The 116,352-nt window shown below is 33.5% G+C and overlaps 7 protein-coding genes across 8 annotated transcripts; 4 read left to right on the forward strand and 3 right to left on the reverse strand.

The window, feature by feature from the left end:
• Nucleotides 1–4,259: 4,259 nt before the first annotated feature.
• LOC106410156 (tRNA threonylcarbamoyladenosine dehydratase-like) lies at nucleotides 4,260–7,039 on the forward strand. Its single transcript, XM_013850650.3, has 10 exons — nucleotides 4,260–4,409; nucleotides 4,489–4,538; nucleotides 4,636–4,720; nucleotides 5,167–5,314; nucleotides 5,412–5,624; nucleotides 5,694–5,963; nucleotides 6,041–6,256; nucleotides 6,339–6,463; nucleotides 6,557–6,614; nucleotides 6,723–7,039. Exons 1-10 carry the CDS (start codon nucleotides 4,318–4,320, stop codon nucleotides 6,831–6,833), a joined length of 1,368 nt encoding a protein of 455 aa, XP_013706104.2. The 5' UTR covers nucleotides 4,260–4,317; the 3' UTR covers nucleotides 6,834–7,039.
• A 7,255-nt stretch (nucleotides 7,040–14,294) lies between these two features.
• Nucleotides 14,295–16,080, forward strand: LOC111213184 (aspartic proteinase PCS1-like). The gene has a single exon (XM_022714866.2). The coding sequence runs from the start codon at nucleotides 14,454–14,456 to the stop codon at nucleotides 15,759–15,761; it is 1,308 nt and encodes a 435-aa protein (XP_022570587.1). The 5' UTR covers nucleotides 14,295–14,453; the 3' UTR covers nucleotides 15,762–16,080.
• A 10,696-nt stretch (nucleotides 16,081–26,776) lies between these two features.
• Nucleotides 26,777–27,997, forward strand: LOC111213183. Its single transcript, XM_022714865.1, has 2 exons — nucleotides 26,777–27,579; nucleotides 27,700–27,997. The coding sequence occupies exons 1-2, from the start codon at nucleotides 26,777–26,779 to the stop codon at nucleotides 27,995–27,997; spliced, it is 1,101 nt and encodes a 366-aa protein (XP_022570586.1).
• A 25,305-nt stretch (nucleotides 27,998–53,302) lies between these two features.
• On the reverse strand, nucleotides 53,303–55,442 carry BNAC04G30210D. The gene has a single exon (XM_013850056.3). It carries the CDS (start codon nucleotides 54,083–54,085, stop codon nucleotides 53,390–53,392), a length of 696 nt encoding a protein of 231 aa, XP_013705510.2. The 5' UTR covers nucleotides 54,086–55,442; the 3' UTR covers nucleotides 53,303–53,389.
• A 4,469-nt stretch (nucleotides 55,443–59,911) lies between these two features.
• LOC106394710 (putative pentatricopeptide repeat-containing protein At5g37570) lies at nucleotides 59,912–62,206 on the reverse strand. The gene has a single exon (XM_013835278.3). The coding sequence runs from the start codon at nucleotides 61,710–61,712 to the stop codon at nucleotides 60,066–60,068; it is 1,647 nt and encodes a 548-aa protein (XP_013690732.1). The 5' UTR covers nucleotides 61,713–62,206; the 3' UTR covers nucleotides 59,912–60,065.
• Nucleotides 62,207–75,393: 13,187 nt separating this feature from the next.
• Nucleotides 75,394–77,330, forward strand: LOC106407483 (calponin homology domain-containing protein DDB_G0272472-like). 2 transcript variants are annotated; one of them, XM_013848352.3, is made up of 9 exons: nucleotides 75,394–75,561; nucleotides 75,676–75,753; nucleotides 75,833–75,904; nucleotides 75,985–76,098; nucleotides 76,205–76,252; nucleotides 76,351–76,485; nucleotides 76,595–76,692; nucleotides 76,780–76,993; nucleotides 77,086–77,330. In XM_013848352.3, exons 1-9 carry the CDS (start codon nucleotides 75,519–75,521, stop codon nucleotides 77,169–77,171), a joined length of 888 nt encoding a protein of 295 aa, XP_013703806.1. In that variant the 5' UTR covers nucleotides 75,394–75,518; the 3' UTR covers nucleotides 77,172–77,330. The 2 variants fall into 2 exon arrangements, with proteins under 2 accessions (XP_013703806.1, XP_013703805.1); XM_013848351.3 differs by having other exon boundaries at nucleotides 75,396–75,561; nucleotides 75,664–75,753.
• A 2,573-nt stretch (nucleotides 77,331–79,903) lies between these two features.
• On the reverse strand, nucleotides 79,904–82,869 carry LOC106407611 (proline dehydrogenase 2, mitochondrial). Its single transcript, XM_013848487.3, has 4 exons — nucleotides 82,252–82,869; nucleotides 80,712–81,363; nucleotides 80,177–80,417; nucleotides 79,904–80,100 (listed from the first exon to the last, which is right to left on the reverse strand). The coding sequence occupies exons 1-4, from the start codon at nucleotides 82,753–82,755 to the stop codon at nucleotides 80,067–80,069; spliced, it is 1,431 nt and encodes a 476-aa protein (XP_013703941.1). The 5' UTR covers nucleotides 82,756–82,869; the 3' UTR covers nucleotides 79,904–80,066.
• Nucleotides 82,870–116,352: the final 33,483 nt, after the last annotated feature.

The following is a 116,352-nucleotide window of genomic DNA, read 5'->3' on the forward strand; positions in this document are numbered from 1 at the left end:
GCTATTGTAGCAGCATATTGAATTTTTTTTTTTGTTAAAATTGTATCAAATCCCCCATCAAAACTCTATCAAATCCCCCATCAAAATCTCCATCAAATCTCTAAATCCCACCAGGTCTAAAACCCTCAGAATTTTATGAAATCCCTAGTACAATTTGTTAGAACTTTTATAAATACAATATCCAATAAGGGAGAATTTGAAGAAAACCCAAAATTTGATGAAACCCCTAATACAATAAGCCCCCCTTAATTTCTCTTCTTGAATGATCTAACTAATTGTTATCAACTATTTAATTTAAGTACTAACTACTAATTATTGGTAAAAAGAAACAAATAAACGATCACTAAGAAGGATTAATAGCATGACATTTTTAATTAGGAGAAATCACAAAATAAAATATTTGATGATACGTTTTTTATGGGATATTTAACATAATGATGTGCACAATCTAGGAAGAGATAAAACTCCATCATATGTATGATTTTTAGAAGATTTTTTTTTGTTTCATTATATTAGATTTATTCATAGTTAAGTTTTATTTAACTGTATATGATATTTTATGCTACTAATATTTTGTATTATTGGTTGGGTTATTTTTGTTTAAAAACAAATATGTTTTTCTAATACATGAAGAAAAGTTCTTAAATTTTACAATTTTAGCTACAAATTTTATATGAAATTGAGGGAGTAATATCTTGTTGGGTTTGGTTGGTATATTTGGGGTTGTAAAAAAAGAAAAGAAATACAAAAAGTAGCAAATCGAAATATCATCATTGCAATTTCTTACATTTTGATTATTTTCTTGACGATCTTTTCCGAAAACAAATTCCATTGGTTACTAACAAACCAATCATAATAAATTGTGATGATATCACTCATCCAACAGAGAACCAAAAACTTTCTATTGTTGTTGTATGAATACTTTGTGGAGGCCGACAAAAACAAATATTTAGTGGATGTTGTTGGTCTAGTATTTTATTGGATTTAGATATTTTTCTTAGATTTAATTTTTTTTTGATAATTCATTGATTTTAAAATCATCAATTAGATTTCAAAAATGATATAGAATTCAAAATCAAAATAAATGGATTATCATAGATAAATCAAATGGATTTGCAATCAGTTCATCTTTGACTCTTTGTAGTATAATAAAACATATAAGAAATTACATGTATTTTCTTATTACATATATCATATGTTATTCTAATAACATAAAATCTCTCCACATATTTGTTGCTATTGTCGCTCTTTTATTTGATTGGCATGTGTAAGAATAGGTCAAGTTTAGTGCAAGCTTCTTCTTCATTCTTCTTTTTGAATGTATGAATCAACAAATTTGTGAAGAGAACTATTATTTTTCTCCTTTTAAAAGGAATTTTCTTAATAATAATAATAAACAATCACTAACATCAGGAAGGTTGACAGGGAAATCACTAAAGAGGAACATGCAAAGGTATTTACTTTTATTCAAATCATTCTATTAAATTGTTCAATCATCAAGTTTACTAATGCTTTTTGTTTTGTGCAACCATCATATTAAATTAAAATAGCAGGGAGAAATATACCTTAAAAAGACTTAGGCTCAGGTTCATAATTTTACAAATTCTTATATTGTATATTGTATTTGTAGTTGGAAAAAGCCCTCAAGAGTTTGAAAGTTGAGTTGACCTATTTGTTTCCAAAAAAAGAAGGCACAGATTGAAGGAATTTCCGTCGATCCCATCCATCTGCTTAAGTCAAAGTTTCAATCCATTTAGTCAACCTGAATTTGTTTGAAATAGTTTCTTATATTTTGGTTTCATAGTAGCTTTTATCTATTTGATATTTCAGATTCAACGCAAAAAAAAATGGGCATTGAGGCGAAAGTCACAGACTATTTTACTAGCCGATATAGCCTCAAGGTGGAGTATCCATTTCTTCCTGCAATCCGAATAGAGAATGATGCATACGTGTCAATGGAAGTAAGAGATTTCAATTCAAACACTTCATTTATTTGCTTATATTCATCATCATTTACAATTTATGTAAGTGTCGTTCTTGTGGTTTTTGCAGTTCTGCCTAATAGTTAGTGCCCGACAATACACAAAAGGTCTTAATGACAATCAAGCGACTGCATTCCGAAAAGCTTCTGTCCAATCGCCTGCACGTAGAGATCTCTACGATAAAATCGGTAAGTTGGTATTTAATTTTAATGGATTTAGACATTTTTCTTAGATTTAATTTTGTTTTAATAATTCATTGATTTTAAAATAATCAATTAGATTTCAAAAAAGATATAGAATTCAAAATCATAATAAATGGATTATTATAGACAAATCAAATGGATTTGCAATCAGTTCATCTTTGACTCTTTGTAGTATAATAAAACATATAAGAAATTATAACATGTATTTACTCATTACATATATCATATGTTATTCTGATAACATAAAATCTCTCCACATATTTGTTGCTATTGTCGCTCTTTTACTTGATTGGCATGTGTAAGCTTAAGTCAAGTTTAGTGCAAGCTTCTTCTTCATTATTCTTTTTGAATGTATGAATCAACAAATTTGTGAAGAGAATTATTATTTTTTTCCTTTTAAAGGGAATTTTCTTAATAATAATGATTAACAATCACTAATAGAGACATTAGACAAACACATAGTGGTCATATCAGATATTTTCATTATTATTATTTTTCTCTTTTGATTTTAGGATTACAAAAAGAACAATATTTTTAAATGCAAGAAACATCGCTTAACATTCTATTAAAACAGATGCCTAAAACCTAATGAGGTTGAATTTGAATAGCTATGCTGGTTTGAGGGTAATCATCAATCTGTCCTCACCAATTATCAAGTTCTTGTTGTCTCATAAGAATTATAAGATTTGTAGGTGTCTAAATGTTTCAAGGTACAGGCAGACCTTCTCATTATGATGTTCTTTCTGACGAGAACCATTTTTCTGCTGATGATTTTGCAAAATCTCACTAATAGTCTTTGCTACACATAATCGATCATAAAATCTCACTGTGGACATGCTAATTACAAACTAAATACATCAAAACAAACTTGCAGATTTTCTAAGATTACAAGATCTGCGTTACGCTTGTTACACCTGTTTACTATGTACACTTGGTTGTTTTAAGAGCGTGTTACGACATGGAAGTATGAATCTCGTAATTAAATTGTTTTCATTACATTAATCTTTGACCCCTTATTTAAGATCAAAGTGTGATAATTTTACATTGATTGTTGATGGTAGCTAGAAGAAGAAGCATATTGCCATAGTTTTACGACTTTTCATCTTGAACAAAAATTTAAATAATGTTTTTTATAATGTAAATTTTCAATAAAAGGATACAGAAAATTAAAACAGAATGCAAAGATGATAAATAAACTGGTGGGCACAATAAAATCCTCTTCGACAATACTCAAACAAGGTAAGCTTTCATGAAGACGCATGCATTTTTGCAGAACATATGCTTTGTGTCATTAAAATGGTGAGTAGAATAGACATATGGAATGACAATGGATAATTTCTTTGTCCATGACCCACAGATTATTTGAGATGGAAGCATTATTTTATTCTCTCTGAAGGAGAATGAAGAATGTAGTGAGATCTTTTTCGTTTTTTTTCTTTTAATAAAGAAAAGATTACAATTGATCTAGATATTTTAACCGAAAACCAAACTAAATCGAGAAAACCGAAATCAAATCGCCGTTTACAAATATTCAAACAGGAAATGTTTTATATTTTCTGAAAATTCGAAACCGGATCAGAATCGAATCTAGAGCTGAATAGATACCAAAATATCTAAAATACATTTTGAATACATAAATATGTCAACTATATTAGTTTTAAAATAATCAAATTGAAAATTCTATATATATAAACCAAATTATTCGAAAAGGAAAAAAAAAAACAAAATGACCTAAATACTTTTTAACCAAAATATTTAAAACTATTTTAATCTAAACAATCCGAGTTATCTGATATTTTACTTGAATTATCTGATATTTTACTTGTACTATCCATAATTATCTGAAAATAAAAGCAAAACGGAAATTGAATTAGACTCAAAATTTTCTCAGATATTAGTCGGTCTCGGCTTGTTACCTAAACAGAATCAAAAATCAAAATAGATGAACCGAAACTTGGTTTAGTTTATTAAATATCAGATGGACCACAACGGACCAGCCCACTTAGCCCAGAATCCTGACAAAAGAGGAAGATGGCGTCTACATTATGTGGCCCACTAAGGTTGTAAACATTAACTTTTGGTAGAAACATAAATTTATTAAACCCTTAAATTCGATTCGTGTCTTTGTCAAAATGGAAGAAAAATTGAAGTATCTGAGTCTGGTCGGAGCGGGAGCTCTAATGGGATCCGTCTCCACCGTCGCCCTCCTTAAACTTCTCTCCAGGTAAGAAACCGCAACTTCGATTCGATAGTGTTGTTTGCTTTGACATAATTAATTATTCGAGTTTTTTGTCCGTTTGCAGGAGCTCAGTGAAGCAGCAGCATGATGAAACCCCACTAACTAAACTGTTAGGTGCTAATCTATCTTCTTTTCTCCATTTTGAGATGAAAAATGAGCTCTCTTTGTTTGAATCCAATATCTAATTACAGACCTTTTTTTTTTGTTGCAGAAAAAAATCCAACAACAACAACAGTTACTGCAGCAATTGGTCAGGATCTTTTGGCTGATGAAATTGTTTCTGAACATTTAACCAGGTACCCTTTTCCACACTTTGCTGTCTTCATCTCAGTGAAGTGATTGTGTTGGGGCACTTTGACTAAGCATGTGTTACCAAATTTCTTGGAAATATCTTAGCTGAAACTAAAGAAACACCAAGCTATGATCTTTATGTATAATAATCTTTCTTTACATTACTATTATGTGAATCTTCTTGTATTGAGGTTTATTAAGCTTAGTGAAATGATTGGTTTGGAGCTGTAATATTGGAAAGATCGTGATTGATACCAAAAATACACACAAGTTATGATCTTTAAATATAAGATTCTTCTTTTACATATGTTAGCTTACTGTGTTGTGATGTGTGAATCTTATTTTATATTTGTTAGTTCACTGTGTTGTGATGTGTGAATCTTCTTGTATTGAGGCTCATAAGCACATAACCTGATGCTATATTTGATTCTAAAATGGTTTCTCTCGTCAGGAATATCCAGTTTTTCGATCTTGAAGCTCAGCGTAAAGTAACTGGATCATATGTGGTGGTCATTGGTCTTGGAGGTGTAGGGAGTCATGCTGCTTCTATGCTCTTGAGGTCTGGTGTTGGGAAGCTCCTCCTCGTTGACTTTGATCAGGTACTATTGGGGGGAGGGTTTCCACTCAAATTTGCTTACTAACTTTTGATCCTTTCCGTTGTTAATAATATACTTTTTCTTAATTACATGAGTTAAGGTGTCACTTTCATCATTAAATCGACACGCTGTTGCAACACGAGCAGATGTCGGTATCCCGAAAGCTGTCTGTCTCAAGAAGCATTTCTCTGCAATCTTTCCCGAATGCCATGTAGAAGCCAAGGTGTTGCTGTATGACTCATCCTCCGAAGAAGAGATTCTTTCAGGAAATCCAGATTTCGTTTTGGACTGCATTGACAACATCGATACAAAGGTTTGGCTTTCTTGAACTGATACAATAGAGAGCTTTGAAGCGCACTACTGATTCATGCACAATGTTTAGGTGGGGCTTTTGGCTGCTTGCCTTAAGAGGGGTTTGAAAGTTCTGTCTGCAACAGGTGCGGGTGCTAGAGCTGATCCAACAAGAATCAGAGTGGCTGATTTAAGAGAATCCACAATTGACCCTTTATCTCGATCTGTAAGACACAGATTGAGGAGAGAACACGGCATTGAAGGAGGCATTCCTGTCGTGTTTTCCCTGGAAAAACCAAAGGCAAAGCTGCTTCCCTTTAAGGGGCCAAACGGGGAAGACGAGAATCCTTCAGATTATCAAGTAACTGAATTTGAAAATACTCAAACTTGTACGTTTAGTCAGTCATCTTAAGATCCTGCTTGTTTGTGTTTTTTCAGGTAGTTCCTGGCTTTCGTGTTCGGATCATTCCTGTTCTAGGAACCATCCCTGCTATATTTGGACAAATCATGGCCTCCTACGTTATAACACAACTTGCTGGTGTGCAAGTTCAGATGGAGCCTATAGTGAACCTTGATTTGGATCATTACCGAATGCTTCTTCAACGCCTTATTGAGCATGAGGAAGCTGTTTATGGAACATCTGCTCAAGTCCAGGTATTCTTGAGAAATGCTGTAAAACGTTTGGTCTATTCTTGAAAATGATTTACGATTAGATCACTTTTTTATTTTTCTGTAGGTAGATGTTGAGGAAGTGAAATACATAGTGAAAGAGTTGTGGCACGGACGAAGTGCTAGAGATGAGGCTGCAAAAGATGTTGGGAGAGGAATGTGGCGAGCCATGAATGAGTTGATGCTCGTAAGGTATGTTCGCTTCATCTATTGAAACCAAACAGAAAAAAAAAAGGATTGTGTAATACATCCTCAGTCTCATAATGTGAAGTTATGATTAAACAGATGGGATGCAAAGAAGCCAGCATCAGTCTCAAACTTGATTCTGTTGAAGTTTAAAGAGGTTTGTTTTGTTTTTGGCTTAATGATAATAGCTTGAAATCATTGCATGACTTGTAGATTTTCGTTGGGATTGTGTTTACGTTGGAGGTATGATATTTTGTTATATTAGGCGGATGAACATGAGGCTAAGACTATTGAGGAAGTGAAGGAAACAGAAGCAGACTTCTTTGAAAAAGTTTCATGCGTGCTTAAGAAAGCAGAGCTGGATTTCTATGGCTAGAAGACAAAGAACCTACAGTACTATCAATCAGTCGCTAGGGATATAGACTATGAAACTACATGCCCCCTCTTTACCTTTTTCTTACAAAAATGTGAGTTCCTCAGATGCTTAGACAACATTTTTTTTTTTTTACCAATGTTGAGGATTAGATTTGGGAATATCTATGTAGTAATCAGTTTTGAAAGGAAAAGAAAATCATTTCACCATCTTTTTGTTGGTGAACCTTAATTACCAAATATGATCTGTTTTAAAATAAAATATTCATTAATAATCAAATTAGTTTTACAATGCAATAACTTCAGCATTTTGTTATAGTTAAATATTTATAAATTTAGGTTTACAAAAAGATAATCAAAGTGACTTCTTAATTCTTTGAAGATACTCAATCATGGGTTTCAATTGGTGACACCACTTTAGGAAAAAAAAAGATGGTGAATTTGTTGTTCCTTGAAATTGTTACCAATTAAGTTGAATGTTTTGTCAAATTGTTAACATATGGTCCCACTGTATTCATTTGTTTTCCTCATATACGTGGAAATTCTTTAACAAATATTTCCTCCTCTAATTTTGATGAGGAACAAATGGAAAACAATAATTAACGTTGAAATTTTTTTAAAAAATAATCAAAATATACATAATTCAAAAAATGGCGCTAGACATGCTAACGTATTAACTCATCGTATACCAAAAAAAAAAAAAAAAACAAAAAAAGTTTGAACTTATCTTCTTTAATCTTATCATTATCCTACTAACTCTATAAATTCTTAAGTATTTTTCCTACTAACTAGAAGTTATATATAGATCATGTGTGGTGAGCAAAGGTCAGTAGTTTCATACGTGGAGTTGACTTGTATTAGAAGTGTAAAACTTCATGGTTTCATTGTCCGTGGATTTTAATACTAGTTATATTCCACTTATTAAAATATGAAAACACATGTTCATTTTTTTTTTCCATTCATCTTTACTCTTTGTTCAATTCTTTCTTTTTATTTTTCCTTTTTATTCAATTTGTTTTTTCAATTCAATTCAGTAAATGAAATTTTGTTCAACTTTTTTTCATTCATTTGATTTTTTACACGGTCTTATTTTTTCTAAAAGCATTTTCGTCTTCACTCTAATTTTTATTCTATTTTTGGAGTAAAATATAGACTGGTGATGAAGATGTCCTTAAACATTTTCAATGTAAAATTCTATTATTTTTTTCTAAAATGAAGTAAAATAAAAAATGGAGTAAAAGTGCTTTAAGCCCACTCTATTTATGGAGTAAATATATTTTTTCTTCTATTTTTCATTTACTTCGTATTTTATTTTGAAATGAAAATGGAGTGGGGTTCGACATACCTTTGGACATAGTTTGGACTTTGTGTTGATGCTCTAACAAGTGTGAGTTGGATGGTCTGTTGAATTGGTGGTTAAGAGCTCTTCAGATCTCGTGTGCTATGGCGCGTTGAATAATTACAGATGGAAGGGCTTCGGAAACAGATCCAAGAATCCTTGACTAGACAATTTGGTCGGTTTCGAACTAGAGAAGATATTTTGAATTTTGTTTTGGTGTTGACGTGTATGTTGAAGACGTGATGAGAACAGTCTGAGACGTCTTGGAATTGAGCATGTGATAAATCCCAGAAAACCTTGAACGTTGAGAAAGGAATGGGACTGTCAATTCCAGAACGAATAATTTTGATTTGTGAGACGGACTGTGATTGAGTTAACTATGTACAGTGAAGGAGATTGATAGGAATCGATAGAGAAATATTTCATAGCTCTGATATTATGAAAGAATGCTAAAGAGAGTGAAATTGAATACTTTTCTTATTGATTCTTCTTAAATTTCATTTACTACAAACCGATTGTTATATAGTAAAAGCAATATAAGGATCTAAAGACACTTGTGTTCATCTCAACAAGCTGCTATGGTCGCTCGCTAACACGTTGAATTGATTGTGGATAGGCAAGGTGCTTTCGTACAAGGCTTTGTGACTTTCCCAGCAATTTCCTTTGCTCTATCATTTGCAGAGGAGACTGTTATGCTCTGTTTTGAACTTGGCGAGTTCCCTTGATGGGCTTCGGTGATTTGTGGCTCAATGTCTTGTTCTGTCTGAACCCAACCGTTTTATATTTCTGTTTTAACAGCTTTCTCTAATAAATTATAATTGTTTTGGTCTTTTTTTTTTTTGCTTACACTTTTTTTTTGGTCTTCCTTTACTAGATTTAGGATTGGTTCCTAGCAAATTTCAGTTTATAGGGTTTTTTTTTTTTGGTATCTGGCTTAAGTCATTTTGACTTTTAGTTAAGTTTTTGGGTGGATTTCTTTTTCTGCGTAAAAGTATTTATTTAAATTGTTTAGTTGATTGTTCGAATTTTTGATGGTATTTAAAGCAAAAAATCATCAAAACTAGTTCTTTATAATTTTTTATAAAATATTATTAAAAACTTATCTATATCATGATCAGAATTGTTGTTTTCTTGTTGTGAAAAGTATTAGAAGCACATATATTATTGTTGTACAAGAATGTCTTTTTTACATTCTTAATTAAGACAAAACAAAGTAATTTTGATATTACGAGCATACTCCCTTCATTTCGAAAAGATACACGTTTAGAAAATATTTTTTTTTTAAATATACATTTTCTATTTTAATGCATTATATCAATTAATAATGATTAATTGTAAACTTCAAAAATATTAATTGCATTTACTGAATTCTTACTAGTTTAGAAATTATGTAAAATAGATTATCAAAAACATGTATTTAATACCAAAATTTGTTATGTTGTATTAATATGTGTGGAAAAGTGAAAACATGTATCATTTTGAAACAGATGGAGTTTTATTTAAAAAGCTAGCTCATCTATATTGAATTGCCAACTCTGGAAAAATCATTGATTTTTATACTCTCCAAGTTTCTAATAATTCACGTTTTAAAATTTTCACACATATTAATATAACATATTGAATTTTAGTTATAAATACATAATTTTATGATTATCTATTTCTCATAATTCTAAACCAAAAAAAATTCAATAAATGCAATTCATTTTTTACAACTAAGTATTATTAGTTGACAAAAAATATATTTAAAATATAAAAAATTATTTTTGAAACATTTTTTTTCTAGAACATGTATATTTATGAAACATAGGGAGTACTATATTCATGTGTTGTCTCTTTTTTAAATTGATCTATTACAAATTAATATTAAAATTGAAAAATGTTTAAAAGAACAAATAATTAAATTTAATTAATTTTATATTATATTGAGGGTATTTGAATTTTTAGCTTTCAAAATATAAAATTTACATTTAAATTTATTTTAGCATTTCAAATATCCAATTTTTGATGTAATTAGTTATGCATCTAAAATGAACATCTACATATAAATTCTAAAGTGTTTAACAAACAACGTTTAAATATTTATATTTTGATGTAATACAAAAATGGACATGACATATACAAACTTTTTTTTCCATAAAATTGTCCATGAAACAATGAAATTTTAATTTAATTTAATTTCCCTTTGGAATCTATTGGCTTAGCTCTCTATAAATTATTGTTAATATAGATAGGGTGCGTTTAATAATATTTCCCAAATTGTATGACGCACGATTAGCTTTTTTTTTTCGTCGACCAGCTTGGACGATTAGCTTTTAAAACTTGATTTGAGCTTCTTGTACGTAAAACTAGTACGTAAAACTGTTTTTGCGTTCATCAACCAAGCTCGCCACGTAAAAGATGTACAGTCTAGCACTTGTTGGCAAGAATGACCACTAACTAACTAAATATGACAATCATAAATAGAGTTCAAAGTAAAAGAAGAGATCCAAACACTAACCGCCATGAAGATAGTTGTTTATTAATTACACGGACTTGTGTTGGATAAAACAACGACACTCCAATTGTAAAGATTTAAAGTAGTACAAATAAAAAAAGACGCCACGAAGAATGCGTTTAAAATTCACGATCCAATGCACAAGTCCCTGTCGGAAAATTTTGTTTCCTCCCACAGTTTTCTCTTTTACTCTCCTTTTTGTAGTATATAATAAAATTTTAGACTAATTGTTATACTCTCTCTATTTCACAAAAAATATCATTTAAGATTTTATTTTTGTTTCACAAAATTGTAATTTTTTATTTTCGGTACAGGATTTAAAATAAAAGTTCATTTCTAACCCGGTTATTTTAATGAATTAATAACTAACCAGACATTAAAAAAACTCTATTAATTTAATGTATTAATTAGAAAAAGATATTTAATGAAAGTAAAATAAACTTTTAAATGATTTTTAATATGTGTGAAGAAATTTCAGATGATACTCTTTATAAAACAGAATGAGTATATGGTAAACTAAACAATCGAAGATCCATGCCATTTATAACCAGTGATATTTGAAATTACAGTGGAAGGGTCCTTAACCCTAGTACCCTACATTGTATTCTTCACCCCATTACAAGCTGGTTTAATATATTTTGTTTTAAAGTAGTCCCTCAAATGGCCTATACTCAAATGAAAAGAAAAGGGTCGGTTCGGAGTTGTTTCTAAAGTCGGATTCGTGCCTTGTTTTATGGGAAAGAGCATTGTATCGAAATTTGATTTATTGGGAAAGATGGTATGAAGAGAATCTCTCTCCCCCCACCCTCCCCACCCCCCCACCCCCCCCCTCATTTTATGACAATTTTGTTTTATGTTAAAACAATTTGAAAAAGGAAATATGGGACCGAGTTGAACAATCGATTTTTTTAAAGAAACATCAAACGTATACATGAATAATTGATGACAAGAACCAAAAAACGTGAATAGAAGTATTGAACATCAAATAAGGAGAAAACAAAAATAGAACATCAATTTATCTTTCTATAAATAAAGAAGAGATTAACTGAGGACTTTCTTGAGGAGAGACGTCTGAAAAAAGCGAAGGTAAGTGTTTCCACTGCAAACCCACATCTATATTAAGAACAACTGAAGAGGGTTTCTATTCTACTCTCTTCGAATGATATTGTATACGAACAATCATGTAAAATGTATAACCGACGTGAGTTCTGATCCTTGGGCGAGACCTCTCCTCACTCGATAAAGACATATTTTCAGATATATCATTTGTTTCTTTTTTTTAAAGATATATCATTTGTAGTCGAAAAGGTTTAACTTTAAGCAATTACTAGATTCCGATCCGTCCTTAGAAGGACGGATATATTTTTTGTTTTACATTTTTTAGAAATTGAATTTTTATATTTGTGTTTTTAGTCATATTTATATTTTTTTATGTATAATATTTCTTTTAAATGATTCATAAAATATCTTAAAAATTATATTAAAATAGTTGGACAACACATATATCAATAGGTAATATTCCTGTTTTAATAGAATATATAGAAAATGCCGCACCGCTTCTCAAAGACACTTATCAAAGGTTAACCATCTTATTCAACTAACATATATACACTTAACTTCGTCTCGAGCAATATTAACTTTATATATATATGGTCATTTAACATTATTTAATTTATTATGTTATTTTAATGCATGAAAAATCATTTTCTGAAAGCAAATGTATATATTAAAAAGAAAGAAATTTGTGAAAATAATAGAATAAATCCGAAAAAATCAAAACTAACCCCAAAATAAATTTATATATAGGCGTTGTTATATGGCCGACAAAAAAATTAAAAAATGTAGGCGTTATATGGTTTTAATGTTTTTTATCCAACCTGATAAACCATAAATACAGAAAACTGAACAGTTCCAGACCAAACTTTATATAGTTTTATATTTTTTTATATTTTTAAAAAGCATATTTGACAACTACGTGAAAGTTGCATAATCTTATATGTAAAATTGACTCCAGAATAGTATATGCACAAACTTAATTGATAAAATGCAATAAAATATAACTGTCAACAAGCCTTGCACCGAAGATTTTTTTTTTTTTTTTGTTGTGCACCGAAGACCATTTTGTCTTGAATTGCGAAATAGAAGAGAAAACGCGTTTCCGGAATTTCGCTTTCCTCAGTAGTGTATCTCTGTCGTCTTCCCTTTGACTACGTGTCAACTGCTTCCTTGGTCGGCTTTGTTTCCTCTGTCACGTCAATATATTATAACCAGAGTAGTCTCCACTGTCCATTGTATCTTTTCACCAACGACAATATATTATTTTGTATATCGAACTGATCGTGAAAAGGAAGCAACAGAAACCACTGAACGTAACTTAAATCAGTTTGAGAATAATTATAGGGTATGATTCTGAAGTATGGGATGCTCAGTTTGTACCAATCAATTATGATCATTTTTGTTTCTTTATGATTTTCAAAGCATCTATCACTAATCCAAACTATTAATTATTCAACATAGCTTATATGTATATCGGTTTCAGATTAATTATTGAGTATGATTCTGAGTTTAATCTCTATCTTTTTGTATGATTCTAGTTCTGAGTTCAATCTTTATCTTTTGTATGATTCTTAGTTATGGAATGTTTTTACCGACAAAATAACCCTACGTCTGAAATAGTTTGCTTGTTAACCAATTAACATGAGTTTGAAACCAATGTTTTGAAATCTATATAACATTATCGAATATTTAGAAGGTTAACCAAAGGATTTAAAATAATCTATAAAAAATAGATTGATTCCTGTATTTTTGTCATAAATAACTATTCCGTTATATGTAATTCTTTAATCAACTGTCAATCCATAAATCAACTTATTCAATATTTTAAATTTCTTGTTATTTGATTATCTCAAATCATTTTAACAAATATGTTAAACAAGTTATCAATTATCAAAGTTATTATTCCACATCAAATTTCAAATTGTAAATGAAACGTATTCTCTTGACCATAAAAACGAATTCAATCACACCAGGTTTTTTCTAAACACCCTTCACCATTTCAATTGAAGGGAAAAGGGAAGTTGAGTACCAACCATAACCATAAACTTCTATTAAATCGCTATTATAGATAATAATAAATATAATAAATTCAGATAATTCTAGCTATATTTGAAATATAAAGATGTACTCCCGTTTCAGATTCTTTATCATTTTAGATTTTTTCACACAGATTAAGAAAACGTTTAATTTTATATATTTATTTGATAAAAACATCATTACCAATACACTTAACCACATTTCAACCAATCAAAAAATAAATAAAAATATAAAATCAATAAATTTTGTATTGAAATTATAAAACGACACTTATTTTAAAACAAAAATTTTATCCTACAACGGAGGGAGTACTACTTATTGTCTTAGCCTCCTAGGTCGCTGAGTGCAAATTTAAAACATCCGGGTCGCTGAAAACCTCTTAATTGGCATCTAATCAACCAAGAAATAATAAAAATCCAAACCAAACCAAGAAAAGCAATAAACACGAAACTTAGTTAAATTTCATAGCCTTATCCATGCGTCGCCAACCGACATAAACACTAGCTTAAAAGCATATATTATACACAAACGTATGAAAAACACATATAATATAAAGTCATATAAAGCTAACCACTTTCAATTAGTTGCACAATCTCCTTCAATTTTCTCTTCTTTTTTTTTTTAAATAATCGTGCGCGTGTTGTATATATATGTAACATCATATCTCTCTCTCATCACTCACTCTCAGACTGTTAAAAATGTCTCTCTTCTTAACACTTCTCTACGTTTTCCTCTGCAACTCAGTTTCTCTCTCATCATCTCTCTCTCTCCACTTCCCGCTCACATCTCTCCGTCTCACTACAACCACTAACTCATCATCTTCTTCTTCTTCTCTCCAAACCTCCATAGCCTCTCGCCGGAATCCATCTCAGTCGTCATCATCTCCTCCGTACAATTTCCGATCAAACTTCAAATACTCGATGGCTCTGATCCTCTCTCTTCCGATTGGAACACCTGCTCAGACTCAAGAGCTTGTTCTCGACACAGGGAGTCAACTCTCGTGGATCCAGTGCCATCGCAAGAAGCAGAAACCAACGACGTCGTTTGATCCGTCGCTGTCTTCATCCTTCTCCAACTTGCCTTGCTCTCATCCTTTCTGTAAACCAAGAATTCCCGATTTTACCCTTCCCACGACCTGCGACTCCAACCGTCTCTGTCACTATTCCTACTTCTACGCAGACGGAACCTACGCCGAGGGTAATCTCGTCAATGAGAAATTCACCTTCTCGAATACCCAAACTACGCCTCCTTTGATTCTAGGCTGTGCCGCTGAGTCTACGGACGAGAGGGGTATTTTGGGGATGAATCTTGGTCGTCTCTCTTTCATCTCGCAAGCCAAAATATCCAAATTCTCTTATTGCATCCCGACCCGGTCTGACCGGCCCGGTTTTACTCCGATCGGGTCTTTTTACATCGGGGAAAATCCGATTTCTCGGGGATTCAAATACGTCTCTCTTTTGACTTTTCCTCACAGTCAACGCATGCCGAATTTAGACCCTCTGGCTTATACAGTACCTTTGCAAGGGATCCGGATCGGACAAAAGAGGCTAGACATCCCAGCCTCTGTTTTCAAACCCGACGCTGGCGGGTCGGGTCAAACCATGGTCGATTCCGGTTCCGAATTCACACACTTGGTCGACGTGGCGTATGATAAAGTGAAGGGAGAGATAGTGAAGCGTGTAGGGCCCAGAATGAAAAAAGGTTACGTGTACGGCGAAACGGCTGACATGTGTTTTGATGGAAACAATCCTATGGAGATCGGACGGCTGATAGGAGATCTTGTGTTTGAATTCGGGAGAGGAGTTGAGATTCTCGTTGAAAGGCAAAGGCTTCTTATTAACGTAGGAGGTGGAGTCCACTGTGTTGGCATCGGACGGTCAAGCATGCTTGGTGCCGCTAGTAATATAATCGGGAACGTTCATCAGCAGAATTTATGGGTTGAGTTTGATGTAATCAATAAGAGAGTGGGTTTCGCTAAAGCCGATTGCAGCAGATCGATACCTTAATGAGAAGGCTCTGAGTATTTATCTACGGTCGTGCGTATTGTTCGAAAATGTTCCCCGATTATGATCATCTTTGGGTGATTGTTTGATCGGACAGTGTATATTATTAGATCAGTTCGAATATGGGATTGTGTGGGTCCCCCTTAGAAGGACATCTGTATGAAGCAAACTTGTTGTCTTTAATAGACTCTGTAACTATAATAATTAAATGGGTTCATGTATGCGTTAGTTACTGTCGCGTGTATATTTGTGTCTGTTCAATATAGCATGTTACTACGGGTGGTAGCAACAGATCAAATAACACTCTTATTTTCAGTATTTATTTATGATTTGTTTAATATTTTACAGATATTTTTTTTAAAAAAAATTATTTGTTCGACAACATACGAATTGGTTATCCAAAATTTACATATATTTGCAAATATTACAGATATTTCATCCATTTTATTAAATACAAGTAAATCTGGAAAACCAATTACAAGTTTGTTTTCAAAAAATATATTTTACATAATATAAAATAAAAAAGTAAAGATTAGTAAAACCATATGTTCCATCAATTTTTAAAATTAGTAAAAAATTTATAACACATAATATTTTAGAAAATTGTTTTTATAAAAAAATATATCTTTCATACTTTAATACCTTTATAAGGATTTTTATAATAAAATTAACCATGATTCAATAATAAAAAGTATGGTTCAATAATAAAAAGTAATATATTCTCCGTGTTTCATAATATAATTAGTTTTAGAAGTATTATTTTTAAAATATAAATAATTTTAACATTTTAATGCAAAATATTATTTATTGAATATTGCGTCATCAATTAACATTTTTCCACAAACTTAAATTCATTCATATAGTGAAACAAGTTTTAATACGATGACAAAAAAAAACAAGTTTTGATATATAAGTTGGCAGTCTAACAAACAAAACTCCATAATCAAGAATCCATATGAAGACAGCAACTAAAATCCACACAAAGACAACTTACGGAAACAAAGCATACATCTAAATCACTACTAAATCTATATAAACAATTGACATATCTACGTAGGAGCATAACACAAAATAACTTAGTGGACTTTAGAACTAAGCAAAGGCCAACGATAATGTGCTACCACTGTTGCCCATAGCTGCCACCCATTAACCTCCACTTCTAACACCTTAAATACGACTTATCGTTGCTGCCTCGCACGCCAAACGCCAATGTTTAAGAACCAAGAACCGAAGATTTCATAACCAAACATGATGAACCGCTACTCAATCTACACAACCTTTGGATACAGATGCTATACAATCATAAACGTCCATTTCTCCTAGGTAGAAGCCCACTCAACACACCAAGAAGACGAAGCCTTGCCAACGAAACTCTCCGGAATCACTCACGGAAAAAAAGAAACATGTTGAAAGCACTCACTGAACACATCAACCCTAGAAGAAAGACTGCAAAATCAAGTGCCAAACTCCAAGTACAGAACCATCAAACCCCTTATTTGAGTAGGAGTAAAAGGCAAAACAACAACAACACTCCCCACTACCACCAACAAAGCTCACTCCTCTCAGTACGAAAACAGTAATTACACTAGAGGAGCATGAAGCATAATCGTTTCTAACTTCGAACTATTAGACTCCTAATAATTTAGATTTCAGCTCGTCTACTAATAGAACTCGCCAATGGTGCATATCGATCACCGTCCATTCGGTAAATCACCATCGCGAACCTTAGCCATAAACCAAACTAGACTGTCCAGAATGAAAAGTCGTTCCTTGATGTCATGTAGCGAAACTAGAATCACCAAGTCACAACTTCAAAAAAGCAGAGCTCGTGTCAGCAGAACAATCATTGGTGTGTCATTGGTGTTGGGAAACACTGCTCCACCGCGCTTCACCAGTTCTATGTCACCAAATATCGAAGCCGCGCGTCTTCTCTGGTAACCGAAGACAAAACCTCTTTTCGCCGTACATTGCTTCCCTCCTCCAACCGTCTACCTCCGCCGGGGCAAGGTAGATCGTAGATGTGGAAGTCATCACACCAAGCCACACGCCGATGTCATGTAGCTTTTGTCGGAGATCTCGAAGAAGGGAAAACCGGATCTGACAAACTCTACAGCCCTAAACGCCAACCCTCACATCCATCGTGCCGCCTTGAGTCTCATCATCACCATCATCATCATTATCAGTTAACTTATGCAGGATTTTTATTATTGGTTGAGTATATATATATATTATATTAAATATATATTTTTAAAGTAATTTTTTTGTAATATTGGTGATTTTAATTAAAACTAACTACATTTTAAACTATATGGAGTACATATTATATATCAAACAAAAAAAATGAAAATAGAGATGACGCAATCCTTACCAACCAATGAACGATGGTAAAAAATATTTTCTTTGAAAGTTCAAAGATCAGCTTAACCTCTCTATTATCTCCTCTTTCTCTTTCTCTTCCTTCTCTCTAAGAATAAAGCTTCATTTTTTCGATCTCGATTTTTCCGGTTATTTTTCTGGTGATCTCGCCGGTGCTGTGAGGATCCCACCCTTTTTTAACGTTTTTGTCTTGCTGGTATTTCATCTTCAGTTTTGGTGGGTCAAATCATGGTTACATGTGGCGGGTTCTTGTTCCCTTTGTGTCTTTGGTTCCGCCTTGGCAGAGATGAGAGAAAGAGGCCATGCATGCTCCAAATCTTTAGAGGACAAGATTCAGCGTGCTCTTTATGGGCTGTGCGGCTCTTTCTCTTTCGTTTTTAAAATATTTGGGTTTCCGGGAGCTTCCATCTAAAGAGAGTGACTCGGTGATTCGTTTGTCAGTTGTTGTGGTGAGGGTTTTGAAGGTACTTGAATTGCCGTAGTTGACTACAGTGACATTAAGTTCTGACTGCCTCGATACCGAGATCTCCTCCTCTTTTTCTTTTTAGCTCTCGGTGAGCTTTCCTTTTTTTGCTAAGAATGTAAATTATCATAAATGATGAAGATTAGTCTAAATGAGTAGTTGACCTATACAAAACAATACCCTGGCAAAAAGAAAGTAAAAAAAGAGGGGATTGTTACAAAAGAGATAGCATGGAGTTCGTAAGAAGCCCAAAGGAGACCTATCAAACAAAGGGTCAAATTAACCAAAGTTGCATGAGGGCCCTGAATTTCTTACTTTTCCTCAGTGCGTAGATGGAGCTGACAACCTGGTTGTTGATGTCCTTGAACGCCACAAGTGGGAGAGATAGAGTATGGTTGAACAGCATATTGTTGCGCTGCTGCCATATAGTGTAGACAAGAGTCTGGAGCACACACATTCTTAACACAGATGGGGCTGTAGAACATGAACTAGACGCCCATAGCATAAGCTCAGCCCAATCACGGAATGTAGGCACAACACAACAGAGTCTGTGTATAATCTCAGACCAAATCGTCATGGAATAAGGACAAGAGAGCATGAGATGGTCTCTAGATTCTGGATGGATATATCAACTACAACAACTTGATGGCACTTGCATACGCCAAACAAACAATCTATTTCTTGTGGGAAGCCGATTTAAATCAGTAACCCAAATGTGAAAAACATGATTCAGGGTTGCACCACTAAACCAGATGTGCTTAACACTGGCTTGTCTTGTTCTCATTGGTCTTAGGACCTCCCAGGTTTTAGAGGAAGAGTAGGTGTTGCTAGAGTCACCATCGACGATCCAGCTGAAACTGTATCGAAGAAAGATGTGTGAAGAGCTACTTCCTCCTCTGGTCTTAGATGAGGAAGCGTCCAACCCGTTGCACTGCAAACATCAGCAACATAAGCGTTGGCTCTGGTCCTTCGCCTGTGGGTTCCATCCTCACCGAAGACAGAGGTTAAGAGACCCAAAGGAGTCAAAGTGTCGTACCAGAAATTTGTTTCTCTGACCACTCTTTACTTCACTGGATAAAAAGCGAGATGCAAGGTCCCTCATATGAAGTAGGCAGCGTCAGTTCCATGTTTGGCAAGGTCCTTCCTCGATGTTCTGCTACTCGAATCTTTCAAGGTGCGGTGCTATCGGTGTGGTCCAGTGCTGACTCTTTTTGTTCTAGGCTTTTCTTAGTCAGTCATAGTGGCTTGGCGGTGGTATTCTCTGGTGAGCATATGTTTGGTGGAGGCATTATTCGTTCAAGTGATTGGTTAGAGTTTTTTATTTTCGATGTTGGACCATTTTAAAATTTTCTCGTATTTGGTTTTCTTCTATACCGAGTCTAGATTTTTTTATTGAATTTTAAATTTTCTTCTTCTTATCTTTATTAAAACAATAATAAAAATTTAATATGAAAGTCTTTTATAAAAATAAAAATAAAATAAAAAGAAAATAACGATCACATAATTAGATCTTTGGGGTAAAATATTAATTTGATCACATAATAAGATGATAAAAAGAGCTCGTATCCGACAAAAAAAAACGCGCTCGTTTTATTAATAAATTAAAGAAGATATATAAATTACAACTTACAAGTGACGGATTTAGGGAGATATGCAATGTCAGAACCAACAAATACACATGATGCAAATGAAGACAATGACACATGATGATGAAATCGAGCAGAACACTACTAATCAATTACCAGTAAGATACGGCAAGTCAGCAGTGCCACCTTTTTTTTATTGTAATTTCTCATTTAAACTCTAGAGGAACTAGGCCCTTAAACTTCTCGTTTCCTTTTCTTCCCCATGAATCAGCCTGTTTGATAGAGATAGCATTAATTACTTGTGTACTTTTCACTACTGATTCAGTCCAGGTTATAAGAAACGTTAAACAAAGTAATCATAAAAAAATGTATCCAAAAAAAACCAACAAAGATATGTGAGATTTTTGAAGTAAAAATTCTGAGATCTTGACAAAGTTTGATCCAATATATAATGACTTTTGTGCAAATTAGAGATATAACACTTGAAACCTTTTGTGTATTGTTTTAAAATTTTGAAAATTTATCTTCGAAAACGAAGAAGCAGCACTTGCATGAAAGGTTAGAGATGGGGCCCAAAGATGAGCTGGATAGATTTTGGGGGAGTAGCCGACAGTTCCAAGTCTTCCGCCGATCTCAAATTCAAGCTTTGGATATTATTATTCTCTTTTATTCCTGACAAGTGACAATGACCTTATTCATGTTTTAGTTTTCATTGTTTTATTCGTTTGCATTCTGTTGATTCATGACTAATTATTATGAATATGAATCATGGTCACAACACTCAAAGATCTTATCCTTCTCATATCCGCATAGGAAAAACACGTGTTATTTAAATGATTCTGTCGACTATTAGTTGTAACTTGTAACCCTTAAACTAAAGCGCCACTCTCATTACCTTGTTTAATCATCGTAACTCAAGTGTTTGCAACAGCACCAAATTCATAGTTAAATGAAATGACAAAAAGGAGCTTGAATTTTAGTACTACTATTTACATATACTACATTGATTTGATATTGTTTAGTGCCAATTCGATTGTTCTTTCTATTAAAACTCAAAATTTTCATTTGATCAAGCTGGTACCAAATCCAGTGATAAAAGAATCAAACCAATAAGCTAACGAAGGTTTCACAGATCATACCCTTGATTAAGTTAGATACTGTCCGTTCAACATCAATCAACTCTATGCCTATCAATCTGAGCCATTACTGTATGATTAAGAGCATCTTAAAATTTTAAGACTCTTTATTTTAGAGTTTTTTAAACTCTATATTTGAAATTTCAATGTGTTTTTTTTTCAAAAGCAAAACTTCAAATTTAACTTCAAAATTATTTGTAATTTACACTATGGTCCTTATATTTCATACAATTAATATAAATCCAAAAATTTTTATAAATAACTAGCACATATATAAAAATATTACAAATAATATTAATTAATAAAATCTTACACTAAAATATAAAATTATAAATAGAAATAAATAATTAAATATTAAAATACAAGAAAAATATCAAATTATTCCATAAAATTATTTCCCTAGTGTTCCATCTTTGGTTACACAAAATTTGTTTGGACAATATTTTAGAGGTTCTGAAGCAAATTTACTAGACTACTAATGTTGTTGTAATATTAAAATTTTCATAATAATTATGTCTTCATGTATCTTTGTAAAAAACATTTTTTATTAAGTTTCTTTTGTAATATTCTTGTTGTCTAATTCTAGTTTTAAAATATTATAAATGTTATTTCAATTTTTTTTTTAATTTTAGGTGTAAAATTTGAATTTATACAAAGAAATTTAAAATATTTATGATATACAAAAGTTTTAAAGATTAAAATGATAAATGAGAAAATATTTAAAAATCATAAATATGATGTATAAATTATAAGGACCAAAATACAAATAAGAAGATGAAACTTCAAATTTAGAGTTTTAAGGAGTGAAACTTCAAGTTTCACTCCTTAAAACTCTAAATTTGAAGTTTTGAAATTCTTTTTTGGAGAGCAAAAAACTTTATATTTGAAGTTATAGAGTTTTTATTGGAGACGCTCTGAGTTCTTTGAGACATTGGTTATATTTCTCTCTTGGACACATCAAGAGCATTCGAGAATTATTATTTGAAAAGTGTATGTTTCAACAAGATTGAACCCGATAACTCTCGTAAAGAGAATTCAACGGCTCTTTTTCTCTCTCTCATTGGCGAAAAAAGGGGATTAGGTTTTCACGGCCTAGCTCCGCCGTCGGTGGGCACCACGCTCTCCGGCGAGAACTCTTTGCCCACCCGGTCTTCTCGTTCTCCTCTCTCATGTCGCGATGCTTGTTAAGAAAAAGAGACATCGCCCGCCTCCTGATCTGTCTTTCAAGGTCCATGGTTTGATGCGGTCTGCAAGGACGTCTGATATGGCTAAGAAGAAGAAAGTCTATCTCTCTTGTCGAGCTCTCTGATTTCGGCGTAGCTGCAACTGGATCTACGATTCCAGTGACAATTTCTCCTTCAGCTGCTGCTGCTAGTCTCTATGCGTCCGGATATGATACATTTACAAATTCCGGATCGGTTATCGATTCTGTGTCAAATTTGAAGGAATTCGCTCCTTCTCCTTTGAAGTCTTTACTTCCTCCTCATGTGGAGGTTTCCAAACTTTCCGGTGGTTCTACTGCTATCAACATCGACTCTAAGTCTTTGGAGAATGTGGACAGCCAGGCTAGGAATTATGCTGCGTTACTCAAGAGTTCTGCTCAATTGCAAGAGATGGGAACCCCGTCAGAACATGTCTCTGGTGCGTCGTTCGTCCTTATCCCAGACGAAAACATTGAGGCTGCAAAACTAGAGTTCAAAGATTTCATTTACGCACGTTTTCACGGTGATTATCCATCAATGGTGAAAATTATCGGTGTCGTCAATGCAGTGTGGGCTAGAACTGGTCCTCGGATCTTTGTCCATAACATTGGACAAGGCATTTATCTCCTCCGAGTCACAAACCCAAAAACTCGTGAGGTTCTTCTGTCTCGCACCTGTTGGAACATAGGGGGCCTTCCTATGTTCGTGGCGCCTTGGTCCCATGAGTACTCACCTGATGAGCCTCCACTCACGAGTGCAATTGTGCATGTGGAGATGCACAATGTTCTATACCTGCTGTTTAATAGAGAAAGCTTGAGCCGCATCGTGACGGCAGTTGGTAAACCAGATTCTCTAGCTCCTGAAACAGAGCAGAAGGAAAATTTTGAAGTTGCTAAATTGTTTGTGCGTGTTGATCTTACTGCCCCCCTGCCTAATAGGATTGTTTCTGGTTTCTCGAATGGTAAGGAGGTTCAGATTGATGTCTCCTACCCTTGGTTACCCATTAAGTGTGATGTTTGTAAGAAGTTTGGTCACACAAAGGAGAGGTGCCCAACGGGCCTCACTGAAGGTTCTTCTGGCCAGTCCAAAGGCAGGAAAGCCACTACTGAAACACAAAGAAGAAGGTCTAAGTCTCGCCCAGGCCGCGCCACAGATAAGAAAGTAAAGAAGATGGAAACTCGTTATGTTCCTGTACTTCATGATACAAAAGGCGCGCCTCAGGAATCTATGAATGAAGCTGGTACCTCCACAAATTCAGATACTCAGGATATGGAGGAAGGGGAGATTGGACATGATCTTCATGGAAAGACTGGTGTAACCGTCGCCAATGCGAGTCAGAGTACAAATATTATTCAGAACAGTGAAGTGGTGGAATTACCACAGAATGTTGACGAGGAGGATGTAGCTCAAAACGCTCCTCACTCTGTTTTAGAATTAAACGATGAACCAGATGATGCCACAAATGAGAACATAAGGGAGCAAATGGTTGTTGCGGATGTAGCTGAAGCTGCTAAGGAAATTTCAGATGCGACTGTTGCAACCACATAGGAGATTCCGACTGCTGTTGATAGGTCAAATGTTGATGGTTTAATGTTGAACGGTGCTATCTTCAACGCTCATTCATCTCAGACAGAAGCAAAGGACCAGTCTTCAGATCAGGCAGGTAGTGTTAATGGTACTTTACCCATTGATCTGGGTCCAGCTATTCATGATTCATCTCAGACAACAGAGGAGATGGATCGAGAAAATCCTTTTTTCCTGGTTAAAAACAGGAAGAGTGGCCACAAGGTCATGAAACGCCATTAAAAAATTTCGATATGTTTTTTGCGTGGAATGTACGTGGACTGAACAGTGATAGACGCCACACGATGACCAAAGATTGGATTAAAATCCATATGCCACTTTTTGGAGATTTTCTGGAGACGCATACCACGGAGAATAATAAAGAGAGAATATAACGAGCTATTCCAAGGGGTTGGAAGTTTTTTGGAAACTATGTATAGAATGATTCAGGTCGCATTGTTATTGTTTGGGATCCTAAGGTCACGATGCTTATCTACAACACAACAGCTCAATTAGTCACTTGTGGGGTTACAATTCTATCGGAAAACATAACTCTTACAGTTACTTTTGTTTACGGATTCAATCTGGTGGAGGACAGGAACAGCCTTTGGGAAAGTCTAGTTGAATTGCAACTCGGTTCTCCGGTCGGTACGCATCCCTGGTCAGTTTTGGGAGATTTTAATCAAATGCTACGGTCGTCTCATCACTCCAATCATCTATCCTTGCGTATCGATGATGTCGGAATGGATGATGCTAATCTCAGTTTACAGGACGCTCAGTTGTTTGCAGCCTTAGCAAAAGGTCTTCCTTTCACTTGGAGGAATATGCAGGATGATAATCCCATCTCCACAAAGATTGATCATGCTTTCATTAACCAAGCTTGGTCCTCTTCCTTCCCGGGCTCTTATGCAGAATTTTTGGATCCTTCTCAATCGGATCACGCTCCTTGTTTTCTTTGGATGCCATCTATCAGATGACGGGTTGTAAAACCCTTTAAATTATTTCATCACGTGATAGATCATCCGGAGTATGCGGAGACGGTTAGTGAATCTTGAATTGCAGCGAGATAATGGGTACCAATCAGTTCAATCTGGTTTCTTCCCTCAAGAAATTGAAGAGGCCGTTGCACAGTCTTAATAAACGACATTTCAGCGGCATATCTCAAAGAGTCAAGGCACAGAAAGAGAGAGTGGAGGCGCTGCAACGTGTTATGCTTACTTCGCCTGATCAAAGTACAACACGTGAGGAGCATTCTGAGAGGGACAATTTAAATGTTCTCCTAAAGGTTGAGGAGAAGTTTTATAGACAACTATTAAGATTTCGCTGGACAGACGTGGGGGATCGTAACACGGCGTTCTATCATCAGACAGTCTCTCAGCACGCTTCTAGGAATCACATTCATTTTCTAAAGGACGGTCATGACCACATGTTGTTCTCAATGGATGCAATCAAGGCGCATGCTGCGGACTGCTTCCAAGGGATTCTAGGCTCAACGGATCTCTCGGTCTCACCTGCTACTTCAGATGAGTTGAGAACACTCTTACCGTTTCGTTGCTCAGAGCTTCAGCAGAATTACTTGAAACGAGATGTAACTGCGGCCGAGATTAAAGCTACTCTGTTTGCCATGCCATCGATTAAGAGCCCGGGCCCTGATGGTTATTCGGTAGAGTTTATTAGAGCTTCGTGCGACACTGTGGGAGAGGATATAATCGGTGCTGTAAGGGAATTTTTTAGGAATGGGAAATTGCTGAAGGATATGAACACAACAGCTATTGCTTTGATCCCAAAAATGCCGGAAGCATGCTTGTGGAGTGACTACAGACCGATCAGCTGTTGCAATATTGTTTACAAGCTCATCTCTAAGATAATAGCAAACTGCCTTAAACCAATCCTCACTGAGTGTGTTAGTCCCAACCATGCTGCTTTCTTAAAGGGGCACAGTCTTGGAGAGAATGTGTTGCTAGCAACCGAGCTCATCAAGGATTACAATAAATCATCGTGTCATAAAAGCGCAATGCTTAAGATCGATATTCATAAGTCTTTTGACACCGTGTGTTGGGATTTTGTGACTAAGATGTTAGAAGCTCAGCAGTTCCCCCCTATGTTCATCACTTGGATTACGGAATGCATCTCCTCACCCAGATTTTCGGTTGCAATCAATGGCGAGCTCGCAAGTTTCTTCGAGGGCAAGAAGGGACTCAGACAGGGAGACTCAATATCTCCATACATGTTCATCATGCTCATGGAGGTTCTCTCTCGTTTGTTGGATAAAGCTCAAGCGGAAGGTTATTATAGATTACATCCTCTATGATCAGACCCGAAGCTCACTTCTTTATTATTTGCGGATGACCTTTTAGTCTTTTCTGATGGCTCGCGTGCTTCTACTACGGGTATCAAAGATGTTATGAGTCGTTTCAAGAACTGGTCAGGGCTAGATACTTACCAGACAAAGTCAGAGATCTTCTATGGAGGCTACTCTGATATTCAAATGTCAGTCCTTGGTGATATTTCTGGATTCAAGCAGGGGAAGTTCTGAACAAGGTATTTAGGTTTGCCTCTCTGCCCTAAGAGGATTTCAGCAGCGACATTGCAACCATTTCTTGAGCGAATAACTTCTAAGTTGCACTTATGGACAGTCAAACTTTTATCTTTTGCCAGAAAGATTAAAATGATATATTCAGTTATTTATGGCATGGTGAATTTTTGGAGTTCAATATTTGTCTTACCAAAGTGGTTCTACACTAAAGTTGATTCGTTGTGCTCTGGTTTCTTATGGAATAATAACACTTCATCTGCAGCTGGAGCTAGAGTTTCTTGGGTTAACATTTGTAAACCTAAATCAGAGGGTGGTCTTGGAATAAGACAACTGGAGGAATTTGAGATGGTCTTCAGATTAAAAAGGTTGTGGTTGTTCTTCTCTGCATCGGGATCACTTTGGGTTCCTTGGCTAAGCAAAAACAGATTCGGTGGCAGGAGTCTTTGGCTGATTAACGATTCACCGAGGTTTTCAATGACTGTTAGAAGTATGATTCAGTTGAAGCAAGAACTTCAGGGCCTTCTCCGCTGCAGCATTGGGGATGAGAAAACAAAATTGTTTTGGTATGATTATTGGACTAAGTTGGGTCCATTACATCTTCTCTTTGGTCCCTCTGGGCCTAGGGCTCTAAGGATTCCTCTAAACGCAACGGTCTCACAAGCTGTTAGCAATGGCCATTGGAATCTACCACCGGCACGGTCAGATTTCGCAGAAACGTTACAGGTTATACTCTCTACAATTAGTGCTCCGTCTGATACTGATGGTAGTGATGTATACTTGTGGAGAACTCAAGCCGGTGGTTTTGGTGCGTCTTTCTCTTCTCGTGTGACATGGGAGAGGATTCACAACCCAAACCCTCTGGTTCAGTGGCATTCCGTCGTTTGGTTCAAAAAGGAGATTCCTCGCTGTTCATTCATTTCCTTGACTGCTTTCCTTCGCAGACTACCAACTAGAGACCGGTTGATCTCTTGGGGGACTATCTGTTCCACCAAGGTGTGTCTTATGCTCTAATGCTAATGAATCTCATAGTTCTTTGAGTATGCTTTTGCTGCTGCCGTTTGGAATCGCTTTTGTGGCAGGTACATGGCGTATCCACCTGCATCCTTGGACGCCGTCGTTGCTCTCTGCCGCCATCTACAGGGTCCCCATGTCCAACGTGCGGTTGTTATGTTGAAGCTTCTCAGCCAAGTCATCGTTTACAATCTGTGGTGTGAAAGGAATGGCCGCATCTTCAGAGACGTTTCTTTAAACCAAGAAGCCTTCTTCAGGATGGTAGACCGGGGAATGCGTGATAGGCTACTCTCCCCATCTCTTGTCACTACCTTCTCACCATCTTTGCTTAAATTGTATTTATGGTTCCTAACCCTTTATAGTTAATGCAACTCTCTCTCTTTTTTTTTCTTCTTTTTCGTAATAAGTTGTGCTCTACAGCAATGTAAAACTTAAAAAATGGTATAAATTTTAACATTTAGACCAAAAAAAAAAGAGCATTCGAGAGAGAGAAGAAAGTGAAAGGTGAGAGAGATAGATCATTAAAGTCTCCTGGAAAACCAAACATGCACGTCCCTTTGGATTCAAGTTTTACTTTAACCAAATTCCAGCATTAAAAGAAGAAAAAAAAAACATGAAAAATTAGTACGAGCTATTCTACTAAAGTACTTTTCCCTGAAATAAATTACAATCTCTTTAAAAAAATTACATATCAACGTTGATAAAGCTTTTTATTTTGCTATAATATCATGGAGATCAAGACCATTAGACTTATTGCTTAACTTAGCAACGAAAAAGGTAGATACATTATTTCATTAATTCTTCCCTGTAAAATAATGTTGCAAAGATAGCTGAATGACTTCACGTTTATTGGGACTGCTGCCACAATTCTCACTTATAAGAGCAGGGACCATCTTTGAATTACACTCGTAAATTCATATATTTATTTGGTGACTCTACTGGTGCATATCTCTGAACAGCTGTTGTGTTAAAAAGTCAAAAACAGCGGAGTCGTGCTATATAACAATTCGAAAGTTTATTATATAAGCACTATACTCCAAGTAAAGTGGATATAAATCCTGGGTCAAAATGCCAGTTGTACTAATCTAGTAATCCGTAAATTCTTGATTTATTTCCCTTCATTTAATTCCTAGCTTTTTGATGAAGTTAAATATCCACAAGTTAACTTTTATATAAATTCGATTTATTGTATGGCAGTATGCCAGTATCTAAGACCATTTATTGTATGATAGTCTCACAGCAATTTTTTTTTTGTAAACTAAAAGAAAATCTCAAAGCAATTTCTTTAAGATATCTATATTATTAAAAGAGAAGTACCCATTTAAAAATGTTCTTACTTCATTAATTAAACTCTTTTTTTTTTTGCTTGTCTTTTTGAGTTGCATTTATAAAATATCCTAAAACGAATAAAACTGTTTAATTTATTACTTGTCTTTTCAGTTGCATTAATGAAATATGCTTAAATGAATTTAAACTTCCTATTTTATTGTTTGTCTTTTTCAGTTACCTTAATGAAATATCCTTAAATAAATTTGGACATAATATCATTTAATCAACCAAAAAAACTTATGAGTTATCCTTACGTGCATAATTTTAATAATGAAGATTTTTAAAAACGTGCATCATTAAAATGTTACCTAAAACATGCAGCACTAATATATAACATGCATCAATAAAACTAGAATTTGACTCACACAATTGTACGGATATTATTTTCAGTTGATTAAATTTAAAAATAATTATTTATTCAAAAAATATTTAAGAATGGCTACGTTTTTAAAAATTATATGGTATTATTTGCTCATAACTCATTTGTCATTTGATAAATTGTTAGAAAGAAAATTTTAGCATAATATAACTCAGTTGTCATTTGCTAAATTTATGGTTTTTATTTATATTTTTTATTATTTAATTATAATATTTTCATTTTATATTTGAAAGATAAATGAATTTTCTTTCAAACAATATTTTTGTAAATGTATTTTTTAAATAATAAATTAAAATTGTTATTATCATTGAATATCATTATTTTTGACATAATTTGAGTTTTCGTTTACATCAAAACTTATCATATTTTAGGATAATTTTAATTTAAAATGTAATTTTCATATTTTTCAAACAAATTCTAAAAATATTTTTTAAATATTTTGTTATAATTATTAAAAAAATATTGAGTTGCATTTCAAATAAAAAGGTAAAGATATTAAAAATATTCTAATAAAAATATGTAAAATTTAATATAGTTTTAAGGAAATGGTCAAAATAAAAAAAAAAATACACATAAAATAATCATGATTTTTGTTAACTGGGCGGATCATTATTTATATGATATCACACACGAAAAAAAATTTCTGTTTTTAAAATTATCTAATTAACTCTATACTCATTTTTTTATATTTTTTATATGATATCACACATTCCTAAAAAAAATAGATAGTTTAAGATGCAAAAAAAAAAAATTTACTTAATGAATATAATATGAACGAATATTACAAATACATCATTTAATAAAATAAATAATTAAAAATTGAAAATTCATATCCGCGCTATCAGGGTCTAGTTTTTATTTATAATGTAATCAATAGCTGAGACAAACATGACAATGCGTGAATGAAAGTATGAAACATGTCAAAGGAAATTCAAAATAGACAAACGATGTAACATTTTCTTTTTGTTTGGTGTTAATAAATACTCCCGAGACAAGATCATCTTTAACAAAAAATGAGACAAGATCACAATACATGATGAATTATATAGTTTGCCATCCATGCAAGTACGTATCGGGCCATAGTCGCAGTTTTTTTTAAAGAACTATAGTCGCTGTTACTGTAGAAGAAAATTGGCTAAAGGCACTACCACACATATTATAGGAGTTTCATACACATACATAACTTATTAACTTATGCCGATTTTATTATGACACGAATCTAATAATTCAGAGTATATGTGTAGATGAAGAACATCAACGAATGCCATTTTTTTTTGAATTATATTCATCAAAAAACCAGTTTGTACATTAAGTGCAACTAAAAGCTGAAAGTAATTTTAGTTATTGATTCCTTTACAACCTTGTGCCAAACCAAAATTGCAAAAGCTGTAAATTCACACGCGGAAAGATGGTCAAATATTATGTCTCCACTCACACACAGTTGAAGAAGTTTTTCACCAAAGCACTAGCTAGATTTGTCTTTTTAGACAAACTCGACAGCCAGGACTTACAATACATGCATGCACCACACAAATGGTGGAAACTGGGGAATTCGGTCATCTGGGTTTCTTTTTGTAATCTCAAAATGCTTATCCACGTTGGTATACATATGCATTGTGTGCGAGCGTTGGGTCTAGTAATGATAATATTTTGTCTTCTATAATCTATATAGTTTATAGGTGATCTAATGCTGCAAAACTATAAGCCCCACATCTCTTGTTGTTTCTAAAAGCGACACTCCCTAGACTCTACAGGTTACATTGTTTTCCAATTCCTAAAAACTGTTGATGTCTTTACTCTCTTCTTAAGGTAAACTCAAATGCAAGACTCAAAGTTAACTTTTAAGAAATCGCGTATATTTAGATACCATTTCGTTCAACAAAGATATTTTTAGCAAACAATTTACATGTTTACCATTTCTTTTTAAAATTGGATATACTTAATATTTTTTATAAAAAAACAGTTTAAATTTAACTTTTAAAACGAAAAATTCACATGGGGAAAGTGGTCACATCTCATGTCTTCATTCACATAATTGAACAAGGAAAATGCATGAGATAACAAAAATAAATAAATTAATAACTAATTCTATAGCCAAAAAACTTGACAATGATCTTCAGCATATTTTGTCTTATATACCAAAAGACTTTAAAAATCTACCGTCTCAACTTTTTTTCTCTGTTAATTTTTTCTCTTCTTCTTATGTCTCTGCTTTTGCTTTTATTAACAAACTAGTGGTATTCCGGCGCGTAGCCGGGTTCATATGTTTTATTATTTTTGATCCATATGATATTGGTAAGTGACAGTAGTGTATTACTTTGTTTTGAAGCTGTTTAGATCAAAAAGGAATATCATAAGTGGTTTCATTGATCAATTCAATAAAAATAGAATAAATAGCGTATAGTTACACAAAGTAAATATAGCTGAACTTAAAACATAAAGTAAAGTCGATGTTCCAAAAGGGAAACATGTAATGCGTGTGTTTGTTTTGTGATTATCTTGTTTAAACGAAAATAACAATTTCTTTCATTATCTTAAAGTAGTAACAATCCTCGCATACTTTGTCTATATCATGGATGTGGCAATCTGTTAGAGACTTCATTTGGGACGTATTGGTTTAATACTTTGTTTTCAAAATGATACTGAATCTAGTAAGTGAATTATTAATCATGGTCTAGCATCGCTCAGATCTGAATAGACTATTTTCTCAAGATATAACTTATTATAAAATTGAAGTGTTCGTGAATAATTTTAGAGGTGGATGTTTGTTCTCACAATGTACATTTAAATATTTCAGTCCTCATGTGAAGTGTTTATTTGGTTTGACAACAAAAGTCTAATATGCTAATGTAGTTGAATCTGTACAGTATGCGGGAGGTATAGAGCCTCTCATTGAACATGTTAAAGCAAGTCAATAATAAACCATATTCGTGAGTGTACGAAGTAGCCAAACGTTTTACTTCTCAAGTGTGTGCGAAGATATTATTATTTGGTTTAAAGCTTTCATGTTTATTTAAATCTATTTTGGTTTTAATTTACCATGTATTTATGACATTATACCATTTTTATTATGTATTCATTTGCATTGGTATTTTATAAAAGAAATAAATCATTATTTTTATTTGACCATTTTTATATCTTCTACACTATTAAAATAAAATCCCTCATAAAATTTGTCTTTGATTTTGTAAAATAATTATAATGACATGTCACTCATATTTTATGCATATCATAATTAATTAATATAAACTAAACAATTAATTTAGAAAAATATTCCAAAACTAAAAAATAGTTAAAATCATGTATATTTTCTTCTTTATAATTTCCTTTTTAAAACACATCACTAATTTATTATCCTAAAAACTATTTAACAGTTTTTTTTTAAAACGTACCAACTATTAAAAATTTATATAATACTTTTTTGAGAATATTATTGTTTTGCAGTTTAGAGTTTTTTTATAAAGACTAAACTAAACACAATTTATATCTTTATTAAAAATAATAATGAAAAAAATTATTAAGTTTAAAATATTTAAAAATAAAATTCAGTACCTAAAATTGATATTATAAATATGTCATAAATAATAGAACATGTAAATAAATATTTCAACAAACAATCTATTAGTGTGTATAAAATCTTTTAACTTAATATATCAATAACATTTTTTTTGGGAATTTGTAGGAAAGAATAATGTTCCTCAAAAAATATTATCAAATATAATATATTTTATCATTAAAAATTATATCCAGTTTTAAGACATTTAAAATAATGGAAGACATGTCTAGATTTAGAAATTATACTATTTTGCTTCTCATATATGTATATTTATATAAAAAATTTAAAATTTAAGAAATTAAAACTATTAACAAATTATATATATATATATATATATATATATATATATATATATATATATATATTAATATATGCTATATATATACGTGTTATATACCGATCGTGGGGTTTATTCTTCGACTACGGATCTGTGTCAGATATATAAATATTGTATCTATGTTCGATCTTATTTTGAATATTGTAATTTAATCTGTTTAATTATTTTTATTTAGTTTGCATTAGCAACAGTTTCATTTTAATTTGGTTTTCTTTTCTAACTAATTTTAGTTATCTTTCCATCTCTTCTTTGTCTAACCTTAGCCGCATTACCATCATTCATGTGAAGTGAAATAGAAAAAACAGAACAGAGGACTTGAACATCTTTATGATGATGTGGACGAACTGAACTTCAGAGTGCAACCAGAGCGGCCGCTGTGAAGTAGATAAACAGAGTTGTATATGTTCATTATAGACCCTCTTTTGTTTTGATCTTTTGTGATCGTGTTGCTTAGAACTCAAATCTGGTTCTTATTATGGAAAACCAAAATCTTACTGAATGGAACAGAAGCAAAAATGTTGATATACACTCCATCAAAACAGGGAATGAAAAAACCAGAGTAGTTGCAGCAGCAGCTACAAAGGTCAAAAGCAAACCAGACCAAACAGTGGGCTAAATCCAGATTTAACAGTTGCGGCAAATCTCTATGTTCCATGAAAATAAAAAGGTGAGACTCCTCCTCCTTCTTTGGCTGGATCCTTTTGCAACAACACATAATAATTGATCAAAGCCATCTGTGACAAAATCTGCAAAATACTATCAATATCTAATAGTTTGACAATAATTTATTCCAAGAAAATAACACAAATTCCTCAACATCACTTTTTATATATTTATCTATACTAAGCTTTCCTAACTACCCAACAACTTCAACTAATGTAAATAGAGATTCATATTTGCTTTTAACTGCATTAGTGTGGAAGCAAAGATTTTACCTTGAAAGAAAATTTAATGATCGAGAGATAGTAAGGTGGAGAATCAAAGTTGGTCAAATTGGCGCATTAATCCAACTAAAAGACAGACGAATGAGAAGTGCGTATAGCTTCTTTGAAACCAGACCACGTAGTGTTATCATCCACTGATTACAAATTAAACGATGACTCCTGCTATCTTCTCCACAAAACACTCTTTCATAATCTGGAATATGCTGCATAGTAAAGTGTTCTGTTATTTCATAAACCTCACTACCCAAAAAATCAACAGACATGACATGAACTTAAGCATTTGTTACCTCTGCCGTATTGACTTTGAGATTGGTTATAGAATAAACTTGTGATATTTCTTGCCTTGCGTCTCTTCCTCGAGTTTTTATTGTTTTCTTTATTACCTTGGCTTAACCTTTTTTTTTCTCCTCGTGCTGCTCTCTAAACGTAGTAGTTTCTGTTAAATGATCTCTTGATGGTCTCTGATAAAATCCAAAATTATTGGCCCTTGGCATCAAAATAAACATGACCAACTCCGACAGGCCAATCTTCCGCTTCTTGTTGATTTGGAATTATAAAGAACAACCCAATCTGTGGTACTCAAATCCACGCCCATTTTGTTCTATTCTGTAATGAAGATCTTCTAATGTGCAGCCTTTGGCAGAAGCGTAAATATCAACCATTGTTTTAACTGTTTCCAAAGGCAACCAACATCGATGATCTTCTTATCTTGAGACGCCTACTAAAATTTCAATCTAGGAAACAAAGTGTTATCAAACTCTTACGATGGGATAAAATCAAAACTCATAAAAGTCCGGAGAATTTGTCAGTAAACAAAACAGAGGATGCTTATAGAAACAAAAATGACACCTTGTTAACACGTATAGTCTTTCCATGGAGCTTAATCATGTTAAGAACCTTAATTGCCTGCATAATATGGAAATAAAATTTTGCTATTGTGTAGAGAAAGAAGTCAAAACTCTTGGAAAAGAGAAAGACTTACATAGCCAATGTCTTCCTCACAAAGGAAGTCAACCTTGATGAAGATTTGTCACCCTATCTTTGGGAACATACACATTAATTGATAAAATCCAAAATAAACAGAGGACCTTAATGTCAGATGAAGACCAGTTCTTCTAAGTATAGCCAACAACCATAAGATACAGAAGCAACAAAGCGAAGATTATTCATATGAACCAAAGCGTTCAACTTACCAACATGGCCTGCTTGTATTAAACATTCCCAAAGAAATTCTTCAGATAGCTACAATTCACAGAGAAGAGAAACTGAGAAACACACAGTAAATCTACCGAATAAATCCAAAATCTAAAGTTAGGGAGAGAGAAAGGAGAAGAACCTGGGGGTCGGGATTCCCAACGTAAACAATAGCTTCTTGGCTCCTCTCGGCTCTCAGTGGAGTGTTGTTTAGCTCTTACCCCAGGAGATATTAGAGTTATCATCTACTTCTCCTCCTTTGTTTCCGTTACTGCACCAACATCGTAAATATCAAGTTATATTTTACAAACGTTAGAAATAACGTTAGAAATAGCGTTAGGGGGAGGTTGCGAAGAATCTAGTCATTCCCAGAAAGAATAAAATGAAGTTTCTCTTGAACCATATAGATTAGTCCTCACTTCAAATTTACTTGTGTTCTCGACCCATCTTGCCTCGTGTGTTCCTCTTTGGGTCAGTAATATTGCAAAGGATTTCGTACAAATGATTAGAGAAAGCCATAGTGTTGATCGGATTTTGTAGGAATCGACAATAAAAAAGAGAACATGATCACTTACAGAAGTGGTAAGAAGCTCATCCTTATAGTGTGTGTTTGTACTGGGATCTCTTTTGTTTCAATTCAGTTGACCAGAGTGAACGTTCAGGTGGCAAGTATCCAAGCAAAAGCTACAAAATAAAAAATCAGATTTCAAATTTCTCCTAAGGCTTTTCACGCAAACCAAACTATATCCTAAATCTCAAATACCTTCCAGACAGTAGAACGGATTCCAGGAGAATCAGGCAAACTTTGTAAAGCAAGACTCCTCAACTCCTTCATATTGATCACGTTCTTCGATAACTACTAATCAAAACCAAATCAATTAACAATTCAAGACTTAGAAGAATCTTTAGATAAGTTAATAAAGGAGGGAAGGTTTGCGCAATTGACCTGACCTCCGCTGAGAGATGAGCTTGGCGGGAAAAGTCCTCGGTGGAAGGAACACCTGAGTTTCCATTACCCCCAGAGATATTAATACCGTTCCTCGGTTCCGAGGAAGCTGTGGAGGGCGGAGGAGCGGAACTGAGCCTGGAAGCAACGGAGATTTATTCTGACTTCACCTTCATTTTAGTGGTGGGGGAATGACCATCGTCGTCGTTGAAAGACAACGGCGGAGGAGGAGCATACCACATGGTGCTATTAAACCATTCTGGCACCCTTTTTCCTCACCATGATTTGATGGATTGATCAAGGATTCCGTTTCTCAAGTATCGATCGAGAAAAGATCAATTCGACGATGATTGTGGAAATCCAAGTTCGATGTTTCTTCTTCTCTTCTCTGAGGGGAAGTCGTAGAGGTATATGCAATTATGTTCCGCAATAAAGAAAACTAATGGCTAATTAATCTGTCAAATGGAGAAAAAAAAGAAGAGAGCTATACCGATCAAGGTTTTTAGAAGCATTTGTTTGCAGATGCATGTAAATTAGTTACGGCCTAATAAAATAAAGATCCAGTTATGAAAAATGGAAAATATCGTGCAAAAAAAAGTTTAGAAAATACTGACACGTGGCAACAATTGCCCTATATTGAATGATGAGGTGGAAGATTGTGGAGAGAGACAACTCTCCTTTATTGTTATAGATATCCAATCTCCTGCTCTCTTTTTTTTCCTAAGTCTCGAAAACCCCTTGAACAGTGAGATTGTTGACAAATTTCTCCACACCTAAAGACAAATCCGTCGGAAATCAAAACACGACCTCTTCTTGATCTCTATCTCCGATGGTACACTCTACTACATCACCAATGATTTCCTTTGCTAGATGGTCACCATCAGTACCAATATGATTCTCCAATTGATTATCACCATCAATGATTGGTGTCACCTCCGTATCGCCTTCACTATCAATTTTAGGTTTGAACACTTTTTAGTACGTTCGCAAGTCTATTCTATCATTGACATTTGTATACTATATCTTAATATTACAAAACATTAATACTATTTTCACATTTTAATTTTAATAAAAAAATTACAATATATATTATATATTATTTTTGTGTTTATGGTTTAGTGATTAGGGTTTAGTATTTAATATTTAGGTGATGGAATTAGGATTAATTAATGATTCATGAAAACTTAATACTTGCTCTAACTGGTGACCATTAAAATAAGAATATGAATGAGTAGGAAAGAAATGAATATGAACAAAATAAAAAGAATGAAAATGAATATTTTTTCCTTTTGTTCCATATCAATTTTGATAAAGAATGTTTTTCTTCTATAGTTCCTTAAAATTCAAGGAATGACAAAGAATCAAACGCAACGAAAATTCCTCATAAATGATGTAATTTTTGATAATTTCATTAACTTGTACTATACTATATACCATGTTTTAATTCATTTGTATTTTTGTTTATTAATTTTGCATAATATTTGTTTATCAACTCTCTTTTTAAACAATGGGTAACACATATTACATCATTTCATAAGGGAGACCATGTCGTTAGATGATGTACTTTCAGACAAAGTTCTGGACTTTGTTGTCGGTAATTTAGAAAACACATTTGTCTCCACCCACTTTGTGAAGTAGTTTGTCATCACAAGCAGCAAGCATTTTTCTAGAATAGCATATGTCCTACTATATCCATAGCGCACTGGATGAAAGGATATGGAGTTTTGGTTGTTTTTAGTAACACGGTAGGATAATAGATGTTTGGAGCATGTCTCAAGAATTTTTTCGCATCACGGTGCGTATTTCTCACACTCTACTACTATTGCCGGCTAATAGTGTCTTTGACTCTTAATTTTCAAAGCTAAAACTTGTCCACTGGTATGATTTCCTCCTGCTCTTTTATGTATGTTTTCATGACCATACTAACATCTTCACCGTGGATATATAGTAAGACTTTTTAGCACTCCACCACTGTTATGTAATGGACACTTCGTGCGTTAAGTCGCCATGCTTCCCACTTGTCGTCATGTAACTTGTTATCATTCAAGTATTATAAGATATGAAGTCCCCAGTCGGGGACGTTGAAATAAACATCTCGGTCAGTAGTATCAATATCCATCTTGGTTGGCTCAGTGTTGTCTATGTTCGTGACTGGGGTAACAACTGAGGTGATCTCGGATGCTAGTGTGGTACTTGTTTGTTCAATCTTTTGCACCTGGATTTTTCTTTTTATTTGATCTTTCAGATCACTCCCCAATGCGGAAATGCATCTGCATGTGTATTTTCCTCTCGGGGGGAACCTTTGTTAGCTCAAAAAGTTGAAACCCATGGCTAGATCAAGTACGGCTTTCAGGTAAGTGTCCATCTTGTTTTCTTAGCGTCCTAGTCTCCGGTAACAGATTAACGTTGATTTACGAATCAAAGTAAGCTTAGATTCATTTTCCTTTGATTGTTGTTGCTAACCGTAATTAATGATGGCTTCATAGTCAACTTCGTTATTATATGCTGCAAATCTCAAGCGGAGTGATTGTCGAATGAGTTCACCCACAGAAGATTGAACATAGACTCTGATTCAGTTTCCCTTGTTAGATGATGCTTCATCCATGTGCAAGATCCAATTTTCACTGGGGAGAAAACATATCTTGTTCGAGTTCAAGTGACAGTTTGATTATGAATTCATCAAGCACTTGTGATTTTTCAGATGACCATATCTTATATTTGATGTCGTGGTCGTTGAGTTCTACTGTCCATTTTGATAACCGTCCAGATTGATTTGTATTATGCATCACATATTGAAGTGAATATTTGGTTAGTATAATGATAGAATGATATTGAAAATACGGCGTTAGCTAGGACCATTTTTTACAGGGTGGAGTAACACATTTTGGAATTTGTCATGTGTTTGCTCGTATAGAAGATATATTTATGTTCTACTTAATCTTCATTGATAAGGACATTACTGACTACGAGCACTGTTCTAAACTACGGGTAATACGGTTGTATGACGCCGTTTATTCGCTGAACGGAGACCTGCCGTACCGAATTTAACGAGACGGTCAAATTAATTATACGCTTACAGAAACTGACTATTGAACTTTATGCTATTCAGCATCATTTGTGTGTAGTTTTTTCTTTTCATTAGTATACGTGATAGATTGGTAGTGCATACATTTATGTTTAATAACTATTCATATCCCCGATCTTTCTACTCTTCCTTTCAAAACTGTATAAAAAAAAATTTAATAACGGAATTTTTAGTTATGAAACTAATTTATTATCTACAACTTTACGTGTATATTGTTTACTATATAGTTTAGTGACGTGATATTTAAATGCTTTTCTATGATTAAAATTAGTATTTTAACTACAAATATATTAAATTTTCAAATACTTATAGTTTAACTATTTCATATATATAAATATATATGTGATACTTTATGTTTACAATTTATATCTACTCTATTTTTATGATTAAACCATAAAATTATACTAAGTACTCATATAACTGATACATATTTAATTAATCTAATGATATATTAATATATACTATATTATCAATACTATACTATATATATATATATAAGTAGTTTCCGTATATACCCCGCGTAAACATCCGTATATACAGTTATACGCAATATAGTAAGTGGCCGCCCGGCTAGCGTATAGCGTATTTCAGAACACTGACTACGAGAGAGGAAACCGCAATGTAAATGTATAAATGGTGGCCTCACTGTCTTTTGCCAACATTGGTGGTGTTGTCTGTCAAGTATGCCTTGAGTTGACCTGATGCTTCCTCTCACTTTCTGTCCCGGAAAAATTTCTCTTTTCTTCTAATGAGATCATAGGAGGGGAGACATTTGTCGGCTTATCGCAAAATGAAGCGACTGAAAGTTGTAACTTGTTCTGTTAATCGTTGAACTTCCTAGCTTTTCTCGAACTTGGGAGATCATGTAAGGCCGAGATCTTCTTTGAGTTTGCTTCAGTTCCTCTTTGGGTGAGGATGTAGCCCATAAATTCTCCAGACACTACTCCAAAAGTGCATTTAATAGGGTTAAATTTCATGTCATACTCATTGAAGGAATGGAAGCATTCCTTTAGATGAGTGATCCACGATGAGTGACTTAACCAGAATGTCTTCGATGTATACTTCTATCTTGACATCAACTTTTTCTGCGAACATCTTGTTGACCAAGCGTTGATAGGACGCTCCTGTATTTTTAGTTTGAAGGGTATTACTTTGTAGCAATAGATGTCATGATCGATGATGAATGCACTATTTTTCCTATCATCGGGATGAATCATTACCTGGTTGTAGCCTGAAAAATTCATCAACGAAAGTTAGTAACTCGTTGCTTGCATTCGACTCCAAAAAACGGTCGACATGCCGAAGAAGAAAGTTGTCTTCTGGATAAGATTTAGTGAGATCCTTAAAATCAATGCAGACCCCCACTTGCAATGTTTATTTTTGACCATGGTTGGGTAAGCGAACCAATCTGGATATTTTACTTTTGTGATTGATTCTACCCCCAATAGACTATCAACTTTGCTGTTGACTGCATTTTCCCTATTGGGATTGAGTTTTGGTTTCTTTTTCTTTACCAATTTGTAAGTTGGTCGACATTCAGTTCGTGGACCTTGGCAGAAGGATTTTTCTCTTTTATGTCGCTTGTTGACCAGGTGAAAGTATATACATTCCCTTTGAGGAACTTGATGATACTTTCTTTCATGTCATCTTTCATGTTTGCACCAATTCTAACACTCCAGTCCAGGTTAGTCTCATCTATGACTGCATGAATGATGTCTTTTTTATGAGGGCATTTCCTCTTTTCTGATTTTACTAGAAAATCTGCCTTTCAGAATTTTAGTTTTGTGGTCTGCAAGCTCCTGGTGGCTTGTTTATTACCTTTAAGTTTGAATAACTTGGCATCCTTTGATGGGAATTTGACACACTGATGGTACGTTCAAGGATCTGCCTTCACCGAATAAATTCATGGTGTCCCTAGGATTGCATTGTAAGGCACTGATGTGTCGATGACTGAGAACTTGATGAGTTTGTTTACTCCCCACAAATATGTTTAGTCTAATCATAACAAGTAGTTCAGTTGATGTCCCATTGAAGCCCTTAAGGGATCTTGATGAAAGCTTGAGATCCTTCATATCGACTTTCGTCTTAAGAAGTGTTTCTTTGAAGATTAGATTGATTGAGTTGCATGTGTCAATTCAGACCCGAGTTACTTTGCAGTTTCCGATCAGGATTTCGGCGGTATCGAATTCATGAAGATAATTGAAAGGTTGTCTTCTAGTGTGGTAGGCCATTGATTTGTCATTGCCACCTTTTTACTAGTACTCTTTTACATATATCGTGTAGTCTTTGCATGGTGATGATTCTTCCATGATTATGTGTTCTGTAAAGATCGTTAGGATGTTCACTCTTGCTTTCTTTATTGCGCTTAAGTTTCTGTCTCAAGTCTTCAGGTTTTGAGGGTTAAGTTTTTCTCGCAATACCTCTAATTTCGAGTCACTGAGAGAGTCGATTCGTTAGTTCATGCCGACTTTTTGGGAAATATCTCTGGTACCAAGTCGACTGAGAGATTAGTTTCGATCGTTAGTGCCAGGATTTTGACGAAGATTGTTGGTGTCAAGTTGACTGACCTTTGCATCAGTAAGCCTGTTAGCAAATCAAGGAGATCAGTGGATGAAATTTTGTTGTCATCGAGCTGTGTGTGTTTTCTTTTGATTGGCTCGTGTAAGTAATGACTCTCAGATTCTTTGCCTTACGAGGAAATTGATCTATATACAATCATGTTGATGCGGTGTGTCACTCGTGGCCTTTCTTCGTCAGTTTATGGATCATCGTGTTGCCAAGGTGGGGCAGATGAATCTTGTTTTTTGGACGGTCAGCCTGAGATCAGTCTTGAGATTTCTGCCGAGATTGATATTGGTTTTTCTTAAACTTTCCTTACTCTTCACGGTCTTCTATTTTTGAGAATCAGGTGTCAACGATTCTTTGTTGAATACCGAAAAGAGGGCATCGGCGAGATGCTTGCACTCTTTGGTATCATGTCCTTTCTACTTATGATAGCTGTAGCATTTATTCTTGTTGTAAGATAGAGGAGTTGATCTGTCTATCCCAAAGGTTCCAAGGTCTGTCTGGTGCTTTGCAGATGATTCAAAATGTTTGGCCTCAATAACAGAGTAAATGTTGATATCTTATTTTGTTTGACGAATGATAAATTTGTCTGAGGTTTTTGGTAAGCATTTTCTGCTTTCGTGGCTACCAGACTTTTCATCGCGTTATGTTTGATCATAGATGCAGTTTTATCCTCCTCCTTGTGATAAAGCAGTTGGCTCCACTCAGTGGAGACCATCCTCCAACATGATTTTGTTGTTAGTGTACATATTCGCTATGAAGGGAAAGGGTATCCATAGTGTGTTGCGCATTGCCTCCAATGTTATGGCGTTTGGAACATGTATCTTGGAAACCAGTCCCTTTAATCCTTCAATGAAACCCATGAGCCTTTTCTTTGCACCTTGCGACATCTTCCATAGATCAGTGACCAAAACTTCTTGTCGGATGAACATTTAATGTTTGAGGAATTTGGTACACAAATTATGAAAACTGTCGACGGAGTTCTCTTTAAGCCTTGAGAACTACACCAGAGCCGGTCCTCTAAGACTTTTAACGAAAAATTGGCGATATCTCGCCTTTTTCTCCTCAGCGGTAAATTGTGCTCATCCCCTGGCTATGTTGAACACAATCATGTGATCACTGGGATCATATTAGCCGGAGAAAGTTGGAATTTTGAGTTTGTCAAAGTGTCGAGCTCGGATCCCGGTGATCTTTGTTTTGAAGAGTGTCTTTTGTGTTGTAGTAAAGATACACTCTATCTCGGGAGCAGAGCTCGTAACTCGGTGGGTTCTTGATGACATGTTGTGTATAGTGTTTCGAAGAATGTTGATCTCCTGATTTTTTTACATGGGTTGTAGCGGCTCTCTGGCATGTCGGATTAATGTCCATTTGGAAGAGTTGTCTCCTCGTATTTTTGGCCTCTTGTTCATTGGTAGCATGTGGTGCGCAAGTGGCAGCTCGGGCATTTAGGCACTCATTGGTTACTTTGTTTATATGTTTTGTTTTGTTTCTCAGAGCACTCCAACAAGGTTTGCATCAGAGTCATCATGGTGGAGAGATCTGCAACCCACGGTGTAGTGCCCGTACCGGTTTTAGTGTCATCGTCTCTGACCATTTTTTTATCTTTTTTGCGTTGCTATATAATTTTCCACAGACATCACTAATTATTTAATCTCAATTTGGCTTGTATTAAAAGTAGGCATGTAATCTATGGTGAATTATTTGAAATAATTTTTTATTGAAATCAACTGTCTGATTACAAAAAAAAAAAAAAAGATGAAGAACTCGTCAAAAGCTAAGAACTCGACAAGAATAAGATAAAGCAAAAAAAAAAATTAACCTTTGTGACTGTGAATATCTTTTTTCTAATTAGGTCTTCATAATTTATATCCGACTTTTTCGTTTTTCTAAGTCGTTGTATCTCTTTTAACTACCTCTTAGTTAAGTGGACCGATTTCAGTCTACTTGGTATGCTTACTCAAGAAATGTTATCTCTAACACGACATTTGTCACTTGCAAATACGTGCACGCACCACTCAAAAGGGGATATTTGGAAATTTGTTCACCTCGTCCTTTAGACATATGAAATCAAGGAGCCCAAAGAGCTCAAATCAATTAGTTCAAATATCATGTACATATTTTATTGTTTAATTTAACTTATTAACTGATATTTGTTTGTAGAGAGGTTCCATTTAATATTGAAATAAAAACATTCAGTACTTATACACGGTGCTATGTATATGCATTGTTACTAAAATCACAGAGTCAAAACTATTGTTAACCAACGTTGAGTCGGCCTAGTGGTAAAGGAGTTGCGGCTGTAACTACCGCCACCTGGTTTCAATTCACGTTTTGAGAGACTATTTACAATGCTTGGATTCCCGGCAAAGAGGTGAAATCACCTTATTGACAAACCTCTCTCTACAAACCTCTCAGAAAAAAAAAGAAAACCCTAGCCTCCTCCTTTGCTCCGACGGCTCCCTGCCGTCGGAGGCGCCTCCGGCTCTATTTTCTCTTCCCCTTTCTTCTCCTCGGTTCTCCCTGCCTCTCTGATATGTTTTGTGTCCCTGACATCGATGATGTTGAGCAGATCTGGGAGTCTCTGATGCTGGCTCTCCGGCGAAACTAGACGAAGGTTGGAGTCACGACGAGGTCTGGATGGTAGAGCTTGGTGGGGAGTCGGCGTTTTGGGTTTCGTTGAGGAGTGGGTTGCGTTTTCCAGTTTCTAGATCTACTCCTCCTCGGTGGTGTGAGCGGGTGGCTGAGCGTGGATGTTTCCTCTCTCCAGATCCGGTGGCTTGGCATCAGGCTCCGGGTCCGTGGAGGAGCAGACCGGTGGTGTGGTGGTTTCACTTGTTTGGTGTCGAGTTTTTGTGCGACCTCTGTTCTCTATCAGGTCAAGTTGGGTCCGAAATGTTTCTCCGGAGCACGTGCTTGGTGATAGCCGTTGCCGCATGGTAGCTGTTGTCGCTCTGATGGTTCATGTGCTGCTGTTGGTTTCTGTTCTGAGGCGGGGCCGTCTATGACCTTTGCCTTGGACCTCTCCGACAATGGCTCCAGCTCTGTCCTCTCAGTTCTCGCCGCTTTTGTTGTCAACCACTTCGTTGTGATAGTGGTGTGTCCTTCTTTCCGTCTTGCCATGTCTCTCTCCAGATTCTCCCCCGTAGTGTTGAATTGATGAGGCACTGTGGAGCTAGCCCCGGTTCTCGGTGTTAGCGCGAGGCGGTTTACTCGGAGCTCCCTTGGGTCATTGGAGTGACAGTACTCTGTGGGAGGCTCGTATGAAGATTGATCATCCCAGCACTGCTGTTGGACCCCTTGGCTCACATCAGTGGGTTAATCATCGGTCTGTGCTGCAGGTTAAGAGGAATGACGACAAGATGTGGCTCTCACTGCACCCCGGTTTTTGCTGTGGCTCGCATTGCTTTCGGAAGTCAAGCCGAATAAGTGTGGCTTCCTGAGGTCTAGGCGGGTCTTTCCAGTTGGTGCTTTTGGAGCTACTATTTGGAGCAGAGGCGTGTTGTTCTCGAAGATCAGGGTCTCCTACTGCCGGTGGTAGTTGGGAGGCGTGGCTTCCATCGACTGAGTTTGCAAAGCTTTCCGGGAGTGGTATCAATCAATTGGAGCAGTGTTGCGGGGAAGCCAAAATTACCAAGACGTGGTCTAATGTTATATCAAAGGTACCACCACCATTTGGCAATGCTCTTTTTGGTCAAGCTTCAACTTCAGATTTCGGCTAGTAGCTTTGAGTTTCATTGTTCATATGACTGCTAGATTTTAGGAGTTACTTCTTCTTCCCTTCTCTAGTTGTTGCTTAGTTTATTTTTCCGCTACTTGTATTTGTGTAACTTCTATTAAAAATTCTGAAAATTGGTATAAAATCTTAACATTTTTACCAAAAAAAACATATATATCTTATATATTAAAACAGAAGTCATGACTTCTTTCATGTATGATTTTTTTTTTAATTTGAACCATCATTTAGAAATCTTATTAAATGTATTTTATTAAGACTAATAATAAATAGAATCTTTTAAATATTTTAATCATAATATCTTTTGATATCTTTTCATTTTAAATATATAATATATTTATTTTGAATTTCTAATAAATCTGTTTTAAAAGATTTTTACAAGATCTTCATTTTCGAAATTATATTTAAATATTTTCACTAATTTCGAAATTAGTTTAAAATATTATTATACAATAATACATTCAGTTATTGTTCATAAAATAAAAAATAAAAAAAATCTATAATATTTTATTTATTATATAATCATAATCAATCATATTAAAATAAAATTATTATATTGAGCTAAATATAATAAAATTGTATTAAATTTATATATTTATATATTTTATATATTTTACTTTTGTAATTATAAAATATTTATGTTCAAAAATAAAATCTAATATGTTGGTAAGATGAGTTAACATTAGCAAAGTATATATAAAAATTAACATGTATTTCTTTAAAGTTAATAATATAAAATCTTTGTAACTAATTTAATCATAATATATTTTCATTTTAAATATAATATATATTTATATATTATATTTTAAAATTTCTAATAAATCTGTGTACAAATATTTTAACAATAATTTAATGTATTTCTATTTTATCTACTTTATAGTCATGATCATGTTAAAATACAATTATTATACTAAAATAAATATGATAAAATTATATTCAATTAATAAATTTATAAATTTTATTTTCATAAATATAAACTATTTATTTTAAAATATAATATGATGATAGAACAAATTAAAATTAACAAACTATATAATACATGTCTAAAAATTAACATATCTTAGACTTTTGTATATACAGTAATATATTATCTCATGAATATCTAAAATGAATAAGCATAAAAATATTTGTAAAAAGAAATCCAGTTTTGAAAGACGAGTCAGAATTTAGCATAAATTAAATACAAAATAATTTTTAAATATATTTTCTCATGAATATATTAATTTGCATAATAAATAAATGCAAATACAATAAGATAAATATATAATAAGAAGTGACAAATAGATACGGTTTAAACAATTGATTAATTATAACATGTAAACTATAAAATTATTGTATTTGAAATAGTTATATAAATATTTAAGTATATGATTAACGTTAAAAATATATACCATTTATGTTCTAAAACAATAATTTATATATAGAAAAGTGAAAACAAACACCTGCGCAACCAGTGAAAACAAACACCCGCGCGGTTGCGCAAGTCAAAATCTAGTTCTTATTTATTTCTTCTGTTTTTTACAACAAAAAGTCATTCTACTATTCATATTTTCCCTTTTATAATCTTTATATATGTGAAAAATATAATGGTTGATAGTTAGTCAATATCTCTTTTATTATTAATTTTAAAAAGCTACACTCCAAGCTCCTACCAATTACATTGGGCTCCAATGTGGAGCAAGTGTTTTGGCATGGTCCCTCCCTTCTAAGTAAATTTTAGTTCAGGTCCAAATTTTATTTTTCTAAAATTATGTTTAAGTATTTTATGTTCTCTTTAGTGTTTTTGGTAAGAAGATGGACAAAAACATCTTACATTTTCAAGCTCTTTCATATATAAAACAAAGAAAATTGATTGTCACCACCAACGTTGAGTTGGTCTAATGGTTAAGCCCTTCGGAGGATCTTGCTCTCCAAAAGAGAGTTATATTACATGGTATGGGCCTTGCCCTAAGGGGATTATGGGCTTTGCCGGAACTTCTTGGTCATAAAAAAAAATTGATTAACAACAGAGTATTTTTCGGTTTTTACTTTTTTTACCAACGTAAAAGTGAAAGCTTTTTTTTCCACAGGAAGTTCATTGCTTATATATGAGCCATGTTCAAAAACGCGGCCGCCTGGCCGCCTAGGCGTCCGAGTAGGCGCGATTCGGACATCACCCGCGGCGATTTTGGTATAATCGCCCCAAAAACTCGGACTCAAATTACTCGGCCCATTAGACCGATTAATCGGCCCATTAACCAACTAATCGGCTCATTTACCGATTAATCGGCCCGGTCATATAGACATTAATAATAAATTTTGAAGTATATGTCAGGTTTTAGAAGAAATCCGAACCCCAATTATCTTATCCTTTTCAAAATATGTGAACTCTATTATATAGAGTAAGATTTTGCAGCTCTTTTCCTCCACAATCGATGGGGGAGTTCGAACCCGGGTTACTCGGCCTAAGAACATGTGACATTACCACTGAGAAACAGCAATGTTTTGCTACTTGTACGCAAATGTTAATATATATACACGTATACATATATGAATATTCAAAAACTAGTCTAGATTAATTTGTTTTTCAATTGTATGGTATTAACATAAGCTAATAATTAATTTTGTTTTTCAAAAAACTATCACATTCTAGTATATTTATATTTTATATTTAATTTAAATATAATAATAAATAAAATAATAATTAAACTAGGCCCCGCGTATACCCCGATTAATCCCCGATTTTCTGGTAACTCGCTAGGCCCGGGATCGCCGCCCGACTAGCGCCTAGCGTATTTCCGAACAGGGTATATGAGAAATAAGGTCATCAAATAAAAAATTGATTGTCAACAGAGTATGTCCGTTTTTACATTTTTTCTAACGTAAAAGTGAAACTTTTTTTTCACCGGAAAATCATTGCTTATATATGAGAAATAAAGTCTCTGGACTCACAAAAACAAACCAAACTTAAAACAACACCAGAACCCAAGACAGCACATAGCTTACTTGTGCCTAGGGGTGTCAATTCGGGCTGGTCCGGCCCGGTCCGACCCAAACCCGCTAAGCCCGTAAATATTTGAGCCCGGCCCGGCCCGGCCCGAAAATAATTTGGGCCTAGAATTCAAAGCCCGGCCCGGCCCTTATAGGGCTACAGGGCTTTTCGGGCTTTTGTGGGCTTTTCGAAAAATAATTTGTCATTGTCACTTCCATCGTTTTAATACATGTGAATTTTCATTAAAAAAAGAGTTTCATTTTTAAAAAATAAAAAAAATATAAAGTGAGTTTAAAATTTTCTTGTCTATCACAAATTTTTTATTTTTTCGTATGTTTTAAAAACATTTTATACACAAACCAAATTTAATAAGATTTAAATAATCAAATATCAATTAAAACAAAAAATATAAGAGAACAAAATTTATGATAAACATGGTCAAACGTTTTATACTTTATATTTTGAAAATAAAAACATGTTGTACATGAAAGAAGAATGTACTTTTGTAAAATTTAAAATGTAACACTTGTAATGATGAAACAATAAAGTGCATTAAAAACTTTTATATTTGCTTTATTAGAGTTTAGATAAAAATATTAAAATAATATATCAATACTAATAATAGTTTCGATTACAAGAAAGAAGGATAATATTTACGCTAAAATATAAATTTCGGGTTTTCGGGCCGGCCCTAGCCCAAACGGACTTAAGCCCAAAATACCCAAAGCCCAAATGGGCTTAGCCCGAAAGGCCCAATTTTTTTTGGGCTTATAAAGCTAAGCCTAAGCCCGGTAATTTTTAGGGCTGGGCGGACTCGGACTACGGGCTTCGGCCCTAATTGACATGTCTACTTGTGCCTTCTGGAAACAGAAAAAAACCATAACACACCTTTATAAACTCATAAACAAATGAGCAACTTGATCATGGAGCATCTAATTCTTCAAATACTAGTATTTTACTAATTTTCCTTTCTACTAACAACGACGACACTCATGTTACGGATTGAATCTACTCCCAGTTGTCAGCCCATTAGTTTTATTTTTTGGTCTCTATGTGACATATACTATGTCTCACGATTTTTCTTCGTCTGTGATAAATTGTTTAAAATTTCATACAATAACAAATTGTAATATTTCTTTCTATTAGAAACAAGGGCTTAGTCTTTTTTTTTCCGAAGATCAAGAAACCAAGTTCTCTAGTCTTCTTGACCCTTATGAGATCATGAGCATCTCTAAGAGGATAGACGAGAGATCTTTACCGCCAACCCGACTAGTAGTTTCCGGCATGACCGCTTGAGTTCTTTTTTGATCACTGTTAAAGGTGGGTTTTACCTTACTAGAGACCCAGTGGCCAGTTCAGTATCACAAGATTTGGAAAAAGACAAAAAGCCCACGACAGATATAGGCCTATCCCAAGCTATAAGGACTGCGCGCCCGGAATTGACATGGTCAAATCAAAACTAAAGGAGATCGGGGTAATTAATAAATACAAACTTTGAAATACCTAATACTCATCAGAGATCACGATTATGATCTATCCTTCAACACCTATAAAAAGACAGCCAAATAGAAGAAGAGACGTTTACATAAAAAGACACTTTATCACTTTTGTTAACAGGAGACACACTGTGGTAATGGGACACAATGTTGGAGCAGCTGTATTTATCTGGACATAAATGACTTTCCAGTTGTGATAGGAAGAGAATGTTTCCTTTAAGGAATCAACTGTAGAGAAACTAAATAGCTTTCTGAAAAAGTTGTAAGAATAAAAGTAGGTATATGGGTTTATGGGATTCTTCCTGGGCCGTTGGATTTCTTATTAGTTTCAAGATCTAATGGTTGAGAATCGTTTATCATGGTATAGCGTGGGTCGTAATAAATTTGGTTTCCTTGCAGTCTTAGTAACATTGTTGCATACTTGTGTGGATGATGTTATGTTGATGCTTGTGCTTTTGGACATGTTGGGTGTACGAGCTAATTTCGTAGAAGATGGATGTTGTTAAGGAAAGCTTACTGGGACTTTCTGTGTAAATCATTGTTTTAGTTTTTCTCTAGATCTGGAGACAAAGGAGAAGACGAAGAAGAGATATTTATTAACAATTGGGGATATTTTTTCGAGGATGGCAACAAAATGTTGCGTTTTGGATGGGATTGGTGTGGATGTGTGCGAAGGCGTTGTTTGCGTATTGAATCAATGGTTAGGTTTGTAGTGGACACGCAGTTGTGGACATGAGATGAAGGTAAACATGAGTACGTAATATGTTACTTAAATACCAAAAGAACCACACATACTGAGTTCGTGGAATTAAAATACATGAGTAAACATAAGCCGAAGGGCACATTAAGAGCAAAAACAAAAGGTGCACATTAAGTGTATCATGTGTGGCTGCAGGAGACGGGTTGCTGAGACTGTTGTGGTTGGGTGAGTTGTGGTCGGGTAAGTCATGGTTACGTGTCGACTGTTCAGCAGCCTTATGGTCAGAGGTTAGGTGGACAGGTGATGTGTGGTCAGGAGTGGAGTAGGTTCGAAGTGTGTGTTCGGGTGATGTGTGGATGGGGGTTGTGTGGTTAGGCGACGAGCAGTGGTCAAACAAGTTGTGAAGTGGTGAGGAATCAAGGATAGGTGCTGCGGACATTATGTTCAGATCACTGCTGAGAGGGTCATGTTACTGGAGCTCGTATTGGCTGACTACAGGGAATTGAGAACTGACATAGACATCTTCCCTCATCTGGACATCATGTGTGTGAATGTAACAACATCAGAGCGAATTACATAAACTTGTTCATGTGACTACGTGGAGGCTTACACAATATGAAGATATATGTGCGTCAATATAGACAAAAGTGTTGTGGACAAATGAAGTTGTACGAGTTTCGTGGACCCAATAATCTTGAATAGAGATGGTTGAAAGACAACGTGCAAACAGACTTGTTTTTACAACTTTTTCCAATCATATAGTTTGTTGTCGTGTTTCTGATTTAAAACAAAAAGAAGTATATACATATTAATCCTACAAAAAGTTCGTGGACGACTTCTTGTGGACGAAGTTTTGTAGACGAAGTTATGTGGAAAAGTTCTTTCTTCAATTTCCAATTCTCTTGCGTCCATTTCAATGCACCAGGAGGAGAAACAGAGTCTTTGAGTGAAACGTCATTTCTGGATGACTCCGCCGTGTGAACTGCCATGACGAGGTTAACGGACTTAGATTTGACGGAGTGATGAACAGTGAAGGAGGATTGATGGTTGACGTGACGGTGAGAAAGGCCGCCATAGAAAGATCTAGTGGCGAGAGAGGAGGAGTTGGAAAGAGCTACTGATTTTTTTCTCTGAGTTTAATAGAAAAAGATACAGATGAAGACAATTGATGAAAGAAGAGCAATTTATAATTATGTAGAGAAATACTATAGAGAAAGTGTTGGTTCGTGGATTTTAAGAATTTTTTTTTTTCAGATAAATCTGTAATAAATCGAGGGACCCATAAATCTATCAAAAAGTTAGGAGTTAGTCATATGCATCGTTTAGTTGAAAGATATAAGTTAGCTTTAGAAAGTTAAGTTAAGTTAGAGGACATAATAGACAAAGAACAAGATGAAAGTGTGTCTTATATGGGAAGTGACTCTCCATGTAATAAGTCAAAAAGTGTCTCCAAATGTAAATTTTTCATAGAATAAGATGGGTCACCATAGTAGTATCATCTCATATATATATTCCACATAAAATCATTAGTAGACATTCGATCCGTTAACATAAACTATAACCCTAATTTTTTAGTGGATTTAAGATCTAATAGTCACTATTTTTTAACAATGAAAATGGAACGAAGAAATCGTTATGTCTCACAATTTATCTTTACCCTCGTTTCATTTTTAATGTTTTTTTGTAAACATCGTCATTCTTATAAATTAATACTAGATCTTGACCTGCAAATCCATGTGGGTGTTAGTTTTAATCTTTTTATTAATTATTTAGTGACATTATTAAACATATAGATTATTTAGATATTTTTAGGTTCCTAAAAACTTACCCAGAGTCAGAAGAATTCAATTCGAACCATATCCGAAAATTTATAATATCCGAACATAGTTTAATTTTAAAATCCAAAAACTCGATACCCGTAAAAACTGATCTATATCTAAATGTAGATCTGAATGCACATGTCTAACTGTTTATTTAAATGACACGTGAATTGTTAATACGTAAAATAAATGACATCAAATTGTTATGGTAAATACAACTAATGAAGTAATTTGGAAGAGTGAAAAAAATGTAAAAGATGTAATAAAACATTTAAACGAAAATAATAAACGAACTGGTTAAAATTAGTAAAAAAAGAATAAAAATCTATAAAAATCCACTTAAAAATAGGCAAAGTATTATTTTGTACTTTAGTTTAATAAGAGATGTATATAGATTGTCCAGCTCATATACAATTACATGATATGATGATACAAGTTATCACACTAGCATTTATGTACATTTTTAAATGAAAGTATTTTTTTAAAAAAAAATCTTCTAATAGGATTTGTAACTTTCTTTTGAGGTTTTTTCTTAACTGGACTGGAAAATCCAATGTATCTAGTACTGATACTATTCATGAAATTGTGACTTCCACGTTCTGTTAAGACTTAAGAGTAATCAATAAAACTTGCTTAAATCCTTAAAATGTTGTATAAAAGAAGACATTCTTAACATTTAAATATCCAGACACAAGAATAGAGACTATAGAGTTAAACGACGGTCGGTTCGAGTCTTGGCACTCGTGGGTGCTACCTTTAATGTTCTTGGGTTAGCTCGATAAGCCTCAATATCCACGTCATCACTTCTTCCACAAACTGTCCTTGGAGCCGCCATCAGAATCATTCCTTTCCACAAGTTTCTCATGCTCATTTTCGTGACAACCCGATTCTCCTTCTTACTATGATCATCTTCTAGCTTATTCTGCAGTAAAACATTATCATGACGGAAACTACTTGTTGGATTGGCGGGTAACGATCCCTCGTCAATCCTTTTAGAGATGCTCATGATCTCATAAGGGTCAAGAAGACTAGAGAACTTGGTTTCTTGATCTTCATGCGACAAATGATTAGTGTCTGACTTAGAAACCCTATTCTCGGATAAAATCATGTTCTTGCTGGCTTCAAGCTTGTACCGCGAAGGTCGAGGTGTTCTTGTGGCTCTTGTCGTGATATCAAATTCTCTAATCATTGGTTTCCCTTCGTTTCTTTGGTACCAAACCCACGCCGCAGCTTTCACCGTCGCTAGCTCATCTCCTCCTCCTCCTCCTCCTCTTCCCCCTCCAGATAAGACTGTCGGTGGCCATCTCTTCTTTCTTCTCTTACTATTATTGCTGCTGCTTATGTTCTTCTTCTCGGACATAATTGGTGTTGAAACGTAGTAGTTGGGGAATGGAAGCATCGTTCTTTGATTATAACTTTATTTGGTTTGTGGAATTTGGAGAGTACACGTTAATAGTGGCCTAGGGAAAGGCTGAAAAATAACAAAATAAAATTATAAATAAATAAGTACGGGTGTGTGAAAAACAATTAATAAAAATGAGAAAAAGAGTAGTTGTTGTCTGGTGCACAAAAACAAAAAAAAAAGAGTAGTTGTTGTGTTTGCTTTTGGGTCCATTGGTAGATACATCAATTATTCCATATAGAGAGAGATAGTTGTATCTTTGTAGTTGGACTCACATTCTGCATTTACCATATTCCTTTCTATACAATAAAATATTCCCCAGTATTTTTTTGTTCTATGAATGCGCTATGTCCAATATTGAGTTGTTTAAGCTATTTAAGTTGTGTACTAAAATGTACAAAACCTTTTTAAAATTTATATTGTGAAAATAATTTACCTAATTTGCTTATTAAACTGATTATTTTTATTAATGTATAATTGAACTTAAGTAGTGTTTGTAAGTTTTATTAGCAATTACTAATAAGAGATTTAGGGATTGACATCACTATTCTTGATGTATTACTCACAACAACATGCGGTCCATCCAAATTCTTAGACTCGTCAAGTTATTTCTTATTTTTAAAAATTGATCGATTGTCCACATTTTTTATCCATTCCATGTTATTGCGTTGAATTACCCAAATCATGTTTACCAAAAACTGATCGTGGCCAATCAGATCCTGTTTTAACTTATCATGACCCTAATCCGATTCTACCCTAACCCGATATATTTATAAGCCAAAATCTCTCAACTTATTTGTTGAGAGCAAATAGATTTGGCAGTTAAGGTTCTTCGAGACAAATCACGAGTTGATGGGAGTGACAATTGTGGGTTTAGGTTTAGTACTCATCTGAGAATCGAGAATCTAGGGTTCTATCTTCGCCAGTGGAGGATAAAAAGGGAAATGGAGAAAATTGGGTTCATGTTCTTGTAACTTTGACGACATATAAAGAAGAGAGAAATTGAGAATGGAGAGATCATGTTGCTGACACTTCAAGGATGGAAAAAAAAGGAGGTACAAATAAGATGCAATGAGAAAATCAATTATGGTGAAGGGAAGAAGAGATTGAGAATTGCTACAAGTATGACATTGAGCAATTAGTCGCTGATTTTGAGGATGAAGAGTTCATTGGGAGGAAAATAATTGCTTAAAGCTCAGATGAAAAGGAAGAAGAGTTCGATGCTGGAGATAGAAGACGCAAAATCCGATAAAACTAGAAGTGGGAACAACTTGCTGGTAGGGTTTCGAGTTCAAAGAGGCGGTATCTGATAACGGGTTGAGCAAAAGTCGAAACATTCAGAAAGTTAGGTGGGATAGGACGAAGCTTAACTTAGATATCATAGTTGTACGCCTAGTGCGTAAGCGTTGAAAAGTCCGGTTATAGCTAGGTTTTTCCTTGACAAATTGAACAGTGGTATAATGCTTGAGAATATCCAAGAGCATATCAAGGAGAAGTAGAAACTAATATCATCAAGGAATCAATGAAAAAAAGGAAGAATATTATATATTAAAACAGAAGTGACAACCTTAATTCATGCGTGATTTTTTAAAAAATTGATCTAATGGACCTATTCATAAAAAGTCATGCTACATTTAATCTCTAATCTTATCATTTAAATTTTGGGCAAACCAGAAATTTTTATTGAGCTATCAATAATTGGATTTAAATTATAGATGATCCATTGAATTTATAGATAATATAAATTAAATAGATATAATTTAATGTTGTAATACTATACATCCGTATGTTAAATATTTGTCGATGTTAACTTTTAAAATTATAATTTTTTTTTTAAATAACAAAAATTATATTATCCAACAGTAATTAATCTTTACTAACTTAAACAAATGAAAACAAATTTTAATCTATATAGTTTATTTTAAAAATTAAACAAAATTAAATGTTTAATTATTTACTCGATAATATAAATCTATGAAGCGAAAAGTTTTTTTTTAAATTTTTTTAAAAAATTTGTGAAATGTTACAATATCTTTGAATATGACAATAAAAAAATATTTTACTAATCTTTATATATATAGTTACGATTTTAATAATGAAATAATAATCCGAAAAATATATATATAGAAGAAGATACAAATACATGTGAAAGTTTGAAACAATCTATTCAATGAAAAAATATACCGTAAACTTATTATGTTTTAAAAATTGATAGACACATATATATTATAATATATACCAATTTAGAATTGAAAACAAAATATTTATATAAAAATAAATGAAAACAAAACTCTGCGCGGTTGCGCGGATCGAGATCTAGTGTTATTATTGAAATAACTTAGCAAGGAGTACGCATATCAGTCTGCTCATCTCTGAGGTTATGTGAGAGTATTAAGAAGACTAACCCGGGTTCAAGTGTATTTCTTGATACCATTTGTAATGCTGCTGAAGAGGATGTATGTGATCGGTTCTATGTTTGATTTGAGAAGCTTAGAAGCTGCTGAAGAGGGTATTATATCAGCCGATCATAAGGCTTGATGAAACGTTTTAAAGGCTGCAGTGAAAAGTATATTACTTACTGTTGTAGGACATGACGCTAATAATCAAGATATAATTGGTTGCTTGGGCTGTGGTACAATCCGAGACTGTGGATACATGGCTATGGTTTATCAAGTGACTCAAGCATGATCTCAGTCTTGGAGATGGCAACAAGTTTGTCCTTATATCCAACAGCTCACAGGTAAGTAAATCAGTATTTGCACTCAAAACAACTTGTTTTAACGGCTGATAATTTACTTATGTAACATTTCAGGGATTCATAAGCACTATTAAATATGAGTTACTAAACGCTGATCATAGACAGTGTGGGAAACATAGTGTGAAAAAATTGAAGAAGAAGCACAAGAATAAAGATCTTCTAAAATCAATGGTGTGAAATCTAGCTTGAATCTACAATCCGACACAGTTCAAGAAGGAACTCTGTAAGTTTAAATACTATATGAATATTTGAAAAATGAACCCAAGACTTGGTTCTTGGCATATTATAGACTTAGAAGTTGTTGTTAGAATGTTGCTACCAACACGAGAAAGTCATTCAACGCCATTTTTATCAGAGCTAAATCTAAGGCGAGTGTATCTATGTTGGAGACAATTAGAAGGCAAGCAATGCTCAGAATCACAAAATAGGAGGTCAAAATGCTTGAATACTGAGAATGACTTATAGTGATTCTATGAATCTGAAGAAAAAGATTAAGACCGAAGCAAAAGAACATGTACATTCAATGCATTTCTACTTAACTACTTTGAATAAGTTTATAACCTTGGAACGTGTTCCTATTACAGGAACGTGGAAGCTCTTATGGTCCTGATGTCATTACAATGACACAACCATCCAAAACAAGCAAAAACTAAGCATGAAAAGGTCTTCTTTGTATCGCTATGACATGTTTTCTAATTTTTCTAATGTAAGAGATTATGTATTTTTCTAGTTTTTGTCTCTATTCTCAGCTTGTAGTGACTCAATAATGTTTAGGTACTGCTACGGTTATGTGTGTTTTTCAACTTTTTATGATTTACTTAAAGATGTTTTATTATCGTTAGTATGTGTTAATACATGGCAACACAAACAAGAGCTTAACATTCTCCATTAACATCACTCTCCGTTATATACCTTGCATTTCATTCTTCTCCATTACAGAACTTCCCATAAATCCATTTAATGGCTCCTATGCAACCAACATTAGGGAAATTATCATGTTTCATAGCATCATCTTCCAATGTCTTCATTGAATCTTGTCTCCAATAATCGATATCGCCTGCAAGCCTACTCTACTGCATATATCCTATGAATCTCATCAAGCAATGCTTCATCAACCCATTTGAGATGATCTTCAAATTTTCTCTGCAGCGAAACCAAAGAACTAGTCCAACAACTGAAATTAAGAATTTCATTAACCAGGAGTCATGTGTACCTGTAAATCAACATCACATCGATATAATCTCGTATGGATTCTCCTCTGTCTTCGACTCATAAGTCACCATCATGTTCCCACAGCATCACCTTGTCGAAATTTCATTGAATTATTCTCTTGATTCAGTTTGTTGCCTTGAGGAGGAGCCACGAATACTCATTCTAAAATATTTTCCCATATTGATTTCAGTACTTAACCTTCCACTTTCTATGAACCTTAATTTCAGTAAAAGAGAGAGACAACGATGAGGTTTATCGACATTGGGAAAATATGGATTTAAGGTTCGTGTGTTAGGTATGATGTTTGGGGTTAATTAAATATTCGGGTTAGAGTATGAGCAATTAGTTTATATTAAATATGATTATGTTAATTAAATGTGATTTGCTAAATTTAATTAAAACATTGTGGACAATCGATCATTCTTTAGTTTCAAGATAAAATTGACGAACCTAAAAGTCTGGGTAACTATGTGTTGGTGTCAGTAGAATAAAAAGAATAGTGATGTCAACCCATTTATAAATTTATTTTGGTAAAAAAATATAAAACAAACATAAAAATATATGAATAGCATAAGCTAATGTCATTTTAAGCATTTTAACCTTCTAATTGCTTCGAATATCCCAAATAGCAACCATGAATGAGGTTTGAGAGAAAGAAAGCTCAGAATAAGATTTTTTTTTTTTTGACATCGAAAAATTATATTAGACTATCATGTTCCTGCTCAGAATAAGATACAATAATAATATGAATTAGATGAGATATCTTATGTTGAAAGCACAAAAAGGATTGTCTCTGTATGGAAGCAAAAGGAAAATGCTTACATGTGAAGTCCAAACATAGATCTTTACATTCTTAACCACTTCACATGAGCACAATTAGCTATGGGCATTCAGTTCTCGGATCCGTTTTAGTTTTTCGGTTCTAGAGGTTTACGACCCTTCGGATATTAAGAAAATTTGGTTTGGTTTTGGTTTGTTGTGTTCTCGGTTCTATTTCTGTTTGTTTCTTTTTTCAGTTCTCGGTTCGGATAACATAGTTAGGAACCAACTAATATCCGAAATAATTTTGGATCCCATTCGGTTTCGGTTCGGATTACATAGTTAGGAACCAACTAATATCCAAAATAATTTTGGATCCCATTCGGTTCCGGTTCGGTTTTGGTTTTTTTGTTAATTCGGATTAAAAAGTCAAAATTTTGGGGTTTTCGGTTTAAATATCAGATTTTTTGGATAAAAATTTAGATAATTCGGATAATTTTAAATATTTTGGATAAAAAAATGTTATGGTAATTATTTTTCTGGTATTTCGGTTTATAAATAGTATTTTGAATTATTTGAGTATTTTAAAACTAAATATGATTAATATTTGTAAGTATATAAATTATACTATAGAAATTTGGATATCCATTCGGTTCTAGTTTGATTCTGGTTCGAAATGGTTCTTTGGTTCTAAAGATATAGAATCTGTTCGTTTAATTGGCAAACCCGAAGCGAATCTTTTTAGGTTCAGTTCGGTTCAATTGTTCGGTTCCGGATAAATATGCCAATTCCCTAGCACAATAATTAGTTTTACTCGCTTCCATTTTCATTTGCAACATAAGGAAATAGATAGTTTTTGCCAAGAAAAGAAATACATAAACGGTTAATCCAAAGAACATAATGGAATTGGAACCTATAATAGGGTAACAATGTTCAAAGCATACTGATGAAGTATATCTCAATCCTCTAGCAATCTACATGTCACTCGAATCATCTCTCTTAATGTTTCTCAGTTTGAACAGAATCTCACGTCTCTGAAACATTCGACAAGGTGATAAAATCAGTGGACGCAGTGCTGTCTCAGGCGGGTTCTGTTTAAGTAAATGACTTCATCAAAAGAAGTGAAACATATTTACAAACAAGAAATCAGTGCTATAAATGATAGAACTACTTTAGGTCCTTTTGCTTGAATGTCTTGTTTAGGTTAAGCAAAGACTTCCATTGACACGGTTAGATGCCAAGTAGTGCTTATCGACCTGTCCAACTTCGACCAGAAATCTTTTTAATCCCATTCTCCTTCATCTTATCCCTAACAAGAGCTACATCTGCCCACCGGTCTAAAGCTGCGTACATGTTTGACAAAAGCACATAGTTACCAGCACTTTGCGGCTCAAGCTCGAAGAGCCGCCTTGCAACTACTTCAGCTATCTCAGAATCTCCATGCACACTACAACCACCCAGAACCGAACCCCAGGCACTAGCATGAGGTTCCACAGGCATGGCTTTAATAAGGTCATAGGCTTCTTTAAGCTTTCCTGACCGGCAAAGAAGGCTTACAACACAGGAATAATGATCAGGAGATGCCACAATACAATATTCGTTTCGCATCAGCTCGAAGTACCTTAAGCCATCCTCAACAAGCTTAGCTTGGCTACAAACTTTCAATATTACAGTGAAGGCAACAGAATCGGGAACAATACCTTCCTCCACCATTCTCTCAAACAGCCGAACAGCTTCGCTTCCAGACCCATGAATACCCATTCCTTCCATCATCGAACAGTACGAGACAAGATCCCGCTTAGGCATCTCTTCGAACAGTCTGGCTGCTCTGTCCATGTGGCCGCACTTGGCATTCATGTCTATCAAAGCAGGTGTAACATAATGACTAGAAAATCTGTTCACCATGATTTGGTGCAGATAAGTATCAACTTGTTCACATAACTCAAAGCTACCCATCTGGGAACAAGCTGACATCAAACTCACTATTATAAACACATCAGGTTTGACATTCTTCTCACACATTTCGTAAAACATCTTTACCGCCTCGATTGGCTGGCCGTTCTGCGCATAACCCGTTATCAAAGCTGACCATGCCCTAACATCAACATCACTCGCTTCCTCAAACAAAACCCGAGCAGAACGCATATCACCACCTTTAGCATATCCATCAATCATGGAGGTATATGAAATTATGTCTTTCATAGGCATTTCGTCAAACAACTTCTTAGCATTCACCAAATCTCCGGACTTGACAAACCCATCGATCAAAGCATTCCAAGATCCAATATTACGCTCAGGCATGACATCGAACATCTTCTTCGCTTCCTCTAACTCTCCAGATTTCACATACGCTACGATTAAAGCAGTCCAAGAAACCGCATTTCTCTCAGGCATTTCACCGAACACCTTACGTGCGCTCGATAAATCCTTGCATTTGCCATAGAAATCAACAAAACTTGTGGCCAAGACCACATCTTTATCAAACCCATTTCTCAGAACCAACCCATGAACCGATGAACCAACATGAACCTGCCCGTTGTTAGCACAAACTTTCATAACCAAAGAGAAAGTATACTCATCGGGTCGTGCCAAGCCTGCTCTCATCATACGGACAAGAAGCGAAACCGTGTCAAAGAAGATAAACTTATTAGAATATCCTTTGATGAGACAGTTCCAGAGATGAGTGCAAGGATGAGGAACACGCTCGAAAACAGAGGATGAGTAAGGAAGAGAGGAAAAAGAAGACGAGAGGAAGATGGAGACGAGATTCTGGTCTTGCTCAAGACCTTTACGGATGATTCTGGCATGGATTTGACGAAGCTGGACCTCAGATTTGCAGAGCCTCAAGAGAGTATCGATTGACGCCAAAGAAGGGAGAGATGATCTCTGGATCATTCGGCTCGCATATGTATGTATGCGTATGCTATTTTCATCACAAGAATCTTGGTGTGGTTTTTAGTTTACTACAGAGTGACAGGAATCGGTCTTTGTGAGAAGAGTTAAACTGTGGGATTCGTAAGAAACTGAAAGACTTGGAGAAGAGGGTTTAGGGTTTATTTCTCCACGGGAAGTGGGAATAAAATGATTTTCCTTTTTTTTGAAACACAATGGAAATAAAATGAGGAAATCTATTCGGTATTATTTGACTTTGTCGTGCTATAATTTTCGGGACGCCGTTATCTTACAGAAGTTAAGTTAGAGTCTCTAGGAAGGGAAAAGGTGGGAGGTCTAATTGGGACTGTACTTGCGTCTATGACACTGTTAAGTTGGTCTTTTTGTACTTGGGTCTATGGTCTTTGGGAGATGGAAAAGGTTTTCTCTTTAGAAAGTTCTCATCTCTATTATGAGATTTAGATGATGTTTCTACACTTTTAGTGGACTTGAAGCTCTCTCTCTTCATAGTTTCAGTTGTAATTGGTCGGCTTACTATCCTCTTTAGAAAATTGAAGCCCATGTATCCAAGCTTCAATGAACTCCTCTGTGTCGTCTCTGCTGAATCTGTCACTTCTTTTCATCTCCTTCATTTTCTCTTTGTTCAATTTTCTCTCACTCAGATCTGAAAAAAAATAGATTATCCAAATATGGGTATGAAATCACGAACAAACTTAATTAAATACATCCCACAATTGTCGATCTGGGTGTTTTTTGGAATGTATTTGTCTTTTCTCCTCGGAATTCACACTTCTTATAGCTAGGTTTTCGGAGATTGGCGGAAAGTAACTCAGCCACAACTGCATATATAAACGAAACTGCATATATAAATCAGCCGTAAAAGAAAAGTAACTCAGCCACAACATAAATTAAAACTCAGCCACAAACTTGAAATACGCAACTGAGAAGATGATTTCGGGAGATTACAGCAAAAAATATTTCGTAAAAACGATTGGAGACGATGATTTCGGGGAAGACGATATCGGAGAAGACAAGACAGAGAGTTAGTTTGAGGAAGACGGAGTAAAACACAATGTCGATGACGATTTCAGGGAAGATGCGGTTAGGGTTCCTTTAGTTCTTCGACGAAGTTGTGATGTGTTTTTGTGTTTTTTTTTAATGTTATGTAATTAAAGGGATGGTTGATTGTTCTCTATTACTGATGTGGATACTTAATAAGTGATGTGAATTTAATGTTTAAAAATGATTTCAATTAAAAAAAACTAACCAAAGGCCCTTATTGTCATTTACTAAGGGTATCCAAACACTCTAGTAATTTTTAAAAGATGTATAACGCTCTAATAATAAACTAATTTTTCTTATACATTCTAGTAATTTTCTCTTAAATTATTCAGAATTATTATGGGTGAACAGCCTCCCATAGTATAAAGCCTGTTTCACCCTTGGTATCACTTATTTGAACCTTAATCTATTAAAAGGGGAGTACAAATAAAAAATCGCCCTAAGATTCATCACTTATTCACAATAAAATGCCACTGAAGTATTTAATAAACCTGACAATAAATATTATTTGTTTTTTCTATTTTATTAATGCATTTTCCTAAATTGATTTTTAACTAAAAACATGGCAACAATAATTTAAGCAAATCTAAACAATAAGGAATATCAAAACATGAATCAGTTGAGACATTTTTTCACGAAAAAGATGATTAGTTTGTAATTTAATAATCATATCATGAATCAGTTGTAAGTTACAATCTAATTTTTAAATATATATTTAGACAATAGTGTCAAAACAAAATAAATGATGCAGTAAGTGAAAAAATCATTTTAACCACACGAGATCAACATATGAACAATAAAAAAAACATATACAAACATCGTCCATTGTTCGATAAATATTATATCTTTGTTACGCCCTCCATACATTCAATATCATCAGAATATCTATTTTAATATATCTATATTATTAAAAGTGAATTAAGTATTAGAAATATTCTTTTTTCATTCTAATAACTACAAGTGCTACTTAATTAATAACTATTAATTAATTGACCACAAATCATTTATTTTGTCAGATTTTTTTCTATCCAAACTTCAAACTTAATTAATTAACTACAAATAATTTATTTTGTTAAATTATTCTCTAACCAAACGTAAGAAACTTACGATTATTTTCTAACCAGATTATTCTCAAACCAAATTTTACAATAAAACTAAACAAATTTGTTTAAAATGTATCTACAAACTTTAAATGTTATATATTCATGTATATCATTATTTTATTTCACTTACAAAATATAAACTATAGATATTTTTATTAAAATATATGAAGTTATTTCTAAAATATATATTAAATAATGTGATGATTAATATAATTCACACGTATAAATTTGAATTATAAGAATACAACAAATAAATTTCAATTTAATCTTTTCTCAAAAATAAAAATAGAAGTGAAATTTATTTTGCATATAAAAAAATTTAGAGACATATATATCTATTTTATTAAAACATGATAAATTTAATTTTGAAAATAAAGATTTATTAATATACATAAATATAATAATTGGTACTCTAATTTTTAAATAAATACATCAAAATGGTTACTATAGTCAAAAATATAAATTGACAAATATGTTATATACTATATTTTTGATTGGTTTTGTATTCTACCACAGTATGAGATATCAAAAATTATACACAATAAAAATAGTCCATTTATCACAATTACAAATCCAACAAAATACCCATATGAATGTATGTTTGTACAACCATTATATTTTTGTATTGTAAAAAGAATTATGTCTATTTTATTAAATTAAACACCCGTGCGGATGCACGGATCAAGCTCTAGTGTTATATTAAAATTCAAGATCCAGTTTAAAAGAAGAATTAATAAATTCGTTTTGGCTGCTGAATACATTCGAAATAAGTAACAAAATAACTCATCTTTATGGCCTCTCTCCCAAACAAGAAAGGTTTTCCTTCATCTATACCTACACCCTATGTTTGAATCGAGCATTGAAACATCGTTTCCCTTTTCAGCTCCTTCGAGTCATGGAGAGTAAAGCACATGTTCTCTTTTAGCAATCAAGTTCTTGGTGCTACTGTGGAAAGTGTTACTTAGAAAACTGCTATCAATTATACATTGTTCAATATTGCTTGAACATTGCTTGTTCCAGATAATTCAATTTTATGTTCCTGGTTCACTTAATTATTAAATCTCTTTTGGAACTGAGTAACATTATTCTAATTTAGTAATATGATCATGACTGGCTCAGTTTTGATCCAGACGGTCCACTACAAGAAAACAGAGAGATTCTGATGGCCGAAATCGTCAAAAATTCGTTGGAACAGACTGATTCCGACGAATTTCTGACGAACCTCTCCGTCGGTATCGTTTTGTCGGAAAAAAAAAAATTCGTCGGAATTTCGTCAGAATATACCGACGGATATTGGGTTCGTCGGAATATACCGACGGACATTGGTTCCTCGGACAATACCGACGGATATTGGTTCGTCGGAATATACCGACGGATATTGGTTCGTCGGTATATTCCGACGAATGCTCTCCGTCAGTATTGTCCGAGGAACCGTGTCCGTCGGTATATTCTGACGCTCAGAATTCGTCGGAATATACCAATTTTAAAAACGAATTAATTTTGCATTTTTATATATTTTTTTATATTAAAAATTAATTAATAAATTAAAAAAATCTGAAATTTAAAACTAATAATATTATAGAATTTAAATTCATACAAACCGAAATAGAAAAAAAACATTCAGAAAGTTTTAAAAAGCCGAAAAAACTAAAAAGAACTCGAAGACATCAAACGATCTAGCTTCTGTATTATCTCGGTGCTGAACTTCTTCTGGGATGCCAACTCAGCAAGGATAGTGGCATTCTCCGAACGGATAGTGGTATTCTCAGAAAGAATAGTGGTGTTCTTCTCCTCCAATGCCCCAATCCGTTCATCTTTGTCATGTAGCTCCTCGAGAATCATGGGATCGGCATACGGAGCTTGCGAAGAAGATGCCGGATACGAAGAAGCACGGCGGGCCAACCCAACTAAACGGCCTCCTTTCCTTTTAAGAACCGCCTACAAATATTTAAAGTTAGTAAATAGGGACAAGTTAGTAATCGACATTATAAAAAAATATATTAATAAAAAAAATTACCTTTTCAACCATCTCATTTATTTGCAATAGAGACAAGTTGGTTGAAGCTCCCGTAGAATCGCCGTCATCAGAGAGAGGCTGAGATTGAGATACTATTTCAGCTTCCACCAAATCAACGACACTTTTGATCACGGGGTCCTGAATTAGACCCGTCGTCTTGTTAGTGTGAGCCACCTTAATGAGTTGGAGACGATCAACGGGATTACCGTCATTTGCTTCGATCTAAAAAAACCGCCATTATTAGCCAAGGAATATATAAAATATTTATTTAAAAAATATAAAGATAAATAATAATAAAAAACTTACAAGTTCATCCTCCTTAGTAGACATAGAGCAAGCGCCGAGGTTGTGCACATACATACCTTTCCAGCCACGATCGCTCTTCCGGTTCTTGGAGTTCCTAAAAGACGTCTCTACAGTTTTTTCCTTCTCCCAATGAGCTATCAACTGCTCCCACACCGTCCCGTTGGTTAACCGTGGCCTCTTGTTCTTCTGCCAAACTGTCTTTCACGCGTTTATCTGCTTCGTATAAGAGTCCATGGCCTTTTCGTTGAATTTCTTACGGACTGTTTCCGTGAGATCGGAGTGCCAGTTGAACTCTTGCTACAAAACAAACATAATTTAATAAGTAAATATATTTAAAAAAATGTAAAAACTTTAAAAAAATGAAGAGTTACTATACCGCAAACTGACGAAACCACAACTCTCGTTCGTCGGAAGGGATCACACTCCACTTTGAATATCCAAAACGGAGCATGGAGTACATCATCTGGTTGATGTTCCTGCTAATGCTATTTTTCGACTTGGTGAACCTTTAAAAAAAATACAAGTTAGCAAGTTAATTAATGGAAAAAAACATAATGCTACAAATAAAAAAAATACTAACCAAGTGCTATGTACTCGTCGTGGGTTGGGTTGGAGAACCGGGAGATGCTCTTGACCTGGTTGTTGAACCAATAGTTCAACTGACATGACCCCCAGATCCTGTTGAGCAGCAGCGCGAGGGGCAGCGGGAGCTGGAGCGGAAATATATGCGGGAACCGAGTTTTGTTCATGAGACGATCCCGATGCACGGGAACTGCTCACCGAACTACGTCGAAGACGGACTGCGGGGCGGGGTTCATCCTCGGCCCTAAAAAAAAAATTAATACATCAAAAATCTTTTCAAATCATTTCTATTTTTAATGTTTTCATTTATATATTTACAAAAGGTTTTATAAACGCTTTAAATAAAAAACTAAAAATTTTAAAATTTTTTATTATACATAGTTTATTACTGGAAACTTATAAAAAATAATAAAAATTTTAATATTTTTTATTATACATGATTTATTTATATATATATGTATACACAATTATAAAAAATTTATAAATGTAGAAAAATGTTTTTAAATATTTTTAAATTTTTTTTAAAACGTTTTATTATACATATTATTACTGGAAACTTATAAAAAATTATAAAAAATTTTAAAATTTTTATTATACATGATTTATATATATATATATATGTATACAAAATTATAAAAATTTTATAAATATAGAAAAATGTTTTTAAATATTTTTAAAAAATTTTAAAAAATTTTAAAAACGTTTTATTATACATATTTTATTATTGGAAACTTGAAAAACGTTTTTAAAAATCTAGAAACGTTTTTAAAAATCAAAAAACGTTTTTAAAAATCAAAAAACGTTTTAAAAACGTTTTATTAATTCCAAAAAAAACTAAAACAACAATCCAAACAACAATCCTAACTTATATATCCTAAACTATCCATTCAATCCTAAACTTTTCAGTCAAACAACCTAAAATCCGAGATCTAACTTCCAAAACCCTAAACAATTGAGATAAAACAAGGTTTGGGATGATTCTTACATGATTTGGGGTTTGGGGAAGAGATATGAGGGTGAGAAGAGGATTCGCCGGTGAAGGGAGGTGGATAAGGGCCGGAATCGCCGGTATAGAGGGAGAAATCGCCGTGAGAGAGAGAATGTTTGAGAGAGAGAGGCGGAAATAACGAAAAAGGAAGAATAAGGGTTATTATATCTAAAGTTTCCGACGGACACGGGTTCGTCACTATTCCGTCGGTATAATTAAAAATATACCAATTGGCGATTCGCGAAAATTTTCACGCGGTTTGGTTCTCCCGGGCAAATTGGATTTCCCACGGAATGTGTCCGTCAGTATATTCCGACGGAATGTGTCCGTCGGTATATTCCGACGACTTAGTGTTTAGGGTGTTGATTACAAGTTTCTAAATGCAAAATCCAAATCTTTGATAATATATATAGTATTTGCATAAAGATTTAACAATAAAAATGTTTTTTTAACACGATTTTACACAACAACATTTTTTGTAGTGTAAGATTATATGAATATGATTGTATGAGTATATGAATGTTAAGATGAGATGTTATGAAAACAATGATATGCATACATAAATATTTTAATGAGTTGTTATATTTGAACGGTTGCGATCTAATACTATACTAAACACTTATTATGTGTTATTTTCATAGTTTTGGCATCTAAATTTATAGATTTTTATGATTGAAATTTTTTATAAACACATGTCGTTGGTAATTCGTCGGTATACCGACGACCTTTCCAAATTTCAATGAAACCCAATGTCGTCGCTATGTCGTCGGTATATTACGAGGGATTTCCGACGGACCAATAAAAAAAGAAAAAAAAACTAATCAGAATCTTCTCAATCTTCATCAAACTCCCCAACCTCGGCTTCTGGCTCCGAATGTACAACAGCATCATGTCCAAACACAGTCAAATTCTCAACGAGTTGAACATTTTCCAAATCTTCAACTGCCTGGGCGTTGCTGGTAGACTCTGGTTGCAATGGTTCATCATCATCAGAAGTTCCATCCACTCGTCCTCTTGGGTTGATTTGCGTTACAGTAACCCATGGATCGTCTCTGTACGTCACCCGAGGGTAACTGATGTAGCACACCTATACATATCAATTATACAAGTATTAGTAAAATATATAACATTAATTAATTATATTGGTAAAAAATTATGAATAGATTGACATACCTGATCAGTTTGCGAACCAAGAATGAAGGGATCATAATATTGAAGTTTCCGCCGCGAATGAACTGATGTAACATCAAACGCATCAATATTCACTCCTCTATCTGGGGTGGTGTCATACCAATCACAATAGAATACTACACAACGCAATCCAACCATTCCAGGAAATTGGATTTCCAATATTTCTTTTATGTTGCCGTAGTAGACATCGTCACCGGAAGAAGATGAAACACCAGCATCATATGTTGTCTTAGAATGACCTTTCCTTGTGAATGCATATCCTCGCGTACAAAATTTAGGATATGATTTGACCACATAGTTTGGTTCCTGCACAAATTTGCGTATCCAATCATCGAACACAAGACCTCTGGCCAAACCATCATTCACCTATAAATTAAAAACATATATGACTGAAAAGTTAATTAGTTTATATTAAATTTAAACTAATCATTTGCATAGGGTAATATGATATATGACTCACATAACTACGAAGCCACGCAGCAAATCCGTTATCTCTAAGTTGTCGAAACTCATCTTCTGTTGCATGCCTGTGAGTCATACGCAACTCCGCCATATATACACTATATACAAAAATATTATCAATATGAAATAAATTTATTGAATATTAATCTAACAATAAATGAATAAATATTTTTACCTCTTATATTGTAGAACATCTTCACAGTTGGTGAGCAAATATGTTTGCAAATGAGCGTGCTCAGTGTCCGTAAGTCTCCACTTCGTGAATTTTCCACTAAGTCGTCCTATTTCCTTGAACATGCTTGGGACAGTAACATGATATGTTGCTCTCTCCCCTCTATCATCATGCCGAGCAGGTCTTCGGTGTTTTGTATGCACTTCTGGTGGAAAATAATTTTCAGCAAAGATTGCAGTTTCTTCATTGATCACCTGTGCCACTATAGATCCTTCCACCCTCTTTGATTTTTGACCATCTTCTTCAGATGATGCATATAGCGCTCAAAAATATACATCCATCTGTACTACACAGGACCACCAAGTTCCAATTCTCTTGCGAGATGAATAACAAGATGTTCCATTACATCAAAGAATGATGGAGGAAATATCTTCTCAAGGTTGCACATGCTGACTGGTGCGTTTGTCTTCAAATTATTAATACCCTCTTCAGTCACTACTCTGCTTCATAAGTCGCGGAAGAAAACACTAATCCCTACATAGATAAAAGACATAATTTTCGTAAGTATTAAGTTTTTATAAGCATAATTGTTAAATATAAAAATAAATTAAATTGTAAAAATATAAGATACCTGCAATTGCTTCATGAACATTACGTGGCAATAATGCTGAAAAAGCAAACGGAAGGAGGCGCTGCATAATTACATGACAATCATGACTCTTCAAGCCAGTAAACTTTCCTTCGCTTCTATCAATGCGGTTCCCCAAATTTGATGCATATCCGTCAGGAAATTTTACTTTATCTGTAATCCAATCAAAGAACACTTTTTTTCTAGCACCATCCAGCCGATAAATGGGAAAAGGGGCCGTACCATTCTCATCAACGTGAAGTTCAGAACGATCATAGATATCGACTAAATCCAACCTTGACTTCAAATTATCCTTCGTTTTACCTTGGATGTTAAGGACTGTGTTCATCAGATTGTCGAAGAAGTTCTTCTCAATATGCATGACATCTTAATTATGCCGCAATAGATGACTCTCCCAATATGGCAGATCCCAGAAAATACTCTTTTTGTGCCAGTTATGTAGCTCTCCAACCGCACTGACTCGAATGTTTTCATGTCCACCTACATCTGGCGTCCTTTCTGCATCAAAATACCTAAACTGCTTCAACAAATCTTTCCCACAAACTTCCTCAGGTGGACCATCAAACACCTGCTTGTTCTTCGTAAATGAAGTCTTACTCCTACGGTATGGATGATCAGGTGGTAGAAATCGTCTGTGACAGTCAAACCAACACGTTTTCCTTCCGTTCTTTAGTTGGAAAGCATCTATGTCATCTTGACAATATGGACATGATAGCCTCCCATGTGTTGTCCATCCAGATAACATATCATATGCTGGAAAGTCACTTATTGTCCACATAAGTACTGCCCGCATCTGAAAGTTTTCTTTGCACGAAACATCGTATGTCTCAAAACCATGCGCCCATAGTTGTTGCAACTCATATATCAGTGGTTGAAGAAACACATCTAGTGATCTTTTAGGATGATCTGGCCCGGGGACGAGAATTGAGAGAAACAAAAACTCTCGTCGCATGCACAAGCTCGGCCGTAAGTTGTACTGTGTCACAATAACTGGCCATAGAAAATACTGTCTTCCATGCTTTCCAAATGGGCTGAAACCATCAGTAGATAATCCAAGATAAACATTTCTTCTCTCTTCCGCAAATTCTGGATATGTTGACTGGAAATGTTTCCAAGCCTTTGCATCTGAAGGATGTCTAATCTCACCATTTGTGGAATGCTCTGCATGTCATCTCATTGCTTTTGCTGTGCGCTCACACTGATACAACCTCTTCAATCTTTCCGTCAAAGGCAAATACCACATTCTTTTGAATGGGATCGGAACTCTTCCCCTCGTCTCCTGATAACAAGGTTTCCCACAAAATTTGCATACATTCCGTGTCTCATCCGCTCTCCAGTAGATCATGCAGTTGTCAATACATACATCTATCACTTCATACGGTAGTTGAAGACCGGCAACAAGTTTTTGAACCTCGTAGTATGAACCCGGTGCAAGGTTATCCTCAGGTAGAATACCTTTGACAAAATCAGTAATCGCATCCATACATTCTTCAGCCAAATTATAGTCTGTCTTAATACCCATTAATCTAGTTGCAAATGATAAGTCTGAATGACCATCTCTACAATTTTGATACAAAGGTTGTTTTCCTGCATCCAACATGTCAAAAAATCTCCTAGATTCGGGATTTGGTTCTTCCCCTCTATAATGATCATGTACCATCTCCTCAGTACCTACACCATAATCTATATCCATTCTAGATTCTTCTAACCTAATATCAGGTTGAAGTTCACTAACAGGCTGAGGTTCGCTAGTACTACCATATTCATAACCAGTTTCCCCATGAAGGTACCAAACTTTATAATTACGTGAAAACCCTTTCATATACAAATGAGTCCAAACATCAAATTCTTTTATAACCTTATTATTATTGCAAGTAGAGCAGGGACATCTTAACATACCACTTTTTGCATCCGGTTGCTGTTGAACAAGCCTCATGAATTCTCCAATCCCTTGAACGTATTCTTCCGTAAGCAAATTGGTGTTCGGATCCAAATGAGGTTTATCCATCCACGAACGATAATAAACTTCTGAAGACATGATTTTCACGGAATTGTTATGACTAAAGAGAATGAAGTGTGAATGAGTTGAATGAGGAGGGGTTGTATTTATAGGAAATTGCTTATGGCCCTCTGACGACTTTCCGACGAAATTCCGACGGATGTAAAGCAGTCCGTCGGAATTCCGTCGGTATTTTCCAATCTCAAACGGCTATACAACGGTCATATATATTTGTCGGCAACGGTCACATGGTTCGTCGGAAAATTCCTACGGAATACCGACGACTGTACTGTTAATCGGAATGTCGTCGGAAGTTCGTCGGTATATTCCGACGAATTTCTGACGACTACAACGGTTACATTTTTTATCGGAATGTCGTCGAAAATTCCGACGACCCATGTTTCGTCGGAAATTGGTCGGTAATCCGTCACAAACATCCGACGACATTGATGTCCGTCGGAACCTCCGTCGGAATTCGGCGTGTTTTCTTGTAGTGGTCTGACCAAAGCCTTTATAAAGATATGAATGGACAAGGATAGATCTAACTTCAAATCAGTAAGAAGAGGTGTTTCACTGGGCCAACACACCATGAGGATGATTTTGGTCATGCCAAAATCACCTGAACAGCGTTGGAATTGTTCGTCGAGACAGTCTTCACCCGACCAAAGTGAACTAGTTTGGCCACCTTAGAAGCTACGAGTGGCCAAACTATTTCGTGATGAACCAATGATCCAGTCAGCATGTCCAATGGTATTTTATCAGCCCGAGATGACGATTTGACTTCTTCTCCCTATGTGGACTAACATGATCAACTAACATGATCAATAGAGCTCATAGACACGTCCTGAATCAAGTGGGCCAGTAAAAATAATGTTGGCCCCTGGATGAAAACATAACAAAGCCTGTTTGATTTTGTTTTGAGGCCAACTACTACCAGGTCTTAGAAAACTGATTTATTGGCCTATTCTCATCAAGAAAATATCAAGAGGATGCCATCAAAAAAATCTTGGTCATGGCCTGGCCAAGAGACAGTCCACTAATCTATTTATTTCGGTCATAGCACTTAAATTGGTCAAAATATGTATTCTACTTTTCTTAGGTTTCTTATTCTCAGCATTCTTTTTATCTTCTACAACTTGTAACTCTGTAAAAAGGTATTAATAGCCATAGAATATATAGCAGATTATTTTGATTTAAAACTTGTTCATTTTTTAGGTGATTCTCATTTGATTCTTTGGAACATTTCCGATTTTTGGTGTGAAGCTGAGATCCAACAAGTAGTATCAAACGAACATCCATCCTCATTTCTGTCACCATTTACCAATCATTTGTATTCATCAACAATTTAAGGAAACCGTAAGCTCTAGGTCTAAATTATCTAGTGTTAAGGTTTCACGCGGGTATTGTCAAGGATTCAAGAGCCTTTTAGTTGTGTTTGATCATTTATAGAAATTGAGTCAAGGGTTTCATATACACTTAGTTAAGGTTTTACGGCTAACTATTTCGTCTTCCATCTATCTTCGTACTCTTCGAGAGGCCGGTCCTATCTTGGGGGTGTGTCATTTGGTATCAGAGAAACCTCTGAAACTGGTATATCATTCTTCCATCTTCTCATCTGTTCATCTTCTGAAGAAAAAAATAGAAACTTTGAATAGTCAAAACGACATCATCACTCTCCAAACCTTCAAGAGAGATATGTGGTAGATTATAAAGGTTGATTTTGGAGAATTCTATTAAATCTAGATCAATGGGAAACAAGCATAAAACGAGCCGTGCATAGCCATTAAAAACTTGAACCAAGAAGGCTCTATTATTACCACCTTGATGAATAATTAAGTTTAACGTTATATAATTAACCATAAATCTATAACAATAATAACTCCAATTAAAAATATAACTGATTTATTTTGGTTATGCAGCTCTCTCAATCCCTCAATACTTCAACTTTTTTTTTTAATTTTATAAAAATGACATGACATATATCAAAATTTAAAATATTACAAGGGTTTATTGATGTAACTCTGACTTTATTTTATTCTTAGTTTCAAATTAACTTATATTAAATTACATAAAATTGTATAAAATATATTTATAAATCTAAGAGAAAAATTGAACTAAAGGAAGTTAAAAATAGTAATCCAACTTGAACCTAATTAAAACAGAAAATGTTGTTTGGTTTCAAAGAATAGATGGACCCAACATACATCAAATAAGTATTTTATCCAAATTATTATACCTGAAATCACATATCTAACTAAGATTAAAATGCAATGATATCTAATAAAATATTTTATTTATTTATAAATATAAGTAAAATCGATTTAAAACCTTTAAACAAGCGAAAACGTGTAAAAATATTATACACGTCCATGAGAACATAATGATACATAATATAGTTGTTATTTTATAAATATAAATAAATTATTTAAACCCAAAAACAAAGAAAAGTGAATATTTAACAATTACTCCATTCGTTTCATAAAAAGAGTCATTTAGACATATGTCACGAAGACTAAGAAAATAACAAAATATACTAGGATATCCTTATTTAATGTACAATTATTTAAATGAGAAAATATATTCAAACAGAAATGATTTAAATAAACATATATTGGTTAGTTAAAAGGGTAATAAAGAAATTATGAAAAAATTGCATTGAAAATAGAGTGATTTTATAATTTGATTATTTTGTAAATATTTATATAAATCATGTAAGAATCAATTAATAATATTTTAAGAGGCCTGAAGCAAATTACCAATTAATCCTTGTTTATCCCTGATTAACTAATTTGGCATTTGGCCCTCTCTGCCCATATAGCACCTAGTGCAATTCCAAACAGATGATTGAACCGATAAACTCAAACAAATTTTAGATCTATGAAAACTTATATTCCAAAATCAGAAAGTTATACTGGTTATGTTTTGTAAGATGTTTTAGCTTCAATTTTTGTGTCTACGAGAATCAGGCCTGACGAGACTACCAGTTGCAACTTTTGAAATAATCAAAAGCATGTTTAAAGTTTGTTTAGAAAGATAATAGTAGTAACCAATAGAATATAGTAAACCAACCCCAAATAACCGAACCGAAACGAAACGATTGAGTTGCAGATACCGGGAATGTTCCGGTTTAGGATAAATACGTATATGTCCGTCCCCTCTGTAATTGCAAAACCTCACAAAAATCAAAACCCTAATTTACATGGTCGCGACCTCGAACTTGTCCTAAAACGCCGACGCCGATAGTCGCCGTCAATAGTTTCTGACTCGAAAAAGAGAAGATGAAGGAAGGCAGAAAGCTGAAGAAGAGTAATCTCCACGGAGGTAAAAGTCTAAACCTTTCGCGTTTGTTTCTTCTTCTCTTATCATTACGATTTGCTTGATTGGGTTTCTGTTACTTGTTTGATTTGGACTCAATTAACAAAGGGTTTGCTTCAGCTCAAGTGGTTGAGAAAGTGCAGACGAAGATGAAAGAGAAAGTGAGCAATGTTGTACATCCTCAAGCTACAGTACAAGGTGAGAGTTTTGCCTGACAGATTGTGTTAATAAGAGGAGCTTAAGCTTAGTGTCTTTTGTTTTTTTCATGTCCTTACAGCTATCACGCCTAATAGAAAGAAGGTTGAATTGAAGAAGAAGAAGAAGAAGAAGAAGGTTGCCGAGGAAATAGGTGAGCACTTTTCCTTTTGGGAAGATGTAGAATTCATGCTATAGCTAGTTTGTTGGTGTTGAGTTTTAGTATCTTTACAGGTATCTCAAACGAGAAAATCAAAGGCAATAAGGGAAAGTTGAACAAGGCTAAGAATAAAAGGAAGGCCGATGAGATATCTAGTGGTCCTGTCGATGGTCATCTGATAAAACAAAGTATGTGTGTGTCCTTTTTCATTTGTGTTGGTCTGCACTCTGCACATGCTAGTTTCAACTTCTCGTATAGTATTTTCATTTACCAGCTCCTGTTTATGTTTGATAGCTGATGACGATACAAACGTGGCTAATGATGCAACTGAAACGAGAAACCGTAAGTTGAAAGCTTTGCTCTCCTAAAATTTTTGGTAGATTTTGCAATAACTGTGTATTTTGTCTTCTTATTAACTAGAGTATAACTCGTCTTCTTAGGAAAGTCTAAGAAAAAGAGAAAGATGAAGCTGACCTCTACTAAAGAGATTGAAAAGAAGAACAAAGCTGAAGAAGAGGAGGAAGATGTTTATGAAATATCTTCAGGCGATGAAGATTGCTCCAGAGGAATGAAAAGTAAGCAGTTTCTTCCGTTATTAGCTTCAGTTGATTAGATATTAAGCAGTCTTCACTCTTGAATCTGTTCCCTTCAATAAAAACTGACAAGTCCTCTGTGAAACTGCAGAGTGGGTTACTGATTACTATGAGAACAGGCCCGGTTTAGACGAGCTGCAAAAGAGAATCGATGACTTCATGACTGCTCACGAAGAACGCCTTGAGCAGGTTCTTTTGTCTCTCCTACATTTTGAAGCTTTAATGTATATATATTCTCGTGTTACTACAACGTTTTTGTATGTTGCTGTCATATAGGAGAAACAAGAGCGAGAAGCTAAAGCAGCAGAAGGCGGTTGGACCGTGGTCGTGCATCATAAAGGGAGGAAAAAGACAACAGACGCTGAATCTGGAACAGCTGTTGGATCTGTTTCTCAGGCTGCTTTGGAAGATAAGGTAGCTAAGAAGAAAAAGACTGAGATTGTCGGTCATGGTTTCTACCGTTTCCAGAGGCGAGATGCACAACGAAGTGGTAAGTCTTTGCTTCTTATATATCCAAGAGTTTTGTTTTTCTTTGTTTATTGTTCTGATTCTGATGATTGTTTCTTGGGTTGTGTTTGATAGAACTCTTGGCGCTTCAGACTAAGTTCGAGGAAGACAAGAAGAGGATACAACAAATTCGAGCTGCTCGCAAGTTTAAGCCTTACTAAGAACCAAACAGATCCTACATGGATCATATAGAGGTTTGTGAGCAATATCATGTGTTTTTACGATCAATTTTTGTAATTGACAATTTCATGAGCTTTTGTGGGTGTTTTTACCCTTGAAAGATTATATTTTATCAACCTTTTGAAATCGAATTCAAAATATTTAGTGTGAAAACTTTTACAAAAAAAAAGGAGAAAATTGGAACGCTTTTGCCTTTGAAGCTGTTTTCCACTTGCCTGTTTCCACCTTTGACTAGTACAAACCACTAGTTGATGACCCAGCCAACAATGTGGCAATTCCACTGCTTATCTAAAACAACACGTTTAATTTAAGTCCGTCAAAATTTTGTGACTAGACAAATACAAAGACAAAGATTTGATCTTGTAGGAGAAATTGCTAGAAATATGGTTATGGTGGGTCACTTTACAAAATAATAATCACATAAAATAGTTTAGAGAATGATTTTTACCCTTTTTTTTGCTAAGTGTGTAAATATCATTAACTGGTAAGGGTAATGAAGTCTGATTACAAAGTGATTGTAATCTCATTTGCTTGAAAGCTAGACTGATCCTAAGGGTCTCAAAAAAGTTTTTTAAAAAAAACAGAGAACCAAAACCAAGATCTAAAACATGTTCACAATTGAGCAAAAGCATAGAACTACACTAACTGCAACGAGCAACAACTTTATCCTTGCACACGCACTTCCTAGAACCCGGACTAAGCCATTAGGAAACGAGGAGCAGGTTAATAAAATGTTGCTTTGCCGAAGACTAACCCGAAGGTGCTCTCAAGCTGCGATGACGGACAATTGGCGAAACCAATCCGGTGCAAGCTGAGGAACACTTCGTTGAAAACAACACCAATAACCTTTAGCAAAATTATAAACAAAATAGTAAAAATCTTCAAAAAATTTGGTGAGTTGCAGTTGCGCTTCGTTTATACTTGTTGATTTAGAATGCTATCATCTAATCTAGTAAGACGTTTCATATACTTGACAGGTACTCATCAGTAAGTCATGTACTCCACATTCTCTCTCAGTTCGTACAAACTAAAAGCAGAACATTGGCTCGCGACATTCAAGGTTGCTAGGTATTTTGAAGGCACTATTGGTCAAGAGATTATTTTATAGCCTCAAAATCATTTCACTTGATGGTATGGTTCTTATTGGGTGGCTTGTCCTATTACTCAATATGTTCTATTACTAGTTGGATTGTTCAGTTTAGATATCTCCTAAACACTTCAGACTTGACAGTCTGTTGTTCATATGTGGAAGCTGAATATCCCCCATGAATGCTGTCAATTAGGAACTCACATTGCTTAAAGTGTTTCTTCCTGAGTTTAGCATCGGTCATGACAAACGAATAATGATCCTTTGTGATACTTAATTTACATTAGAAAAGTTTTTATGTCGTTTTCAACAAATAAAGCATATCAAAGTAGAATGTCACTGTATCCGTGATAAAAGCGTCAAAGGTGTTTTTTCAAATTGATTTTTTAAATTAGCATGCGCCGACTTTAGAAAGAAAAAAGATTAAGATATCTCATATATATTAATTGAGGATTATTTAAAAAGTTGTAACCTTGAATTTGTATTAAACTAAAAAGAGACTTTGTTTAGGTGTCACTTAATTAAGATGACAATTTAGCTTACGTGACAGTTTAAAAATCAATTGAAAAAAATGTTGGTCCAAATCTAATTATTAGGGATCATTATATTAAACCAAAATATAAGAAGAGTCTATTCTTTCCTTAAATAAAAGCTACATAATTACCTAATGTGTTTAACATATATATGACAATTAATGACTATGAATAATAAAGATTTGATAACAATTTTTGCATTCTTCTTCATTTTTGTTTAATTTTATATTATTAAAAAAAAATTAAAGAATCACATTAACCATATAATAACAAAATTATATTTTTTCATTATATGTTATATTTTGAATTTTTAAAATGACTTTAAATTACAAAAATGAGGAACCTTATATATGTTATATTCTAAATTTTTTAAAACGACTTTAAATTACAAAAATGAGGAAACCTTGTATGTTATATCTTTTTTATATGTTATATTTTTTCTTGTATGTTATAGTTTGAATTTTTGAAAACGACTTTAAATTACAAAAATAAAAGTTTTTCTTAAGTATACGATTAAAAATATTAAAATGACATGTATCAGTTCGGTGGTTTATCTGAAACCTATCAAAACTATATGAAAGATAAATGTCAAAAATAATTCAACTGTGGAAACAGTGCTGTTTATTTTTTTCAAGAATGTGTTCGGTGAAAAAAATAAAAATTTTGTATCATAATTTTTTTAATGTCCAATCCGATCAACCCATGATATATTAATTATAGTTTAGATCCACAATATTTAATAAAAATTGATCTGGTCCAACGAAAAGAAATTATATAATAACAACAGAAGATATTGTATATGTATAAATAAAATGATCAAATATATAAAAATAAATAGAGAATATATAAAAATAAATTCACCATGTGCAAGACGCATGTCTTATCCTAGTTACATGTACGTTGTATAATTTTCTGTTGACACTAGGATTTAGTTTCTAATAGCATAGAAGTGTACAAATACTTGACTTAATGGTCGATTTTAGGCTTTGTTAAATTCTTAAAGTAGGTCATAAAATTAGAACTTAGTTTCGTTATCAAAATATATTATTATTTTGTATTTACCGATCAAGTATAGTTTTGAGTAAAATTAAACTTGACGTAAAATTTCTTTCGTTATTTTTTTCTTAATTAAAATATATATAAAAGGCAAAACATGAAGAAGACACTATTAACTTAAAATCAATCATATATAGTGCATCAACAAAATATAAAATAACATATAATAAAATGATCACGAAGCCATTATTCTGTTTTCTTCACCGAGCCATTATTCTCCTCTTAAGCTCCATCCTTCAAATACACAAACACAACACAACATTAATAACCAAATATTGACCACCATCGACGTTTACTAACGGATAGTTACCTCATAAGTTGGCGGTCTAGAGCACCGGTGGACATCATACCGCGGTTCTCATATGCTCGTCGGATAAGGTATGGAACCGCGGTTTCAACCGGCCCGTACGGCATGTACTTGCTCACATTGAAACCAGCCCTTTTCAATCCTAATGATAAGGCATCCGACATCCCGTAAAGCTGCGCAAACTCGATCTTCCCGTTCTCTTTATCAATTCCTAGCTCACTTGCTTTCCTTGCACCTAGTTTACCTGTCATGAATCACAAATGGGAAAATGATCAATATAATAATACATACGGACAACTTCGTCCTAAAATGAAATATCTGGATCTACTATGTTATAGGAGATGCCAAAAGATAACGGAAAGAGAATAAATGCATACAATGATTTAACATAGTTAACCAATTTGGTTACGTCCACAGATAAAGAGAAATTTGATTAACTGGAAGATGAAGGTATTTTAGATTCCTATATTTCATTAGGTTCACTATTTATTAAGTGTGGCCGGGACTCTTAATTAAAAAATATGGTTCAGTGGCTTACCAGAATCGGTGTTGTGAGTCGCTAGAATGACGGCAATCCCCGTTCCATTAGAGGCTTTCTCCATAAGGAAACCCATACACTCATTATAGCAAGCATGCGTTTCTTGAATGGTGTCGTGGACCGGTGACTTGTAACCCAAGGAAGCTGCTAACTTAACTTCACTAGACATATAAGCACCTCTCACCAACTTAAACCCAATAGGAACCTTCATTTTCTCGGATTCTCGTAGCGCCAAGTGCAACCTCTCTCCCGCATCTTTCAAATAAGCTTGAATCGTGTTGTAGACAATGGGTCGACTTTTGTCGGAATTGAACATAATTGCTGACCAATACGCCATGTAATCGATTGCCGGTTGGAGAATCGTATCTTCGGCATCTATTAGTAACGGTACATTCGATTCTTGGCATCTAATACATATGGATTTAATGCGTTCGTGAGCTTTATCAAGCTCTTGTTCTTCCACTACGGTTAATGGTTCCGGTTCGGAGATTGTGTGATAGAGAGGACTTGAACCGGAGAAAACCGGAAATGAATGGAGTTTCCATGGAAGTTTGAAACTTGGGTTCTTGTATTGCCAACGAAGCAAATCACTTACACGTTTTAAGAGACTCATTGGACAAATCGCTGTGATCTTAATCACCACGGAGCTTAACTGTTTCGGCAAAGACAAAGGAAAATTAATTAATCATTGAACCGGGATAAACCAGGATTTTTGTGAACGTAAGAATATTCTTCGAATGTAGTTGACATTTTGGATTACCAAATAAAGTTCACATTGCGTGATTAATGTGTTAACTTTAAAGTCTGACTAGGACCCGACGTGGCTTTGATTATTCTACATTTAATTAGAAAAGAAAAATTCAGACTTGGTGTTTCTTGTTGTGGTTTTTAAGGTTTTGGTCTTCTTCTTCTTCTTTTTTCTGACAGCAACGTTTTGGTCGGTTTCTTACTGCATTTCCATATAATACAATATTGTAGATCCAACTTGCACTAATTAATTAGTGCATTTCCATATAATACAATATATATGATTTTTGTAGATCGAATCTCCACAAAATAATTATATTATATGTATCCCACTAATATATTTGATCTATATAAATGTGATTAATTTTATTAAGGAAATTCTACTTCTCTTTAAAACAGGTTAAACTGCTGCAAAATCGAGTAAAACAAAAAACTGATATTCGTGAAAAAAACCACACATACATATATATATATATATATATATATATATTGTTTTTTAATCAAAATATTTTTCCACAAAATGTTCACCAATATACGTTGTTCATTAATATAATTATTTAGAATAGGCTTTCAAGTTTTTTACTTCATATAGTTTGCAATGTCCGAGACAATATATTTTTTAATAAACACAATAGGAAATGTTTACACCAATTTTTTTTTTGATGAAACTATGTGAAAGACCGTTCTGGAAATAGGGAAAGTGATATACAAAAAAAAAAACTCTTTAGCTTAGAAAAATGAAGCATAAAAATAAATGAGGATATGTTCAAAAAAATAAATGAGGATATCTTACATGAGACGTAGGTAGGGTTTTGGCAGCTTCAACAGTCTCAATGAACTTCTTGATGTTGTTCTCACATTCACCACCGTCTTCTGCGTGTTCAACGCCATACACTAACATCCCTTTAAGCCCCCTCAACTCATACACACTCCTCACGCGCCTTGCTGCGGCAGCGGCGTCTTCACCTGCACAGAAATGGTCGTAAAACGTTCCTTTCACGAAACGGAGGACCAAATCCCGTGTTATGGTCGCGTCCATGAGTTTCGAACTCATAACCCACGATCCAAAATCGACCATAGGGCCTATGGCCGTAGCATGAAGAACGGCAGTTGAACGGACAAGGTCGGAGATTGGGACAGAAACAAAGAGTCTAGCTTGGTCGGAGAGATCGAGGTCAACGTCTGTTTTTGGTTGGTCAAAGGAAAGAATCTCCGGGACGACGGTGGACGGAGGACCGACGGGACTCAAGGTGGAGAAACGGTGGATGAGGTGTGGTCGGAGGAAACGGTTTGCCATGTAAACGATTAGAGAGTTTTTGGTTTCTTTCCTTTTCTTGTGTCCCTCTTTTTTCTTCACAAGCGTTTTTGTGTGTTTTGGGGTTTGTGTGTATGTTATTGGTAGATGCTACAAGTATTTATACAAAAACAGGGCTTTATGTTCTCTATATGGTCATATATGATAACGTACGTAGGTCTGAATAGATAATATAAGTTTAAATTTTTCTTAAATTGGGATGGAATCAGGAAAATAATATGCAAAAAGTTAGGTGAGAATCTTTTCTAAGGTGAGAATTGACTAAATTTTGGTTTGGCTAGAGTTACTGAATTTGTAAAAAATGTTTATATATATATATATCATCTCACCTTTTTCATTCACTTTTTCTCATGAATTCATATGGATTTATATATTTAGAGGACTGAAATAAAAAAAATCTACCAGAAAAGTTAGATATTTTAATGACTGATTTTCAGTTTAAGGAATAAACTTTAAACTTTGGATTTAAACTTTTGATAGGCAAAAAAAACTGAAGTTATTTCTTCATGGTGCAATTTGCATAGCCCAAATCACGTGGGTTTCTATTTTTAATTGCAAAAAATGTTATCATTTAATAAGAGAATATTGATAAACAATACTCGTTTCAGAAAGATGTATATTTTAAGATCTTCAACATTTATTAAGAAAACATATCAGATTTTAGTTAGCAATACATTATTTTCGTAATTAGCTATTCCCCATAATTTTTAATCAATAGAATTTTAAAAAACAATTATGTTTTTTAAAGTTTATAATTTACTATTAATTTATGCATTGAAAATGTGAAAAATGTATATTTTGAAACAATTTTTTCCTCTAAAACATAGATCTTTTGGAAATGGAGGGAATAGTTTTTTTATAATAGATTTCATATTTGTTTTATAAAAAAAACCGTTATGGAGTTTACATGAAACTGTCAAATTACGAGTTTTTTTCTATTTTTAATTGCAATAAATGTTATCATTTAATAAGAGAATATTGATAAACAATACTCGTTTCAGAAAGATGTATATTTTAAGATCTTCAACATTTATTAAGAAAACATATCAGATTTTAGTTAGCAATACTTTATTTTCGTAATTAGCTATTCCCCATAATTTTTAATCAATAGAATTTTAAAAAACAATTATGTTTTTTAAAGTTTATAATTTACTATTAATTTATGCATTGAAAATGTAAAAAATGTATATTTTGAAACAATTTTTTCCTCTAAAACATAGATCTTTTGGAAACGGAGGAAATAGTTTTTTTTATAATAGATTTCATATTTGTTTTATAAAAAAACCGTTATGGAGTTTACATGAAACCGTCAAATTACGAGTTTTTTTCTATTTTTATTTGCAGTTTAAGGTATCATTTAATACGAGAATATTGATAACCTATAATATTGATTGTAGATTCCACATTTGCTTTATAAAATAAACCGTTATTGAAGTTAGAGAAAATTCTTAGGATAACCCATTTTAGTTTATCTTCACAAAAATAGTTTTCGAAAAAGAAAATGATCAAAACAAGATTTATTAAAGGGTAAAAATATATTTATACTATAGGGTTAACTAATCTAGATTTAGGGTTTAGAGTTAAAGAGTAGGATTTTAAGGATATAGTTTCAAAATTTTAAAAATAAAAATTAAAAATTTCAAAATAAAAAGAAACTGTTTGAATCATTTTTTTTATTGAGAGTTATTTTTGTGACAAAAACTTAAAAATAACTATCTTAGAGAATTGCACTTGAAGTTAACATGATTAGGATTGATATATGTTTGCAGATAAGGATTTATCACACAAATTTCCTTCCTTTATTTGTCAATCACACGCCCAACTAGTATAAGTTTATAAGAGAAGAGTCAGAAATTATTAATCGTGAGAAATTATTAACATATGTTGTCAAACCAAAAAAATAAATATCAAAATATTAATAGTATTTTTCCCCTCACCCAAAAATAAAAAGAAAAGAAAAGTAGAAACAACGCTATTTTCGTGATTTAAATCAAAATTTTAAACTGCAGGGAAGAATTTCGGCGTAATTTCCTGACATAACATGTTTGTTTTGGATAAAACTAATCATATCTAGAAAGTCTGAGTCAGAGACACTAAGGATGCATAGATGTGATTGGATAGCTCATACTTATTAAATTGAATGTAAATAATCTCCCTCTGTTTCGTTATAAGTGTCGTTTCAGCACACGGATTAATAAAACAATTAATTTTGTACATTTTCTATAAAAACACTAATATCTATACACCTAACCATATTTCAACTAATAAAAAAATAAATTTTGCATAAATTAATAAATTTTGCATTGAAAATCAAAAACGACACTTATTTTATAACGAAAAAAATTCTCTAAAACGATAATTAATATGAAACGGAGGAAGTATTTGATTTAAAAAAAAAATTATTGAACCGTCTACATTTGTCTTCGCGGTCACTGGCTGGTGAATCGAATTAAACATTATTACCTTAACTAATGAATCTTTTGACTTTGCTCAGTTGGAAACTTCTGATCATTGCATGAATTTAGGAAAACTTTTTCCCCTAAAATTGTTTTTTTTGTGCTAAAATCTTTCCCCTAAAATTGCAAATATTTTAACTCCATCGATTTCAATTTAACCGTTGTTGTAGCATAAATTTTTGCTATAAAATAAATTACCTGAACTATTGAATCTTTTGACTTTGCTCAGTTGGAAACTTCTGATCATTGCATGAATTTAGGAAGACTCTTTCCCCTAAAATTGTTTTTTTCTGTGCTAAAATCTTTCCCCTAAAATTGGAAATATTTTTACTCCATCGATTTCAATTTAACCGTTGTTGTAGCATAAATTTTTGCTATAAAATAAATATCATTTATTCATTAATTTTTCTCCTTTATCCTTAATTTTGTTTAAAAATTAATAAATATCATGGACTTTCAATAGTTAGATAAGAATAAAATTAAATATTTGACTAGTTTTTCTGTTTTAATACGTTTGATGCTGCACAAAATCGAATTTTATTCATTTATTTACGTGTATTTACGTTTATTCGTTTTGATAACTTCAACGTTTATTCTTCTTCGTTTCCGTTATTTCTTTCTTATGAATCTGAAATGCTTATTGGTGTGCTACAACCGGACGTTACTGATACAGAAAAGTAAATAGCCGGAAAAGCCATCTCTAACTTTTCTCTTTTTTTTTTCTTTTGCTAAAATCTCTGACTTTTCTTAAAGCAAGAGTTATTTCATTTGTAGAGAAATATTAATTCAAGAGTATTACTCCCTCAGTTTATAAAATTAAGATTTTCTGAGTTTCAATTTTGTTCCACAAAATTTTTTTTGTACATTACTCCCCTTTTCCCAAACGTAAGATGTTTTAAAAAAAAATAATATTTTAATATATAAGATGTTTTCATTTTTCTATGTAACTTTTACTTTATTAAAAACAGTACAACCAATCATATTTAATAATCTATTTTGTAATTGGTTGACTATCATTAATTTATAGTTCTAATGTTGTTTTCTAGACAAAAATTAACTTTTCTTAATATGTGCATTTTTAACTAAACATCTTATATTTAGAAACAGAGGGAGTACTATTTTTCTTTTAAAAGTGTAGCAGAAGCTACTAAATTGACAATGAGCCAATCCAGAACTGAGATGACCACAATTCAAACAAGTCTCCTCGTCGTGAAAAGAACCAAATGACACCATTGGACCCTCAGAAGCGACACTTTGTTCCGAGGAAAAAGAACCTACACCGGTCTCTTCTGCACCAACTCGGGTAAGAATTGATGAAGAGTCAAGTCACCCAAACATAGCGGTATCTGAAGGAGCTCATAATCTTTCAATGAAAGCGAGAGCACACGAGTTAAAAAACACGAGAAGCACATGTAAGGACAGAGCAGTCACTGGAGAAGAAGACACCACATCCATAGATGACAAAGCAAACCACAAAACTTGGACACACACATGCATACTCGGAGAGAAACAACAGCTACACAACCACCGCTGATCTGCGTATGCGCGGATGGGAGAACGCCGCCTATCCTGAGCATAGATAAGACTCAGAACCGCGACAGGATGCTGAGTCGAGGAAGAACGAGTTTACTTCAACTCCACTCCACACAAAGAACAAACTTCGAATACTAGATGAGGCAAAGAACAGAGGAGAGAACCTGATGCTGAACCACAGTAGCCTCCAAATCCTATAGATATCACCAGATCTAAAAGTTTAAAACAGATATAGAAGAGATCTACATCCAAAAAAGCCGACTCATTTTCCCTGCCAACCCTCGCAGACTCGTCAGAACTTCGGAGGAAAGCAGCAACGACGGATCTATCACCCCCGGCGCAGATCTAGATGGCCACCAGTGATGCAAAATCCAGAGTTACAGACATATCATCGATGAGAAGAAGCACAACAAAGAAGCAAAGAGTAAAAAAAAGATAGAGGATGGAGGAGCCTCCGGTGCCGGAGCTCACATATAGCGACGCCGGAGCAAGGCAGCGATGAGAGAGATTTGCTCTTTTTAGAGAGGGATGAGATAGAAATTTATGTTTTTTTCGGTGACGTGAGATTTGATTACTTAGTAAAATGGAGTAGCTTTCCATGTTTCCATGTATGTGTATTCAGTGAGTAAACAAATCAAGATTTTATAACGCCATGTAAGCTCACGGCTAATGGGCCACCCACATCCACTCTCTCGGCCCGTGGACCTCATTCCTTTTCAACGGTTTAGGTCTGGGCATCCGGGTCTTCGGGTCGGGTATTGTCGGATCCGGGTCCTTCGGATCCTAGCAATTTAGACCCATACAGGTACCTATAACTTTTCGGGTCGGTTCCGGATCGTGTCTTGTCGGGTCCAGGTCGGTTCGGGTCTATAATTTCAATACCCGTAAAATACCCAAAAGTTTTGGGTATATTTCGGATCCGGGTCGGTTTGGGTATTTAGGACCCGAAATAGACCCAAAATACCCGAACTGGATCCGAAAACTCTAAAAATACCCGAAGAACCGCAAAAATACCCAAAAATTTATCCAAAATCAGACCCGAAAACCCAAAACATACCCGAATTTTACTTGAATACCCAAATTATATTTTCTAAAAATCTAAAATTTCACCAAAAACCTATAATTATACCCGAAAATCCAAACCCGAAACTTTTAAAAAAATCCAAAATACAAAAAATATACCCAATCACCCAAATATACCTAATATATACAATTATTTGCACGTACTTCGGGTATCCGAACGGGTCTCGAGTAGGACCCGGTCCCGAACCGAGATCCGCGGGTCCAAAAAAAAGACCCAATAGGTACTTAGCATGGACTCGGACCCGAACCTGTATTTTCGGGTCGGTTCCGGTTTGGGTCTTCGGGTCCGGGTAAAATGCCCATGCTTACAACGGTTGGTGCATTAATTTTCCAAAGGCCCGAAAGTCATGTTTGCTGATCCTGCAATCACCACATGACTTTTCCCCTTGCTTTGGCCTTACTCACACGGTATCGCAAATCACTTCCCGATATGTCACCCATCCTTCCACTACTCCAGCTCAAGCATGCTCAACTCTAGAGTTCTAAACGGATGTATGACAGAAAAAGTAAGTCAATTTTGGTGATATAGGTTGCCGAATCAATTATCTTAAGCCTTTTTTCCATATATCACAACTCGGGATGTTATAATTCACCCCCTCTCAATGAACGCAATGTCCTCGTTACGCCCAACGACAGATCTCAAGATGCCTCTCGGGTCAGAACCGAGATGGCTAACCTGGCTCTGATACCACTTATAATCCCCCGTCCACCCACACCCGCTCTCTCGGCCCATGGGCCCCATCCCGTTCTAACGGTCGGTGCATTAATTTTCCAAAGGCTCGAAAGTCATGTTTATTGACTCTGCAATCACTACATGACCTTTCCCCGTGCTTTGGCCTCACTCACACGGTATCGCGAATCACTTTCCGGTAGGTCATCCATCCTTCCATTATTACTCCAGCTCAAGCACGCTTAACTATGGAGTTCTAAATGGATGTATGACGGAAAAGGTAAGTCATATAGGTAGACAAATCAATTCTCTTAAGTCTTTTTCCATATATCACAACTCGGGATGTTATAATTGACCCTCTCTCAAAGAACACAACGTCCTCGTTACGCCCCGCGACAAGTTTCAAGACGCCTTTCGGGTCATAACCGAGATGGTTAACCTGGCTCTGATACCACTTATAACGCCCTGTCCACCCACAGATAATGGACCACCCACGCTCGCTCTCTCGGCATGTGGACCCCATCACGTTCTAATGGTCGGTGCATTAATTTTCTAAAGACCCGAAAGTCATCTTTAATGACCCTGTAATCACCACATGACCTTTCCCCGTACTTTGGCCTCATTCACACTGTATCGCGAATCACTTCCCAATAGGTCAACCATCATTCTACTACTTCAGCTCAAGCACGCTTAGCTCTGGAATTCTAAATAGATGTGTGATGGAAAAAGTAAATCAATTTTGGTGATATAGATGATCAATTCAATTCTCTTAAACCTTTTTTTTACGTATATCACAATGTTACAGATTTTCTCCCCTAAAATATTGCATGAAATGATTAATTTCATTTAACGAAAGGGATTAGTACAACAGAGCAACACAAAATCAACGAGTTAGGAAACCATTCAATTTAATATTCATCAGTGGAGATATTTTATAATCTTTAAACAGAAAGTTATCTATATTTTATAGTATCGATCAATTTACTGAAAATTATTTTTATATATTGGAACATGTGACATAATTTAATCTTAATATGAATATTCTGTGTCAAATAGAAAACATATAACTTTTATATTGAGAAAAAAAAGTCAGGAGGATTCCAAAAGACTTTTTCTTCCGGCAATTTTTATTAACTAAAAACCCAAATGGGCTAATACAAGGTATGTCAGGCCTTATAGTTTTGACCCGTGTTCTAAAACGCGGCCGCCGCGGGCAACCTTCCGGTGATTAAACGGTCGGCGGCTTGTGAACGTAGCGATTTGGTGGTAGGCGGAAGATTAGGCGGGGTGGTACAAATTTTTAGTTTTTTTTGTTAATTTGAACTCAAAAATCGGTTTCTATGTGATAGATTCACAAGTTTAAAGTGAAAACTACATTTAAAACCCAAAGAATTGAAAGATTATGCAAAAAAAAAACGATGGCGGCCGCAAATTCTGTTTCAGAAGCCGTGAAGCCCTAAAAGAAGGTTGAAGAAGACGATGAGTTAATTACATAAATGCCATTCACTTAAAAAAATCGAAAAATAAGCAAAATTGAATCAGATGGGAGTCGAAGCCGGAGGGGGAGAGCACTCAAGCTTAACATAACCACCAGACCACACATAATTTTTGTATTTTGCATACATAAGATAAAATATAAGGTAAAAACAAATCGGCGATTAATCCCCGTATACTCCCCGATTTTTCTATTAGGCGTTAGGCCCGGTCCGAGCGCCCGACTAACGCCTAGCGTAGTTTTGAACACAGGTTTTGACCCAACAAGAGTTTTAAGAGAAAAAAAATGAAATACTAAACCACAATTTAGGCAATTTAACATAAACACACTAATATTAATCAATGAATGCATCCAATTTTAAAAAGAGTTAATATTATTTAATTGATCACATAATATTCATAAATTAAAAAATGAATTGAAATATGAAAACAACTTACATTGTAAAGCAATTTGTTTTTACTAAAACTACCTATAATATAAAACAAAAGGGATTATCTGCTTTTTCTTTAAAATTACTACTTGGATCCAAACTAACACGTGGGCGGTATTAGCGATATCTAGTAGACATGTGTTTCAACACGTGTCGTCATGCGTAACCTTAATCTTCCACTGATTCAAATCTTCTTCGCCGTTCACCATTAGGATCCTCCTCCATAGCTTTTCCGTGTTCAGGTCTTCGGGTCGGGTTTCGGCCGGTTCTTTTTGGGTCCTAAACATTTGAACCCAATAGGTATTTGTAAATTTTCGGTTCGGATTCGGATCGGTTTTTCTCGGGTCCAGATCGGTTCAGATATATAATTAAAATATCGATAAAATATCCAAAATTGTCTGATTCATATAGGATCCTGATCGAGTTCGGATATTTAGGATCTAAAAATGACATTACATAATCAAACTCCATCAAATTTAGTCGATATTTGTCATATGTAACTAAAATTTTAGAAAATAACTTAGATTAAACTATCAATAATTAAAATAAAACATTTTTAAACTTTGAGTTGTACATTTTAAAGCTTAATATTATTTAAAAATATAACAAAATAATAACAAATATTGTTAACAAAAGATATTTCAACTAAATCATAAAATAATATATATATATATATATATATATATATAAAATAGAACACAAAAAATCATAATTTTGGATATACATGTTCTTAAGTCGGCTACAAATCGGTTATTATCAGGTCGGATCTATTCGGGTCAGTTCTTTTCGGGTCCGGGTCTATTCAGGCCGGTTCCTTTCGGTTCCAGTTATTTCGAGTAAAAGAAATTTGGACCCAAAAGGTACTTGGATATTTTTGATTCGGCTTCGGGTAAGATATTTTCAGGTCGGTTCTGGTTCGAGTTTTCGGATCCATGTTAAAATGCTCAGGCCTGGCTTCTCCCAACATTCCTCAGCCTTTGTATATCTCCACTGCAAATAAGATCAGCTCATTACCATCAGAGCCGTGCTAGCACTAATAGCTGCCCAAAGCAATAAAGAAATAATTTTTTACTGTAGTTTAGTTTACCAGAACCATAGAACACATCATTTTTCATCTAAAATGTAACAAAACCATAGAACAAATCATTTACGCGGATTTTAGGGAAAACAATTATTTCCATATTTTGTTTGGTTTCTTAAAAAACCATGCATGTTTTCATTCTAATATATGTTTTTGGATTTTTGCTTACCCATAAAACTATTAATGAGTCTATGTTTAATAGCTTTTTTTTAATATAATATCTAATTAAGTGAAATAAAACATAAGAAATGCTTTTAAACTTTTTAAATATACATGCCCTTAAGCCAACTTGCAAAAAAAAATTGATGCCCTAGGCCAATGTTTATCTTTTCCTCATGTGAGCACGGCTCTGATTACCATCGAGAGCCACTATGATGAGAAGCTTAGAATCGTCGACATCATATCTAGTAGCCTCTCTGCTTCTGACTCTTCTTTCTTCTCTAATTCACCAGTTGCAAGGAGCACACCCCCATCTCCGGTGAAGACTTAAACCGAAGATCTTTTCCGTCCACTAAGGATTATGGACAATAGTAGATACAAAATTATCCTTACCAAACATGGAAGACTTCATGAAAGAAGAGAATATGAGGTATAAGAGTGAAAACTCAGAGAAACCACAGAAATCTAATCCTCTATCATCAGAAACTTTAGTAAAATCAGCACAAATTGGAGAAAGAAGAAAATACGAGAAGAAACTACTCCGAAATAGGCTTATGGCACAGCAAAATCTCAATCATATTGAGAACTTATTTAACTATTTTACATACAAAATCGATCCTATAATTATCAATTATCAAAATAGAAACAAGATTCTATAGCCCTCCGAAAGATATTGAATAGGTAAGAGGGAAAATGAGAGAACTCTCTCTCTCTAAAGAGAAGAGAGATAGTCTATTTTTCTATCAGTCAGTCATCAGATTCTAAAAGACATAGGCTCCAAATGGTAACAGTGGATTGAGCGGTGTAGGACAAGCGGATTGAGCGGTGTGGGACAAGCGGTACAATTACGGTACGGTACTAACAGTTATAAAAACGTATAGATATATGGTATATGTAAAGATTTTTGTTACTGTTAACTGTGGTGCGGTGCGAGGTGGATTAAAACATTTGAAGCCTTGAACACACGAGTTGGTCAAAATCTTATACACAAATTGATATTAATACACCTTAAAAATCCTAAGAAAGAAGGAAAATTAGAACATATAACCATCATCTCCTATATATTATTTGAGGATCATTAAAAAATTGTAACCTTCTATTTTATAATATTTACAATACAAGCTTGCTGATGTGTCGGTTTCTTACATCTTAATTTTGCTTATGTGGCAGCAATATAATTGATTTGAATAAAGGTCAGTCCAATTTAATTTCACTAGGAAAAGTTATATTACCAACGTACAAAATACAATACATTAACGTTATATCATTAACTACAAAGTTAGCAAGACATTTTGATAATAGAAACGCGTTTTTACGCTGATCTTTTTTTTGACATTATTACGCTGATCATTAGAAAAAAATATTAACATGGACACAGAAAAGTGTACTAGCTAAATTAATAGGTATATCTCGACAAACAAAGTCTTTGATAAACATCATCCTTGCACATATACACATTTATTTATCATCCTCTCAGAAGTTGTAGAGTTATTAAGATTTCATCAAGAATTTGATCATCACGGTTTGTCAATTAGTTAATGAACCAAAAAACAATCCCATGTGTTTGGTTATGCAACTATGATGTTGGTCAAAGATTTTTCCAATACATTTATGAAAGAATATAATCACTTCTACTCTGTCAGATTCTATAAAGTTTTGTCTGAGAGGTGTGCGGAATTTGATTGATCTTTGTCGTATTTATGTGGTGGTGTATACACAAGGCTAATTAAGTGATGGAATCATAGTGTATGTTTAGTGGAATTTGTTGCTTCAGGAATTAGAATGCTTTATTTTAGAATCTGCTTCTGAGACGTTCTCTTGACTTTTAGGTGGTGTGATATTGGTGTTTTTGTGTTTTTTTTTTGCAGAGAAAAGATAACATACACTAAATTTGAAGAGAGAAGATGAAGTATCATCTCCTATATATTATTCCTAGAGCATTACAACTTATTTTCGTAGCCACGTGTCATCACGAGAATGATTCTTAGAATTGTTAGAAAAATGAGTTGATCCGTATAAACATATACTATATTTTTTATTAAACTAACTATCAAATTAATTAGTAGTGTACAAAAGAATATTTTTTCTTTCTTTAAATAAAATCTACAGATTACCTAATATAGTTAACATATATATGATAATTAATGATTATGAATCATACATATTTCATAAAAAAGTTTCTAACCTCTCTCTTTTTAGTTTAAGTTTATACTATTAAAAGAAATTAAACAATCACATTAATCATATAATAAAAAAAACTAGATTTTTTCTTATATGTTATATTTTGAATTTTTAAAAACAACTATAAATTACTAAAAATGGTAAAAGTCCCACATTGAAAATTTTGTGATCAATGGTTTAACTTTTTTTTGTTCAAACAAGATACAAATGATCATATATCATAGGGGAGGGCGTTCGGATACATGTTCGGGTTCGTATTGGGTATTTCAGTATAAAAGTATAAAACTCACTCGGGTATTTCTACATTTCGAGTCGGGTTCGGGTATTTTATGTTCGGGTTCCGGAATTTTATGTTCGGGTTCAGATATTTTGAGTTGGGTTCAGATATTTAAATTTTGAAGAAAAAATAAATAAATTATTCATTGTTTAAGTTTTTTGTATTTAAAATATATTTTAACTTAACTGGTCTTCTAATTTTTAAAATACTAAAATATTAATAAGTTAGAAATACACTAATTTAGTTGTTGTTTTGAAATTTTAGAAGCAGCTTTTGTTAATGCAAGAAACAAGAGCTTGATATGTATTTTAAGTGATTAGCAAATGATTTTGTCCATAATTATATGTATATTATCTAATTTTGAGCAATAAACATCATTAATATAAATATTTTGATAAAATGAGAGAAGTAAACTAAAGTTATAAATATCCATTCGGGTTCGAATATTATCCGTTCGGATTCAGATATTACCCGAACTGGTGAAATATGTAATTTTTTTTGTTGTTCTTGAATTAAATGATTTTTAGACCGAGCTGGTGAATATATACTAGACAGACATTTATATTTCGAGTTGGCATTTATATTTTATAACAGTTTGATATATTAGATTTGAACACTAACCTGTTAATATAGTTTGCCAGTGATTTTTTTTATCAAAATTTGATTCTTAAATATGTATCTGGAGTGAAACTTGTTTTTACACATGTCTATTTTTAAAAATTGACACTTATGTAATTCACTAAATTCATAGAAGAAGTTAAAAAAAGATTCTTAAGTCATATCAATGAAACAGAGGCGGGAATGAAAGCACAATTTTATAGAGGTTGAAAATGAAATCACTTATGGAGAGTCAATAATAAAAAATCGGGAGCAAAAAAACTAATCCCCTTTCGTCATTATACAATTGATGCTGCCTATTTGGTTTTGGTGATTTGTGTCAGCCACAGATTTTAATTTTCTTTTGTGCATATGAAGTCATAAAAATAATTAAAATGATATGTAGTACTTTAACTATTCAACAACGATGATATATTTAAGAGACCAATATTTGTATTCGTCATTTTTTAATCGATAAAAATTGCAGTGTTGCAAAATGTTAAAACCATTTAATAAATAAACATTATTATACAAACTCATTCCGCGCATACGCACGGATTATCATCTAGTTATGTATTACATACTGTTTTTTTTTAAAGTTAAGTTGTATTACATTTGTACACAAAACAAAGTTGTATTATTAACTTATAAAAGGCATTAATTGGTACCTTCTAAGAACTATTAAACGCAATCAACTAAAAAATAATTATGATCTGAATTTAGAAAGTGTAATAAATAAAATACTTTCTTTAGAACTCGAAAATGATAAATATTGATATAGTTTCCACAGAACAAAATATAGTACCAATATTAATATCCTTTTTGAAAAAAATATTACTATCTTTATTCTCAACCTATGAGCAGCAAAATATCAAATACGTAAGATAAATATAGCACCAATATTAATATCTTTTTTGAAAGAAATATTACTATCTTACGTAATATCAAAAACGTAATATTAATATCCTTTTTTGAAAGAAAAATGGCATTAATATAATTTCTACAGAACAATGGTAATATCCTATGATCAGCAAAATATTCAAATACGTAAGATAAATATTGATATAATTTCCACAGAACAAAGTGTATTCATCTTACATAATTTGAATATTTTGCTGCTCAAGCTTATATATACTCAATTTTATATCAGAAAGAAAGTTATTAGTGGAACAATTATATGCCTTAACCGTACAATACTAATTGATGAAAGATATAAATATTATATAAGATTTGTCAACTTAACATTTTTGAATTATTTATATACAGTTTCCTAAACAATCAATCCTACATCATCTTAAAGTATTTAGGTACTATTTCTCATGGATCTCCTCCTCCGTTTATAAATTAAGCTTGGTATTTATATGTTTCTATTTTGAGTTATGTTAATAAACTGAAATAACTCAACTTTTGTTCAGTAATACTTGAGAGTCAAGACCGTCGTTTACTTATTATTTTGTAAAACACGTTTTTGAAACAAAAATTTACTTGATGACTATTTTTACGGTTTCTATTTGTATAAATAGAGAGATACAATTCATGCCTCAGTCAAAAAAAATTTGGTTGTTCAATTTGATCCCAAGCAAAACACAATTTATTTTTTAAGATATGTTAAACTCACTCCTTCACCATTTTATTATTACTTAAAGTGTCATAAGTTTTTCTAGATCCAAATCGATCGGGCCTATGATATTTTACTATTGTTTAGGTCTATAATCCCCTATATATTAATCCTGAAGTATTACAACATGTTTTTGTGGCCACGTGTCATCACGAGAATGATTCTTAGAATTATTAGAAAAATAAGTTGGTCCATATAAATATATACTATTTTTTTATTAAACTAACTATCAAATTAATTAGTAGTGTAGAAAATAATATTTTTTCTTTCCTTAAATAAAAGCTACAGAATTACCTAATATGGTTAACATATATATGACAATTAATGATTATGAATCATACATATTTCATAAAAAAGTTTCTAACCTCTCTCTTTTTTGTTTAAGTTTAAGCTATTAAAAGAAATTAAACAATCACATTAATCATATAATAAAAAAAAATTAGATTTTTTTCTTATATGTTATATTTTAAATTTTTAAAAACGACTATAAATTACTAAAAATGGTAAAAGTACCACATTGAAAATTTTGTGATCAATGGTTTAACTTTTTTTTTGTTCAAACAAGATACAACTGATCATATATCGTAGGGGAGGGCGTTCGGATACACGTTTGGGTTCGTATTGGGTGTTTCAGTATAAAGGTATAGAGCTCACTCGGGTATTTCTACATTTCGAGTCGGGTTCGGGTATTTTATGTTCGGGTTCGGGAATTTTATGTTCGGGTTCAGATATTTTAGGTTGGGTTCGAATATTTAAATTTTGAAGAAAAAATAAATAAATTATTCATTGTTTAAGTTTTTTGTATTTAAAATATATTTTAACTTAACTGGTCTTCTAATTTTTAAAATACTAAACTATTAATAAGTTAGAAAGACACTAATTTAGTTGTTGTTTTGAAATTTTAGATGCAACTTTTGTTAATGCAAGAAACAAGAGCTTGATATGTATTTTAAGTGAGTAGGAAATGATTTTGTTCATAATTATATGTATATTATCTAATTTTGAGCAATAAACATCATTAATATAAATATTTTGAATAAAATGAGAGAAGTAAACTAAAGTCATAAATATTCATTCGGGTTCGAACATTACCCGTTCGGATTCAGATATTACCCGAACTGGTGAAATACATAATTCTTTTGTTGTTCTTGAATTAAATGATTTTCAGACCGGGCTGGTGAATATATACTAGACAGACATTTATATTTTGAGTTTGCATTTATATTTTATAACAGCTTGATATATTAGATTTGAACACTAACCTGTTAATATAGTTTGCCGGTGATTTTTTTAATCAAAATTTTGATTCTTAAATATGTATCTGGAGTGAAAATTATTTTTACACATGACTATTTTTAAAAATTGACACTTATGTAATTCACCAAATTCGTAGAAGAAGTTAAAAAAAGATTCTTAAGTCATATCAATGAAACAAAGGCGGGAATGAAAGCACAATTTTATAGAGGTAGAAAATGAAATCACTTATGGAGAGTCAATAGTAAACAAATCGAGAGCAAGAAACTAATCCTCTTTCGTCGTTATACAAGTGATGTGGCCTATTTAGTTTTGGTTATTTGTGTCAGCTACATATTTTAATTTTCTTTTGTGCATATGAAGTCTCAAAAATAATTAAAATGAGATGTAGTACTTTAACTATTCAACAACGATGATATATTTAAGAGACCAACATTTGTATTCGTCATTTTATAATCGATAAAAATTGCTGTGTTGAAAAATGTTAAAGCCATTTAATAAATAAACATTATTATAAAAAACTCATTCCGCGCATACGCGCGGGTTATCATCTAGTTATATATTACATACTGTTTTTTTAAGTTAAGTTGTATTACATTTGTACACAAAACAAAGTTGTATTATTATTAACTAATAAAAGGCATTAATTGGTACTTTCTAAGAACTATTAAACGCAATCAACTACCAAATAATTATGATCTGAATTTAGAAAGTGTAATAAATAAAATACCTTCTTTAGAACTCGGAAATGATAAATATTGATATAGTTTCCACAGAACAAAATATAGTACCAATATTAATATCCTTTTTGAAAAAAATAGTACTATCTTTATTCTCAACCTATGAGCAGCAAAATATCCTATGAGCAGCAAAATATCAAATACGTAAGATAAATATAGCACCAATATTATTATCTTTTTTGAAAGAAATATTACTATCTTACGTAATATCAAAAACATAATATTAATATCCTTTTTTGAAAGAAAATGACATTAATATAATTTCTACATAACAATGGTAATATCCTATGATCAGCAAAATATTCAAATACGTAAGATAAATATTGATATAATTTCCACAACAAAGTGTATTCATCTTACATAATTTGAATATTTTGCTGCTCAAGCTTATATATATACTCAAGTTTATATCAGAATGAAAGTTATTAGTGGAGCAATTAAATGTCTTAACCGTACAATACTAATTGATGAAAGATATAAATAGTATATAAGATTTGTCAACTTTACATTTTTGAATTATTTATATATAGTTTCCTAAACAATCAATACTACATCATCTTAAAGTATTTAGGTACTATTTCTCGTGGATCTCCTCCTCCTTTTATAAATTAAGCTTGGTATTTATATGTTTCTATTTTGAGTTATGTTAATAAACTGAAATAACTCAACTCTTGTTCAGTAATACTTGAGAGTCAAGACCGTCGTTTACTTATTATTTTGTAAAAAAGCGTTTTTGAAACAAAAATTCACTTGATGACTATTTTTACGGTTTCTATTTGTATAAATAGAGAGGTACAATTCATGCCTCAGTCAAAAACAATTTGGCTGTCCCAAGCAAAACACAATTTATTTTTTAAGATATGTTAAACTCACTCCTTCACCATTTTATTATTACTTAAAGTGTCATAAGTTTTTCTAGATCCAAATCGATCGGGCCTATTATATTTTATTATTGTTTAGGTCTATAATCCCCTATATATTAATCTTGAAGCATTACAACATGTTTTTGTGGCTACGTGTCATCACGAAAATGATTCTTAGAATTGTTAGAAAAATAAGTTGGTCCATATAAATATATACTATGCTTTTTATTGAACTAACTATCAAATTAATTAATAGCGTACAAAAGAATTTTTTTTTTCTTTCCTTAAATAAAAGCTACGGAATTACCTAATATGATTACCCTTATATGTGGCAATTAATGATTATGAATAATACATATTTGATAAAAAAAATTCTAACCTCTCTCTTTTTTGTTTAATTTTTAAAAGATTAAACTATTAATTGGCTTGGAGATAAAACTTTAAAAATAGAAAGACACTAATTTAGTTGTTGTTTTGAAATTTTAGATACAAGATTTGTTAATGCAACCAAGAACTTGATATGTATTTTAAGTGAGTAGCAAATGATTTTGTCCAAAATTATATGTATATTATCTAATTTTGAGCAATAAGAATCATTAATATAAATATTTTGAATAAAATAAGAGAAATAAACTAGAAATATAGAGTTAAGTATACTTATGTTTGGTTATCTTCGGATATTCATTCGGGTTCGGATATTACCCGTTCGGATTCAGATATTACCCGAACTGGTGAAATAAGTAATTTGTTTTGTTGTTCTACTTAAATAATTTTAGACCGAGCTGGTGAATATATACTTGACAAACATATATATTTCGAGTTTGCACTTATATTATATAACAGCTTGATATATTAGATTTGAACACTAACCTGTTAATATAGTTTGCCGGTGATTTTTTTCAAAATTTTGATTTTAGATATGTATATGGAGTGAAACTAATTTTTACAGATGTCCATTTTTTTTTAATTGACACTTATGTAATTCACTGAATTCATAAAATAAGTTAAAAAGGAAACTTAACTCATATCAATGAAACAAAGACGAGAACGAAATCACAATTCTATAGAGGTAGAAAATGAAATCACTCATGGAGAGTCAATAGTAAAGAAATCGAGAGCAGAAAACCTAATACCCTTTCGTCATTATACAATCGATGTTGCCTATTTGATTTTGGTGATTTGTGTCAGCCGCAAAACTTAATTTTCTTTTGTACATATGAAGTCTTAAAAAAATTTAAATGAGATGTAGTACGTTAACTCTTCAACAACGATGATTTATTTAAGAGACCAACATTAGTATTCATCATTTTATAATCGATAAAGATTGTAGTGTTGCAAAATGTTAAAATCATTTCATAAACAAACGTTATTATAAGAATTCACCCCACGCATGTGCGCGGATTATCATCTAGTAAACTATTAATTGACAAACTAACTAATGAAGGGGTTGGCCAGCTAGAATACACAATGTATTTTATGTATTAAATGAAAAATGTCTTTATGAGAGAACAGTTGATATAAATATATAAATATACGTTTGTTTATGGAGAATTTTGGACCTAAAGAATGAAAAAACTCGTAGTTGTTCAAGAAACCAGCCAGGGTCGATATTTAAACAGGGTGTTGATCGAACTGACCCCTTGGTGTCGCTCGACACTAACGTGAGAAGACGAGCCGACTTGTTCGTGACTAACTTGAAACCCAAAGATCCACATATTTACAAGATTACCCCTAGCCGACTTTTACTTAGTATTTTTGTGTTTTGCCATTGTTTGGGAAAACACACTGTTTTACCTTATTCTAATACTTTTTTACACAGCAAACTATTTAGAGTTTTTAGATTGGAGAGAAGATCCAAGACTATTCAGAGATTTGTATTGAATTCATTGTTTTCTACCTTATTTATCTTTGCATTATATTCATACTATTGCTATGATTTTCTTTGCTATGTCTAAGTAGTTTACTCTGTTAGGTTTAGAGTTTTTATGGATTAGCCAAAACTATAAAACTGCCAGGGTGAATCTATAGATTTCCTTCATCAAAATTATTCTTACTACTTGTGTTCTAGAGTAGCTAATTAGAACACCGATTTTTAGTATTATTGAGAACATCAAAAGTAGGATCATATCCTGAGTTAATCCTACTGAGCTAGGTTGCTAGATACATGCGATAACTGGTTTAGGTAACTAGTGGAATATCAATTAGGACGATAACGCTTGCCTAAGGAAGTATCCATCAGTACTTTAGTCAATAGTATCGATCGACACTCGATCCGTGTTTACATGCGACAACTGGAGCACTGGATATCTTTGCATTAGAATTTTGAGTTCTAGGATTGTCATTCACATACCCTTAGCTTCTATAACATTCTAATCATGATTGCCTGAAAGCCTAAGTCTAGTTATTTTCTCTTATATTCTACAAGAACCAATTGATTTACTGCTTTGCTTTTATTTGCTGATTTAATAATATTTGCCTAGCTTAATCGCGATATAGTTGAGTTTATAGTATGCTTACGCTTCATGTGGATTCGATCCCTAAGTACTACAACTGAACCTTTTATTTGAGAAAGAAAAAAATTTCATAGGGTAATTTGAGTGATATCAAATTTGACGCTGTTACCGGGGAGCATTGGATTTGCCATTAGACTCGATTTATTTGATTTAGTCTATGTTATTTTTCTGTTATAGTTCCTTACAAAAAAAAAATTTCTTGTTTTTCAGGCGCTTGCCCAGCAGTACTAGAAGCAACAAGGAGAAAGAGATTTTATTCTCAGACCCTCCACGTTTTGAACGTTCAATCTGTAAAGAGAGACTCATAGCATACATAACTCAACTTAGTCGACCGATACTTGTGAGCGAGCACCGATCGATACTTCTCATTCAGACTCGATCGATACCAACCCACGAGCAGACATGGTTGTGAATCTTGTGCTGATACATGATGAGATTGGAGACTTACATGACCATGAGGATCATCTGCGTAATGCAGCATGTCAGAGGATAGATGATCAGGGGACTGTAATCCCTAATCTTGAAGGAGTTGTAAAACAAACCGCTAATGCTGAGAATGCTGCAGCCAATGCTCAGGCTGTAGCTGAGGAGAATGTCCAGAATGCTCGACCCATAACTTTTGCTGACTACAACCGTCCAGCTCAATACTATGCCAACAGATCTGTAATTCGTCCTCCTACTTTCTAGAGGAACGATTTCGAGCTGAAACCTGCATACTTTACACTAGTGGGACATACACCTTTCCATGGTCACCCACATGAGCATCCTATGTACCATCTGGAGCGGTTCGAGGATCTAGTTTATGCTATCAAAGCCAATGGAGTCCGTGAGGACTATCTTCTTTGCAAGCTTTTCAGGTACTCAATTTCTGGAGATGCTTAGCACTGACTTAAGCAGTTACCACCAGAATCTCTTACATCCTGGACTGACATCAAAAACACCTTCTTGCGTAAGTTTTTTTATAACGCGCATGCTAAAGATTTGAGGAGCAGGATTGCTACATTCACACATGAGCCTGCATAATATTTCAGAAGCTTCTCGATCAGATTCGAGTCATATCAGAGAGATTGTCCACATCATGTATTCAGCGAGGTATAACTGCTAAATACCTTCTTTAGAGGCATCGCTTTAGCTTACCAGATGTCTTTAGACACTACTAGTGAGGGAAAGTTCAACACTAAGAATCCAGAAGAGGTTGTGAGATTTATTGAGAAATTGGCGTCTAGCAATATCACGAAAAACACTACTTTGAGAGGAAGAAATTGGTCACCGTCTTTGGAAATGAGCAGATGGATGAAGTTAAGGCCAAGCTGGACATTGTTCATCAGCTTCTCAATAAGTATGTTAGCTTCACAGAGGATGTAGAAGAGGAGGATGTGAACTTCATCAGTGGTACTAGTTTTCAGGATCAGAGGTCTGGGAATCAAGGTGGAAACATGAACTTCTATGGTAAGGTGTTTCAAAAAAAAAAAAAAGGTGTTTCAAAAAAGAACTTCTATGGTAATGGTCAGAGGAGTAATTACAACTAGAGTTCACGGTATCAGAAGCCTACATCAACAACTACAATAACAACAACAACAACTACATAACTTTTGGGAGTTCTTCTTATCAGAATCTAGCACCAGCAACTCAAGAGAGCAAGATACAAGGGATGATCTCTACATCAAAATGAACAACAAGTTTGAAGCTCTAAGCACACATGTGAAGAAGTTGGAGACTCAAGTGGTTCAGACAGGAGAAGTTTTTAAGAAGCAGGAAGCGCTGATTAAACGAAAAGGAGAGGAGACACAAAGGCACCACGTGAGTGCCATCATAGATGTTGATTTCTGGCAAGTGATGAAGGAAGAAAAGCTTCAAGAAGGAGACTTTCACGTCGAAAGCTCCATGTCCATCGGCAGTTCGCATTGGTGTCGATCAACACCACCAACTGAGCACCGGCTGACACCACTTGCAGAATCAGTCGGATTGTGCGAAACAGTTCGAATCGAGCGACACTCAAACTTCACCAGTCGACACCCGTATTCGCCTATGCCATTCTGTGTCAAGACGAAAGATATCGATCAGCACCAACAAGAAGACACCGATCGACACCAACATGCTGGCAACGATCGACACCAGCAGCCGAGAAGAGATCGACACCAAAAGCCGAGCAGAGATCGACAACCGCCTCTTACATATTGAGTGCGATTGCCAAACATCGATGTACCTAAGCTAAACGCAGGACGACACCCATCTCAACCTTCAGAAATATCAACACATAACAACATTCAACAGCCTGAAGATGCAGTAGAGCCTATGATCATTGAGAGAGAAATAAGGAGAAGGTTCCCAAGCATCTAAAGAGATGAACTAACGAGAAGGAGATTGAATAGCTTTACAATAACCCTTAAGATTTGAATTAATCATCAATACAATAAGCCCCCTAAATTTTTTAAGAACTTTTGATTTTAACTTCGATATAACCAGATGAATAATGTGGGGTTGATTAAACAGATGGAGTAGCTGGCATTCACAAATATAAGATCTGATCCATTCCATTCTTGATTAACTATATACCACAGCTGATCCAGACATTATTTAGCATGGGGCACATTTTGTAAAATATATGTTAACTAGGATAAGACCTGCGCCTTGCGCAGGGTGAGTTTATTTATATATATATTATTGATAGTTTTTTTTATATATGTGATCATTTTATTTATATATATAAAATATTTTTTGTTGTTATTATATAATTTTTTTCCGATGGATCGGATCAATTTTTATTAAAAATAATGGAACAAAACTATAATTAATACATCATGGGTTGATCGGATTGGACATTAAAAAAATTATAACATAAAAACCTTATTTTTTCCATCGAACACATTCTTGAAAAAAGTGAACAGTATTGTTTTCACAGATGAATTATTTTGAATTTTATCTTCCATATGGTTTTGAAAGCTTTCAAATCAACCATCGAATTGATACATGTCATTTTAATGTTTTTAGTCGTATACTTAAGGAAAACTTACATTTTTGTAATTTAAAGTCGTTTTAAAAAATTCAAAATATAACATCTAAGAAAAAATCTAACATATAAGAAAAATCTAACATATAAGGTGTCCTCATTTTTGTATTTTAAAGTCGTTTTTAAAAAAAAATAACATATAAGGTTTCCTCATTTTTGTAATTTAAAGTCATTTTAAAAAATTCAAAATATTACATATAAGAAAAAATCTAATTTTTTATTATATGGTTAATGTTATTGTTTATTTTTTTTTAATAATATAAAATTAAAGAAAATGAAGGAGGATGCAAAAATTGTTATCAAATCTTTATTATTCATAATCATTAATTGCCATATATATGTAAATCATATTAGATAATTTCGTAGCTTTTATTTAGGGAACGAATACACACTTCTTATATTTTAGGTTAATATAATGTTCTCTAGTGGACATTAAACAAATTATGACATAAAAACCTTATTTTTTTTTCTCTAACACAATTTTGAAAAAGTGAATAGTATTGTTTTCACAGTTGAATTATTTTGACTTTTAACTTACATATGGTTTTGAAAGCTTTCAAATCAACCATCGAAATGATACATGTCATTTTAATGTTTTTAGTCGTATACTTAAGGAAAACTTACATTTTTGTAATTTAAAGTTGTTTTAAAAAATTCAAAATATAACATATAAGAAAAAATCTAACATATAAGGTGTCCTCATTTTTGTATTTTAAAGTCGTTTTTAAAAAAAAATAACATATAAAGTTTCCTCATTTTTGTAATTTAAGGTCATTTTTAAAAATTCAAAATATAACATATAAGAAAAAATCTAATTTTTTATTATATGGTTAATGTGATTGTTTATTTTTTTAATAATATAAAATTAAACAAAAATGAAGAAGGATGCAAAAATTGTTATCAAATCTTTATTATTCATAATCATTAATTATCATATATATGTAAATCATATTAGGTAATTCTGTAGCTTTTATTTAAGGAAAGAATACACACTTCTTATATTTTAGGTTAATATAATGTTCTCTACGACATTAAACAAAATATGACATAAAAACCTTATTTTTTCCAGCGAACACATTCTTGAACAAAGTGAACAGTATTGTTTTCACAGTTGAATTATTTTGACTTTTATCTTCCATATGGTTTTGAAAGCTTTCAATCAACCATCGAATTGATACATGTCATTTTAATGTTTTTAGTCGTATACTTAAGGAAAACTTACATTTTTGTAATTTAAAGTCTTTTTAAAAAAATTTAAAATATAACATATAAGAAAATTCTAACATATAAGAAAAATATAAAATATATGGTGTCCTCATTTTGTATTTTAAAGTCGTTTAAAAAAAAATATAACATATAAAGGTTTCCTCATTTTTGTAATTTAAAGTCATTTTAAAAAATTCAAAATATAACATATAAGAAAAAATCTAATTTTTTTATTATATGGTTAATGTGATTGTTTAAGTTTTTTTAATAATATAAATTTAAACAAAAATGAAGAATGATGCAAAAATTGTTATCAAATCTTTATTATTCATAATCATTAATTCCCGTATATATGTAAATCATATTAGGTAATTTCGTAGCTTTTATTTAAGGAAAGAATACACACTTCATATATTTTAGGTTAATATAATGTTCTCTAGTGTTATATAATTATGGAATAATGTGACACCATTAGATTAAACTATACTTTATATTAGATGCTCTAGAATTCTTTGAAATGAAATTTAGAAGACATTTAGAGTGCCACCTAGGATTTTGAGTTTTTTTTAATTAATACAAAATTAAGTTTCCAATTTTTCAAATGCTTCTCAGTTAATATATAGGGGATTAGGTTGAACAGTTTTCGTAAACGAAAACCACCATCGTCCGATTCATCATCCGTCAACTTTGGCCCACTGGGTTTGGACACAAGTGCGTCGTACTGCGGCTGTTCCAGTTTAATGTCGAAGTCGAAGATGGGTAGTTCCCACCACAGTTTCTGCCATCTTCATCCGACAAACTCTTTAGCATTCTCCGGCAAATTCTGTCACGTACTCCGACAACCCAACCTTCCCCACCCAAGAGAAACATTTCATCCGCTGAGATGTTCGACTGGAACTTTCCTTTCGTTTTCGGCGGAGCAGTTTCTAGCGCAGGCTATGCGGTCATTGAAACTGGGGGAGACAAATGTGCTTTTGAGAACAAGGTAAAACTTAACAACTTTATTGCTGTCGTCAAATTATAATCGCTTTGTTTAAAGAAATACTAAAGAGAGCATCTCTCTCGTCTCTCTCATCTTTTCTTGAAGTTTCCAGCTTTTGGATTTGCAGTCTCTGGCCAACGTCCGGTTCGCCGGCGTTGTGTCTTGTAAATTTGTAATTAGTTTTTTTTTTTGTTTTGTCACCGACTTGTTTGGGGTTTGTCTCCGGTTTTAATCCGGTTTTGTTCTTCCGTCTTGTACGGATCTTAACTCCGATTGGGTTCGGTTTATCTTTTGTTTAATCGGCTTAAAATCTCTAGCCTTTGTGTGTTCTAATCTCTTTCTGGTTTTCTCCAATCGATTGAACAGATTTGGGTTTTCACTAATGCTTGACTCTTTGCTCATGAGAAAATAAACCCTCACTTCTTGGCTATGGCGATTTAAAGTGCAGGTCATCCATGTGTGAAGATTCAAGGTGTTGCGATTATCCGGAGAAGAGTGAAGATTTAAAACTCTGGTCGTGTTCAGACGGTGTTTTAAAGAATGCTCCAATCCGATTAACTGGGTTCTTAACTCTTGGTGTTTAAGTCTAAATCTCAACAATCTTTTGGGATAATCAAAGCAAAGGCTTCAAACGATGCAAATAAAAAAACTAAGCTTGCTCACAACAAAACGTTTGATCAAAAGAGAAAGCACTGTGGTGGCTCAAGTCTTCGGTGGAGGTAGAAACCTCTTCTGGTTCTCAGAGAAGGTGCGTGTTTGGCTTGGAAGGAGATAGATGTATATCGGAGCGATTGCTTCATTGTCGGTCGATTGTCGCCGTCTTGATCGTGATTGTCATGGATTTGGAGTGGTTATTATCCAGCTACCGGCTGTGTGAATAAGACGTTTCCGGGAAACCTTTATAGGCTTCGCCGTGGGGTGATGGTGCGTATGAGGCGCGGGGAGAGCACACTCAAGGTCCAATGGAGAGACTTAGTTGGGATTGAAGGGTGTTTACAGCGACGGTTAAGGATTCTAACCTCTCTCGATTCAGTTTATATGTTTGGTGATGTTCGTGTGCGTCTAGTCTATCTCGATGCTCCTCTCATTTTGTGTTAATTGTTGATGAGTTCTATTTCGGTAAGCTCGTCTTTGAGCGCAAGGTGGAGCACTCCTCTACTGAAGTTCTGTTTTACTCTCATGCTTCTCGACATCTTTTTTCTTCGTGTCTTTGTTAGTTTTTTAAGGGTTTGTGTTGTATCCATCTTTTGGCTCCGGGTGGTAAATGTTACCGCGCCGGCTTATGGTTTTGGAAGGAATGTATTCCTTGCCGGCTCTGGTTTGTAAGAAATGTTGTTTTTGTGTTTAATATAATCTACAGATGACAAAAAAAAAAAAAAAAATACTAAAGAGAGAGAAATGGAGTCACTAAAGAACACCATTTTTCTTTGTAATGGTAACAATAACACTCAATAGAAATGGAGTCAGACAGCGAAACTCGTTGAAGAGAAACATTGATACACAGTTCCACAACTTGTCTGAAAAGGTTTCTGTCTTTTTCCTTTTAAATATTCTTGATCTGTAAAAATTAAAAAAATAATAAATAGAATCCGAAAATATTGCAGAGGAGAAGGAGCAAGATCAACGAGAAAATGAAAGCTTTGCAGAAAATGAAAGCTTTGCAGAAGCGGATACTCAATTCCAACAAGTTAAATTGAATGTTCCAATCTTTATACTTCAGATCTCTATCTTGAGAATGAGAAACATTGTTTTTTTTTTTATAGTTGTAGACAGATAAAGTCTCCATGCTTTGATGAAGCAATAGAATATCTGAAGCTGCTTCAACTTCAAGTGCAGGTTTCTTACTAAAGATCATATATAATCAAAGTCTAATCTGTAAAACATATCATCTGATTAACTTATTTACTCCATAAAGCAGACTTTAGCCGTTATGAATGGTCTAGGCCTAAACCCTCAGCGACTACCACCAGTTCTACCGCCTACGCAGACAAGGATCAATGGAACCTTAGAACAAGACCTCAACTTTGGGACTCTGCTTGGTGCTTCTCACTCGCTGGTTAACCGTGAACCACCCGAATCAACTCAGGAAATGTGCTTTTCCACAGACACTCTGCTTTGAAGACAACATTCAGACGTGAAGATGATTCGAAGTCAAGATCTCCTCTGAGTACCGTATACCACAAATGGCTGGGCACAAGGCGAGTACTCGTTATTTTGCGTGTACTTGCTACTTGACTTGCCATACACGAGTAATAAAATTTTCTACTTGTATTTGAGTCGTTAAAAACGAGTACTTGCTATTACAAGTACTTGATCAAAAATGAATTACTTGCAAGTTACTTATCCCGCTCTATTACTTAACGAGCACTTTAAACTATTTACGAGTACTTGAGATCTATTTACGAATTTTTTGAGTACTTAAGAATTACTACTAAATAATATTCTATTAAAAATAGACATGAATTTTTTTTTTTTGTTTATTCTTTACTTAAAATAACATGTGAGTTAATTTAAACGAAATATTTGCTCATATTATAAAGAAGACAAATAAAATATATATAAAATTTTTGATATATAAGTAATTGTGTAATTTTCACAATGACAAAAATGTCTTCTCTAAGTAAAAAGTAATAACAAGCCATATAGCTAAATTTTTAATACTTGACTAGATGACGACGAGTATTTAAAAATCAAGATGAATACAAAACAAGTAACAAGTGTAAGAAAAATAATGAGTATTTTTGTCTAATCCTAAATGCAAGTAAAAGAAAAAATATATATAAACAAGTATTTAATAGATCATGTAACAAATACTAAGTAATGAAGCAAGTAACGGGGCAAGTAACAAGTCAAGTATTAAAATAATAATGATACTTGATATTTGACTTGGTCTTGCAAGTAATGAAAATTTTTGACTTGTTACTTGCCTTGACAACAACGAGTACTTGAATTTTCGAGGCGGGTAAGAGTCAAGTAACGAATCTAAGGCAAATAAGGAGTGATGATGCCCAGCCACAGGAGCCAAAAACTTTTTTTTAGTCTAGTAGTATTGCTATATTTCAAAGTTCAGTTAGAGTTATGCTAACAAGCTTTAGGACCAAACAAAACTTTGGGCTGTCAAAAGAAGATATAAGTTTAATTACATGAAATGAGATAATTATTGCAACTGTTAAATGGCTATGTCTGTGTGAGTTGCACCCACCCGTAAGCACACCGGTCTCGGATACTTCGAGCTATGGATGCTGCTGACTCAAACGCATGTCTAATCTTCGTTATTGCTTTTTCTACTTGAATTGTGACGCAAACTTCTATCTGCGTCCTTTTTAAATGCCAGAGAAGTTATTAATTGATTGTGGTAACACAAAGGAAAATTGTCAAGTAAAAACCTTTTCAAGAGAGCATTGTGTGTCTAAGATCTGGCAAAAGTATGACAGCTACTTGTACAGGTCTGCTTCAGTGTACTGTAAATAAGACAAAGCTTGGAATCAAAAGTTGTTCTATGAAGCAACAGAAAGATACGAGTTCTTATCAGGTGGATGAGGGAATATACTTTTCTCAAAAGGGTTCCATTACAGTTTGGATAGTTTGGGCAAACTGTTCCCCGTTCACTGTCACCAAGCAGACCAAAGTTGGGGCTGCGAGTGGTGTGCTTGCCAGACTCATCGTCACACTGTTGAACACAAAATGTACAAGGAAAGCTTTCATTATCCTGACTTAGTAACCACAGGTGTTCATGAAAATTGGTAAACATGAAATTCTCCCACCGTGGAAACAATCCGAATTTGGACTCCTATCTTTAAGTTTTTTTTCTTACAACCTAAAATCTGTACCTGAATTTTGTTCTGTGGAGGAAATTTTGGAATCAAATTCTCTTGAATGATTATTTGCATAGAAAATTTTATATTCACAATTTTGTACATGCAAATCTCCAGTAATTCTTCATATTTGCAAAGGAAGAAGATGAGGTCATAGTTTTTCAAAAATAATAAGTATGATTTATTAGCTAATTAGTGTTTGTTACACGGTTACACTATTATGCACGAGAAACTACAGTCTAGACTACGTGGTTTTCTTTTACACGCCATATGGCACGTGTTACACGCCCTAAGGATCCTAATCAAATCTTTATTTTCAAACCAATACATTATTTTTTTGTTGCTTTCAGAAAATATTTAAAATGGTTGGTACTAGTCGAATTGATTTGTTAATGGTGATAATTGCGGAGGTTAGCTTATTGTCTAGGTTTTCCTTTTAAATATATACTAGATTTTAATCAGTCTGTGCAAATATTTTTTATTTTATAAATGTATTTGATAATATTACAAATGTTTTAAATGTATAATTTCTATATTATTATATATATTGTGTAACTCTATAATATTATTTCTTATATTTCTTATTCGGTATTATTAATATATAGTGATTTGTTTAATATATTGTATTTTATTATTAATTTTTTTACTTACTAATATATTTTCAAGTAAATTATGTACAATAAAAATACAATCTTAAATAATCGAATAGAGAACCTCTTTCAAAAATATGTTTTTCTTTAATTTATACATTTTGAATATAGTACATTTTAAATTTATTTATATTATACTTTTAAGATCTATCATTTTAGTATTTTACGGAATTTATAAGTAAAAACTTTGTTTTGTTTAAATAATATAGCCCTATTATTTTAGTAAATTTTTATACATAGTAGCATCTATCATATTATTTTAGTAAATTTTATTTTTTAATTAAATTTTATTTTTCATTAATATTTTAAATGAATTACTAAAATTTCAAAATTTTCTAATAACATGTTATATGAACTAAATGTTATTATATACTATTATATTTTGTATATAAACATTTTTAAACAATATAATGTTCAGAGCTTCAAAATAAATAAAAAAGATAATATATAGTTACAAGGGGAGAATTTCATGTTTACCACTTTCATAATACCATTATTCATCTTTACCACCACTAAAGGAACATTTTCGAATACATTTTTCATTAAGTGGTAAATGACTCTTATATCATTGTTTTATATATATATAATAATAAATAATTATTTAAATAAAAAATTATTAATTTTTTTTATGTTTTGGATTTATACTTTTTCAAATTCTAACTTTTTATAATTTTTTTTTGATATTTGTTTTCAAAATTTCTTTTTGAAAATTGAAAATTATGTTTGAAACATTTTTTTTTTTAAATTGTTTTAAATTTTTCATGTATTTATTTATATATTTATTAGAATCTTGAATTTCACATTCCAAAAATCTTACATGACCCTTCAAGTCTAAACCCTAAGCCTAGATTAGTTAATCATAGATGTATAAATGTCTTTTACCCTTCATTAAAAGTGAGGATAAAAGTGGTTAGTGTATACATGAAAATTGTTACTATGAATGTGGTATTTATGGCAATTTCCCTAGTTACAAATAAAAAAGTTTAACATATGTTAATAAATTTATTTTTGTATAAAAGATTATATAGTTTACGAACTTTAACCCATTTTAACGATGAGTGTTAATTTATTTAAATGAAACAATTAAAAAAAATTCTTAGTTTATCTATTTAATATATTTTTTCATATTTAATTCATATAGCACTTCTATTTTATATAATAGAGAATATAATTATAGAATTTATAAAAAAATAGTACAGAATTTTTATTTTCTTGTTTATAATAAAATGTTATAAAACATTAATTAGCATATAGTCAATTTTTTTGGAACCCTATCCTCGTACCATGAACTCTATACAGAAAAAATAAATGTTTGCACAGGTCATCATTATTGTGAAACTGAAGCAAGTTCACCATTGGTTCCTGTATCACAAACTAGATTTTGATCCACGCTTAGAAAGCGCAGATTTATTTTTGAAATTAAATAAATTATTCTTATATAATTTCTATATAAGATAATGTATAGGTTTGGATATATTTACCTGAATGCACTGAACCTTACCAAACTGGAAAAAAACTCAAAATTACTCTGAATTTCATAAATAACCGAACATATCCTATATCTTTGGAACCGAAAAATGAAAAACAAACTAAGGACCAAATGAGTACTTAAATTTTTAAAATACAAATTATATACCTATTAAACATAACTAAACCATTAAAAAAATTATATTTATACTATTAATAAACTATACGTGGTAATGATCACGTCATGTGTAAACATATTTGAATAATCTGTCATATATTCATGAAGATTTATTGTTAGAATAATTATATAATAGATTATGGGAGAATAATAAATGAGTTCATTTAAATTATGTAAAGTATTTATATAGTTAGAGAAATATAAGACAATACCAAATAAATAGCTAAATCTAATGAAATGGTCGAACAACCTTGTTCAAGTAGATTTTTTAGTACTCCTTCGCTTTTAACGGTATAGAAACTTTTCAGTCTCAAAACATACCTACATTGTCACACGTCTTTTGTATTTCTGCAACCATGAATGCAAGCGTTTCAGACAAGTAAAAACACTTTGACAATAAATTAAACTAAATCAACCAACGAATACCCTTGCAATCTCTTTCAGTAATGACAATCGTCCTGTGGCATATTTTTAACATGTGCATATGAGCTAATCATATTTTTAACATGTGCATATATGCATATGTGCATATTCTTGGGTTCACCAACCAATAAAATTGTGTTATTTCATATTCGATATTTTTTAAAAAAGAAACAAAATATTGTCAAATTATGTTATTTTTTTCAAATTAAAAAGTAAAAAAAATGAATAAAAAAAAGCCATAATTACAAAAAAAAAAAATTTAACATCGTCAGCAAAACATTAAACCCTAAACCCTAATCCCTAAACCTTAAATCCTAAACCCTAAACCCTTGGGTAAATCCTAAACTCTAGGATAAATCTTAAACTCTAAATCAAAATCACTAAACACTAAAACACTCAGGGGTTTAGGGTTTAGAGTTTTAGGGTTTAGTGTTTTTATTTAGAGTTTAGGATTTATCCAAGGGTTTAGCGTTTATCCAAAGGTTTAGCGTTTATCCAAGGGTTTAGCGTTTAGGATTTAGGGTTTAGGGATTATGATTTAGGTTTTTGTTGACGACGTTAAAAGGATTTTTTTTTTTAATTCTTTTTTCTGTAACTACTATTTTTTTTACTTTTTTATTTTAAAAACATAATATAACTTGATAATATTTTGTTTTCTTTTCTAAAAGATATCGTATTTGAACTAATGAAATCTTATTGGTTGGTGAACCTAATGGTATAGATATTTTTCAGTCTCAAAACATACCTACATTGTCACACGTCTTTTGTATTTTTGCAACCATGCATGCAAGCGTTTCAGACAAGTAAAAACACTTTGACAATAAATTAAACTAAATCAACCAACGAATAGCCTTGCAATCTCTTTCAGTAATGACAATCGTCCTGTGGCATATTTTTAACATGTGCATATGAGCTAATCACACAACCTTTTCAGTAAGCGGATATTTAAAATCCCTCCAGAGAACAAAGAAACCAAGACCTGACAATGGAGGACTTGGGCTGAGAGACCTGACAATGTGGAACAAAACACTTTGTTTAAAGCTAGTGTGCCTGCTGCAGTCTTCAAAATGATGAATGTGAGGACCAAAATTCGCACTGTCGATTTCCGTTGATTTTGGAAAGATAGGAAACCCTAAATTTCTCAGAAGTCCCGAATATCTGCTAAACCACACGCCAAGCAATCAGAACACGAAAATATAAACGAAAAGTAAGTATAAGAATCGAAAAGAGAGCAAGAAAGGTTTTTATTCCGAATCTGTGTTGAGCGTTACAATAAGATAAGAGCCTTAGCTACGAGAGCTGTCGGCGAGATTCCTAGTTCTAGCACCTAAGACAAAAAAATCTAATTGAGTCGCAGCTCGAATAACAAAAACAGAAAGTTGCCTAAATTGCTCTAAGTATTGCTCTGAGTAAAAAAATTGCGTCCTTCTGCCCCTTCAACTTCGATCCTCTTATATAATCCTTCTAAGGCGGTTTGCTCCTTCTCTTTATGCCCTTGGTCGAGTTTATTGCTTCGCGAAAATATTCCATTTTCCTTCGATCTTTTGTGTTTATCTTTGGAAACTTAGCATTTATCTTCTGAACTTGACATTTGTCTTTTCGCATAAAATCGTAAGTGGACTCTTTGCCGCGTTCTGGGCCCTTTGGGGCCGTTTTCTGATCTAGGCGTTTTTACGATTTTATAAAAAGAGTGCTTTCAAAACGATGTCGATTCCTAAGAACATTTAAATTCCTTGTATAGCATAGGCAATTCTAGATTTTCAGCTAACCGTTGCCGTTTTATACGATCAATATGAATGTTTTTCGAGAAAACGAGTTCTTGCGGTTTTTAAATCATAAAGTTCCAACGGCACCTCTGATCGAGACGAAACAAGAGCGAGTTTGATAGGAGCTACGAGGACGAGGTGAAGACGGATTATGTTCGATCCAGCTCGGCCGTTCGTCGAACTAGACTGGTCCAGCTCGGCGAACGGCCAAGCTGAATCCCGTGGTCGATCCAGCTCGGCGAACGGCCTAGCTGAATCCCACGGTTGATCCAGCTCGTCCATTTCGACGAGCTGACCATTAGACCTTTGGTAGTTTTTTCCATTCTTTTTCGACTTCTTTCTCATTTTATGGAAGAGAAGATTTTCTCGGGAAGTTTTCTGACGTTGATTTCGTCGTAACCGATTTTGACCCCAACAATGAATCATTGTGGGCCAATGGACAAAATTCTATCGTCTTAATGGTGAAAGTTTTTGGATTATGGATCAGAAAAAACAGGCTTCTTGGATCTGGAAATCAATACTCAAGCTAAGACCTTTGGCTGAAAATTTATAAAATGTATCATTGCATTGGTAATGGGTTGAAAGCAAAATTTTTTGGTTTGATAGCTCGTCTTTTCTAGGCCCTCTAATAAAGATCATTGGGCAATCTGGACCGAGCCAGTTAGGGAGTTCCATTATCGGCATCAGTTGGATCATTATGCTCTTCAATGGGATGGACAATCAGACCTGCCAGATCTCCGGAAGCCGAACAAATACATATTATGATGTGCGCTATAACTCTGCCTCTTCCTTCATCGGTCTCAGATCATTATGTGTGATCAGATTTTAGACTCCTACTCAGCAAGACTTGGGATTCTCTCCGACACCATTATTCTCCATAAGGTTGGGAGAATATTGTCTGATTCCCCGGGCACATACCATGTCATGCCTTTCAGAAGTGGATCGCCCAGCTTAACCGTCTCCCAACTCGAAATCGCCTTTCCTCTTGGGGTGGCACTTCATGCTGCTTCTGCGACAAGTTCTTAGAGACACGGGACCACTTGTTTTTGCGTTGTGAGTATAGTGAGCACCTCTGGACTCTAGTATTGAAACGCCTTGGTGTCATGTTCCACACTTGGACAGCTCTTATCGC

The sequence above is a fragment of the Brassica napus genome, chromosome C4 (genome assembly GCF_020379485.1).
Source record: "Brassica napus cultivar Da-Ae chromosome C4, Da-Ae, whole genome shotgun sequence".
Lineage (NCBI taxonomy): Eukaryota > Viridiplantae > Streptophyta > Magnoliopsida > Brassicales > Brassicaceae > Brassica > Brassica napus.

Bases quoted from the DNA above. Each gene is read 5' to 3' on its own strand.
- LOC106410156 (XM_013850650.3), top strand. From the start codon at position 4,318: ATGGAAGAAAAATTGAAGTATCTGAGTCTGGTCGGAGCGGGAGCTCTA. The intron at 5,625-5,693 runs GTTTGGCTTTCT...CACAATGTTTAG, and splicing joins TTGACAACATCGATACAAAG to GTGGGGCTTTTGGCTGCTTG. The intron at 5,964-6,040 runs GTAACTGAATTT...GTGTTTTTTCAG, and splicing joins AGAATCCTTCAGATTATCAA to GTAGTTCCTGGCTTTCGTGT.
- LOC111213184 (XM_022714866.2), top strand. From the start codon at position 14,454: ATGTCTCTCTTCTTAACACTTCTCTACGTTTTCCTCTGCAACTCAGTT.
- LOC111213183 (XM_022714865.1), top strand. From the start codon at position 26,777: ATGGTGAATTTTTGGAGTTCAATATTTGTCTTACCAAAGTGGTTCTAC. The intron at 27,580-27,699 runs GTTGATCTCTTG...CTTTTGTGGCAG, and splicing joins AGACTACCAACTAGAGACCG to GTACATGGCGTATCCACCTG.
- BNAC04G30210D (XM_013850056.3), bottom strand. From the start codon at position 54,085: ATGCTTCCATTCCCCAACTACTACGTTTCAACACCAATTATGTCCGAG.
- LOC106394710 (XM_013835278.3), bottom strand. From the start codon at position 61,712: ATGATCCAGAGATCATCTCTCCCTTCTTTGGCGTCAATCGATACTCTC.
- LOC106407483 (XM_013848351.3), top strand. From the start codon at position 75,519: ATGAAGGAAGGCAGAAAGCTGAAGAAGAGTAATCTCCACGGAG. The intron at 76,486-76,594 runs GTAAGCAGTTTC...GTGAAACTGCAG, and splicing joins TTGCTCCAGAGGAATGAAAA to AGTGGGTTACTGATTACTAT. The intron at 76,994-77,085 runs GTAAGTCTTTGC...TGTGTTTGATAG, and splicing joins GCGAGATGCACAACGAAGTG to AACTCTTGGCGCTTCAGACT.
- LOC106407611 (XM_013848487.3), bottom strand. From the start codon at position 82,755: ATGGCAAACCGTTTCCTCCGACCACACCTCATCCACCGTTTCTCCACC. The intron at 81,364-82,251 runs GTAAGATATCCT...TTGCCGAAACAG, and splicing joins AAACCCTACCTACGTCTCAT to TTAAGCTCCGTGGTGATTAA. The intron at 80,418-80,711 runs GTAAGCCACTGA...GATTCATGACAG, and splicing joins GACTCACAACACCGATTCTG to GTAAACTAGGTGCAAGGAAA.